Raw genomic sequence first — 144,179 nt, 5'->3', positions numbered from 1 at the left:
TATTATAGCCTACATTCACAACATAATACTTCTAAATCTGGTGTATCTTTAATATGGATAATGGACCCCTCAGTGAAAATACATTCTTTGACTAAAAATGCAATCAAAATGATCAACGATGGATGCCCACAATTACACCCACATCTACAAGTTGTAGACATTGCTGAGGTTGGGGATAGCCTCAAATCAGCAACCTAATACAAAATGGAACTCTCCGATGGAGTTCATAAATAAAAGGCAATGATTCCAAAAAAAATATAATCAATATGTGATATCAAAAGAAATCCTAAAAGTATATATAGTGTTTCTCATAGCGTACAATTGCCCTACTATTTGCAAGTCAAGGTGAGCTAATGTGTTTAGCTAACTTTTGAAAAAGACTTATTTCCTTAAAAAAATAGGCATTTTAAAACCTATTATTTAGAATATTTTCCAATTTCTAACACTTTTTAATATACTGATTTAGGTGGATTGTCATCTCGGAACTAGAAATCACTTGCTTGCACCATGATATTATTGGTCAACCCACCTACCTCTTTAAAGAGCATGACCTACAACTACATGCCACAAGATCAACTACTGCATCTATAGATCTTATTGAAAATGATAGAGTACCAAAGCTACCTTCTTGAAGGTCATTGTTTGGACTATCGCCATCATTACAGAAGAAAGCCCTCACCTCCGCTATTACTCCTATTGGAAGTTTTAATCCATTCCAAACAAGGTGGTTTATAAAGGGTTGTGTTACAATGAAAAAAGAAATGCACTGGAATTCAACACACAAAAGGGACAAGGACAAGTCTTCTCTTTTGATATTATAGATTTTGAGCATACGGAGATATGTTTCACTTGCTTCAATGAAGTTGCAAACCTTCATTACAACAATATTTAACTTGGAGTTATATATACAATATTAGGTGAAACTATGAAGACAATAAATAGGTTGTGATGCTCTGCAAACAAGATGTTAGAATATGTTAGGAAGAAAAACACAAACACACAAGAAACAATCCAAGTGTTAGTGTTAGAAATCACAAATCAAAGACTATCCTAAGCAAGCATATCAAGAGAGACACAAAACACAAAATAGAAAGCTTAACCAAACTAAGAAATGCAATAAAACATCTCCAAATGCCCTCCACCATGTTTGTAGCTACTCCTCCCTTGTTCCTCTCCTCTCCAAGTTGCAAATGAGTGTAGCTCTTTGTAGCTTTTTGCACTATTCTGGATGTCTTATGGAGATTCAAGATTATAGAATAAAAACCTATGAGAATGCAAATGTGAACAAGCTAAAATGTGAGAGATTATTTAATTATCTAATATTAATTTTAGCCAAAAGACAAATGTAGATTATTATGCGAAAATGCTCTCTAAAATTCACTATAACTTAGATGCATACAAGATTTTTGGATCTGGATTATGAAGAAATAATCTCTATTTATAGGTAAAAATGGAGCAATGGAGGGTTGAGATTGAGAAATCTCAACAAGGGTCAGGATTGAGGGGTTTATGATCCATGTGAGAGCTTTCAACCCAATCGCAGGATGATATTGTCAACATGAGATGGGTTGAGGGGAGAGGAAAGAAGCATTAAATGCTTGAAATGACTTGAAGGTTAACTTGGGAGGTAAGGTTAATGTTGAGTTGAATGAATAAAGACATTATCCAATGGATAAACTCTTGTGCAAGAGTTAGTGAGGATAACCATGGTCAAAGCAATAAATGCTTGAAGAGACCCATGAGTCAAATGAGGGTTGAGTTAGAGGTAAAGTCTCTAACCATGTGGGTGAGTTGAGTTAACCATAAATGGCTATGTAAGAGCCATTAATGGTAATGTAAGACCCATTAGTGGTTTGGAAGACTTTAGGGGTTAGCTTGTTGAACACATAAAGCATTAAATGCTTTTCAAAGACTTTGGAGGCTTTGAGAAGTGACTTCAAGTTGCTTAGGAATGTGACAATATTTTGAGGATGGTATTAGGCTAATTAGGAATGATTAGAAGAATTTAGAAAGTGGTTAGAAGAGTCTAGAAGGGGATTTAGGATTGCAAGTGGGTTTGGTGGGTGAGGGAAAATAAAATTTTAATTAAAATAAAATTAATTTAATTCAATTGTGGTTGCAACTTGCATTTGTAGGAGAATGCAAGTGGGGGGGATTTGTTTAGTGATTTAAATAAATATCTATTTATTTATTTAAAAGAGGAAAGGGGGTTAAATTAAATAAATATGATATATTCATTTAATTAATTGTGAAATTGGTTTAATGAATTAATTTCAATAAATTGGATAATTTATTTAATTAATAGGAGAAGGGTTTGAGGATGAATTAATTAAATATTAATTTAATTAACTATTGGCTAGTGGATTTAATAATCAGATAAATAGTAAATATTCATTTAATTAAATAGACAGATTTATGTGACTACATTTGCCCCTCTTTGAGACGGTGCGGTTTATTGCGTCATTTCAAAGAAAGAAAAATAGGCATGAAGAAATATGCCCCATAAATGTTAATTTAATGGGTGGTATGCCCCCTCGAGAGATGGGCCAAATTTTTTTGAAAAATTGGGCGATCTCTCGAAAAAGAACGAAAAATGGAGGGGAGGTAGAACAGAAGAATTTAGCAATAATGGTGGAAAAATGGAAGAAATTGGAGTTAAAACAAAGAAATGAGATACGTTGGAAGTTCCCGAGGACCACAACGGTGAGCGGGGTGAAATTGGTTTAGGGCTGGAGGGGTATATATGGAGGGGAAGGGGTAAAACAGCCTCATTTGCACCTATCTCCCTTGCAGCGTCGAGCTCTGATAGTGACCTTTTGTGAAGGAGTGAGCAGCAGTCATCATGCCGGTACTCATAACAGATCATCGGCTAGAGCCAATCCGTCGATTCCAGCAGCCAGATGACCACGGACCAATGGTATGCAAATTGTGAATTTTAAGTTTTGTGCCTTTTTGATGTGTTTTTGCAAGCGTCAAAGTCCAATTAAGACAATAGCGCTAAGACTATGTTTTAGCGCTTTTGTGTCACTATAGCGCTAGTGCCCAGTAGTTTTAGCGCGGTCGCAAGTGTTAGCGCAATTGCATAATAGTTTTAGTGCAGTCGGTTTTTTTAGCACAGTTGTAGGATAGTGTTAGCGCTATTGCTAGGTAAACGGTGCTATTGGGTAGTGGTATTAACACATGCGTGTCATAGTTGTAGCGTTGTTGGATACATGTTGTAGCGCTATTGTTGTTTTAGTGCTTTTATACACAAATTGTAGCGCTATTGTTATCTGAATAGTGGGTATTGTGATAAAAATGCCCTAGTGTTAGGAAAAATTATCTCTGGATGCTTGTGTTGGGTGGATGGATGGATGAGTTGTTTTGAATCATAGCAGCCTCGTTCAGACTAGATCATTATGATAAATGCCTATTGTAGTCTAGGTGTGTCATGATCGCTTACCTGTTGAGACCCAAAGATACTTGATTAAAGTATCTGTTGATAGTCTAGGTTTAAACTTAAGAAAGTTTGAAACAAAATAACTGATGATGATGTTGATGTGTGTATGTGTAGGAGGATCTTCCTGTCTTACAGATGTGGGAGCAACATCCTACCATGCAGCAGCTGCGAGGGCAGTTGACTGAGGCCGAGATCGATTCTATCACAGCGACTGGCTTATATGACATGATGTATATGCCCATGATTCAGACGAATCATGGACTAGTGACGACATTAGCGAAGCGCTAGCATAGCAAGACCTGTACCTTCCATCTGGCTACGGGGGACCTGACCGTTACACTGGAGGATGTGTGGCGGATATTACACATCCCTATCCAAGGGGATCTGGTGATGTATGACCGAGGTTTGGGGACAATAGCTATACAATAAATGTTCGCAGAGGACGTCTATATTCATGATGGCTCGATCGCATGGGAGGAGATAGCTACTTTATATGAGCCATTAACAGTTGTATTATCAAACATTGTCGAGGGTTTGCTTTGCCTCGATCGACGATCACATGGACTGGTCATGGGTTGGGGCTAGGTTATTGAGTGCATGGTGACGAATGGGACCCGGTATGCATGGGGACCATGCGTGCTTTCACACTTATACATGAAGTTGCATGAGGTGGTATATCGAGAGATGAGTTCACTAGGAGTCGAGATTACCTTGCTACACATCTGGGCATGGGAGCACCTGCCAGTTACACGGTCGGTTTGTCTGAGATTTAGGGTGGTAGATCAGCCCTATGTGTACATGTATGGAGGTATGATGAGTCAGCCCCACTTGAGGAAGTTGGATTGGTGGTGGCAGGCATTGGATGATTTGGATGCAGTGATATGGAGGCCATATATTAAGTGTGAGCCCTGGGAGGATTATGCAGAGGCCTTGTCATATGTATTTCTGACACGGTTTTTGATTGGTAGGACATCCTACAATATAGAGAGACAGGTACTAGGTAGAGTGATGAGACAGTTCGGTCAGAGGCAGGGGTTGTCGAGGGGATTAGGGGAGTATGCACGGGCAGTACGAGAGAGATTCGAGTGGGGCCAGTGTTACCATATGATCAGGCCTTAACCAAGATCTGGACCTTACAGGCGAGACCATGGCTTATGAGTCTGGGGATTGTGGATGCAGGGGTGACAAATGAGTACACGCAGTATCAGACCGCGCATCCTATTCCATGCATTTTAGATCTAGCCGAGTCGGTACCATCTTTTGAGGATGATAGGAGACAACAACGGAGGAGGAGAGGAGGCAGAGGAGTAGGAGGAGGAGGTAGAGGTGATGGAGGAGGAGGAGATGGAGGTGATGGAGGTGGTAGAGGGGGTTTTGGGGGAAGCAGGAGGAGGTGGAGGGTTGAGGGTGATGGATTTGGGGGTGGGGGTGGATTTGGAGGTGGAGGTGGTGGAGGAGGACAGTTGCAGAGGAGAGGGAGAGGCGGGTAGCCATTGCGACTGTCACAAGGTCCTTTGATACAGGGGACGACCAAAGTAGGAGGTAGGGATATTGGGGAGGGAGAGGCGCCTATGGAGATAGGAGAGGGAGCTACAAGTGGAGGAGAGGATCCTATGGGGATGGGAGGGGGAGACCTGCGGGAGCACGTGATGTTATATTTGCAATCTCAACTTACAGCAGCCGAGGCACGGGTAGAGGATATGGAGGCAAAGGTTGCAGCTAGAGATGTTCAGCTGTTTGCACGGGAGTCAGAGTTGACAGTAGTGAGGCAAGAGCGGGATGATGCAGTTGATAGGGTGATCCAGTTGTAGGAGAGAGTTCGGGCCTTGGAGGGAGTACAGGGACAGGGTTCGATGACTGATTAATTGGTGAGGGAGTTACGGCGGGCAGGTGGAGAGGTTGACTATTGGCGGGGTTTATATGAGTAGGCGGTGCCATCCAGTCAGCGAACACTGGGTTATTCATAGATGCGGCGGGTGAGATCAGAGTGGTCTCAGAGGATGCAGAGCAATGGTGGTGTTATGGGTCCTTCATGGCGGGATAGTGCGGGTGGTGCACGAGGGAGTGGTGGAGAAGGGGGTGATGGTGGTGCAGCATCTAGCCAGAGTGTTATTTGAGAGAGATCTATGTACTTGTGACTTTGTTATTTTGGACTGTGACTTGGATGGCTCTTGGTAGCCAATATATTTTTGACCTCATTGTACTCTGATACATGTATGCTTTTGCGAGATGATATATGATGTGATATATGAGGAGATCTCATATTTTGTGATGATATGTATGGGTTTATGCAGGATGATGATTTATGATTTATGTTTAGATGCATGCTATGGATGATTTTCCTTTCTCTATGTGTATGATTTTTAGGATTTCTAGATGCATGTTATGGATGTGGTGCTAACATGTGATGCAAGGTAGTACATGTATGATGCTTTGTTGTAATGCTTTATGAATATGATGCTATGATGATGATGTATGCATAATGATGAATGAATGATGATGACTATGGAATAGATAATACTTGTGTTTATGTTGATGATATGATGATATGCATATTGTTTGTAAGATGAATTGTAATGAATTGAATGGTGTATGCAAATGTTTAGAGATGGTTAAAAATGAATGTAAAATGGATAAACAAATGTAAATACAAAATGTTTATGTAATGATCTTACATGAATGCACTTTAAAATGTATAAACAAATGTTGAGACAAATGTTTATGTTTATGATTCTAATATGACTAAGTGATAAATGAAAGTGAAACGATAATGCAAATAAATGCAACTAAGGGATAATGAATAATTTCACCTTAAATGCAATTAAAAGGATAATTGAATAACTGCACCTTAATGCAATTAACATGAGAATGAATAAATGTACCTCAATGCAATTAACATGATGATGAATAACTAAGGAATGTTGTGCACTATATGAATAAATGATTGTTCTTGATAAGAAAATGCACTTAAATGGAATGCAAATAAATGATAAGAAATGTATCTAATATGTTAAACACCTTAATGGGATGAACAAATTAATGTACTTAAATGAATATCTAAATGAATCTAAAATGTAAGGAAATGATAATGAACTAGATGCATTTACAGGCATCTAAATGTGATGGAATGATAATGAACTAGATGCATTTACATGCATCCAAATGTCATGGAATGATAATGCTATGCGTTCATGATATATGAATGCAGGTTGGTGAGAATTTGCGTGATGCAATGATGATGTATCATAGAACTCTATCATGATTGTATCCAAGACCCAAAAGAACCTCTCCTTTTTAACTTGTTCACACTTGCATAAAAACCATAAATATGAATAATGAATGATCAAATGGATGGGCGATATGCAACAGAATGCAATATAAATAGATGAGGTGAAATGACAATCCATAGTGTTTTATTTTTCATCATTCAACAGGGTAGTATCAATCTTGGACGAGGCAGTAGGAACCAAGATTGGAGCATTGTACCTATAAGCAAGCAGTATAGATAAAAGAATATGGACCCTCCATTCTGGTTCATGTGCAGATGGTTGAGGTATACACTGTAGTCAGTAAGCCATAGTGATCCATGACTAGATTTTTGCATATGATCATGTAGCTTAGTGAACTTCCCATGTAGACACCATTAGTACATGCCCCTGAACTTCATTGGAACAAATCGTAGACAATAAAACAAAACGATGCTTAGGAACCATCTCGACTACTCTAATCACTTGTGGATATCTTGGAGTAGTTTAGGATCCTGATATAAATGAATAAACATCTTATCAAACCGACCAAGTACTTGATAGCTTGAACAAAATTTTCTTGTCAAAGAAAATATTATCATGTCTTTATTTTGGTAAGGAAGGATACATCCTTGTTAAGACAGTTGTGTGTACCTGTGTTGATTGATTTGATTGATTTAATAAGTGGTCATTGTTTTGAGTAGCTCAAAAATGTTTGTTTGATGTCTGTTTGCGTTGTGTATGTACAAAGGTTTTATTGTGTTGCCATGTTTCTGATTGATTTTTGATGTTTTATCATGTTTTTGGATTTTTGTGAGTGTTTTGAATGAAGAACTCAATGGATCATAAGTAATGTAGAATCCACTTCCATCAATAGGTTAAGAGCATTGCCCCTAGTTTAGACATTACTATGAAAAAGCAAGATGCAGAATGCATGAAGTACTATCCCTGATTGCATATCAATAACAAACCATGGTTTGATTGATGGATGAATGGACGCAATGAATGTGATCATAACAAATCTGAAAGAGAATGGAGCCATAGCCTGTATGAGTGTCGCCTGTTTGCCAGGTTTTCACCATCGCACTTACCCAAGGTGCCACCAGAGTGGTTGTTCACCGTTTGGATGCATGATTTTTCTCTTTACTATTTTGATTTTTTTTTTTGTATTTTCTTTAGGACATTTATCTGAATGATTTTGGTGTTTTTATGGTATGTATTGGAGCCTGATGCTCTGTACAGCTTATGTATGAAACCATTTGAGGTGCATGTTGTTGATCGGATCTGCTAGCTGTTCTCCTTCTAAAGTAGCCAATTGATATGCCCTGGACCCAAATACAACAGTGATAACATATGGACCCATCCAGTTTGTTTTAAACTTGCCTTGGTGTTCTCTGTTTGGTTGGTTACGAGGATTCCCCCTGATAACAAGATCACCTACCTCAAATGTATGAGGTTGAACCCAATGATTATAGCTTCTACTCATGTGTTGTTGATAGGCCTTGAGGTGGTTGTATGCAGCTTGTCACCTTTCGTCAAGTAGTTCCAAGTCTTGAAGACAGGAGACTCGGTATGCTTCATCATCTATTAAATTGTGCAAGGAAATCCGTAGAGATGGTATCTCAACCTCAATAGGAAGGATGGCTTATGTGCCATAGACCAGTGAGTAGGGATTTGTGCCTGTAGGGGTTTGAATACTAGTTCGATACGCCCATAGTGTTGGATTTAATTGAACGTGCCAATCATGGCCAACATCATTGACTGTCTTCTTAAGGATTCTCAATATGTTTTTGTTTGATGCTTCGGCTTGACTATTGCCTTGTGGGTAATAGGGAGTGGAAAAGCGGTGTTGGATGTGAAACTTTTCACAGAGCTCACGGACATCCTGATTTTTGAAAGGAAGTCCATTAACTGTGATGATGGACATAGGTACACCATACCGACATATGATGTAATTAAGGATGAATGAGGTGATCTGCTTGTCGGTGACTTGGGTAAGTGGAACAACTTCGATTCACTTTGTGAAGTATTCAGTGGTGGTAATGATAAATTTGTGGTCATTGGATGAAGATGGATGAATTTTACCCACAAGGTCAAGTCCCCATTGACAAAAGGGCCATTGTGTTGTGATTGGTTGCAATTCCTATGCTGGTGCATGTAGCAGGTCTCCGTGAACTTGGCATTTCTTGCATTTTCTAACAAAATAGTAGGAATCTTTTTCCATGGATGGCCAATAGTATCCAATGTGCATGATCTTCTTTGCTAAGGAAGGACCGCTGAGTGAGTCCCACAAATTCCTTCATGAACCTCTTCCAAGGCCTTTGTTGTCTCATCCTATTCCAAACATCGAAGGAGAGTACCATCAAGACTGCATCGATATAGGGCTTCACCAATGATGGTGTATCGATCGGTTTGTTGGATGAAGGTTTTGTGTTGGTTATTCGATTGGTTAGGAGGAAGCGTGTGATCGTGTGGGTAGGTGTAGAACTCACCGTACCATGGGGATTCAGAATTGACAAGGTAACATATCATCTCGGATTTGGGGATATCATAAGCGGGAATCCAAAGTTGTTCTACCAAGAACTCGTAGTGTGTTGAATTCTGTGGAAGATCTAGGAGAGATGTAATTGTAGCCATAGCATCAACAACTCGATTATGATCTCTGGGTATCTGCTCAAAGGTGATAGTTGTAAATGATGTCTTTAAACTGTCCACCATTTGCTTGTATGGCATGAGCTTATCATCCTTGGTTTAATATTCGTCTGTGACTTGTCGGATGATCAGTTGGGAGTCCCCATATACCTGTAGCTCTTTTAGTTTCCATTGTATGGCTAGTTTGAGACTTGTGATCAAGGACTCATATTCTGCTATGTTGTTTGTACACAAAAAAGTTAGCCTGTAAGACTTTGGGATGCTATCACCTTGAGGTGTGATCAACAGAATGCCTACCCTCGAGCCATGTCTCATATATGAACCATCGAAGTAGAGCTTCCATGGTTGTGTTACTGTGATCATGAAGATCTCTTCATCTGAGAAGTTAGAAACAAGAGGATGATCACCTGTGAGGGGTGCATCGACCAATTGATCTGCAATAAATTGGCCCTTGATAGCCTTATAGTCCACATACTTAATGTCAAATTCACTCAGAATCATCACCTATTTGGACAAGAGACCTATCAATGCTGCTTTGTTGAGTACCTAGGTACTTTAGTGGATCAATCTTGGCAATGAGTTGTACCTTATGTGTCAACATGTAGTGCCTCAGTTTAGTGGTTGCCAAGATAACTGCTACAAGCTCGCTCAATAGATGTGTAATTGAGTTCATAGCCTACCAATGTGCGAGAGATATAGTATACAACACACTCTTTTCCTTCTGCATTGTATTGTGCTAGTAGTACTCCCAATGTCGTATTTGTAGCTGAAATATAGAGCAATAAAGGTCTACTTGGATCTGGTGGGATCAACAACAGTGTATTCATGAGATAGTCCTTAAGTATCTGGAATGCTTGCTGGCATTTGGCATCCCATTGAAAGCGGATGTTTTTTGTGTAATAAATGCTTAAAAGGATGACACTTATCTGCTAGTTGTGCAATGAATCTCTGAATTGATTGTAGGTGCCCTTGTAGCGTCCTTAACTGATCGATGTTCTTCGGAGGTGGCATGTCTATGATTGCTTTCACTTTCATCGGATCTACTTCAATGCCTTTTCTTGAGACAATGTATCCTAGAAGCTTCCTCGAGGTTACTCCAAAGACACATTTCTTAGGATTAAGCCGTACATGATATTTCTCTAATTTGTCAAAGATCTTATCTAATATGGCAAGATGACCTTCTCTTGTTAATGATTTTGCTATTAAGTCATAATCCTCCACTATCATATGCATCATATCATGAAAGATGGTGGCCATAGCTCTTTGATAGGTCTCCCCTGCATTATTTAGACCAAAAGGCATCACATTCCAACAATATGTTCCCCATGGACATGTGAAGGCAGTTTTATGTTGATCTTCTGGAACGATCTTTATCTGGTTGTACCCTGAAAAGCCATCCATAAGTGAAAGAATGACATGTCCTACTGTTAGGTCCATGATCATGTGAATTTTTGGTAGGGGGAAGTCATCCTTAGGACATGCCTTGTTTAGATCTCTAAAATTTGTGTAGATACAAATGCCCCCATTTGGTTTGTCGACAGGTACAATGTTGGAGATCCAATTGACATGACCGATTGGTCGGATGAAACCAACATCTAAGAGCTTCTTGAGTTCTGCTTTGACAAGCACAACAATCTGCGGGTGCATCTTTCTGAGCTTTTGTTTTACAGGTTTAGCTCCTTCTGCCATGGTGAGGTGATGCATGACCAAATCTGGATCAAGGCCAGGCATGTCTGCATAAGACCATGCGAAGTTTATCTGACGCTTCTGGAAGAATTCCACAAATTTAGGTTGTTCCTCTAGAGTTAAAAGAGATGATAGATGTGTTTGGTAAGGAGTCTCAAAGGTCCCCACATTGAATTCTTTTGTTTCCTCGATGAGGATCATTGATCGTTCCTGATTTGTACTAGAGGGGAGGATGTCAAACCTTTCATCCTCAGGCGCCTCTGAGAGGTTTTCACCATTGGATACACTCTTTCTTTTTATTTTTTTTGGGATCAAACAACACCACAATGTGGTTTTCACTGGAAGATCCATGTTTCATCATGATATTTTTGCAGTTGAAAGGTTTGGCATCCGCCCCAAAGTATGTTGCGCTATTAAGTTCGATGGCGAATCTAGCTTTGTGATCCCCGCTTGGTATGTTATCCCATAGTTCCAAAAGGTCAATGATCACCTCATCATTTTGGAATTGGTCAAGGCATGGAGGATTAGGTTGGTTCCATTTGATGAGTTTAGGATGGATAATGGGCATTACCTCATCGATCAGGTTAAGTTCATGGGATGTGTTAGTGAGGATTAAGACATTGTGGTGAAGGTTGTTGATGGTACTCTCCCTGTCAGAATCAAGCGTAGGATGTGACGTAGGGTCTGTGGAAGGTCTTTCCAGTTCAGGAACCCAAGAGGTTTTAATCTATGCCTCTTTGTAAATGGGGATTTATTTGCGAGGTGGAGGTGGTGATGTGTCTTCCTCATTTGATGTGTATAGGTGTACGAAATCAAATTCCCACTCATCTAAGTCAGTCTCTGAGTCACTGTCTAGTATCTGATTACTATACCAAACCGAGATATCCTTTGAGTTGAACACTGTAGTTGTGATCAACTTATGTACTTTTGGAGATGGAATGGTTGGTGTTGTGGGGAGGATTATTGGTATCATTGAATCTGATACTGGGAGTATCGGTGTTGTTGAATCTGTTGTTTCTGATGGAATTATCAGCGTTGTTGATGTTGTCGATGGTACCGATACTGTTAATGGTGTTGTTGATGTGGTTGGTGTTGCTGATGAGGTTGTTGGTTTGATTGGTGGGATGATTGGTGTTGCAGGTAGGATTATTGGTGTTGTAGGTAATATTATCGGTGTTGCTAGTGGGATTATGGGTTTTGCAGGTATTTTTAGTTGTGTGAGTGGTGTTGTGGATGCTATTGATGGAATTATCAGCCTTGTTGGGGTAGTTTGTGTGGTTCGTGGTGCTGCCGATATAATCAAAGGTGGCCTCTTTAGAGTATTAGGCTGATATAGAGGTTTGTTGGGTTTCCCTTTGAATATGAGCTTAGGAAGAGATTCCTTTTGAAAGCCTAATCCAGTGTTGTCTTTGGGTTTTAATTCTGGTCGTAAGGGCTCGTGTCGACCTTGCTTGTAAGGTCCCAAATCACTCTGGCCATCATAGGCCATTCTCTACATGATAATAAGACCGTTGCCATATTTATTAGTGAGTATTTTAGCCTGTGGGATGTCTTTGATAGGGTCTTTGTAGATCCATGCTACTAGGTCCTCATCTCTGGTCTCCTCTTCCTAAATTTTTCAAGGGATGAATTGTGCCAAATTGCATGTTGTCTTGACCAATGGTGGTTGAAGTAACCTTTGAGGCTTGCCATAAGTTCTAGGAGAAGTGGGTAATTGCCCAACACAAAAGATTTGGCTTAGATTATATTCCCCAGGACCTTCCTCAGCCATTTTCATTTTCAACTTCTCTTGCTTTGGTATGGGGGTGATTGAACTAGAAAGAGAGGTTGGGATAACAGATGATGTAGATGGGATGGCTTCTCTGTTATTAGGAATGATGATCTCTGGTTGATGGTTAATATTGTTACAATATGCAAATGGATTTGCATCACCCAAGATTGTGATTTCTACACTGTTATAGGGAAACTTGATACACTGATGAGAGGTGGATGGAATGACTTGCATGGCGTACATCCAAGGTCTTCCTAACAAGAGATTATGTGGCAGAGGAAGGTCCAAAACTTGACAGATGATGTGCTTCACCACTGGGCCCACTCGGATTGGTAACACAACTACTCCTTTTGACGAATGCTCTGCATCATCATAAGCTTTTATGGTTATCTTTTTGCGGGGGTCTAGTGATTCTATTGCATATCCCAACGCTATGATAATTTATAATGTACATATATTTAGATTGGCGCCATTGTCAATCACAACTCGCTTGATCCTATGTTGGTTGATAAATCCTTCAATATGGAGTGAGGTGTTATGAGGTTGTTGGAAAGATGAATTGTCGCTTTCAAAGAAAGTGAGACATGGTGATGACCTCAGATTACCAACCATAGCTTGAAATTGATCTGTATTAAGATTAGCAGGGACTGACGCTTCTTGGAGAGCTTGATCCAAGATTGTTTTATGAGACGGGGATAGGCGCAAAAGCTCTAAGATGGATATAAGTGCGGGCGTCTTATCTAATTGCTCCACAAGATTAAATATTGCTTTGGGATGGATGTTGTGCCTTATGAAGCTGCTTTAATAGTGATCTTGCTACGACGCGTAACAACATTGCAGACAGGGTTTTGATCTTTGATGGTGAGGGTTGCAATTTTTTCATTGGCGTCATATAGGTGATTCACAGTATAATTATAGGTAGCTCGCGTATAATCAGTTGTATCTGTGTTTCGCCCTGAGGTGGAAGGACCCCTTTGATCTTGTGATGGAAGTGAATTCTTGAACATGAGATGATCATTATTTGAGGTTTTTGGGTCGTGTCCTTCGATTTTAATTTCTCCTCAGTCAATAAGATCTTCAACAAGATCTTTCAGTCTTTGGCAGTTACTTGTTTTATGCCCTTTCCCTTGGTGGAATTCGCAATGTTCATTATCTCTCCACCATGGAGGTTTGACTTAAGGTTCATAGTTAGATGTCTTTGGTAAGGTCACCATATTTGAAGATACCAATTGACACAATACCATTTTGATGGGTTCCCTAAGGGTGTGTATGTACGTTTTGGTTTATAATTTTGTTGTCATTGTCTTGGTTCCTCTTGCGGTGCATTACGACCTTGATTTTGTGGAGGAGCCATGGTGTTGTTTTTAGGAGGGGGATTTTTCCCCGCAAATCTAACCACAAGCTGTGCACTCTTTATGGTCCTTGCATCTATGACCCCCTAATTGACGATGTTCTTGTTTTTATTCCAGAAGTTAGGTTTATCACTGTTAAAACGCGGGCGAGGGCCATCTTTTGGTTCATTATATATCTTGATAAGTCCCTTTTTTATAAGAGCTCGTTCACATTTTAATCCTTGGGTGATCATGTCTTCAAAGGACTTTGTGCCCTTCATGTCTAGGTGGAATTCCATTTTGATCTTTGATGGTGAGGGTTGCAATTTGTTCATTGGTGTCATATAGGTGATTCACAGTATAATTATAGGCAGCTCGCGTATAATCAGTTGTATCTATGTTTTGCCCTGAGGTGGAAGGACCCCTTTAATTTGTTCACCAAATGATGCTCTGCAAAAAGGATGTTAGAATATCTTAGGAAGACAAACACAAACACACAAGAAACAATCCAAGTGTTAGTGTTAGAAATCACAAATCAAAGACTATCCTAAGCAAGCATATCAAGAGAGACACAAAACACAAGATAGAAAGCTTAACCAAACTAAGAAATGCAATAAAACATATCCAAATGCCCTCCACCATGTTTGTAGCTACTCCTCCCTCGTTCCTCTCCTCTCCAAGTTCCAAATGAGTGTAGCTCTCAGTAGCTTTTTACACTATTCTGGATGTCTTATGGAGATTCAAGATTATAGAATAAAAACTTATGAGAATGCAAATGTGAACACGCTAAAATGTGAGAGATTATTTAATTATCTAATATTAATTTTAGCCAAAAGACAAATGTAGATTATTATGCTAAAATGCTCTCTAAAATTCACTATAACTTAGACGCATACAAGATTTCTGGATCTGGATTATGAAGAAATGAGCTCTATTTATAGGTAAAAATGGAGCAATGGAGGGTTAAGATTGAGAAATCTCAACAAGCGTCAGGATTGAGGGGTTTATGATCCATGTGAGAGCTTTCAACCCAATCCCAAGATGACAAATGTCAACATGATATGGGTTGAGGGGAGAGGAAAGAAGCATTAAATGATTGACATGACTTGAAGGTTAACTTGGGAGGTAAGGTTAATGTTGAGTTGAATGAATAAAGCCATTATCCAATAAATAATGCCTTTATCCAATGGATAAACTCTTGTGCAAGAGTTAGTGAGGATAACCATGGTCAAAGCAATAAATGCTTGAAGAGACCCATGAGTCAAATGAGGGTTGAGTTAGAGGTAAAGTCTCTAACCATGTGGGTGAGTTGAGTTAACCATAAATGGTTATGTAAGAGCCATTAATGGTCATGTAAGACCCATTAGTGGTTTGGAAGACTTTAGGGGTTAGCTTGTTGAACACATAAAGCATTAAATGCTTCTCAAAGACTTTGGAGGGTTTGAGAAGTGACTTCAAGTTGCCTAGGAATGTGACAATATTTAGGGGATGGGATTAGGCTAATTAGGAATGATTAGAAGAATTTAGAAAGTGGTTAGAAGAGTCTAGAAGGGGATTTAGGATTGCAAGTGGGTTTGGTGGGTTAGGGAAAATATAATTTTAATTAAAATAAAGTTAATTTATTTCAATTGTGGTTGCAACTTGCATTTGTAGGAGAATGCAAATGGGAGGATTTGTTTAGTGATTTAAATAAATATCTATTTATTTATTTAAAAGAGGAAAGGGGGTTAAATTAAATAAATATGATTTATTCATTTAATTAATTGTGAATTTGGTTTAATGAATTAATTTCAATAAATTGGAAAATTTATTTAATTAATAGAAAAAGGGTTTGAGGATGAATTAATTAAATATTAATTTAATTAACTATTGGCTAGTGGATTTAATAATCAAATAAATAGTAAATATTTATTTAATTAAATTGACAGATTTATGTGACTACAGGTTGTACAACAAACTTAATAGACAACTTGAAATTTGTTTATAGGATGATTCAAAGGTTTCTCTCTTAGACGATGACCTTACCATTCCAAACCATGGGTTTTCTTTCACACCTCTCAATAAAATTATGTTCAAAACCAATAATTGCCTTGTTTATGTTATTGGAATAGCCATTCACATGGATCCAAGATCCACTCTAAGAAGGAGGGATTGGATAAAAGTTCTTAGAAGAAGCATTAGGCTAATGAATATGTCTTCATGTACTATTAATGTGATTTTATGGGGTCCAACCGCTTAGAAGGAACATACACAACTGCAACAGATGTACCATTTACATCATGTTGTTGTGCTTGCAATTAAAAATGGACAAAACACTGAGTATAATGGAAAGGTGATAAGCACTTTGGCTAATAACCACTTGTTTATATACACAAGCATAGACGAGACAAAACAACTAAAATCATGGTTTGAACAAAATGACAATAATGTCATTTCATCATCTACATAAGCTACAAATGTGCCCCTACAAATTACAAGGAAGACAATTGTTGATATTGAAGAAGAAACTAAGCATGTTGACCAACCTATTCAATACATTGTAAAAGCAATGGTACAATTCATAAAATCAAATTCCTTTTGCTATCCATCTTGCCCCCTTGAGTTAGACGGTAAATAATGTAAAAAAAAGAGTTGTGCAGAATGATGATGAGAGGGAATTGTTCAAAGTGCAAAGCTACATTTGTAAATTGCATTTATAGATACATACTTCAACTAAAGATATTAGATCAAATAGGAACATTATGGGTTGTTGCTTTGCCACCTTCCTTCTTGGTATTCTTGCAAATGATTTATATATGCTACAGTTCAACCAAGAAGTGGAGATTGATGTTGAGGCTATAATTAAGCGAGTTTTTTTAAAGCAATTTATCTTCACTATCTCATTTGCATATGATTTAAGTGTGTTCAAGGTCAATTGAAAAAAACAATCACCAAAGTTGACCAGATAGATTTTGTTGTAGAAACAACCTCCTTATTGGACAAAATCAATGATTTGTAGAATAATAGTACCTAGACCTAGCTCGATTGCTTATGAATGTCATGTTTATTTATATTACAAGTTAAATTATTTTCATAAAAATTATGTTTCTACTACCTTTCATTGAGTTATTTGTTTATACTACATGATGCATATAATAAACACTTTCTTTTTCCCATTTACTTTCAGCTTCTATATTTGTTCATATTATTATTTTTGAGCATTGGTAATGACACTTGATATTACAGTTATAGATGATGAGCTCCACCCCTCAAAATTCTCACACCAAATCCTCTAAAATTAAAAATCAAAATTTGCAATCTAGTGAAAGAAGTCAGGACTACTATGCTTGTCATAAAGAAGAAATAAGTATTCATCATCATATGCAACTCAAAGAAAAAAAGACAACAAACCTTCCCAAATCACAATCGAATAATGACTTTCTAATAGCCTCTAGAAGGTTTCGCAATAGAATAGACGTATTATCATACTTGCAAGCATGAACAATATGTACTGAGTGCTACCCTGGAATGCATACAAATTCAACAAACAATGGTCCAATTTGTACTAGATGCTTTTGTGAGAAAGGTAGATATCGATTCTCAACATCTAATAATATGGATCTATGGAAACAACTAAACAAGTAAAAAAAAATGACCTCAGTCGAAGAGATTCTCATAGAACGAGTAAATCCAATAGTTCAAGTAACTCATGCTCATGGAGGACAATACAAATGTAGTGGTCACACAATTGGTTTCCCACAATATATCAAAACAATATCAAAATATCTCCCACATAGAATTGCAAACTTATCTATGTCCTTGTAGTTTGCAAATTCCACGCGTAAGGGAATCATTATGATTGACATGTGAGTAGAAGTCATGTATGGGTTGCACTATAATATAAGATCAAATATGACCCATACTACAATGATGTTCAAATAGATGTTGACTCTCTAGGAAAACTCCCTCATACAAATATAGACATTTTAAACATGCTTCATACTATTAATGTTGAACATGAACAAATGACATCAAAAAACATTGAATGCATGACTACTAAGGGTCAACTTGAAAATGAAATAATATATTCATCATCATTTATGGCTAAATTACCAAATAGGTGCCATGAGATTGAAATCATTAAAGAAACTTTACGAATTACAGATAAACATGACACCCTTATTCATTGGCCACAACTTGAACCTTCACCAATAAATGAATACAATACTGAGGGCCTCCTAGACATGGCATTTCCCACACTCTTCTCAAATGGTATTGTATTTAAATTGCAACCTCAGTATAGACAAGTTGAGATGCATGAATATGTCTTGCACTTAACGAGGTTTCATGATAATAGATTTGGAAGTCGTCCAGGATTCCGATATTTTGTATTGAATCTAATGATGAGACATCAAAGCCAAGGAATTTCCTTTGTTTTTGTCAAGATAAATGCATAATATTGCATACAAACCACCATCGATAGTCCTTGACTCCATATACAATAAATGGCCAACACTCAACTAGCAGAAGAATTGATGCATTTTGGATCTTCCTTGAGAGAGACCTACTCATATTGGAACAAGTGTTGCGGTGAGATTTCAAATATGATAAAACAAGTAGGATCCCCTACACTCTTCTTCACATTAAGTGTTGGAGATACTAAATGGCTAGATTTACAACGATTCTTTTCAAATGGCATGCCGTCTAGACCGCAAAATACCAAAGATCGCACAAACGTAACATTATTAATAACCCACATACCACGTCCCTATATTTACATCAACGATTAACAATCTTTCATGAAGGAGTAATAAAGAAGCTCCTTTGTGCAACAAATTATTGATATGGATATGAATGACAACATTGAGGATCTCCACATATGCATGAATTCATTTGGCTTGACAATGAACCAAATATGGACAAACTTGATTGGGAAGACCACGTTGCTATAGAAACCGTGAAGTCATTATTTGAAAAATACGTATGTACATGGAATCCTTGAAGTCCATTAGACAAGAAAAACACATGACATCGATCTTTGTAGGAAGATCCTTGCTTGTTGGATACAACTGAGATTTTCTCTAGAAGTACACTTGTTAACTATGAAGATTTAATCAATCGTGTTCAAAGGCACACACAATGTACTGAAGAAACATACCTACATAAACAAGGTCATCTTTTATAGTGTCATTACAAAGCTCCTTGGACTAAATGTGTCAGCTCTGTTGGCATGATGATTGTAATGTATTCATCATATGTTTCCATTGATGAAACACACACACACACACACACACACACACACATGATTATATTGACTACCGGTGTAACTTCAATTGTTTACACTGTCAACCGGTATACTTAGTGGTTAATCTCTAACTGGTACTTTGTGATAACCGGTATGTGCATAAGAAACACCCTGTGGTTATAGTAAGTCAGCATCAAAATGAAGATCAAGATGGAGATCAAGCGGGGATCATGACAGGAGATTCAAGGATAATGGTTCATATGTTTTACTCAAACCGATATTTGATTGTTCCAACTAGTATTCACTAATTTTGTGATGTGTTACCATAGATCGTGATGAGTTATCCTACCGACAAACTTTTGGTAGTATTTTTGTGATGAGTTATGATCACTTGTCCAGATACACTGCACCTAGGAAATTGTGTTATGATTTCCTTAGGTCGACATGAAATCTGAATGTCTATATATCGATATCTCAGTAAATTATTATTGATATGATGGCATGCATGAAGAGCGAAAGTGATGTAGAGCATCTATCACAAACCATAAAACCTTCATTCAAGGGTAGACTTTAAACTTGAATCAAGAGGCATACAAAAAGATCAATCACTCTTCTCAACTCCAAACCAATTTCAAAGGTTGTATTACATCCCTAAAAACCTTAATTCAAGATTTCAGATCATAAAATTCACCATAACATGAGAGAACAAATTCTTATTTGCCATGGAATACCTTAGTTCAGGGTTTCATCTCTTAAAACACTGTTTTCACAAAAATGATCACAAAATATTCAATTCTTAACCAAATAAAGTAAGACAAAAATAAATGGAAAGGTGATTAGGAGACCTTTCCAAGACATATAGCCTTTCTTCATTATGATCCCTCATGTGACCACACCAAATGCTGCAACCGGACTGTTGCTGCCTTCACCAATCTGCCTTTCACCATGAACTGTAACAAATAGTCATCAATAACATTTTACATATTTCTCATAACAAAAATCACTTCGGTCAAAATTTATATTACCGAGTTAAACAAATTCTCTCCAAATTTCAGCTAGATTCAATGGTTGAATCAAACGTTATGATCATTTTCCCAAAAATAGGTAACCCTTGACAGGGTTTTGACAATCATTGAAAAAACAAACATATCTTGCCAAATACTCCACAAAAATGCACAAGAAATGATTCATCTGAAAGATATTTCATCAATCTATCATTAAATAACACCTACATATAAAAATTACATCAAATGTGATCCTCCATGGATCTATGACAACCATAGATTCCTTAAAACCTCATGACAGTTTAAGGGTTTGATAGATAATCTTTGTCAAATCCCCTCCAAACTGATCTCCCCTCTTGATTTTGACCAAATATGGTTTTATAAACCATTTCCAACTCCTTTCTAACTACTCCAACCACCTCATAACCAATGGATTTCATTTTTGTGTACTTTTGTTGCACTTTTTGGCAATATTGCAACTTTGCAATTTTTACAATTTTTGCATTTTTGACATAAATGACTCTAACCCATGATTCAATGGACTCAAATAACCTTAATACATCATGAATAAATCAAATACAATAAATTGTTCATATTATGACTTTTGACCTCCTGGTATGCTTGTGTGCTTAGGTGCCTCTGCACCAGAAAGATATTGTTGAAGAGCGATAAGTGTTAAGATGAAGAGTGTGTTGTATAGAAGTGTTGAATATGCTTAGAAGGATTTGATCGAGCAAGTATTGCGCTACTCAGACAGATCAAACCAATCCTATTGTTTTCTAACAATTACAGTTGAATCAAATCCCCTAACCAGGTAAGCTCTAACAAGCTTCAATGTATAAATCCTGTAACAGAGTGATCCATTAGTTTGGATTCTAAAATCCTCCACCAAGGTTACTCCTAAGAGGGTACTACCTTTAACAGGGTATAAGCTTCTAATCAAGATTTGGGATCTCTAACAAGATTCGCTCCTAGCAGAGCACTTTGTAGACCTTAACCAGTCAGTTATCTATTACTTCAGATAGCTAACTTGTGAGTTCCATCTCACCATGGTTTTTACCTATTTGGGTTTTCCACGTACAAACACTTGTGTTATGGTGGATGTTTTACTTATTGTGGATGGTGTTATATCATTTTGGATTGCATGCATTGTGTTTAAAAGCTTTGTTAAGTTAATCTATCGGTTAGTGTTTGAAGTAGTTTTATTTTTGGTGTCACCAATTCACCCCTCCCTCTCAGTACTTTTCAATTCCATCAATTGGTATCAGAGCCTAACTTCTTTGTAGCCTAATCGCTTAGAAGGGAGCCTTGAAACCACAATGGGGGACATGAGCTACTTTGAGATGGATAGAGAGCAAGAAGCTAGCCAAAATGAGCTACTTTGAGATGGATAGAGAGCTAGAAGCTAGCAGAAATGAGCTTGAAACCCTTAGGGTCAAACTAAAAGCTTCACAAGTCAAAAGGAGAGAGATAACTGAACAATTGTTAGAGATATCTGATAATATTTCTTCAGATGAGGCCAATATTGATGCTTTAGCAGAGGAAGTTGAAAAGTTAAATGGTGAGAAACTGAATCTGAGGAGAGAGCTAGAAGGTCTCACTATCCGCATGAGTCAAGAACTAGAAGCCAGAAGAGCTGTTGAAGATCTTATCAAGGAAAGAGATCAAGAGATTGCCAAGATCAAGCGAAAAAATGTCACTATGCATGAGCATTTGGTTGCTGAAAGAGAATAAAAGGAGAACCTACAACTAGATCTTGAACTCGCATCATCTCTGAGAGAGAACCTATCAAAACATAATGAAGATCTCACAAGAAAGCTTACCCAAGTCAATGAGAAATTGGAGAAGTTCAACAGAAGTTCTACCATGCTGGAAGAACAAATTCAATCACAAAGGATGAAGGGTGATATCTCTGGACTTGGTTTTCACACATCTGAAAAAGGTGAATCCTCCGGTACAAAGAGCAACACTCTTAAGAACAAATCTACTCCTAAGATCAATAAACCTATCGGTAAGAAGGTCTTTAAACCTGTCTGTTATGTTTGTCATAAACCTGGTCACACTGCAAATGTTTGTAGAGACAAACCTAACAGAAATGCAAGTTACAATACTAATGCTAGGTATGTGTCCAAGAAATTTGAAGGTCATTGCTTCACATGTGGAATGTATGGACATAGATATGTTGAGTGCAGATATGGATCAAACAATCCTGTACCGTACATGCATCCAAGACCAAATGGGGACCGGATGAGGAATTTTGACAAATGGGTAAACCTAAACTGACAAAGACCCTACGACAACTAGTTTAGTCCATTTGAGATGGAAAAGGCAACAAATGTTATTTGTAGCATCTGTAATAACTTTGGTCATGTGGCTATGAGCTGCAGAAGAAGAATAGGAAGAGGAGATGCAGGACCTTGGAGATCATCTGGTATGGTCTGTTATCATTGTAACAAACCAGGGCACTTAGAAAAATTATGTAGATCAAGAAATAACAAACCGATCAATTCTTCTAAGGATCATAAAGGAAAGCAAAAAGTTAATGTTGAAGAAACCAGAGAGGAAATGAATCAAATTTGGAAGAAGAAAAGTGATGACTCACTTGGAGAAGAAACTATTCCTTCACCCAGTGAAGAGAACCCTGCATCAGTGACTTAAGCCTTTTAATATGGCTAAGGGGAGCTTAACGATCAAATTACCTCCGAACCCCTTGAGATAAATGAGCGGTAAAAGAATTTTGAAGCATGAAAAATTTGGTAATTTTTTGTTAATATGTTATCAACCGATTTTCTCATTGAGCGGTGAAATTAGGGTTTGTAACTCTAACAGGCGAGCATTTAATGCAGTAGGTAAAAAGGATAAAAGCGAGTTTTTACTTTGCCATTTTTACCCTAACACATTCGAGAAAGAAATTTGAATAAAAAATTGTTGGTTGATAATTGTCGAAGTTGCTTTGTGACCCGTATAATCAAGCTGAATTGAAGGTTGCAGAAGATCAAACTGGTGTGCACTTGGGCATTCAACTAGTAAACGGGGCAATGTGTGCGAAACAAGGTATTTCTTTGAACATCCCACTTCGAATCTTGTTCATCTGAAATGACATCATTTTCAAAGACTGTAGAAAGGTTAATGATTACTTCTGAGTCAATGGAAGTTGTAGAGGTAGAACAAATTGTGTCATACAATGCATTGTCACAAGTCCCGAGTGGAGTTTTGGTCAAAGGTGATTTATCTAGTTATATTGACTGCAAGATAGAAGATCTAGGATCTCTATACATTTATATTCAGTTGAAATCACTTTGTGATGAGAATGGGAAGATTGAAACAAAGTATGCTAGGGTTTTAGAAAAGGGTTTTCATAATGCCGCTTACTTTCTTGAAGATTTCGAGGAAGAACACATCAGAATCATTTTGATTCGAGTTCATGGAGAGAGCATGTATTTAGAGAGAACTCACACAATAACTAAGGAATCCATTTAGGCTATAACTGGTTATTTCTCAACCTGTGAAGTACCTGTTCTAAGATGAATTTCAAAAGATACGGTATTCTCTTTAACCGGTTCTACTTCTGATAAGCGTGCCTTTTCTATTAACAATATTAGAGACCCTGCAGTGAAACTAACAGCAATGGTGATATGCTACCGAGTATTTTACTCTAGTAGACTTAATAGTGTTCCATCTGCAACAATTCATATAGCTCACAAAATGATTGTTGATAATACAAATTATGATCTCTGTGAAGCTATCACAAGGCATTTATTTCAAAATTTGCAATCTATTAAAAAGGACAATAGTCAAAAGTTCAAATATGGTCAGCTATTAGTTGGGTTATTCTTCTATTTCCAGAACTTTCTATCGGGAATTGGAGACATTGAATGGTCAAAAGACCTACCGGTCACTGCACAAATCAAGAACATCATCAATGCTGTAAAGAATACTTTTCCAGCTACTGTGAATAAGTATTTTAATGAATTTCAGAAAAAAGATGAGCATGAGAATGAGATTACCAGAAGATATGGTAAGGCACTTTGCGAAAGACATAGTCTTTACTCTTACCACTAACTTTTCTTTGATCCAAGCAATTGAGCTTAGAGAAGAAGGAATAGAAGATATGAGTTATGAGGTGAACTATGATCTACTGGTTGGTTATGCTAATACCCTATTAGCATCTCCTAAAGATAAAAAGAAGACAAAATTGGACATTGTGGCAATCCAAGTTGCACTAGTAGAAACCAATACTGCTCCTGTTACTAATGTGAAAGGAAGGAAAAACAAGTCCGATGAAGCACCTCCAGTGATAAAGACTACAAGGTTGACTCAGAGTATCTAAACCAAAAAGGAACTGGCACCTAAAGTCTATACAAAGAAGGAGAATGCACCAAAGAAGAGAAAATTTTTTATTCTCCAACCAAAATCTGAGGGTATAGATACTGAAGAAGAACCTAAGAAGATGAAGGCTACTGATAGAGTAGCAAAAACAGTTAAGGAAGTGCCAAAGGCAACTATGCTTGTTGATTTATCTACTTTCAAGACTGAAACCCATTTTGAAAGAACAATGAAGGCACTAGAGAGGAATAGGTTTGACAATGTACAAGAGCAGTTTGATTCCTTCACTGAAGATGAGAAGAAGGAAGTCATTCAACAGGTAATCACTCATTTGTGTCATTACAATAGATTTCCTCATGATCTAGAAAAGGATATCTCAATTTCTTTGTACAATATTCTTTTGGATAAATGGGAGGAAGCTATAAAATTGGAAAAAGAAATTATTGATGAGACATTTTCACAATATTTTCCGAATTTGTCTAAGGATGAAATTAGTGTTTTAGTTGATAAATATAAAATTCAATTTGCTTTAAAAGCAAGGAGACTGAAGTTACTTAGTGGAAAGAGGGCAATTATTGAAATTGAGACCCATCGAATTGCTTGTGAAATCAAACGGATGCAAGAGCTCATCCAATCCTCTAAGAATGAGGAAGATGTTGTTAATCGATCGAAAATGGATGAAGAAGAGATTGTTCAAGCCAATGAGGTCTATCTTGTCAAGAAGAAGGATGACACCATTATTCATGTTGTTGATGAAATTTAGGATTCAATTGAGATATCCAGAGACAACACTGCACCAGATATGGAGCCTCCTGAAATTACTGATATACAGGTTACCTTAGTTGAGCAACCGACAACTCAACTAAAAGTGGTCAATCCACCAGAACCAGAACAACCGAAGAAACCCCAATCTCCACCGGTCTTACAAGATACTCAGAAGGAGTCTATGGAAATTGTTGTCACATAGATTTCTGAAAAGGAAACAAAGAAGAATCAAGAGAAATCAATCATTAAGGTTGCATCCTCTGAACCGACAAAGCAACTTAATGAGGATGATGACGATTCTTTAGGTATTTCGGGACCTATTGATGTGGACAAAATGAGCGCATCGAAAATGATGAAGATCGCTAATGTCATGCAATCTTGGGCGCATAAGAAGAGACTCAAAGAGCAAATGATTGAGGCAGAGACAATTCAGACTGTAGTAGATATTTTATCTGGTCTGCTACCGGAAACATCTACAACACATCTATCTTCACCTATTAGTAAACTTGGTCAGTTAGTTGCAAATACATCTAATCAAACCAAGTCATTGGAAGATGCTGCTCAAATCTATGCTGAAAAGAGTCACAAGAAGAAGTATGGAGAAAAACTGGCAAAGGATATTGATAGTGGAAAAATGGCTCTATCGCACAATAAAGAGAGTAATGCTATTGAAACGGGAGGAAAGTTTCTTGCTTCCACCTCTAGTGTTTCTTTCTTTTATTCTGACATTTCAAAAAGACAAACAGAAACATAGCAAGAGATAGAAAGGATATGCAAGGCATATGCCCCACTTCAGGACTCTATATTTGCTTTTAGCAAATCTGTAGATGATTTGCACAACAACTTGGAAATCTATGATAATGAGAAGGCAAAGAGACTCTGGTCTCTAAAGGAACTCAAGAGTCTACTCACATCACAAGTAGACATACTACAGAGAGCCTACTCCAATGCAGAAGATATCTTATCAACTTCGGAAACCTGTACACTGGACTCGATGGAAGAATTCCATTCACAACCGATGTTCCATTCACAACTGATGTCTACATTCGAGTACATTGAGAACGTGTTGGAGTCATGGAAAAATACTTTGTCACAATTGAAGACGAGCTACAATGTTATTTTCATGGGAATTACTTATGCCTGAATATATATATATATATTGCTTTTTCAATTTGGCATTGTTGTCAAAGGGGGATTAGAAATATGTATGTGTGTTTTTGAAAATTTTGTATGGTGCATGCATTAAGGGGGAGCATGAGTATATATGTAAATTTGTTGTGTTTGCACACTTAGTGGTATTACTGTAAATTTTTCTAAGTGTTGCCATTAATGCCAAAGGGGGAGATTGTTGGCATGATGATTGTAATGTATTCATCATATGTTGTCATTGATGAAACACACACACACACATGATTATATTGACTACCGATGTAACTTTAATTGTTTACACTGTCAACCGATATACTTAGTGGTTAATCTGTAACCGGTATGTGCATAAGAGACAACCTGTGGTTATACTAAGTGGACATCAAGATGAAGATAAAGATGGAGATCAAGCGGAGATCATGATAGGAGATTCAGGGATAACGTTTCATATGTTTTACTCAAACCGGTAATAGATTGTTCCAACCGATATTCAGTAATTTTGTGATGTGTTACCATAGATCGTGATGAGTTATCCCACCGACAAACTTTTAGCGGTATTTTTGTGACGAGTTATGATCACTTGTCCAGATACATTGCACCTAGGAAATTATGTTATGATTTCCTTAGGCCGACATGAAATCTGAATGTCTATATATCGACATCTCAGTAAATCATTATTGATATGATGGCATGCATGAAGAGCGAAAGATTTTGTTGAAGAGTGATAAGTGTTAAGATGAAGAGTGTGTTGTATAGTAGTGTTGAATATTCCTAGAAGGATCTGATCAAGCAAGTATTGTGCTACTCAGATAGATCAAACCAATCCTATTGTTTTCTAACAATTACAACAAAATCAAATCCCCTAACCGGGTAAGCTCTAACAAGCTTCAATGTATAAATCCTCTAACAGAGTGATCCATTAGTTTGGATTCTGAAATCCTCCACCGAGGTTACTCCTAACAAGGTACTACCTTTAACAGGGTATAAGCTTCTAATCAAGCTTTGGGATCTCTAACAAGATTCGCTCCTAGCAGAGCACTTTGTAGACCTTAACCGGTCAGTTATCTATTACTGTAGATAGTTAACTTGCGAGTTCCATCTCACCATGGTTTTTACCTATTTGGGTTTTCCACGTACAAACACTTGTGTTATGGTGGATGTTTTACTTATTATGGATGTTGTTATATCATTTTGGATTGCATGCATTGTGTTTACAAGCTTTGCTAAGTTCATCTACCGGTTAGTGTTTGAAGTAGTTTTATTTTTGGTGTCACTGATTCACCCCCTCCTCTTAGTGCTTTTCAATTCCATCAAGCTCTTCCTTATCATGTGATGAAACTAGAAAGAAAGCATATGCCCTGACACAAAATGATGATAGGTTGAATATACATAGACCAAAAATGATTTCAATATGGAGAGCTAATATGGATTGTCAACCATTTGTATGAAAATCGCTTGTTCTTAAATATATAGCAAAATATGCATCTAAAGCAGAAAGAAAATTAGAGTCCTGTATTTCTATATATGTTAATATGAATATGTAAAAACACAAGCAATAGTAGCATATCAAAAATTTATGGCTGAGATCATTGTAGATCATGATATAGGTGCATTAGAGACATGTTGTATGCTACAAAAAATACTGCTTGTCGTTTGCAATAACTCATTTATGACACTAAATATTGGAAGGATAGCATTCCATTGAATCAAAAGAAACCCAAATGAAAATACATTACAATTGAACTATCTGCACTCCCACATACAACACCCTGTTCACATGGAAACAATAACATTGATTGAATCTACCAGATCATTCTCTTTTTCTTCCACTTGCAAAGGGTGCAAATGGAAAGACGAGAAAGAAAAGGCAATTGTCAATGTTTTTACTATAAATGGTAACCTCATGTAAATGCAAGGTTGAGATACCATTTTTCCAACGCCATGTAGGGGCCAACAAACAATGTTAACAACAAACCTGTGGATTCAAGTAGGCCTTGTCAATGGATCAGTTGGAGAGGTGCTAGATATTGCGTACACAATTAGCTCTAAACCCCAAGAATTACCTTTGTATGTAGTTGTCCGATTTGATAATTACAATGGTCCAACTTGGAACCAAGATGACCCAAAAAGTATACATATAACACCCATATCCCTTGGTAATCATAGACAAATACCACTATCCATGGCATGGGCGATCACCATACATAAATCCCAAGGACTAACACTCCCCAAAGCAACAATTGATATATGTAAAACAAAAGGGAAAGGGTTAAATTTTATAGTTATATCAAGAGTTAAATCAATAAAGGATCTTTGTATAGAACCACCGTTATCTTATGATCGATATTCAAGAATGAAAAATAATCCATACACAATTATTAAGAAAAAGGAGGAGTCTTGACCACATTAGCTCTCACTGTAATGAATAAAGGTACACAATTTAAAATTTAAGATTTTGTTAAATTTTTTTTTCAATTTTTCTCTTTTTGTTACCGTCTTAATACAAGAATCTTTACAAAAAAAAATCCTACTATCTTAGCAATTTCATGGTGTCCATGATGTTGCTTGATATTCATAAATTGCTACGTCAAATGCTTAATGCTTCCTTTTTTTACTTTGCAAAACTTTACAATTCTACATTTTTTACCTTTTACATAACACCATCCATGCATTCCTCCTACAAATCCACTAACTTCTTGTTTCAATGCGCATGAACAAAATAAAAAAATAACCAAAAGGCTTTTCTCACACTCAACATGACCAAACATGTAATACAAATATTTTTTTTATATAGCAAACAAGACTGTATGTAAATGGTTTGAATACTTTTGTTTGAAAATAGATAATTTTGTAGAAAAACAAATGTTAATACGATCATCTTCCTTTTTTATTTCTCTAACCTTTTCTACTATTTTATATTAACTTACAAATAGTATCCTATCAACGTAATCCTTCGACCTCCTTGTAGTGGAAGTGCTAGTTATATCTTTTGACTGCGAAGTCTAAATGCTTTGAGTTTAACCTAATCCAATGCTAGCTTTATATATGTGTGTATATCCCGACATAACCATTCATATAGACTGTTTTTCTTAACATATACAAAAATCGAAGCCAGACGACATAACCATTCATATAGACCGTTTTTCTTGACAAATACAAAAATCCAAGGCACCAAATTCAAAAGATGCAGATAGAAGTGCAAAATGAAGTGAATTTTTTTTGAAAGCGGACCTAGTAGTCTTCAAATGGCCGTTAACAGAACTCATGATTTCCGAAAATGGCAATATTCATGGGAAGCACTGTCACAGATAAAAATTCTTCGCTTATACTTAATACACCCTTCATTATCTCCCATAGCTGACTGCCTCCAATTAACTGCATCTATGTGTCCTCCTGATTATGCCCATTTGGACGGGCTATCACTTCTCATACAATGGGAGGAGGAGCCAAAGGACAACATTAATAATGTAGACGGGTATTCTTACTCTCATTCCCTGAGGGTCCGTGTACCACCTGTTGTGCTCGACCATTCCATCCCGGTGCAATACAAGGCAATGATTGATCACATTGAGGTCAAGTTGGTGCTCATGCTTGCTATGGATCACCCGCTTTTGGGCAGCCTCTCTTCACTTTTGGGTAGCATTGATGGAATTTCTGAAGAGACACAGTCATCATTTTCTCTGAATAATGGTCAGTTTCTCTTTGTTATTTTCCTTTTTATATTTAAGAAAATATGGAAGTCCATTTTTATTCTTGTCAAAATTTGGGTAAGCTTCTATTGCATTCCTAAGATTTGTAAACATCGGTTACAATCCAGCATACTCCATAATTGTTGCCTCACAACCTTGCAACTTGTTTGTTGGGGATTATAGGCTGCCGTAGCATTCTTAAATTTTTAAAGCGCAACTCATCACATGTTGAACTTTCACTGCATTCTTAAATTTTTAAACCGCAACTCATCACATGTTTGTTTGAGTATTAACCCTCATATTCTTAGTGTGGGCATAATCCACTAAACACATTTATGAAAACTTCTTGATATGGAATAAACTTTTACCGGATCTTTGTATTTTAGAACCTAGGTCATAATACATTTAACCGTTTTAATATTTATTAAAGCACAGCCTCACTACATTTTTGTTGTAAACTACCAGAAGTTATCGGCCGCCCTGTTGTTTTGAGGGGCTATTGAAGGAATCTTTTAGACTTCCTTGTAATGCGAAGTGGCGTAAGCTTGGACTGCATTCTTGAGATATTTAAACTAGGGTTACACTTGGTTGTATTCCGTAGTTGTTAGACCACAGTCACCTCACGTTCGTGGGAATCTATGGCAATTAAAGGCTGTCTTATTTGGTGAGGGGGATATGTAATCCATAATCATTTTTATGGGATGCCTTAGCGACAATGTGGTTCCTAGATTGCACTCTTTTGATTGTCATCCATTAGAGTTACAACACAATCCCTTGTCAAAGTTGGAAGTTATCATTGTTGGAGTTAAAATAGAAATTCAGATTTATAATTCATGTTTCTTAAATAATGAGACGGTAAAATAGAAATTCAGATTTATCATGATTGTACACTTTGGTGTTCTAGATTAGATATTGCTATACAATTAATATACCATAATACTGCTGTCAGCTGTTTACCATCAGCAAAAACAGATATAACAACTGAATTCTAAATCTTTCAAAGTCCAAGTTTTGTTTCTTGTGAAATTTTATGCTTACTTTGCGCTGTTTCTGGATTTGATTGTGTATGTTTATTTACATTCACAATCGAATCCAGAAACAACACAAAGTAATATTATGGATTGTGGAAAATGTTATCAGTAATTGTATGCTTGTCAAGGATTTTGGGGCTTCAATTTTATGTTTCTGTCTACTTTTTAGAATGCAAGAGCCACATTTATGTTGAATCTAAATAAGTGGAACTTCATGCTCCAGATACAGAAGCACTTGTAAGAGAAGGTGAAGTTCACTTTTACTGCAAGAATTGTTCTGCAAGGCTTACTAAAGAACCTCTTAGGTAACTTCTCACCTAAGATGGGTAAATTTATCTGCCTATATAGAGGCTAAATTTACTATCTTATACTCTATTTGATAATGCGGTGCAAATTGTATTAATGTTATTAGGAAGTTAAGCAAGGAATTAACATATATAAAGCTTTTTGGAATCTTCACAGTTAGTACCTAGGTGGGTGATGTATATAAGATACCAATTTTATCTTATACTCTATTTGATAATGCAGTGCAAACTGTATTAATGTTATTAGGAAGTTAAGCAAGGAATTAACATATATAAAGCTTTTTGGAATCTTCACAGTTAGTACCTAGGTGGGTGATGTATATAAGATACCAATTTTAAAAGATCTGTTGAGCAATATTTTCATTCAAAGCACTTCAAAACATGGCTTCACAGTAGAAATGGTAGAAAGTTGAACCTTGAAATGCAATTAAAATAAGTGAATGTTCAAACATTTCAAATACTTATCTGTGGAGCTGTGATTGATATACTAAGTTGAATGTGGTGTGCAGAAATCTGTATGCGGAGGGCTGTACTTAAGATGTTTTGTTCTTCAAAAGTCTAATGATACTTTTGCTATTCGTTTGGAGATTATGTTCAGAATCATTAATCAAAGTCTAGATATTGTATTCAAAAGACTAGCCCAGTAAGAAGTGCTGAAGCAAGTTCTATTTTTTTAAATATCTGCTTGTAAGAGAGTTGGTGCTCTCAAAAGTGTTTGTTTGGTAGTCATTCTCAGTTGGTGCTGAGTAGAGGGTTGGTGCCATCCTGATGTTTTTGTAATCTCGGTTGGTGCCCGCTTTAAGATATTGATGAGATTATTGTGCTTTGGTTTTTACCCGAAAGGGTTTTCCATGAGAAAAACTGATGTGGCAAAAAAGATGGAGTGAAACCACTCCTAACTGCTGTCTTAACCTTTCAAAAGTGTCTCTGGGCAAGGGCTTTGTACAAACATCTGCGAGCTGATCTTTAGTAGAAACATATTCAAGCTTCACTTGCTGATCACTAACTTGTTCATGCAAAAAGTGATACTTAATTGGAATGTGCTTAGTTCTAGAGTGTAAAACTGGATTTTTAGATATGTTAATTGCACTTGTGTTGTCACATAAAATAGAAATGGGATGACTGAAATCTACCTTAAAATCTTGCAAAGTTTGCTTCATCCAAAGAACTTGTGTACAGCAGGACATTGCTGCAATGTATTCTACTTCAGCTGTTGAAAGAGAAACCAAAGCTTTCTTTTTACTGTGCCAAGAAACCAAATACTTACCAAGGAAGAAGGCACCTCCGCTTGTGCTCTTCTGGTCATCAACTGAGCCACCCCAATCAGCATCTGTGTATGTGTTGATGTGTTTTTCATGCACATGCGAACACAGAATAAAATACCCAAAAGTATCTTATCCTCTCTTGAACAAAGTTTCTCAAATGCTGAAGATTCGCTTAAGGATCACTTGAGATAACTCCAAGGTTCTTGTATGTTGGGTCACGACATGCGGATAAGCTCGTTGGTTTGATGTGATTATGCTGGAATCATGAGGGGTACTTACGTTGGATTGTTGAATGCTTGAATCGTTGGAACTTAGAACCTAACTATTTGCTGGGAGAATAAAGAAAGAGCAAAAGGCATGGGATTTAGGAAGACTAAGTTACTCCTTAAGAATGCAAGAGAAGAGCGAATGATTCGATGGAATCCTACTAGGCGAGGTCTCACCATCAAACTGAACAATTTGACACAAGCTCAGTGCAATCTTCTAAGGTGCAATTCAAAGATGTTCAAATGATTATCCTCAAACATTGATTACCATTCAAGTTAATGCATAAACAATGGATGTATAACGATTTGAAGTTAATCTCATATAATGCCAGTTGACCATGCAAGGCACACTTACAATCAGCAAGAGGCTAGTGGTATGGACTAAACGAATTCCACACGAATGCATTCAACAAATTCCTCCATTCAATCTAACCAACACGAAAGCAAATGATAAATAGAAACCATGTAGCTTGTTGAAATAATACATTTCAATATATCTTCAATGAAAAGAGTACTTCTATTTACAAGCCTTAGCAACAATTTCTTCTTCTCCTAATCTATTCTAATTTCTAACTTCTACTAAACTATTCTTGAGCTACTAACTCTTCTATTACTATTAACTATTCACTATTAACCTTTACAAATGAAGAGCTTGAGCTTTATATAGAGAGCCCATTACAATGAATGGCCAGGATCAAACCCAATCAATGGCCAAGATTTTACAATGAAACCCTAATTAGGGTTTGTTACAACAAACTCTTCTTAGCCAATGAAATAATTACATTCAGGTTCAATACTGAATGTGAACCAATAGAAAACTGGAGTAGGTGTCTTGAAGTCTGTGCTCCATATGATGAGCTTGGTTTATTGAATCCGGATGTGCTAATGTGGAACTCCTTTGATTGATGAGACGATGACTACGATGATGACTTGGACGCCATCTCATCTAGCTTGTAGACTTGGTAGATCATCATGAATGAGTGTTGAGCAATATCTCTTGATACTCAACATTATATAGCTTCAGTAGTGATGATGATGATCTTCTAACTTTGACTAATTCTTCTGAAACTATCCTTTCAAATTTATCGATGCAAGGTGTAGCTATTGACTTCTTCTTAGTTTTGGACTTTGATATTGCCTTGGAATGCACCCTTGATATCCTAGCTGCTTCTTTATTCTTTTGAAACTCTTTCTTTGTGATTTTTTTCATGCTCTTAGTGTTGTGGATCTTATCTTTGTATAAGTGAATGCTTCTTGTGTAGTCACCTTGTATTCTCCCCTTCCAATTAGTCATCCATATTAGGTAGATTAGCCTATAATTCTGACCCTTGTAGGCTAACGAGGAGGGACAGAGGGTCTCATTCAGTTGGCATCTTCTCCAGGGTTCAGCATGCTATGGTTTGGCTTTCTTTTGGTGTCATTTGGACCTCATTTGCTATACATTTGCCATACTTACTATTTATAGTAAGCCAGAATTTGATAGAGGGGGGACCTTTCTATTTTTAGAAAGAGAATATGGTCACACTGGGAAAAGCAAGATGGACTCCCGTTTCAGACGACATAACAAAATGTTAAGTATTTTGGGAGTTTTTAATATTTTAGTGGCCAAATTAATATTAAATCATTAAATGGCCTATTATAAAGTTATAATTTAACTTTATAATTTCACTTTAGTTGAGGGTCGAATCATCATCGAAGGGGGGCCATTATTACAATTAATTATGGGGTCCAATATTATTGAGAAATTAAAATGATTTCCTAAGTTTCAATGTAATAACATTTTAAATGCTTTTTGGAGGAAATCGAGCCTCATGAGGAGATATAAGGCTTTGCAAATGAAATCGAATTCATTATGTGATTATTTTCTCGAAACTTGTTTATTGGAGAGCATTGGGGCCTGAAGAGACCAAGGGTTTTTGCAAATTTCAAGATAATTGGGCATTGGAGAGCGTAGCTCCTTCACTGCAGCATCTATCTGATGTTGTGTAATATTCAGCTGAGGATTGCTAATCAGTTGGCTTCACACAGAGGCCAAGATTGTGCTTATTGGGCAAGAATTTAGAGTTGAATTTAAGGAGTTTCATGAGCAGCTTGAAGAGCAGGTTTTTGATCAATAAAATTTCATAATATTATCATTCACAGCAGGCTGTACATCAGCAAGCAATACAGCCGTACCTTTGCATTGAGTTTGGTTCGATTTGATTGAGGAGGAGCCTTAGAAATATCGATCTTGGGTTAAGGTGAATTAGCCAGCATTGGAAAAGGCAGCCATACCATTTTGGGAGCTATTACTCTGTCTTTGCACAAATTAAAGGGATCAAACTGCTGTAGGGGTTGCATTTTAGCAGAAAATTATTCCAGCAGCTGTTAATCTCTTTATCCGGGTATGCTTGATTATGTAAAAGTTTTTTTATTTGAAGGAATAGCAAGAATATATGATTGCAGCTGTCATTTCCCTTAGCAATTTTAGTTTATTCAGTTGTGAGATCATTTTAGTTTATATGTATTTGCTTTTTATGATAAACCCTCGCAAAACACAATTTTTTTTATAAAACTTCAAAACCAAACCAAAAAAAAACTAGAATCAGCAGGGTTCTTTACACACCTTCCTGGATACCATTGTGCTTGTCGGTGAAATTTTTCTCTTTCAAGTTGCATTGTGGCGGGGTCTTGCAATCCTCCTTTCACATCTTGGTTTGAGCAAATTTGTTGTCTCCTTGATGAATTCGCTTCTTCCTTTGTGAATTTTACTGTCACTATTGATTAAAGTTACTGCTTTTGGATCAGATTTGCTGTTGACGCCGATTGGATTCTTTTCCTTGCTAATGAAATTCGCCATTGAAGGAAGAACTTGCTATGAATTGTTGATTGAATGAATGCTTTGAGCCCTCTTATATAGGCACCTTTAGGGCAAAAGACACATCTTTTAGGGTGAAGGATGACTTTACTCATGAATTTTGACATTTTGCTTTGTAACCTTAGTTGATTTTCATTGTAGCTTTGCAAGATTTGCTAAGTTGGCCTTTTGAAGCACCTTTGTTATTTGATATCAAGGTGGATTTTCATGAGACCTTTGCCATTCAAACCCTTGGTCGGATTCTTGAGAGGTCTTTGCAACACTTGACCATGGCGACTTTTCAGGGCACCATCGTATGGAATGGTCAAGGCAGCATTTGGGATGGTCATTGCAACTTTTAGTGAAGTCGACATTTTGAAGGAGTATTGCAAGTCAATCATCAAATCGGATTTCTTTGACACCATTGCATCTTTTAGCTCATAGGCAGCCTTTTGTCTCACCTTTGCAAATTTTGGTAGTGGCGACAATTTTGAAGACCATTGCAAGTTAAGATCTTGGTGGAAATTTGGGGTAGCATTGCAACTTTGCAACACTTGACCATGGCGGCTTTTCAGGGCACCATCGCATGTAATGGTCAAGGCGGCATTTGGGATGGTCATTGCAACTTTTAGTGAAGTCGGCATTTTGAATGAGTATTGCAAGTCAATCATCAAATTGGATTTCTTTGACACCATTGCATCTTTTAGCTCATAGGCGGCCTTTTGTCTCACCTTTGCAAATTTTGCTAGTGGCAACAATTTTGAAGACCTTTGTGCATGTTAACACCTTGGGCGGAATTTTCAGGGAGCATTGCAAGTTAAGATCTTGGCAGAAATTTGGGGTAGCATTGTAACTTTTGCTTCAAGTCGGAATTTTGGAGGAGCATTGCAGCTTAATGACTTAAGGCAGATTTTTGGAGGAGCATTGCAAGTTAAGACCATGGCGGCAATTAAGGGTACCATTGCATGCAAAGATCATGGTGGAAATTTTGATAGTCATTGCAACTCCCTACCTAAGGCGGCATTTCAAGTCACCATTGCATGCAATGGTCAGGGCGGCTTTTCAAATGGTCATTGCAAGTAGAAACCTTGACGACTTTTTAAGTGATCATTGCAAGTTTAACTACCTTGGCGGAAATTTGAAGAAGCATTGCAAGTTGATTTTCAAGTTGGATTTCAAAGGCACCATTACAAGTCAATCATTTGATCAACCAATCTTAACTAGCTTTGCAATTCACTTCTTTAGTCGACCAATCAGGTGACCTTTGCAACCTCATCAAGGCGGATTTTGGAGACACCTTTGCAGTGAAGACCTTTGCAGTGCAAAGCTTGAGTGGTGAAATTGACTCGCTTTACAGTTTGAGACTTGATCAGCCAAATTAGATAGCTTTGCAATACAAACTTGAAATTGTTAAGCTAACATTTATCAAGATCAATCTTTTGAGTAAACTCATGCCTTTGTCAGGTTTCACATCAAAACCCAAGTTCATGCCATCTCGAACCCCTAATGCCCTCTAACTTGCAAATTGACATCCTTTAGCACCATCAACCACCTTGACAAGGTTGACAACACAACCTCAATCCTGACTTGACAAGACATATTCACTCCTCATAGGTAAGAGCTAATAGCTACTAAACTAACCAAGCTGAGACGACCTAACCTAAAAAGCAAAAAGAGTGGGGGTCCCCATTTGCAATGGGGCGATGTGTGAATACGTGTCACAACAGTATGCTATAAGCAAGAAGTCATTTCCACTTGGATATCAAAGACCATACTCCATTGTACCTTTGAGGTACTTGAATATTCTTTTAACTGCATGAACACGTGTCTCCTTAGGGGCTGCCCGAAACCTTGCAACATAACCTACAACCTGCATCATGTCAGGTCTAGTGGCTGTAACATATAACAAGCTACCTATCATAGATCTGTAGAGAGTTTGATTAGCATCTGGTGATTCATCATCCCTACTGAGTTTACAACCAGTCACCATAGGAGTGCTAACAGGTGTACAATCTTCCATCTTGAATCTCTTCAACATTTCTCTAATGTATTTAGTTTGAGAGATAAAAATACCTTCCTTAGATTGATGAATTTGCAGCCCAAGGAAAAATGACAGCTCTCCCAACATTGACATCCCAAACTCCTTCATATTATTTGCAAAAGCTTCACACATCTGCACACAATCACTTCCAAAGATCAGATCATCAACGTAAACAACCACAATCAGCATGTTTTTACCTTCCTCTTTGATGTATAACTTGCTGTCCACAACACCTCTTCTAAACCCTTGCTGAAGCAAATAACTGTTCAATCTGTCATACCAAGCACGAGGTGCGTGTTTGAGGCCATAAAGTGCCTTTTTCAGCTTGCACACATAATCTTGATGCTCTGAAATGAAAACATCAGGCTGTTCTACATATACCTCTTCATTCAAATAACCATTTAGAAAGACAGATTTAACATCCATTTGCAAAACTTTAAAACCTTTGAAAGAGGCAAAAGTTAAAAACATTCTAATAGCCTCTAATCTAGCAATTGGTGCAAAGGTTTCATTGAAATCTATACCTTCAACTTGAGCATATCCCTTACATTCTAACGTTGCCTTATTCCTAACCACTTGATCATCCTCATTCAATTTGTTTATGAAAACCCACTTTGTACTAATCTGATTAACAGGATGATTTTTTTCAACAAATCTTGATGTAGACTTGAGGGAAGTTCGTAGACTTGAGGGAAGTTCGTAGACTTGAGGGAAGTTCTGATTGTAGTTGCATTTCTGTTATGTGAAGTTGTAGGATCAGCTGATGCATTTGCTGTATTTGACTGATTTTTTGTTGTTCCACCCTCAAAATGTGAATCAACACCTTCATTTTGATCATTAGTAGGAGTATTTGCAACATTGTTGCTTGCTGTCCTAACTTGTGGTTTAGTATTAACTGGCTGGCCAACATTTTCAGCTTCAACACCCTGCAAGCTATCATCACAACTTTGCAATCTTCTAGTAGAATCAGCAATCTCATGAATTTTCACATCAGTAGTTTCAACTATCTTATGCAATCTTTTATTGAAACATTTATAGGCCTTACTTTTTGAAGAGTATCCTAGAAAAACACTCTCATCTTCTCTAGGATCAAATTTGCCTAAATTGTCTTCATCTGTCCTAATATAACATGGGCTGCCAAATTTTTTAAAATACTTAACAGTTGCTGCCCTATCATTCCATAATTCATAGGGTGACTTGTTATGCTTTGTTATGCTTTGCTCTTACAAAACTTCTATTTTGAATATAGACAACTGTGTGAACAACTTCTTTCCAAAATCAGTCACTCACCTTAGACTCATTCATCATGCTTCTGGCCATCTCTTGGACTGATCTGTTATTTCTCTCAACCACCCCATTTTGTTGAGGTGTCTGCTTTATCATATGCCAAACATTAGAATAAAGTACCCAAAGATAATTTATCCTCTCTTGAAAAATCACTGCTTATGCTAAGATTGCTAGAAGATCATATGGCAATTCCAAGGTTTCCTTAGTCAGGTCTTGATGTGTGGATAAGCTCAATGGGCGTTGTGATTTGCTGGTAATACACAAAGGGACTTATGCTTGGATTGTTCAATTCACAATGAAGGTTTAGACAATGAAGCTCTATCATTTGGGACTTGGATTATGAAAAACTAAAAAGGAGACAAGGGTTTAGAAGTTCTAATCTATTCCTAAGAATTCCAGAGACGGTATTGGTTTGATGACCTCAATTAACCACACTTTGCTTCGCCTCATTCATGACGACTACACTAAGTGGGTGCAATCTTCAAAGGACGTGCTTATGATTTGGAAGTTAAATATGCACAAAGGAAAGCTCAGACTAACTTTGCATAGTGAATGAAAATCATCCATTCACCAAAAGTATGAGTGGAGATACATCATAAACCAATACTTATCAGATCTTTCATTCATTCTAACAACATAAAATAAATTCTAACTACTGTGTCGAGGAAACTGAAAACCTTGCTAATCATTCAAATAAAAGAGATTACAAGGCCTTAAGAGAAAGCACACAAGTAATGTATTATCTAGAATGACCTTAATGCAACAATATTTCAAAGAACCTCACACACTCTCCAAATGAGAGGAGGCAACCTTATATAGTAGTTAAGAAATTATGAACGACCGAGATCGAACAATGATCAAGGGCCCAGATTGAAAGATAAAAACCCTAATTAGGGTTTCCCAAAACTAACTAACCCTCGACCAATGAGAAAATTACATTTGGGGACACTTGTCCTTCTTGCTAAATATGAACCAACAATAAAAATAGAAAGTTGTTGCATTGTGAAGTGTGCCCTCTAGAAGCTTCTGTGGATAAGTGAGGTTCATTGAACTTGGACATGTTGACTTGGAACAATGTGATTGGTTGGAAGATGATGAGACGCCACCTTAGCGCGTTGGATATCCTCCTGAATTCTCCAATTTGTGTGAAGAAATCGTTTATGTATGGAAATTTGTTTCTTCTTGTTATCATTTTTTTCTGATTGGGAGCTTGTCTTTAATCTTTTAGGAGATGAAATCCTTCAAGAAGTTGTTCTGATTGCTTCCATAGGTCTGGGATTGTAGATGAAATTCCCCAAGAAGTCTGAAATTCTTTTCTATATTTTCGCCAAGTCTAAGAACTTTTCTTTCTTGATGCCTTGAAATTCTTTCAAGTGCCTTGAATTCGGAGAAGAACTCCTTTAGGCCTTCGTCATAATAGCTCTTCCCATACTTAGCCAAATTTTGGCCATCTTTATGCTCAGACGAACCTTGCTCCTAGACTTGTCTTTAATTCTAAATTTGGCTTGAAACTCCATTTGTGTTTTCGGCGATGATCCCGCCTTAGCTCTCATCCAAAACCCCTGTCACCTTGAGAAATAGATGAAAACCCTTGTTTGCCTTCTCCTCAATGCCTTAGAAAATTTTCAAACTGCTCTAGAGGATCTGAAAATGCTTTGGAAAACCTGAAATAATCTTTCTTCAAGTGTCTTGTTCTCCAATTTCAAATTGCTTGAATGAGAGAAAAGAGTGAATGATTCATTCTTAAAGAGTTCGAACTTTGCAATTAGAACCCCCAGTCCTTCCAAATTTGAACTAGTTATATTTCTATTTTTCTTCCATTCATTTGTTGGTTGAAAATTTTGTACACTTGGGGAAATATACAAAATTGTGGTTTCAACAATAGTGTGTGAGTAAAATTCTCCTAATTAAGGGAAGGCTCCACCTATCTATCTACAACTTAAAATTAAAATAGGATGAGACAACAGTCTTTCTTCTTCTTTCAAGAAAGCCAATATCCTTTTCTCTTCACAGAAAAGTGATAGCAATTTAACATAAAACAACAGTAACAACTTTTTAAAATGAAATGAGAGAAAAGAAATGAAGTTTCCTGAAAGCTCAAAGACTTCCGTCACTTCCTTCGGGACGGGACATCAATATCAAGCTCAAAGTCTTGAATATGTGAAGTCCTATCTACCCTTTTCTATACTAATGCTATCAAGAACAAATTATAACAACACAAAGACTGAAATATCTTATTCTTTTCTACATAAAACAGTAAGAAGTAGTACAAGCTCAAAGACTTTCAACTATTTCTTACAAAATCTACTTTTAAACACTCTTAAGAACAAGTGTAAGCACAAAGTCTTACAGCTCCTTTCAAAAGAATATATACTCTAATTTGGGTTAATCTCCAATACTTGCCGCTCAAAGACTGCAAATCAGATTCGATTAAGTTCTCAAAGAAACACTTGCAAGAAAGGTAATATGGAACACAAACTCAAGAATGTAGCACAAAGACTCAAAGCTTGAGCAATTTTCTTCTATTCCTTTCAATTCTTCAATTTACACATGAAAGCTCAAAGACTTCCTTGCTGTAAATTTGGCAGAGTTTTTGCTTGCTTTCCAAAAGATAACGATTACAATAGACCCCTCAAGTATTTTTAGAAGAAGAGTCTTGAGAAAAAGGTGGGAGGATCCTAACTAACTTGAGAGATTCTCTCAACCACCAAGACTTATTCAATAACTAACTATGACTTATTCCAACTACAGTCCTAACTGAACATAACTTGTAGTTGCTTTACATCTAATTACAAAAGTGCGAGTAAAGACTTGATTTGCAATTTACAAAAAGTTTTTACATGTAACTTGTCAAAAGAAAAACTAGAACTAAGAGATTACAATTCTGGAAAAAACGCAACTAAGTGTTGAAAAACACTTAAGCTGCAGCATGTGAAGACATGAATCCTTCGAACTTCTGGATGATCGTTCGTAGCTCAGCAGGATTCGGTTCGTGGGTGTTCTTAGCAACAACTATGGTCTTCACGATGGTATCATGGCATCGAAGAAGCATAGAATCGTTCTTCTCCAAAGTGGACTAGATTTCGTGCAAAAAGATTTGATGGTTTATCAAAACCTGGATTGAGGCAGCTGAAAATTGTTCGCTCCTCCACTCATTATGAATTCTCATCTGTAGATCTGCGAGCACTTCTTCTTTTGGTATCAACTCTCCATTCTGACTCATTATATTGCAAGAGGCCTTCTCACAATGAGAAACAACACCTTGGAATACTTCAACTCGCAATCTCATTGCATCATCAATCTCCTCAATGAGGGATTTGAGAACAAGGGCTTTATTCTCTAGAAGTTCTTCAAATTCCAAGTACATGACCTTGGAAGGAATAATGGCATGCTCCCGAAGAACACTCAACTGTTGTTGAGGCATTGTGTGCCGAATTGTCAAGCTACCTTCAACCCTTTCCAAATTCTGTTTGAAAGTCTCGGAGGTATGATTCAATTTTTTTTCAATGGTCTCCAATTTAGACATCATTTGGAAAATGTGTTTTAGCACTTGTGCACACAGATTATGAAGTTGATCCACCCAAGAATCCAACGCTTGTACTTTCTGAGCAACTCTTTCAACTCCCCGAATTGATTCTTGCGAACCGGAAGAACTTGTAGGATTACTCCCTTCACCAGCAGGTTTTGTAATTTTATGAACAGCTGCAGCAAGTTGCCTATTCTCCTCTTCTAGCTTGTCTTTCTTTGCTAGAAGTTGATCATACTGCTGAACTAGTGAAGCTACAGATTGCTAGGCATCATGTTTGATCACTTCATGCGTTTGTTTACCCGATTCTATCCTTGTAACCCTGTAATCGACAGCTTGCATTTCCTCACGTGGCTTATCCGCAAGGGGCTCAACAATTTCTGCCACTTTCATCTTGTTGTTGTCAACAGTTACTCTTGAGATTGTCTTGGCTTTTTTAGCAACCTTGGGTCTAGACTGCTTGAGTTGCTGATAATCAAAGACATCAGGAGAGATTTCCTGCTTCTTCCTCTTTGGGGTAAAAGAACTAAGCCATGGAGGTAACGACTAGTTCTCCTCTAGTAGCTGCTGAAGGCGAAAGAGAAGTAGTTTCTGTTTGAATAGCCGTGGTCACCCTGGGAGGAGTATCTGTTTGGATGGCGACCATGGTTTGCTCGGTAGCCAAAGGGCATGAAGATTGTCTCATAAATTCTTCAAAACCAGAAGTAGAGGTATCAATCTCTAACAAATGGATACATGCAAGAGTATCCTCGGGAATTTCCAGCAAACTCTCTTGTTGATAATCAAGAGGTGGCTTAACTGCTGAAATAGGAACGACATTCTGAGGAGATTCCTACACTGTTATGTCAGGAGGAGATAGAGGCATCTCCATGAAAATTGAGGAGGGAATCTCATGAGGTGAGTCCGAAGCTAGTGACTTAGGAGCATCATCTGATTGCTGTCCTTCTTCTAGATTATTAGGATATGATCACATGAACTTGAAGCCGAGACTTTTCTTTCCCACAAATTGTCGCCTTCTTCCTCCTAGAAAATCTCCATAAAAATTGGTGGAAACTTTCAACAAAATTGCCTTAAGAAGCTGGTTGGGTTCTTGGAAGAATGCAACAAGTTTTTATTTTTGCATGTAAAAATGAAAATCGGGTTTTAAAAACCCTTTAGCAAGTTCAAAATGCCTTTATTTTCATTCTAGGAGCAAATCGGGTTTCTGAGAGAGATATACAAGTTATAAAAACTTGTAAGGGGAAAATAAAATCCCCTCAACAAGTTTTAACTTAATACATGTAATAGGGGAATAAAATCCCCATTACAAGTAAAAAGACTAAAATAAGAACTTTATAAAAGAATTACAAGTGACTTTTTAAATTTGCAATTTAAAATTAACTTGTAAGTTATCCAAAAAATCACTATTATGACTTAAAAAGCCAAAAAGCATCAAGGGGGAAATAAAAAGTAAAAAGTAAGTTTCAAGTTCTTTTTCAATAAAGTGCACTTGTAATTAGCTAAAATTTTCCCTACAAAGAGTAAAACAAAGGAGAACATTAAAACTTGCAACTTAAGGAAAATTTCCCACCTGTAGTCAGGGAGAAAAAAACCCGAAATTGAAGAAAATACATAGCAAACGAACCCAAAATGCGATGAAATTTGAAACATGGTTCGAGGATGGATTGAGGATTAAGCCAGTCCAAGGGCGAAGCAAAATTTTGCTTCGGGAAGCGTGCCATAGAGTAAATTTTTCATTTTTTGGCAATTTTTTTTATGTAATGGTCCATCATTTTTGAAAACAAAAATGAGGACAACATCATCGAACCTAGACAAACCTAGACATGTCTTGTTTCTTTGTTGAATTTAGTCTTTTAAGAAAGTTTCTATTTTCAGTTTGAGTTCATGAATCGAACTCTATCTTTCTTTGTCCTTCCACATTCTAAACTTTCTAAAAACTTTCTTCTTTCCCTTAGCTCGAATTTTGAAACTTTTTTTCTTGAATTCTTTGTTCAAACTTAAATACTTGATAGCTAGGTGGACTTTGTGAAGTTTAGGCACCATGTATCATGCTAGGGCGGAAGTCCTTGATTTCTTAACTTCATACTATGCTATTCTCGTTCACTTGGGCGAACTTCATTGAAATTAGGAACCATAAATTTGCAGGTTGGGCGGACTTTACAGATTTCATGACTTCTTAACACTTCCATGGTGGACTTTGCCACATTCATGACCTTTCTCTTTGGGCGGGGTTGAGGAGACTTGTGCACCATTCTTGTTATTGCTTCACACCCCAGGGTGGACTTTGTGATAGTCAAGAACCAAGGTGAGGGCGGAGTTCATTAACCTCATGCACCTTACATTCAACCAAGGGTGGACTTTGTCATCTTTGAGAACCTTTCATTTGCAGCAGGGCAGACTTCTCCACACTTAGGAACTGCTGGTTGCAAGGTAGGGCAGACTTGCTAGCTGTTAGGAACCTTGACACATGATTCAGGGTGGACTTGGTGAAGAATGTGCACCACTTATTATTTCTCTAGGGCGAACTTCATTGAAGTCCTGCACCTTGATTTGAAGGAGGGCGGACTTTGGGGAATTCTTTTCCCTCTCATTGGAGTTAGCAGATTTTTTCTTAGCCAAGGGCAGAGTCTGCTGAGTTCATTATTTTCTTTCCCTTGCACATATTAGACCTCAGAACTTCATCATCAGCCAGGGTGAACTTTACCATTTCCTTGCACCACATTGCTTGTTTGCTAGGCGGACTTGGTTAGATTTAGGAACCTTTCACATGCCACTTCATAATCCCTTGGGCGGACTTCCTTAACTTAATGCACCTTCTCCATTGCTTTAGGTGGACTTTCTTAAAGTTGCGCACTCCTTACTTACCATCTCCTTTAAACTCTTTCTCTTTTTTCATACTTCAAGGCAGATTTCACTGGCTTTGTTTTCACTTGCAAGTGATGTAGGGCAGACTTCACTTGAGTTGTGCACCTGTCTTCATGTTTCGGGAAGACCTTATCAACTTGTTGTACTTCAGCTTGTAGGGGAAGGGCGGACTTTACTGAAGTTAGGCACCATAGACCTGCAGGTTAGGCAGACTTGATTGATGTCATGCACCTTGATTTGAAGGAGGGCGGACTTGGGAAGATTTGAGAATCTTTCAACCTTGTTATTTCCCTCACTTCTTGGGCGGAGTTTGAGATACTTAGGCACCAAATGATATCCTCTTGAGCGGACTTTGCTTGATCCATGCACCATTACTTATCACCTTGGGCGGACTTCCATGAGTTTGTGTGCCATCATGTTAACTTTGCAACCATTCATAGGGCAGACTTTGAGAAGTTCATGACCATGCTTCCCTTCCATGAGGGCAGACTTTGTTCTTTTCATGCACCACTCAATGCATAGTGGGTGGACTGCACCACTCCATGCATAGTGGGTGGACTGCACCAAAACTCATGGCGGACTTTGTGAAGATTGTGCACCAACTCATGGTGGACTTTGCCAACTTTAGGAACCAAGACAAGGGCGGATTTCATGAATTTCAGGAACCACATGATCAAAACTTGACCAACTTTAGGAACCAAGATAAGGGCGGATTTCATGAATTTCAGGAACCACATGATCAAAACTTGAAATTTCCATAACTTGTGCAATTTTTGTCGGATCATCTTGAAATTTGAAAACCACCTCCCATTTATTCATTAAATTCCTCAGGATCCCTAAAATTTAGGAACTTAGCTTTTTTGAACAAAACTTGGATTTTAGGAGGAATTTGTCGATCATTTCAGTGCATCTTAGTGTGAATAGTGCAAATCCTAGATCCACTTTCTCAAAATAAAAAAAGCAAGGTTCCCTAAATTAGGAAAAACTTTCTAAAAATAGCCATTCCGGGGATCGTGCTCAAAATGCCAAAAACGAAATTTCCTAAAAAAATAGGAAAAAGCAAAAAAGTAAAACTTTCCAAAAATAGAAAGTTGTCCAAATTCACTCAAATCAATTGCAATCTTCGTCCTTTGGGCTTTCTAGACACAATGACGACGTCTAGACTCTATTCTAACCGTGGCTTGCACACACTGACTCATAATGTTCAAAACTCAACTTGACAATACTGATGCAGGAAGGTCACAAGGCTCTAACAAAAACCCTAGAAAGTAGGAAAAAAGGAGGGTCCCCATTCGCAATGGGGCGATGTGTGAAAAAGGTCACAATAGTGTCCTAGGAGCAGAAAATTGTCTCTTAATGCCATGATTTTCACAAAAGCTTACGAACTCATTTGAAGTGAATTCACCTCCATTGTCAGATTGCAGACATTTGATTTTCTGTCCCCTCTCATTTTCAACCAAAGCTTTGAAAGCTTTGAAAGCTTTGTACTTCTCCAAGGCTTCTGATTTTTCCTTCAAAAATGCTACCCAAGTCATACTTGAGTAATCATCAATTAATAACATAAAGTATCTCTCACCTTGCATGCTTGCAGTTCTTGTTGGTTTGCACATGTCAGTATGAACCAACTCTAAGACTTAGTGCTTGAATATTCTTTAGCTTTAAAACTCCTACGAGTTTGTTTGGCCAATTGACAGTCTTCACACACCATTTTAGATGGTTTAGTGAGCTTTGGCAAGTCTCTTACCACTTCCTTCTTGCTGACTTGAACAAGACTATCAAAGCTTATATGATCAAGTCTCCTGTGCCACAACCAAGATTCATCAAGTATACTTAAACAACATGATTCACTCTTAGCATCATCAAGAATGTATAAGTTATTTAGAGCCCTATTAGCATCAGCAATATGAACCATCTTTATTGATTTTACAACAATCAAAACTTTACCCTCTAATAAAATACCATAGTACTTTACCCTCTCTTGAACAAAATCACCTCAGATGCTAATGGTAAGATCAACTAAAATGATTCCAAGGTTTCTATAGTCAGGTCTTGATGAGTGGGTAACTCAATGGTCGATGTGAATTGCTGTTTTCACTTGGGGACTTACGCAATTGTTCGAATCAACTTTGCTTATCATGAATTTGGAATGGGTGTGCTGATAACTTAGGATTTGGCAATGAAGTTCTTGACTTAATTCTAACAAGACTTTCTAAAAAAAAGACAAAAGGGAATAGGGTTTAGGTATTTTATTCTAAAACCTAGAATGCAAGAAGTGACGAACAAATTCAGTGGAATCGAACTAGGCAAGGTCTCACCATCAAGTTGAATAGATTTTGACACGAGCTTAGTGCAATCATCTAAGGTGTATTTCATAGATTTTCAAATTACTACCATCAGACATTGATACCACCCAAATTGATGCATAACAATGGACGTATAATAATCGAAGTTAAGCTTGCACAAATTTCCAGTTGACCACGCAAGGTGCACTTACAATCACCAAGAGACTAGTGGTATGGATAAATGGATTCCACATAAATACATTCGACAATTCTTTCATCCAATCTAACAAACATTGAAAGCAAATTATAATCTAAAATTCTAATCCAACTTGGAGGAATTGAGAACCTTGAATGCAAAACAACACTTAAACAAAATCACCATCAAGCTGAACAATGATTTATATTCAAATCTGTAGCATCTACCAACAATTCTTTAAAATCTCTCTCTTACAGATGAGAGGCAATGAAGTATATATAGAGTCTCATACAAAATGGATGGCCAAGATTAAATCTAAATCAAGGGCCAAGATGATGCCACCAAAACCCTAGAGTTGCCCTAATTAGCATTTACATAAAAAATGGAGTCACCAACATATGGCCCAATAGAAAGATGCCTAGTCATCAAATAGGGAATCTTCTAGAAGATTTCGTCCTCCATCTCTTTCTCTCATAGCATAATCCAAGAATCTAGCTAATACAGAATCAAACTTCTCCATGGAAATGCTGGGTAAGGTATCCTGTTGTAAATCAATCACGTCCAATGCATCCGAGCAAGCATCCAAAGTGTTCTCTCAATCTGGTATGAGCTTCTGCGAATGGTGAACATGAATCAACAAAGACACTAAGTCATCCGACTCTTTTTAAGAGTCGGACTGATTGAAGTACATGAACTTCATCTTGTCTCTCAATTCTGCTAAGTGTAACCCACTGGCTTCATTGACATCAACTCCCAATAATTCCTTGATTGAGGCAAGGATCTTCGACTGAATATCATGAATTGATCCTTCTAACTTTCTTATTTGGATCAAATTTTTCTCTTCTCTTTTATGTTGCAAATCGATAGAATGCAAGTTCTTCAACTACTGTGCTAGCTGTTGCGACGGATTGGCAAACCTCCAACGTCTTCCCTACTGAAATAGGAAATGTCATCCCTGTTCTATGTTTGTCTTTCTGGATAGAATCAAACTCCAGAAGTTGTCTCACCACCTCAAGTAATATCATTCTGCCTGCAGGATACCTAGGAAACCTGTAAGGTTCGGATTGAAATCTATGAATCGTTAGGTATGTGAAAGTGGGAAACTGTATGTACCTCGATCCATATTTCTCTATTAGCTCTGTTGCCTCCTTGGACAATCTCCTGTGGATTCCACCTTGCAACATCCGTGTTATGTACATAGTGAATGCATCATTCACTCTCTTATAATCTTCATTTCGATACATGTTCAGCTGTGGATAGCACTCATAACTTCTAAATTGCCCTTGTCTATTCCCGACTTCACCTTTGCATATCAATCCTTTATAGGTAACAAATCGTGCAAGTAGATACACTAGGTAGGAAGTCATGGCAAATGACTTGGATCTCTCCACATTCCTCAGTTGAAAATCCATATTGTCACTTATGATTTTTGACCAATTAATCAACGTTCCTTTTAGACAATCCTGGATAAAATACAACATTCATCTATCGTATATTGCACCTTGTGGCATTCCCATCACTCGGTTAAGCATGAATACTAAATCACTATATTCATCTTTGAAGTTTGTACACAGGAGTGTCTTGGGAGCCTTGGAATGATGAGTCCTAGGGTTTATCATCCACTCCTTGTTCACCATGGTCTAGCACGCATCCACCTTCTTCTTATATCTTTCTTCATATTCATCCTTGGTCCTATCTTTCATGTCTGCTCCACGTGGAATTCCAAACACCTTAGCAATCACATCCTCAACAAGGTAGGCAATGATGGCACCCTTAAGAGTCATGATCATTTGGGAGCGAGGATCATAACATCGCGCACACTCTAGGATAAGATCACCACACTGTATGGATTGCGGGAATCCAACGGCTTGATAAATACCACGCTTCATAATGTTTACATAAGCTGGGGAAGGAATCCGACTTCCAATTCCGAACATCCGCTGCTGCATCTGGTCCATGTTTAGGAAATGCATGTTTGTGTTTGTAATCTCCTTCCATCTGGATGACATCTTGGATTGTGGATAGAATCCCGTCTCAACAATCCTCTGTTGTTCCTTCCGGATGCTAATCTCGACTTCAACATTGCACTTGTATGAAGCTGAAAGTTAGCAACCTTGGAAAATATTCTTCATAACAAGTTCTGATTTTCTAAGAATTAAACAATTTTAAGAATGGAAAATAGGAAATTTATCCACATTCTCAATAAATAGAAAGTAAATATGACAAGATTAGGGTATGAAACCCTTATGAAAATCATCAAAATCATGAATTTTCAGATTTAACAAAGTCTGAAGACACCTCCTTATACTTAGAAATTTTATCAAAATTAGAGTGCAAAAGAGTATACCGGATTGGGAATTGAACTAAGAAAGGTGTGAAAAATAGTGTTTTCACACAAAAAGTTGTCAGAGGACACCTTCCTGAAGTCAACAATGGCTGCCAGCTAGTTTGAAGACACCCTGCAACTCTATAAATTTGTCATATCCCCTCCTTGATCGCTATATATACATATATCCTAAATGAAACAATTATTGTTATTATTTAATATAATAATTATGAAGAAATGATTATTTGAAATTTATTTATTTATATTATCATTTAATTAATAATTATGACTGATAATATTCCAAATAATTGTATAAGTCTCAACAAAGGTAACCCATGTGAAATCCACATACACTCAACAAATCTATCGCAAGCATCATATCCAAATATCTTCAATATCGTTGGCATAGAGGGGAATAATACGAGACATTTATTGTGTGAAAGATATCGATTTGAGATAAACTTATAATGGACGACCATGCAAGTCATCGAGAGAGTATGGAGACATCGATACTCCAAGAACATAATCAAATATCATTCCTTACCAAATCGACAACATTCTGAATACCAATTCTGCAACTAGTCATCAGCTATGACGGTGATCGATATCAATTAGTAAGAAGGCTAAGTGGACAGCAATTAACAATATTGTTAGTAATATAAATCAATAATGACATAATGTATGATCAGCGAGTGTGGGAACACACGGAAGTATTTAGTTGATAGCAAGCACTAACAATTATGAAGGATTAGTCATTAATACTAACAAGTTAACATATAATTAGTAGGACAATTTACTTATGAAAGAGGCACGATTGAAGTAAAGTAGCAGTGGTTAAGCCATCAATAATATTCTTCATTCCACGGGGACGCGTCCCCCCCCTTTTTGGGCGCGTCCCCCCGTCAGAAACGTCTCGGGGACGGGGGGACGGGGACGCGACGTCCCCCGCCGTCCCGCCACCGCCACCCAAGCGCCGCCGGGACGCGGAGACGTCCCCGCGTCCCCGCATCTCCCAGGGAGACGGGGAGACGTGGAGACGTCTCCTTGGGAGACGTCTGGGCGTCTCCCAAAGAGACATGGAGACGCCTCCACGTCTCCTTGGGAGACGTTTGGGCATCTCCCCTTCCTTCGAGAGACGTGCAGATGTCTCTCCAAGGACGGGGAGACGCCCAGACGTCTCCTGTCGCCCCCACGTATATGCAATATTTAATATTAAAATTTAAAAAAAAATTGACTTTTTAAGTTTTTTGAGGGTTAAGGGGTAACTCTAATTGGACGTGGGCCAAAAGAAAAATAACACCCGACGCCTTTAGAAAATAATAAAAGTATTTTTGGCCTCGCGGGGCGCTGCCCCTCGACCCCGCCCTGTATCGCGGCAGGGAACGCGCAAGGGGCGCTGCCCCTTGACCCCAACTTGGGGGTGCTGCCCTCAAACCCCCGTTGAAAAATACAGGGGGAAACCGCGCCGATAGAAGTAGGGAAAATCTAACCTTCGAGTCTGATTAGGCTCCATATAACAACACAACTTAGAAATCTTGGCATTTAGATTTAGTATTTCAAATTTCCTAGAGTCTCATTTGAAATATAATTCTTACACTGTAATACTGTCATACATCTTTTCAAAACTAGTTTTTCAAGTACTATATGTATATGTATAACTATATCAGCACCACCACCCCGCCACCCCCCCGCTGTCGTCCCCCCGCCGTCCCCAAACTTAGGCCCTTGGTCCCCCCGTCCCGGAAACGCGTCCCCGCGTCCCCCCGTCCCCAACGCCCGTGGAACACTGATAATATTAAGCACAAACCGATGATAAGAATTAGGCAACGATAGTTGTGGTGAAGAGCCACGATCTCTTGTGAAGAGCCACGATCTCTTGTGAAGAGATATGAAGGAGAGAAAGGTATGACTTCCAAGATGTAACCATTCGAGGGTAGTGGATACATAAGGGGATTGAAATCATGCATTAAGGGATGGATACATAATATGATATTCAGATTTAGGAACGGAGACAAGTGAGAACAACACCAGTAACGAACAGAGAAATAGGGAAGAATATGAAGGGAATCCGAAGGTTATAGCCGACCGATCAGATGAGAATCAAAACTGTTATCATATGACAGACAGTAAATACCCTGGTTCTTGCTGGTATGCATGATGTTGTGCTTGGTATGACTGCTCAATATATGAAGCCTGGTTATGTTCTTATGCAAAATTTGATAGTGATATTAATATAGTTAATAATAATAATAATATATTAATATATTTAACAAATAATATTTATATATAATAATCTGAGAACAAATATCCGAGAACATATATTTCTGAGAATAATAATCTGAGAATAAATATTTGAGAATAAAGTTAGTCTGAGAATCTGCAGTAATATAATATCTGAGAATAAATAACGTAAATAAATATATGCGTATGTATGTATTTATGTATCTATAAATAATGTATATGTATGTATGTATGTATACAGTAAATGTTAGAATATAAATCAGATGGAATCTTTAAGTTAATATCCCCGGTTGGATTCATGTTAAGATAGTTTTGTCTCCTAATCAATCTAGTTTTGGCTAAGCCTGGCCAAATCCTAGTAGGGGACATTACAAAATTAGTCATTAAAATCATGTTGCAATCGTGTGTTATGCAAAATCTATGATGAAAATAAATTTCCCAAGGCAAAAAATGAATAAATCTAAGCACGTATGTAGGGTTGGAAGTGAATTTTCAGTTTGAAGACAAGTCTGAAAATGGAGTTTTCAGACTTACCAGCACCTCTAGGAATGAAAGTAAACTCAGAAAATTCCCAAGAAATGGTGCAAAAATGCACTCTAAGTGAAATCACCCAAATAGGTAGGTGGCTGGAAACGATTGTTTTTTGAGGTCAGCCCCTTGACAATGGAGTTTCAGACCTGCAACAGCACTATGAAGGTCTGAAAATGCTCCCAAAATCCCTCCAAACAGCCTCTAGACAAAATCGCCTAAGGCACAAATGAGTTGGCAATGAAATGTATGTCTGAAAATGACGTGCCCAGCCAACAATGGAGGTATAAAACTTCAGCAATGGAGGAAAACATGCAGGTCTGAAGTCAGCAATGGTAAGTTCCAGCAATGTCGCCACCCAACATGGAGGATAATCACCAAAAAAACAGAGGAATAACCTCCTCAAACAAAATCGCCCTATCCTCAACAATGGCGTCACCCAAGGTAAATCACCAAAATCTGAAAATTCGCCACCAAATACTCTCCAATGGTTGCCAAGAAAAATCGCCTAAGGTTGGGAATGAAGAAAAATGAACAATGGAAACAATTTTCAGCCTCAAATGTGTCAACTTGACACTTCACCAAATTCGCCAGCTGGAGAAAAATTGCCCAAATCAGCAACACACTTGGCAAATATAATAATTTTATATTGCTGGCCTCTTCCTTTTAAACTTGCTTTCACCTTGAGCTCTCACCACACAAGCAATGTGGGATAAAACATTTGTACTAATACTTGCCTGGGGAAAATCGATGTGCTCCTAGAAGGTAAAAATCATTAAATGCTCATTGTAAATCTTTTATTAATTGTTTTTTATTTTTAAAATAATCTTTGACGTATTAAAAAGACAATTAAATTGGGTCACTTCATCAAAAAGATTTCAAAATTTGGATAAAAAATGACCTCTAGGGAAAAATCCCCCCATGTTGGAATAAAAACCCCAATGAAAAATTATTAAAAATCATTAAAAATGCCACTTTGGGGAAATTCGACCCCTATTAAGATAAAAATCCTAACAAAATTTCATCAACTTTGCACAAAAAGGTCTCTAGGGGAAAATCGGTTTATGTCTGGAGTAAAAATTCCAATTCAAACTTGCCACTTAGCACAAAAAACCACCTTGGGGGAAAATCGACCCCTGTCTAGACAGTTATCCGGACCCAAAAACATTAAAATCATCACTTGTGGAAATTTGCCTAAGGTCTGGAATCACAATCCACACAAAAATCCTTAAAATCTCATCATAAAAGTCTCGGTGGAAAATTGATAGGCATCAGGAATCATCATTTTAGTCCTTATTAAAGTCATTCGTAGTCTTGGTGGAAAATCGTCGATTGTCAGGAAGAATTCTCACACTTAGTCAAATTTTGAGCATCTTGGTGGAAAATCGCCCCATGTCTCGATGGTGAGTGGGGGAAAAAAGAGGTACATAAGGAATTGTTGGCGGTACATATAAAAATTTCCATTCTATATGTCGCCTTATTGAGTCATGTCCTTTGATGGAGTCATGTGCTTTGAATTTCCCATGTAATCCAGTCTTTGCTGTTTTCTTTAAGTTTCACTGTGTTGAACTTGAACCTTGAACTTGAACCTTCTTGGTTCAAGGTTCAAAGTTCAACGAGTGTCGTATTAAAAATTTTTCCTCCCGCGCGGCTTTAAGTCTTCTTTAGTTTTTGTCGACGTTTAGCATTGTTTGAACCTTGAACTTGAACCTTTTTGGTTCAAGGTTCAAAGTTCAAGATTTGTCATGTTTATGTTTTTGTGTTGCGATTGTTCCTCAAGATTCAGAGTTCGATGTTTAGATTTCTTGGAGATCATGTGACTTTTCATGAGGTGGCGGCGTGGATTTTAAGATATGATTAACGGCGGCAGAGAAGAGGAATATTCTTTCTTTAATGATTTGAAATTTGTCATTTATGGCAAGTGTGGCGTGGAGATCCGCATTGTCAGATATGAAGTGACTTGGCATTAAATGCATGCTCGAACGCGATCATTTCAAAGTGAGGTCGCACGAGTGAAGAGTAATGAGGACAATTCGTGGTAATCATGGGTAAGATTTTCTTGGCTTTTTAAATTGAGCAGTTGTCTTGTCGAGATTGTCATTTGTGGATAAGATTTAAGAAGAGTTTTGGCGCGGGAAGAAATAGACTGCGACAGGGGTTTTGCAAATGACAGAGGAAGGTATGTTCAACAACTTCCTAATTGCTGCAATTTTTAGAAAAGATTTGAGTATTTTGTTTAGCTGTTTGTTTCCATTTTACCTTTTCTTCTTTGTTTGGGTTGATTGGAGAAAATCACGAGTTAAGCATGAGGCCCACTCTGCCTAAATTAATGAACTCTTCTTCCCTTGTAAGTTCCTTACTAGAGTTGGGTGATACAACTTTAGTTCAATTAGATTAAGATGATTTCCTAGAAAGAATACGGAACCCAGCTGCAGATTCTATGATGAGAGATATTGCACAAAGCGGTTTATTAGAAGCAGTCGCATTTCCCACAGCTGCCCCTTGTCCTGAATTGGTTTTAGAATGTATGAACCACTATGATAAAGCTAGTAGATGCATAAGGAAAAATAATGGTGAGGTTTTGTTGTCCATTGATAGACAGACGGTAATGGCTGCCATGGGTATCCCACATCGGGAACCCTATGAAGATTGGACTATTGGAAAATCTTATGGAATTTATTCTGAGAAAAAGCAGTATTATAGAACTGTTATTGCACAAAATTGGCTTTTGAGGTTTCAAAAAGGGGGCTCAAGGTTGCCAAGACCCTTAACCCGAGAGCATTTGATTCCTGGAATCAGAGATTTGGTAATATTGTTGAGCAGAGTCAATGGAAATTCACACTCCTTCTATTGGGAAGACATAAGGGTTGGAGGTTTTAAAGGTGAACCCTTTAGGCTACCTGGATATGTTTCAGACTCCTGTATGTTGTAAAAGATTATGGTGAAGATTCTGGCACAAGTGGAATTTTTCTTATCGATTTAGGCCATTACAGTTGTAGGTCTGTTTCTGATGCACTAAATCTTGAGTTAGAGTTTAAGAGATTTCATTTGAAAACCTTTGTGAAAAGGGATAACTTTGATAGTAAAGGTTTTATCGCCCAATGTGTGAAAAAGATAGTGCCTAATCAGCATGTGCCCCAGTTGGAGGATTATTGGGAAGATTGCCCAAATGAGTTTGAAGTGAGAAAGAGAAGTTGGTCCAGGTTAACTCTGAAACAGATTCATGACATGAAATTGCTAATGGATACCTCAGGTGTCACTACTGATAATGAAGATGTACTGGATCCAGAGTTTATGAAACGGGTACATAATCAACCTCTCCTAGAAGTTGACTGGAGTAAAAAGATGGAAGATAGCATACAGGGACGCACTTTCAGCATAATTGGCAGAACAAAAAATTGGCTTAGAAGTTGCCGATTCCATCCGGCGAGGGCAATCAGTTCAAGAAACAAAAATGGAAAGAGGAAGATCGCAAGCAAAACTACTGTTTTAACTAACATCCCTGTTTCTGTTGCAGGAAAAAGGCAGGCAAAGATTAAAGGAGAAAAACTTGACACCGAAGCTGCACTTTCTATTGGTGGTCAGGTTACCAGGTCAAGGTACAAGAAGAACTTTCAGCTACTTGCCGCTCATCTCATTCTTGATTTGGACGCCGAGGAAGTACAGTGCGATATGGCAACCCCTGTTTCTGATGCTGACAAGGTCTTAACTGACTCAAATACTACTGCCCAAGATTCACAGGTGCTTGATATCCAGTCTAATGTAGACAATGCTACACAACCGCCTTCAGGAGGGCCTTCCCCTATGCAATCTAAGGAACTGACTTTGGCTCCTAAATGGCTAAATGACTCAATTACCAGGAAAAGAAATGTGGTTTCTATTTCCGTGTTGATGGAAGATGCTATAAGTAAATGCTTGGGAAGATCCACGAAGCCTAAGCGGTTAAAAATGGAGACTATGATTGGTTTTGATGAAGACACAAAGCATTGGACTGCAGACATTGCCAAACCTACATCCAATAAGGATGCTGCCACTGCTTTAGAGGCGGATTATACCATTGAGCGAGTTGATTTGGGGGTCGGAACCAGAGCAGTTGATGTGAAACATTTGGAGACTTCGACCAAACAGATTATCTCCCGCACTTGGAAGGACGAGAAGGACAAGGCTGAGTTGAAGCAGAATTTAATGCAAATGGCCCAATATATTCATGCTCTGCAGAATAGTCCATTGCCATTGTCTCAAAGCTCGGTGCCCTTTAGTCAAAATCCCCAGGGAATCAGAAGTTCTTTGATGAGGTTCAACGAAACAAGATGATTGCAGAGATTTTCTATGAATGGCTCACCTCAATCATGCATCAAGGAACCAATTACATATCAGATTTAGTCCAGATTTTCAAAGATGCTAATGAAGTTACCAAGGAGTTGGATGCCGACTTAATTTCTTGGCAATAAGAAATGACTAAATGGGTAGTGATCTCAAAGCAAATGCGCGACATTCAGCGTTATGGCTTGATGAATTTTCTTGCCGAAAGACAAGTGCCAGGGTTAAATGAAGATATAATGTTTATATGCAAAGAAAGCATAGAGTGGCGCAACTAAATCATCGAACAAGGTCATAGTGAATCAGCCAGTCTACGAGGCGAATTAACAACCTTAAGAACGACCATGCAAAAGGATTTGCGCTGCGTAGATGTCCAGTTGCTTAAGGAGGATAGTCAGACTTTGGAAGATACTGCAGAGATGATCAATCAATTCAGTAGCCACATTAAACAAATTAAAGTGGAGAAATCCTTGGCTGTGGAAGATTTTACGAGGATTTCCAAAGTGGAATCAATGCTCACGGTTTGTCTGGATCACTTGGATTCACACAGGGACAAAGTACAGATGGTGAAGAGGAAGAAAGAACTTTGGAAGCAAAGGGTAATACACATTAGCCTGCCGCATGTAACAGTAATTCAGGAGTTCTCGAAGGTGCATCGAGATTGGAATGCGGCAAAGGCGGTTATGGTGTTTGTCCAAACTAATAACCCAGGCAATCCGACTGAGACGGAATCGATAGCATGACTAGCATTGCTGGCAGTTGTCTGCTAGCGAGTCTAGTCGTTTTTTTAATTTCAGTTATGCAGTTAGGGTAGTTTCTCATTAACTCTTTTGAGTTAATTTAATCTTTGGTTCGAACTATTGGTCTGGCGACCTATTTATATGTTTTGTAATGACTTTATAAGGGTTCACTAAGTTTTTGAAAAATGATCTCTTTAATTTTGCTGAAAGGCTTTGTGTATATGGAAGGTTGATGATCATCTATGAATGAAAATCGAATGACAGTTATGTTTGACTTCGAATTTGTGTGTTTGATGTCTGAAATTTGATTTCTGTGAGAATTTGTTTCAAGTAAAGATCTGTTATAGCTTTCTATGTGCGCAGAAAATTATCAGCGGGATTCATCTTATAAGCTTTTTATTTTGTTCTAGTGTACATGTGAAGTCTGTCGGCTTTATACAAAGAGTTATATATGAATCAATGCTTGTGTTCATTTGGTGTTGACTTGTGAATGCAATAACCTTTTCTATGCTTTCTGGTGAAAAGTATAATATTGGTTGTGTGTAATTTGGAGTTGATTGAATATTTACTAGAGGGAGCTGTACCTTAATTCAGAGGTTAATCAATATAATGATTTTCCAAGTGTTTGGTGAAATTTGTCTTTCATTTTTTGGTCTTAAGAGTATCCAAATTAAATAAATTGTGAGAGACAAATCTGTTTACCAACAGGAATCCAGTGGAAATTCTCCACCAGTCAGGATTTTGAGTTGGGGAAAATCATGGGTCATTTGAAATGTGTGGAGAAAAGCACCTCCCATCAAGAATTTTGACATTTTGACCCTTAGAGTATGGATTTTCATCAAGGATTTAACAATTTAACCACTCAATCATCTGGACACTTAGAATTTTCAATAAAACGCGTTAGGACTTAGGCAAATTCACCAAAATATGAGCGAAACAAAAGGAAACCTATCGGGATAAAGTGCAAAATCAACTTGAATAACTTTATAGGAGTGAAAAAACAACTCCTTAAGGTCCTAAAACACCTTAGCACTTAAAAAAATCACCGACGAGAACATTCAAAAACACGTTAACGCTCAAAAGGTCTACACTTAGACAAAATTAGGATCATTTAAAATCTCAACTTCTATGCGCTTGATCCTATAACTTCAAAGACCCTAAACGACAAAAAGGCATGATCAAAAATTTGTGCCTTGGACACGGGAACTCAAAACTGCCCACTATGCGGCCAAAACCCTAAACTAACCAACACAGAAAGCAGGAAAGAGGGGGACCCCGTTTGCAATGGGGCGATGTGTGAAAAGGTCACCACATGACCTTGATTACACAACTGACTGACACTAGGTAGATAATGTTTCAAACCTTCAACAAATAGCACATTCTCAGCCTTAGTCTTACCATCACTCAACATGAGTGTACCTTTTCCAGCCACTCTGGCAGAAGAGTTTCCACCAAATCTAACCTTACCACTAGTATATTTCTTGAGAGTCAAAAACTTACTCTCATCTCCGATCATGTGCCTGGAGTAGCCACTATCCACATACCATATATCCTTCTCATTATGTGCAAGAAGAGTTGTTTGCACAATCAGAGACTTAGTTTCTGCCTCCTCTTCCTTCTTCCTCCAAACTTTGGTTCCTTTCACATTGTTCTTATCATCCTTATTTTGAAAATCTGCCCTGTCATTCTTACAAAACTTTGCACTATTCCCAAGGTTATTACATTTATAGCAAACATAAGTATAATCTCTCAGAGGAGCAAACGAATTCTTGGTTGCAAACTGAAATTATTTCTAAACGATATCCTACAACTTGCTGCCTTGTGTCCATAATAGTTACATGCAAAACAATAACCATGAAAGAATGAATGATTAAACCTGGTTAAGTGTGCTTGCCTAGCACTGAAGGGCTATCTGAGAGCATTATTTCTGGTTTTTATTGATAGAAACCTTGAGTTTTCTCCATTTGTAGCCTGCTGTCCTACCTTCAAACTTTCTCCTTTATTGAGACCAACACCACTCTTGTCTGAGGACTGTATTTGAGCAGCTAACAGGTTGTCCAATGAAAGCGAACCTTTCTGATTTATCTCTTCATGATTTTGCAGTGTGGTTGATTTTTCCATCTTCCTTAGAGAAGCTTTATCAACTTCAAGTTTTTCACAACTTTCAGCCTTAACCTTAATTTGATTTTTCAGTTTTTTTTCAACATTCTCAGCCTCTTCAATCTGAAATTTCAGATTTTTAATTTGTTTTTCTGCATCTTCAAGAGCTTGTGATTTAGCAGTTTTTTCTTCACTTTCTTCTTTGAGCTGCACTTTTAAGCCAGATTTTTCTTCTTCAAAATTTTGATCTCATGAAGAGCACTTATCAATTCTTGCTCTAAATCTTCTCCATCTTCTTCTCCAATATCACTTTCATCATCCCACTTTTCTCTATGATTCTCTTCCATGGCCATGAACAAGATCTCGTCACTAAGAGATTCTTTATCAAATTCATCAGACGACTCACTTTCCTTCTTTGAATATAAGCTCTTCTTAGATTTCCAAGTCTTCTTGTCTTTTCCTCTATACTTCTTCTTATTGAACTTTGACTTCCTTTCATTACTACTGTCATCATTGTCTTCGTATGGTCTTCTTCTTGTTTTTGCTAAAGTCCTCCTTAGATTTTCTAGTGAACATTGCATCTTCTGAATCAGCATCATCCTCCGAACTATCACTTGAGGCTTGCTCCACTTGTTTGCCTTTCTTTGAAGCTTTAAAGGCAATCTCCCTTTTTGAAGGTTCAAGATTTGTCCTCATCTCATATGCAGTCAGTATACCGTGAAGCTTGTCTATGGTCATTTGATCAAGGTCAGCCATCTTCTCAATTGCAGAAATTTTTGCATCAAATCTTAATGGTAGAGACCTTAAGATTTTTTGTATTACAACTTTATCATCAATTGATTCTCCTAAGTCTTTGAGAGAGTTGACCACTTCATCAACCCTTAAAAAATATGCTGCAACATTCTCATCTTTCAGACTTTCGAACTGCATTCTATGAGTTTGAAGCTTGACCTTCTTCACTTTTTCATCTCCTTCGTAAGCATTTTTTCGGTTTGTCTCGTTGACATGTTTTTTATGACTACGTCGAGCACAGAATAAAGTTGCCTAACGGTCACTTCACTCTCTCTTGATCAAAGTACGATTGCATGCTAAGATTGCAAGAAGTTCAAACAATCAACTCCAAGGTTCCTTCAATGCGTGGACGTGACTCAATTGGCTGATGAGTTTGCTGGTAATCCAAGGGGCCTTACATTTGCATCATTCTTTCACTTCTTTGTTGTGGCTGGAACTCCATCATTGGATATGACAATTTTGCGATGCTATTGTTTCGAACGGACTAAAATGAATTGAAAGTAAAGGGGAAAGGGTTAGAAGGATCTAAATCTACTCCTAAGGGCAGTGATAACAATGGATAGTGCTTTGGTGGATAGATTCCAAATAAACCAAGCTCTGCTTCGCCAAGATAAACTACAACTCCGCAGGAACCGGTGCAATCTTCTGAGGATGTTGGAGGATTTTCATATTGAGAAAAGTGCATCTGAATACCCAACACGACGCAATCCAAACGACTATTCACAATTGAACTTAGCACAAATTTGGGGGTTCAGGCTAACTTTACACTGCAACTTACAATCAGCGAGATGCAAAAAGTATGAACCATGGAAATTCATCAAACACCATTACAGTCTCCATTGGAATCAAAACACTAAACTAATTCTAATCTAAGTGAGGAGGGTGAAACCATGCAAGCTTTAAAAAAATAACTTAAGTGGACACCATCAAAGAACAATGTTTCACTGTTATTATCTCAAAGCTTATCGCAACAATTTCATACAAAGCTCCCTCCCCCTGCAAATGAGGGGGGTCACCCCTTTATATAGGCTTCAAGCCCTGGCTACATGCAAACCCTAATTAGGGTTTTCCCTAAAAGATTCTCCACTCAAGATGCAACAAGGTGGGAATCTCCAATTAATAACCTATCATGCTCATATACAATTAATTCAAAAGTGACCAAAATAGCATCCATTGCGCATTAAATGCACCACCTCCTTCAAATTCGCCCAACATGCGTTGAATATTCATCCATGCAAAAATCACCCCATTATGTCATAAATGATCCATCAATTCCACATGCGGTGGCTGCATGCAAAAGGAATCTGCCATAAATTCAACATGCAATGACCGGGTCGCCATTTGGTCAAATATTCCGGTAATGAATGCACCACTCTACTGCCACGTGTTCAATAGATCCTTGCCATGCAAATGGACTCTGTTGTCGTATATCCGCTCCTGCACATCTGGAATTGTTGGAGAGGTAAAATTCGATTCAGGAAGAATTTTCTTGAAGTCTCCTCAACTTTCCTTGCTTGAAGAAGGTTTTTCATCAATTCTGCACATTTCCTATTTTTCTAGGAAAATTTCCAAATTAGGGTTCCATGGTCCAGGAGAGAGAAAATTCTCCTACGAATCCAAATTTGCAAAACTTTTGAAATTTGGATGTGATTTGATGCCCGAGAATGGATTTTTCAAATTTTTCCCTGGAGGGGAAATTTCTTGTTCAGTTCATCCTTGATTCCTTCCTTGCCTTAGAAATTTTATGTTCAATTCATCCTTGGGTGTATTTCTTCCTTGCTTGGAATTTTGTCCCGAAGGAAGGAATTTCCAATACTTGCCCAAATTTTCATCTTTCCTGGAATTCTGTCCTGAAGGAAGTTCCAACACTTAGCCAAATTTTCACATTTCCAAGAATTCCGTTGTGAAGGAAGGAATTTCCAACACTTAGCCAAATTTTCACCTTTTTCAGGAACTCTGTCATGAAGGAAGGAATTTCCAACACTTAGTCAATTTTTCATCTTTCTTGGAATTATGTCCCGAAGGAAGGAATTTCCAACACTTAGTCAATTTTTCATCTTTCTTGGAATTATGTCCCGAAGGAAGGAATTTCCATTACTTTGTGAATTGTCCATGTCTTCTTTTCAACATCCCTATTTTTAGGGATCCTCCTAAAATTTAGGAGTCAGTTCATTGGATGGAGAATTCTGCCATGATTCCGAATCTATGAAATTTTCTCCACTCTGTCGAGATTCGGTGTCTAAAAATAGCAAATTCAAAAATTTGCCCGAGGGAATTTTTTTTTTTTTTAATTCCTCCTTGACTCCTTGGATTCCGTGCCTTAGGCAAAATTTCAATTTTTTTGCTTGAGTGAAATTTTTTACCATGCCAAGGATTCATGAATTTTCCTTCTGTGAATGGCTTTCTCAATTCAGCGCCCTAGCCCAGACCTGGGCGCATTTTCAACATGTCCATGGAGAGGTGGATTTTTCCACTTGTGAATTCATTCTTGGTTTTAGCTCCCCAGCCCTGACTTGGGCGCATTTTGGCCATGTCCTTGGAGAGGTGGATTTTTCCACTTGCGAATTCATTCTTGGTTTTAGTGCCCCAGCCCTGACTTGGGCGCATTTTGGCCATGTCCATGGAGAGGTGGATTTTTCCACTTGTGAATTCATTCTTGGTTTTAGCGCCTGTTAACGTGTATTTTGTACACTATCAAACACAGAATAAAATACCTAAAGGCATCTTATCCTCTCTTGAATAAAGTCTCTAACTGCTGAAGATTCGCATAAAGGATCAGTTAGGATGACTCCAATGTTCTGGTTAGTAGGGTCTCTACGTGTGGATAAACTCCAGTGGTATGATGTGATTTGCTGGAATCACAAGGGGACTTACATCTGATGATTGAACTTCCGATCTGCTTTGCTGGAACACAGGCTCTTACTGGCTTAGATTTGAAAAAATGGAAAAAGGATGAGGGCGAAGAGAAGATCTAATCCTAATACTAAGAATGTAGGAGCAATGATTTGATTTTTGATGAAACTCTAACTAGGTCTTGTTTTGACATCAATGGACCATCTCCACAAGGCTAGTGCGATCTTCTAAGGGAAGCTTTATGATGTTCAAATCATCACCGCAGGCATAGACACCATCAAGTTGATGCATATCAATGAAGAAGCGACAAATTGAAATTGAGCTTAAGCTGAATGATTCCAGTTGACTACACAAGGCAAGTCTGCAATCAACAAACTGCTAGTAGTATGGATATACGAATTCCACCATTAATCAATCGCATTTCCTCCATTCATCTAATCATCTACCATCTAGGATTGAAGACTCAACAAGAAACCATGCAAATTGCAAGAAACGACACACTTCACCATTACTTCAATGAAAATGGAGTTTGTTTACAATCAATGGCAACAATTTCTTGCCTTGTCCTCCTATTCTACTCTAATTACTATTCTATCAATTTCTAACTACTCTCTATCTACTAACTGCTTTCTATTATTTACAACTCTCTCTCCTTTTTTTACAAAATGAAATGTTAGGGCTTATATAGTGCCCACAATACAATTTGATGGCTTAGATCAATTCAAGATCAATGGCCAAGATTCAACAATGAACACCCTAATTAGGGTTTGTTACAACCATTACATAACATTTAATGCTTGACCAATGATAAAATTGTATTGCTTGGACACATGTCCCCTTTAGAAAAATCGACCAATGGATAGCCGGGGTAGGTACATCGGAGTTTGTGCCACCTTCCATGAGTTAAGTACATTGAATCTGGACATGCTGAGGTGGACCTCACTGATTGGAGAAATGATGACTAGGACGCCACCTCATTTGACACTTGTAACTTGGTAGATATTCAACTTGATGTTGTTGAGAAGCTTGCTTTAATTAATTCATCTGGAACTATTTACTTCTTCAACGAGCCCTTGTTCTAACTCCTTGTGTCCTTGATGTGCAGGATGATGATGTACCTCACCTTGGAACGTTGGATTGAAAGAGGTCGCCCCTGTCCTGGCTTGATCGTCCCGACGAAGATCGTCCTTGATTCGGCTTGATTTTCCTTGATGAGATCTCCATTTGATGCCTACACAACATTTCAAAATTAGAAACATGATTTTGCAATATATAACATAGATTAGATTAATTTTTAGGAAACTTCATAATAAATCCTTGAGTTATTATTTCCTAAAAAACGATTGGGCTACTGGAATTCAAAATTTCAAAATTCAAAATTTAAGCTATGACGATCAACGTTCAAAATCAAAACAATAAATCCATATCGCCATACCTCTCTTGAGAGCTAACACTAGAATGCAAAATGAGGAATTTGCCTAGGCAAAATTAACGTTAGAAGCCTTCAACGTGATCTTCAAGGATAAGGAACGTCCTCTTTATCAATTCGCCACCCTTGGAGTCTTTGATGTGTTCTTCAATGTCCTTGGCAAGTTTGCCTAACTTGAAACTCGAACTCCTTTGATAATGCTTGTGCCTTCCTATTGATAAGACTCGCACCTTGAACACAATTCGCACCTCCTCTTGAATGATAATTTCGCACTTCCTTTGTATACTCCAAATCGCATATGAAAAGATGATAAATGATGATGTGAAAATGAAATAAACTACTCCTCCTTTATAGGCGCTCACCTTCATATTGACCCTAGGTCGACTTTGATGAATAAGGCAAATTTAAAATAAACTTAAAGGCCGACCCTTGTAAAATGAAACAAATTTTAAATCAAGCGCCCCATTTTTATTTATAATTAATTAATTTAATGCCTATAATTTTAAATAAACTCGATTTTTAAAAGGCAAAAATTAATTAATAAAGGCCCATGTGCTAATTTTAAATGCTAACTTTAATTGGATTTCAAATTTATCGATTTTTTCCTAGCATTTAATAAAATCTAAAGAATGTTTTAGCGCCAAATTTGGAAGAGGTAAGGACACAAACCTATCGCTCTGGTCCCTGACTGAGGGACAGGAGCGAATTTCATGCTCTGGCCAACACTTGCTATCTCTCAAGCTTTACTCCTTGTTCATCACCTTGCAAATGATATCCTTGATCTTGCGAACCTTGACTTTGACGTGATCTTGAAGGAAAACGAATGATTTAATGAAAATCGCCCTGGTCCCTTGATGAGGGACAGGAGCGATATAGCTTCCTTGTTCAAATTGATAGTCTTTTGACGTTTGAAACCTTTGCATATCATCATCTTAAGACGCCTTAGACCCTGTGCAACCATGTACAATCTTGACTTGGCATGAATTTTGAATGAATTGGCAAATATGGTGGATATCGCCCTGGTCCCTGCCCGAGGGACAGGAGCGAACTTCAATGTCCTGGGCTCATGCTTGCTTCCATCAACTTGTAATTACTTTCATAATGTAGAATGAGGTCCCTTTGATCCCCTTGGACACTTGATGCTTGTTAAACCTTCAAAATCTAGGCCCTTATGAAAATTTCGCTCTGGTCCCTGCCTGAGGGACAGGAGCGAACTTGGACACTTGATGTAATTCTTTCAATATTGGCGACCTTTGATACTTCGTTCTTCATTAAGACGCTTCAAAACGTCCTTGCCACCTTTCACCTTGACTTGGAGTGGTTTTAAACTTGGAGGAAAGGCACATAACTAAGATATCGCCCTGGTCCCTTGATGAGGGACAGGAGCGAATTTGTACTTTCAAGCTCAACTACACTTTGCCATCTTCAAAAATTATCTTCAATGGTCTTGTTGCGCCCCATCTTATTCATCTTTGGCTTGGAAATCATTCAAACTTGGCAAGAAATTCATCTAAGACAAAAATCGCTCTGGTCCTTCAGTGAGGGACAGGAGCGCCCAGGCCAATATAGGTCTCATTTGGTGTCCTTCAATCTTCAATTTTGTCTTCAACGAATCCGTTACATCGTCCTTGCTTGCCTCAAACTTTAAACTTGCTTGCTTTTTGCCCAAAACATGCCTCATGAAGAATTTCGCTCTGGTCCCTGGGAGAGGGACGGGAGCTATCACTGAACTTCGCCCTGGTCCCTGACTGAGGGACAGGAGCGATTTTTCATTTTGGTCCATTTTTCTTTCATGAAGGCACTTCAAGTTATATTCAACTGATGAAATGTATCCCCTTTGACCCCCTCAAATCGCGAAACCACTTAAATCTTGCAAGGATAATGCGAAATTGGAATTCAAGCTCCGGTCCTTCAGTGAGGGACAGGAGCGAATTTTGTCCTCCAGGCCCAAATGCTTCACTTTTCACCATGAAATGTCTTTGCTAGGGAAGATATCATCCTGCTTCATGCTATGAATAAAAGTTAATGTCCAAAAAAAGGTCTAAAATTGTGCATATAAAGAAAATCGCTCTGGTCCTTCAGTGAGGGACAGGAGCGAATTTGACCTTCTAGGCAAAAACTTCATCATTTCATTGCTTTTGATCAAGTCTGGATGCTCTATCATGCTCATTTTGCCCTTCACCATGCCTTTGATGTCTCAATTCGTCCAAACAAGGTCAGGAATGGCTCAACTAAGCATTTTCGCTCTGGACCCTTGGCGAGGGACAGGAGCGCTTCGCCTTGGTCCTCCTGGGAGGGACAGGAGCGAAGTTCGCTCTGGATCCTCAGTGAAGGACAGGAGCGAAATTTGACTTTTCGAACTCTCTATCAGGATAAATTTTATGGAATATAACATTTAAGTATAAGAAATTTATACTTTAAGTTATATTCCATATATACTTTCAGGATGTTTGAGAGTGGTTTCAGACCTCCAGGAGTTATATTGCAAAATCTAGTTTTTGGAGGTTTTTTCAGTTTCCAGACTTAGTCAAATTTCAGGATCAGGACTTTCAGACTTAGCCAAATTTTCAGGATCAGGACAGACTTAGCCAAATTTTCAGAATCAAGACATCACTCAAGCCGGACTTGCTTATCCATGTGATCACCTGGGCGACACTCAAAATGCAAAGGCTAGCTTACAAAACCCTAAAAGACCAAAAAACAAACCCTAAAAAGCAAAAAACATGGGTCCCCATTTGCAATGGGGCGATGTGTGAAAACGTCACAACAGCGCCCCAGCCCTGACTTGGGCGCATTTTGGCCATGTCCATGGAGAGGTGGAATTTTCCACTTGTGAATGCATTTCTGGTTTTGGCGCCCCAGCCCAGACTTGGGTGCATTTTGGAGGTGTCCATGGAGAGGTGTAATTTTTTCACAAGTTCCAGGCTCTTCGTCAGGATATAGATGTGAAATATAACATTTAAGTATAAGAAATATCTTTTTCCTTTCTTATACTTTAAGTTATATTTCATATATATTGTCAGGATGTTTGAGAGGGGTTTCAGGTCTATAGGAATCATAATGCAAATTCTGGATTTTGGAAGAGCCATTTTCGGATCAGGATGACATTGGTGGATTGATGTGAATTTCTGGACTTGGATGATTTTGCATGCTTTCCTCTTCTGGAATAGGAGTTCCAAACTTAACCATTTTTTGACCCAAATTGTCTGCCTTCTGACTCTTCCGGATTTAGAAATGGTCTTCAGGAACGTTCAGTCTTCAGAGATATTCAGCTTTCAGTGTTTTCCTGTGAAGAACCTGCCAAAAATAGATTTTTCCAAATAGTAAGTGTTTCAAAATGTCAAGGTTTGGGCAAAATAGGTCAGAAAAGCACTTACTAAAATAGAAACTTACTAAAAATAGAACTTACTAAAAATAGTAAGTTTACTTTTTGGCAAAATTAGACCAATCTGGGACTCAGTAAAATCCCTAAAAAATAGGAACTTTTCTAAAAATAGAAAGTTGCTCCGTTTTGGCTCAAATTTTATTGGGAGGTTCCTTGAAGGGTCCTAATTCCAGTTGTATGTTCAATTTTTCCAAAACCCTAACAGAAACCCCCTAAAATCTAGGACAGAAGGCAAAAACCCCAAAATTCACAAAACGAGTCCTAGACTTAGTCGAATTCGCTCAAACAAAAAGCAGATTTAATCAATATGACCCCCAAACACTTGCAAAACAGAGAGATTGACGAAACTGCTGCGAAAAGACCACAAGAACTCAAGCCAAAAGACCAGGAGGGCCTAAAAAGAAGGGGGTCCCCATTTGCAATGGGGCGATGTGTGAAAACGTCACAACATGTCCTACATAGCTTGAGCACTGTCACAGTGCATGACTTTCACAAACTCAGATTCTGACAGCCAACACAAATAGCATTCATGGCCTTTGCATTGCTTTCAAAGGCTCTCTTTTCATCAGCGGTAGACGGAGGATTTTGAGGAGTATAGCCAGTTGAAACAAAATTCTGGACATCAAAACCCAGTGACATCAAGTAGGTTCGCATCTTGACACACCAAAAGGCATAGTTTGATCCATCGAATAGAGAAGCTCTATTCGTTGCTAGTCCTTCTAGAGCATTCATTTTGCACTCAAACAGAAACAACCTTCAAGCTTTTAAGCTTTTGAAGAAGGTATTGGCTCTGATACCAATTGAAAAACACATAGCCAATATGGAGAGGGGGGGGGGTGAATCAGTGTTGTAGAATTTAGAAACTTCTAAACAACTTGAACGCACTTGAAAATAAATGTATGAAAGCAAGCTAAACTCATAGACGGACACATAATTTTTTCTTGTGGAAAATCCTTTTGAGTGAAAACCATGGCACCAACCCAGATTACAAAAACATCAGTAGGGCACCAACCCTCTACTCAGCACCAACTAAGAATGACTACCAAACAAACACTTTTGAGAGCACCAACTCTCTTACAAGCAGATATTTAAGAAAATAGAACTTGCTTCAGCACTTCTTACTGGGCTAGCCTTTTGAATACAATATCTAGACTTTGATTAATGATTCTGAACATAATTTCCAAACGAATAGCAAAAGTATCATTATCTTGAAGAACAAAACATCTTAAGTCCAGCCCTCTGCATACAGATTTCTGAACACCACATTCAACTTAGTATATCAATCACAGCTGCACAGATAAGTATTTGAAATGTTTGAGAGTGTTAATCCCGATGCACTTCTGTGTATATCAATATCAGCCCACAGCACGATTTCTCTTTCAAAGGTCACTGAAAATACAGTCGAACTTCTCAGATTAACTCAGAAATTAGAAAACCACACCCTTTCTTGCTTCCGCTATCTTGCAGAGAATTTCTGCCCAACATCAAAAAGGCTCATCATACCTCTATCACACCTGACAACTGATCCATATTCTCTACGAGCCAAAAAGAAAGCATCCACTCCCGAGAGAAAGTTAACGGCTTCAAGAAAGCATCCACTCCCGAGAGAAAGTTAACGGCTTCAATGAATGAAGCACCCACGAAAAATTTAAACTCCAACTCATCTCATGATTTATATTCCACATCCGAACACAGTTGAAGGCAATAAAGATTTCCGACTCCATATTCACCTGACTCGGTAATAAATAAATCGCCAAAAACATCTTCAAATTTTAACGCATCAAAGAAGAAAAACATCTGCTGAAATTAATAAACTCAAAAATTCAAAATAATAACATGTCTTCCATCGAATGAAATAATTTAGGTTCGAATCAATAAAGCTCTCCATACATTCGAAAAGAAAAATATCCAATATGAAACAAAGATTTAAAAAAGGGTCCTACAAGAAAAACTGATGTGGTAAAAAATTCTGACTATGCTGCTGACAGGAACAAGTAGACACACAAGCAGCTTAAATAAAAAAAACTTTGACATCAATGACTTTAAACCTTAACATGCACTAGCAGAAGTCAAAATATCTTTTCTTGCATTAGACCCCATACCCTCCATTTGAATGGAAGATGCTTCCAAAATATGCTTCTTTTCATATTATTGCAACTCTTAGTTTTCTTCTTCCTTTATATTCAATTGTGAGAAAATTTGTAAGGCTCTTAATGGCTGGTGCTAAACTCTCTCAATCTAGTGCAGTTGGGTTATGTTTGGCTTGTGGTGGAACTTTACTTCCATCCTATCTTCCTATGATATGATTAGATCACTTAAATGCTTAAAATTGAAAGTTTTGATCAACCTGTTTGGTGGCATCCAACAAAGAAAGCTAAATACAGAGATGATAAGATGTATTTCTTTTTTATTGTTATGCGTGCACTTTTTTGGATGTGATTAATAATTAATTGACATTATAAGGTTTTATTATTTTGCAGATTCTTCAAGGAACTGCCATCTGTTGATTGGCGTGATGTTGCAGATAACTGGTTTGGAACATGTTGCTGCTCCTTTGGGGGAGTGAGTCAGATGTTAGTTTCTAATTTTGAGAAGTTCTCATGTATTTCAAAAGGAACATGCTTTGTAGGGAACACTTCCATTACAGTCAGAATGGACGAGATTATAAGAGATGCTATTATTGAACGTGGCATGAGAATTGCACCCAATAATGATGGGCCGCAGAAACAATCTGGTAAAAAATTTGAAAGTGAGATGAATAGTTCATTTCATGACGTCCCATTGAACTGCAATTTGACATCTGAAAATCTGGCCAAAAACCAAAAACATATTTGTGACTGGAAAAGTATTTCATGTCACAACATTGTGGAAAAAGTTGGTACTTTGCTTGATACTGGAGGAAATGCAGTAAGTATACCAGAAAAGAAAGAAAAGAACAGGAATGACTACATTAGTGTTTTAGACTTGCTGCATGAGCAAGCAAAGACAGAAAACACCAATTTCAGTTATAATCAGGAATCAGAAATTATGGTGCATGACACGAAAAATGAAGTGGGCATTCTAGCATCTGATATGTCTAGTCTCTCTTGTAAGGATACAAATGAATCAATAAGCATTGTTGATCCTTCCTTGCAATCCATCAATGCACATTACCCTAGATTTCCAACATTTGTGGATCCTGTATTAAATTGCAAGGACAATAGTTGTGCGGCCAATTCTAGATCGATGCCAACTTCTCAAAATATTTCTGGTGCACCTGAAGGCAAGATCTTTCTTAACGGTTGTGGTGGTAATGATTCAGAGAATGCATTATCAGAACAAAACAAAATTACTTCAGGATCTCAGTATGAGAGGACGAACACATTTAGCTTTTATCATGGAAATGGATTCATGATGGGACCTTATGGTGTTTCCAATACAGTAGAATGGTTTTCTGTTCATTGCTCTTCATGCAAGTCCCTGATTGGTTCTCATCCTGATCTTAAAGGCAAACCTGTTTCAGCTAATGAAATCATTCAATTGTTCAAGTGCCATATATCAACAAATGAAGCAGTTGGGGGATTCCATGATGTGTTCAGGTGAGCAATGTGTGTATGGTCGTCTTACAAATTCTCTTTTTAACATCTCTCATGTTCTTTTATTGGAAACAGATATGTAACAATATGTAAGTACCTGAACAATAGCACTCGAAGAAGAATGACAATATGGTATGTCTACAAAAAGCCAAAATAAGTAGTGAGAGGTGCAAAAATAGCCAAAACTAAATCTAGATTTAAATGTAAGAACCAAAACAACATAATAATAGAGGGTAAACCTAAAAAAACTACCATGTGTAAAGCTTTGTAATGCAAAAATATCCTGTAAAAAACGGTTACATTCTAAAAAAAGAACTGCCAATAGAGCCAAGAGAGCCAAGAGAAGAGGACTGATGGAGTACAAGACTCTAATCTGCTTCAGAGGCATGAACATCATAAAAACTGGCATGATTTTATAAACTGTTTTTTTTAGTGTCGAATTTGTCTCTTGTTTGTTAGATAGCAAGTACATTTGATGACTGTTAGGTTATGGAAAAATCATTGTAAGGATTCTTAAATGCCTAGATGTGTCATGCTCCTGCCATAAGACATTAGAATTGCCTGAACTCAAACAAATCATAGATTATAAGTAATAATGCTGGGCTTCTAAAGTGATAGGGCCAACTCATAAACATAGACAATAAGCAGCAATTACCCTTTTAAGGCCGACCGAGACATAAGGAAATTAATCAATAGAGGAAGGAAATGTTTCACAAGGGAGTCGACTAAGGAGCCTGTGGCAGTAGCAATTCAAGGAGCCACAAGGAGTCTTGGTTACTTTGGGAGAGACACCTCATTTGGTGATCTTGGTAAGAGATGTGACTCTCTATTCTCTCTTGAGGGCTATTTAAGGCAAATCCTCACTTGGAGGAAGGCATCAAAGAGGATTAGATAAGAAATTCTGAGATCTGAGTTTGAATTTAGAAAAGGTATCCATGGTGGATCATGGAATGGAAAGAAACATTTGATATATAATCAGAAAATCAGATCTGATTTAAATAATAAGCAATTGAGATTGTGTTGTGCCTTGCACACACTCCCTGTCGCTGATAGGGACCTCCTTTTTGATTTTTGGGTTGCGTTCTTGCTGAGGTCCCTAGTATCAAAATTTTGGTAGATTCCGGGAAGGGAGATACAACATTGCAGAGGTTGGAGTGTTAAGGAGGTCAGCCCATGGCGGATGCATGGGCTGACCTCCACGATATTCAGGACATGATTATCCCGTGCCTTAGAATATTGAAAGGCATGCATAAACAAGAACTCAATAATAAGGAGATAATTGTAGCAGGGGCTGCCTATGATTTTAATGCATGGCATTGGACATTAGTTGCCTGCAGTGAAGTCTTGGAAAAAGTAAAGGTAGATAGTGCTAAGGCCGAGGAGCAGATAAAAGAGATTCGGGATAAGATCTTCCTTGTAGCTGCAGATGTGCTTGAGAAGGAAACAATCAGAGAAAATGATATGCAGCTAGAAAGCCTGAAGCTCAGAATTCAGGAGATTTTCTTCCTCATCACAGGACTAGTCTTGAAGCAGAATTTGACTAAGGCATCATAATTCTTGTCCATCCGAGATGCCTTCCAGAAGTAGGAGCTGGAATGGGAGATTGCTTTTGCCGCTTGTGCAGATGACTTAGACGGATGGGAATACAGGATCAACATGTTGCCACTTGTCACTATGGAAGAGGTCGATTCAATTGTGTCCAGATTCATTGAATGCAATGTTGCTCATGAGGATAAGGATGCACCTTCTTAGGAGATGGCTAATTATGCCACTTGTCTAGCTTGTATTTGTCTCTAGTTTTATTTTTAGAAACTCTATCTAGGGTTGTGTTGTCTCGATGTCAGCCGTTGATCTTGAATCGATCTCGACCTTTAATTTGATTACAGAAACTCTATAAATTCTTATTCTCTCATTTCATTGTGTTGTGGAGAGATTTGTGAAATTGTTGCGTAGAGCTACTTGAGTAATAAAAGTTCATTTGCAAGTGTTACTTTGAAATCTTATTGTTATTAAGTGGTTGCATGGTTGCGTATCTTTCTTCGACAATAGAGTAGTTTGCTTAGAATAAATTTGCTTTCAAAGTTTGTTAGATGAGTGAAGGATTTGATTGTATAGATTGGTGAAATCTTGCTCATACTTTCTTTGGATGGATGATTTTCGTTCAATGTGTAAAGTTAGCCTGAGCTTATAATGTGGATGCTTAACTTCTGCTTCGAGTAAATATTGTTCGATTGATGGTATTATTCAAGTATGAAAATCTTGAGCACACCCCTTGAAGATTGCACCCACTTTGTGTAGTTGTCCTAGTGTGGTGAAGCAAAGCGTGGTTATTAGGTTCACCTAGTCAATATCGTCTCTTGGATTCTTAGGAATAGATTAGAACTTCTAAACCCTTATCTCCTTTTCAGTTTTCTTGAAGTCCATGATCCAAGACCCAAATGATAGAGCTTCATTGTCTAGACCTTCATTGTGAATTGAACGAGCCATGTGTAAGTCCCCTTTGTATTTCAGCATACATATACCAAGGAAGCTATCCAACATAAAGTCGTCCGTTCGCACATATAAACCTTTGAGATGCTGTGTGGTCTTTCTTTGCAATCTTGGCACACGTAGTGATTTTGTTCAAGAGAGGGTAGACTGTCCTTGACATTTTATTCTAATGTTCGGTGAATGATAAAACCTACACCAACAGGTCTCCATTTGCAATGGGGCGCTGTGTGAAGATGTTAGAACACTTATACCTCTTCAAATACCTATAAAGAGTAGTTATCATTGGTTTGGCACCGTCCTTCAGCTCTATTACATGCTCTATCCTCCTCTTAGGTGGCACTCCTAATCACCTTGCTATGCTTTGATATCAATCTTTGAATATTTGGATGATAAGTGTTCTTTTGCTGTTTAGTAAATGTAGGCATTATGAGACACTTTGCTGCCCACTCCACCTGATCTTGTCTAATCAAACGTTCCATCCTCTTGAAGGATACAACTCTGGGACCTTCGTTTGATAATTCTCATAGCACTATCTTTCTTCCATTCAATTCAAACTTCATTTGCATCTTTTGTAAATTGAAGGTGAACTCCACAAGTGATTGCATCCAGTGCATCCCTAGGACTACATTAGTATTTGCTGTATTCACCACATAAAATTCACCCTTCAACTCATAATCCCATAACTCTAAGCTCAGATTGGAATCTTACGAGTACAATTGAGTTTGTACCCATCAGCCACCACCCCCCTGAAGCTCTCATGTTCTTCAGTCTGGAGTCCTCTCCTAGCTACAAAGTCCTCATCAATAAAATTGTGAGTGGCATCTGTATCAATAAGAGTTATTATTCGCTGCCCTGTAGCACACCTCTAACCTTGAATGTGACTGTTTTTTGAAAGCTAGAAGAATTGGGAAATGGTACCACCACTTCCTTGCTCTTGTTCTAATGAGCTTTCCTCTTCACTATTCTCTGAATCAGATTACTGTTCTGATTTTTCTAATGCCGATTCCTTTGCTGAAAAGTACTCTTTTTGCTTTGCCTTGGCCTTAACATTGCATTTCCGAGATGGGTTCCAAGGCTCCTTGCAATGAAAGCACAATTTCTTCCTTCGGATATCATTCAACTGCTCACTTATCAACATGTTAGGTTCATTTCTTAATTGATTTGATTCCCTATGAAAATGTTTCTTATCTTTTATCCTTCTTATGTGGGAATCCCATGGATTGTAATTTACTGCTAGAAGTAGAAGTCTCCATGTTTTTAGCTTCTTGATGGCTTCCTACAATGTAGGTGTATTGAGTGCCTTAATCCAACCTCGTAAGGGATTTGTAAGGTCATCTATGAAAAGAACAATAAGCCTCCTCTCAGAAATATCTGTGACCAACACTTATAGCCTTTGAAAATTAGCAAAATATGCCTCTATTACCTCATTGTTTCAATTGAGCCAACTCCTTGAAGTGCTACTTTGGGTCCTTATCAAATCAATCAATGAGCCTTTCTATGAACTTGGTGTACGAAGTGATCTGATCATGGCCCATAGTGATCATCCCATGATGCGACAACTCGTGAGCAATTCTATCTAAGTGAATAGTTGCATATCTGATTGCTTCGTCCTCAGGCATGGGATTTAGCTAAAATAAGTGTCCACCTTTTGTACCTAGGCTCTAGTTGAAGTCTTCCCTGTTCTATGATAATAAAGAAGGGTTAGTTTCCCAATCTTTTTCTGCAAGTCATATTTATGTTTCCTTCCACTAGTATAGGGTCAATGCTTCATTCTAAGGTCAATATAAACTCTAGGTGATATAGCAGCCTGAAAATATGGACCTCCATCCGTCCAATCCAGCATAAATTGATTCTACAAATTTTTAACTTGGGGTTCATTTTCAGCCTGTGGTCGAACTGTGGGTAGGAAAACTAGCATAAGGTGTATGGAATTTACTATTCTTGCTCGCTGATTTGCATTGTTGTTGTTGACAAAATTATCACCTTGTCCATTGTTACCTCCATTGTTTGCACCTGCATTATTGTTGTTGTTATTGTTATTTTAATTGTTAACCCCCATTTGACAAGCCATCAGTTCAAAGTTCAAACAACTGTCCAAGATGCTGATTTGTCTCCCGTGCTCTCTGATTTGCAGCCTGTTGCCCTCTAAGAAGAGTTTCTAACATGTTCAGGAAATGTTCTCCATCTGGATCTTTGTCACCTATATTTCTTGTTCTCTGTCCGACTGATCTTTGTTCTTCTACCACCAAGTTAGGATTTGACCGGTTTCTGCAAGTATTGTAGTGATGTGTGAAAGGTGGTTGCTCAAATCCTGACATGTTATTGTTGTATGGCAGGATACACTGCATTGATACCACTGTAACATACTCTCTTGTTTGTTTTGTTTTGTGTTTGAAGAGTTTATAGAAGTAGATGGAGATGGAGATGCAAAAGTTGTGTTTCACAATAGATATATTTGTGATAAATAAAGAACTGAAATAACTCTTCAAAATGCAATATTTTCAACACTAAGTTCCCCAAATCAGCATTAAACTGAAAGTACAATTTATCATCAAAACTAAAGATACCCAGATGGTGAAATAATTTTACAATGTAAAATCATACAAATCCCATTTGCTGGTTACAAACAACAATGACAAACAACAAAAATCCAGCAAACTGGCCTCATAAACCCTAGATGCCAATTTGAAGGACTCAAAATGATGCAAACTAAATACCACAAAATTTTCAAACCCTAGGCATTGAAAATGCTTCAAGAAATCTGCCTGAGAATCAAATGCCACCTGTAGGAAATCAAGTTGCCAACCACAAGGAAGGTACGACTAACAATGAGAGTGTACTACCAACAAAATAAGAGATGTAATCTGCAAACTAAATGTTCAATGCCTCCAACTTTGCCTCCGCTGTAAATTTCTGATCTTCTATGCTCTGTAAATGGAGATTGCAAACTGAAACCTTTAACAATAAAGCCCAATTGTGATTCCTAAATGAAATCACCAATAAATCTTCCACATTGGATCTTTCACCAACAAAGAAGATGTTCCTTGCAAGGGTTTTCGTCCTCATGAAGCCACAGGATGAACAAGTTCAACCAGCAATGTATTCTCAAAAAATCAAATCCAAGCATAAAACAAAATGAGCTCTAAATGCCCTTTAAAAACCTCCCAAAATCACACACCCACTTTAGGGTTTTGCTCCTTTTTTTATTATGATAATAGATAGTTTCTATTTATTTTTAATGGTTATCTACCGTAATATTCTGTAAATACTGAGTTAGCTGTTAGCTAAAATAGAATGTTTCTATTCTTCACGATCGTTTCCTAAGGAAACATCGTCTTTTTTCTTGTATATAAAGATCTATTGATCTCTGTTAATATCAAGCAGATATTTTACCAATTACTTCGTAATATGGTATCAAAGCCATAGGATAAAAATTCAAAATTTTTTTTAGTGGAATTTTTTCGAATTTTTTAGTCTATCCTAAGGGCTTTCGTGTTTTTCTGCCTGCATCGTGGGTTTGTTTTTGAGAATTTATTCCTCAACCCGCATCAGATTTTTTGCACGGTTTTGGTGGTTTGTCTAAGCGGATTTCGACTGCAACAATCGCTATTTTTGTTTCGCGATTCTGTGCCCTTCCTCGACATTTCTGTTCACGATTTTGAGCTCTGTGTGCGCGCGACGACCATCTGTGCGTCTCTTTTTTGAGCCCGCGTGTCTTTTTTTCCGGCCCGTGTGCGTCTTCTACCTGCCGCGGCGACCCCGCGCGTCTGTCTGGCGAGGGTTTTCGATATTTTTTCGACGCAATACAAACCCGCCATTTTTTTTTGCAACTTGCAACTTGGTCAAACTCGCGTTTTCTGACTTTCGGCTAGGGTTTTAACCCTCTAGATTTAGTCGAATTTTTTTTCTGAGCACATATTCGTGGTGGGTTTTTCAAGAGCTCAACTAGGCTATTGTTCGTTTTTCTGGTTGCCTCGTTTTTTGTGCCTCGATTTTCGATCCAGCGGATCCAAATTCTGACAGCATATTCTTTCTGGGTTTTTCAAGCTCTCTTTTGGGTGCCTCATTTTTTTTGGGTCCTCCAACATTTTGCCTCGAAGTACGTCCATTCTCAGTTTTTCACGTTTTTCATCGCAAATAGTGCTATTGGCATTGGCACTAATAATGGCATCTTTGACGAATATTCTGCTCGAGGGAAATCAGAAGTTCAATGGTTGGAACTATAGCACGTGGAAGCAGCGGATGCTAACCATCTTCAAATATTGCGACAGCGATCAGGTGGTTCTGGGTACTACTCAGCGTCCGACTACAGCTAGTCCTGGTCAGGTTGCATATGACTAGCATACTCGGGAGGCACTGATGCTTCTCAAATTATTCGTAGCTGATGATCAACTCCCTCAGATTCCATCCGACAAAACAGCTGCCGAGATATGGGCGCATCTCAAAACCCTACATGAGACTTTTGATAAAAGCAGGACTTCTTTCTCAAGAACACTCTGTTTTCTATTGTCATGGATGATCAACTCCCTCAGATTCCATCCGACAAAACAGCTTGCCATTGGACGTGTTGACGTGTTTTTTATGAGTACGTCGAACACAGAATAAAGTTGCCTAACGGTCACTTCACTCTTTCTTGATCAAAGTACGATTGCATGCTAAGATTGCAAGAAGTTCAAACAATCGACTCCAAGGTTCCTTCAATGCGTGGACGTGACTCAGTTGGCTGATGTGATTGCTGGTAATCCAAGGGGCCTTACGTTTGCATCATTCTTTCACTTCTTTGTTGTGGCTGGAACTCCATCATCAGATATGGCAATTCTGCGATGCTGTTGCTTTGAACGGACTAAAATGAACTGAAAGTAAAAGGGAAAGGGTTTAGAAGGATCTAAATCTATTCCTAAGGGCAGTGATATCAATAGATAGTGCTCTAGTGGATGAACTCCAAATAAACCAAGTTCTGCTTTGCCAAGATCAACTACAACTCCGCAAGAACCAGTGCAATCTTCTGGGGATGCTAGAGGATTTTCAAATCAAGAAAGTACGTTTGAATACCCAAAAACGGCGCAATCCAAATGACCATCCACAATCGAACTTAGCACATATTTAAGGGTTCCAGGCTAACTTTACACTGCAACTTACAATCAGCAAGATGCAAAAAGTATGAACCATGGAAATTCATCAGACACCATTACATTCTCCATTGAAATCAAAGCACTTTACTATTTCTAATCTAAGTGAGGAAGGTGAAACCATGCAAGTCTTGAAAAATAACTTAAGTGGACACCATCAAAGAACAATGTTTCACTATTATTTTCTCAAAAACTTATCGCAACAATTTCATGCAAAGCTCCCTCTACAAATGAGGGGGTCACCCCTTTATATAGGCCTCAAGCCATGATTACATGCAAAACCCTAATTAGGGTTTGCCCTAAAGATTCTCCACTCAAGATGCAACAAGGTGGGAATCTCCAATTAATAACCCATCATGCCCATATACAATTAATTACATCCAGAAGTGCCCACTCTGCAATGAATGTACCTTCATGCAAAAATCGCCCATGATGCCATAAATGCACCATCATCTTCTAAATGTGACAGTTGCATGCAGAAGGAATCTGTCATAATGCCATAAATGTGATGGCTGCATGCAGAAGGAATCTGTCATAATGTCATAAATGTGACGGCTACATGCAGAGAGATGCTTCATTAATTCAACGTCCGTTGACTCGGTTGCCACTTGGCGAGAAAACCTTGGAGAGAGAAAACTTCAGGAGAAGAATTTGATCCATGAAGAATTTTTTTTTTTTGAAGTTTCTTGAACTCTCCCTTCTTTAGGGGAGATTTTCAACAATTCTCCACCATCTCCTGTTTTTTAGGAATTTACACAATTTTAGGGTTTTGGTCCAAGAGAGAGAATTCTCTCACGTATCCATATCTTCAAACATTTCTAAATTTGGAGGTCATTTGAGCCCTGAAAATGGGTTTTTCAAATTTTTCCCTGGGGGGAAATTTCTTGTTCAGTTCATCCCTGATTCCTTCCTTGTCTTAGAAATTTTATCTCCAATTCATCCTTGGGTGTGATTTCTTGTTGTGAAGGAAATTCTCCTTTGGAAAGAAATTTGTTCCTTACCCTGAGGAAAGAAATTCTTCATGCCTTAGCCAATTTTCATGATTTCCAAGAACTATGTCCTGAAGGAAGAAATTTCAAACACTTAGTCAATTTTTCACCTTTCCTGGAATTTCTTCTTCTTGGGCGCAATTTCGCACTGGCGGAGGATTCAGTGAATTTTGTGAATCCTCCATGCCTCCTTCATTCTGGCGCTTGTCCTTCATCTTGGGCGGAATTTTGACTTGATGGAGGAAATTCATCCTTCCCATGTCCTTCCTTGATACCTAGATTCTCGCGTGCCTCAGACAAATTTTCAGTTTTCCAACTTAGGTGTGGATTCACTCTTCATGGTGGAATTCATCATTTCATCCTTGATTTTTTTTTCATTTTTTACACCCTCCATGGGTATACCATTTTGGCGCCCAATCACTCCCTTGGGCGGAAATTTCACTATGTGGAGGATTCATGAAATTTGTCCATCTATCCTTGTCCGATCCATTTTGGCGCCCAACTGCATCCTTGGGCGGAATTTTCACTCTATGGAGGATTCATGAAATTTGTCCATCTATCCTTGCCTGACCCATTTTGGCGCCCAATTGCATCCTTGGGCGGAATTTTGCTTATGCCATGGATTCATGGAATTTTTCTTCTCTCCATGGGAATCCCATTTTCGCGCCCAACTGCATACTTGGGCGGAATTTTCACTATGCCAAGGATTCATGGATTTTGTCATTTGTCCTTGCCTTCCTCAGTTTGGCGCCCAACTACATCCTTGGGCGCAATTTTGCTTATGCCATGGACTCATGGAATTTTTTCACAAGTTTCAGGCTCTTCGTCAGGATATATATATGAAATATAACATTTAAGTATAAGTGAGTTATATTTCATATATATTGTCAGGATGTTTGAGAGTGGTTTCAGGTCCATAGGAATCATAATGCAAATTCTGGATTTTGGAAGATCTTCCAAATTTCCAGACTTAGTCAAATTTCAGGCCATTTTCGGATCAGGATGACATTGGTGGATTGATGTGAATTTCTGGACTTGGATGATTTTGCATGCTTTCCTCTTTTGGAATAGGAGTTCCAAACTTAACCATTTTTGACCCAACTTGTCTGCCTTCTGACTTTTCCGGATTTAGAAATGGTCTTTAGGAACGTTCAGTCTTCAGCGTCTTCAGAGATATTCAACTTTCAGTGTTTTCCTGTGAAGATCCTGCCAAAAATAGATTTTCCCAAATAGTAAGTGTTTCAAAATGTCAAGGTTTGGGCAAAATAGGTCAAAAAAGCAGTTACTAAAAGTAGAACTTACTAAAAATAGTAAGTTTGATTTTTGGCAAAATTAGACCAATCCGGGACTCAGTAAAATCCCTAAAAAATAGGAACTTTCTAAAAATAGAAAGTTGCTCCGTTTTGGCTCAAATTTTATTGGGAGGTTCCTTGAAGGATCCTAATTCCAGTCGTATGTTCAGTTTTTCCAAAACCCTAATAGAAACCCCTAAAATCTAGGACAAAAGGCAGAAACCTTAAAAAAGGACAAAACAAGCACTAGACTTTACCAAACTCGCTCAAACGAAAAGCAGATTAAACCCAAATGACCCTCGAACGCCTGCAAAGCAGAGAGACTGATGAGACTGCTGCGAAGACCCCAAAAACGCAAGCCAAAAGACCGAGAGGGCCTAAAAAGTAGGGGGTCTCCATTTGCAATGGGGCAATGTGTGAAAACGTCACAACAGGACGCAAGATGGAGGAAGAGGACATTGTGGTAATCACCCTCAAAAGTTTACCCAAGTCCTACACATATTTTATCGAAACTCTCAACATCACTTCTACTGGTGTTGATCTGAAGTTCATAGATCTCTGCACACTTCTGCTTCAGCAAGATCGGTGGACACATCAGTTCGGTAGCAGTTCCAGCTCCACCTCCACAGAACAAGCCTTTGCTACTAAATCTTTTCACAAGGATAAGGGCAAGTCTCATTCTCAGCAGTCTTCTTAGCAGAAACCCTCTGCTCTTGCATCAGAAGGCTCCAAGAAAAAGAGCATTCAATGCAACTACTGCCACAAGTATGGTCACATGAAGGTTGAATGTCGAAAGCGCTTAGATGCCCAAGCTAAGCAATCTAGTTCGTAGCCCCAAGCGAACAGTGCAGAACACACTGAGCAGACATAATCTGCCTTTTACGCCTTCATGGCTAAAAGACCCGCAGATCATGTCAAATCGTTTGCCTGGTATATTGATTCAGGTGCCTCTCGTCATTTCACCCATCGTCGAGACTGGTTCACTGACTACCAGCCTTATTCAGATTTTGTTATATTTGGTGGTGGGGAAGAATACACGGTTGTCGGCAAAGGCAACATTCAGATTCAGTCTGCTGGGAGGAATCTCATTTTCCTCGATGTCTTCCACGTTCCAGGGATGGAACTCAATCTACTCTCAGTTAGTCAGATGCTGCGACACTCTCCATGGTTGGATGTCACCTTCAGTTCACATCAGTGCACCATCACTGATCGGGAGACTCAGTCAGTTGTTGCAGTTGGTCTTGAGTATCATGGTCTTTTCAGACTTGCAGATTCTGGTGTTTCTTAAGACCTAGCTATGGCTGCTCGGTAGTCTTCTCTCAGTGCACTTTGGCATCAGCGATATGGGCACTTAAATGTGCGCTATCTTGCTCAGCTTGCTTGGGACGCCCTTGTCCTTGGATTGCCAAAGATTCAGACTCAGCAGCTTGGAGTTTGTGATGCACGCCAGGCTGGAAAGCAACATCGCACACCCTTCAAAAGTGGCGATTCATGGCGGGCTTCTCAGGTACTTCAGCTTGTTCATGTTGATATTTGCGGCCCTATGGCTACTCCTTCTGTTCTTGGGTCCAGGTATTTTCTGTTGTTTGTTGATGATTTCAGTAGAAAAATGTGGGTCTATTTTCTTGCAAAGAAATTAGAAGCGTTTACTGTATTTCAGAAGTTTAAATCTCTAGTTGAAAAAGAGTGTGGGAAATCTATTATTGCTCTTAGATCAGATAATGGGGGGGAATTTTGTTCTAATGAATTCTCTAGCTTCTGTGATATTCATGGCATTAAGCGCCAGTTAACCACACCCCACACACCCCAACAGAACAATCTAGTTGAACGTCGGAACATAACAATCACTGAGATGGCTAGATCCATGCTCAACCACAGACATGTTTCGAAGCAGTTTTGGGCAGAAAAGTTAACACTGTAGTCTACCTTTTGAACTGGTCACCCACTGTGGTGGTCAAAGGCAAGACTCCGGAAGAGGCCTAGTCAGGTGGCAAGCCCAAAATTAGTCATCTGAAGGTTTTTGGCTCCCTTGCTTATGTTTGGATCCCTGATGCTTCACGCACCAAGTTGGATGCCAAGAGCCAAAAACTTATGCTTCCTGGATACAATAGTCTTCACAAAGCCTACCGCTTGATCGACATTGAGACATCTCATTTTCTGTATAGTCGTGATGTAGTCTTTGATGAGCAACGAGGACCCTTCATGCCTGTCTCTCCTGTTCCTGATTTAGCAAACCAGCCTATGAAGGCTCATGATTTGGGAGTTAGACTTCCATTAGGTCCACTTGATGGGAGGGCTCCTGCAGCACCAGTAGCTCCAGTTATCCCGGTGATTCCTGTACATACACCTCTGGCTTCTCCTGCAAGATCACCCAGATTTGCAGATGCTTCACCTGATTTTGATCCGGATTCTTTTGATGAGGAACCTGATCATAGAGCATCTCCTGATGCTAATGTTGGTCCTTCTCCTCTTCGGCCTAAATGGTGGGCCAAGACACTTGCTGATCTTCGGGATGATGAACTCATCGATGGGAGAACTGCTTGGAAAAAGAGCAAACCTGCAGGGACAGTTAATTTTGCTCTCATGGCCAACATTCACAGTGTGTTTGAACCTCAGACATACTCCGAGGCCAAAGGTATTCCAGAGTGGGAACATGCTATGCAATCTGAACACCAAAGCCTGTTGAAGAATCACACCTGGGAACTTTCTGATCTTCCACCAGGGAAGAAACCCATTGGCTGCAAATGGGTCTACAAAATCAAATACAAGTCTGATGGTACTTTGGATAAGTAAAAAGCTCGTTTAGTTGCAAAGGGATTTTCTCAGCGTCAGGGCATTGATTATGAGAGGACCTTTGCTCCTACAACAAAGATGAGCACTATCAGATTAGTCCTAGCCATGGCAGCACAGTTTGGCTGGAAAGTCCATCAAATGGATGTCAAGAGTGCTTTCCTGAATGGTGACCTACAAGAAGAGGTCTACATGACGCAACCTCCAAGTTTCAAGGTTGCAGGTAAAGAACACTAGGTTCTCAGACTGGTGAAAGCTCTCTATGGTTTGAAGCAAGCCCCTAGGGCATGGTACATGAAAATTGATAAGTACCTCAGTGATCAAAGCTTCAAGAGGAGTTCTTCAGACTCAAACTTGTACATCAAAACTACTGACAGTGATATCATCCTTCTGGTCATTTATGTGGATGATTTGATCATCACTGACAGTTCGACATCTTTGATTCAGGGAATCAAACAGAGTTTATGCCAGTCTTTTGACATGACTGACCTTGGGCTCATGCATTATTGCCTAGGTGTTGAGGTTTGGCAGCAGCCCTCTGGTATATTCATTTCTCAGTCTAAATATGCTAGGGCTTTGTTAGACAAGTTTCGTATGCAGGATTGCAAGACTGCATCTACACCTATGGAGAAAGGTCTGAAGTTATCAGCCCAGTTTGATTCTCCTCTCGTTGATGATACTACATACAGGCAACTAGTAGGTAGTCTCATCTACCCCTCTGCTACTAGACCTGATATCAGCTTCGCAGTCAGCTACATTTCACGCTTTATGACAGCTCCCAAGGCTGATCATTGGATAGCTGCAAAGTGTGTGCTTCGTTATGTGAAGGGCACTACTGATTATGGAATTCTCTACTCTCGGAGTTCTAATCCTAGACTCCGTGGATTCACAGATTCAAATTGGGTCGGCTTTGTTGACGATAAAAAGTCAACTTCTGGATGTGTTTAGTTTGGGATCCGGGTCGTCACATGGACCAGTAAGAATCAACAGGCTGTTTCTCTCTCCCCTACAGAGGCCGAATACAGAGGGGCAGTTAAGGCTGGTTGTGAAGCTGTCTGGCTTTGTTGGATGCTTGGGGATATGCAGATGTCACCAGTAGGACCGACCACCTTGTTTGTTGATAATGATGGTGTTATCAAGTTAGCACGGAATCCAATCTTCCATGAACGAACCAAGCATGTAGATGTTCATTGTCATTACATACGGCAGCTGGTTGAAGACAGGATCATAGACTTGCAGTATGTTCCTACAGCAGATCAGACTGCAGACATTCTCACCAAGTCACTTGGTCCAGATAAGTTTGTCAAATTCAGAGGACAGCTTGATGTAGTGGATAGATTAACCATTAAGGGAGGGTATTACGATAATAGATAGTTTCTATTTATTGTTAATGGTTATCTACTGTAATATTCTATAAATACTTAGTTAGCTGTTAGCTAGAATAGAATGTTTCTATTCTTCACGATCGTTTCCTAAGGAAACGTCGTCTTTCTTCTTGTATATAAAGATCTATTGATCTCTGTTAATATCAAGCAGATATTTTACCAATTACTTCGTAATATTTTTAAATATCACTTAAAATGAGTTAATATTTACTTTTCGGTGTTCCCCTTCTCAATTCATTGTAATTTAATATTTGCACTTTAGGCACCTATCTGAAAAGTGCACTTTATTTAAATTAACACTGAAGTTAAATCTTTAATTTAACTTCAATAATTTAACATTATTCAAATTAAATATACTGGATTACATCAAATACCAAGATATCAACAGTAATTGCACCCACCGACAAATCTAAAAATAGAAATACTGACAACTGGCTTTGTTGGTGCCCAGGCTGACTTACTAACAATAGTATGGGAAAACTGACCAAAACTACTCCAGAAACGAGTGTTGTGTAACATCTCAACTACTTGAGCTCTATAAAACACCTATCACTGCCAAAAGCTGGATCAAACTGTTATCATGAGTCCCCTAACCATGACTCATTAGCCTACAGGAACCCACTGAACAGGTTAACAATCACCATGCTGAATGCTTAGGAAGGGGACAATACAAAGCTTATCTATAATGATTGAAGAAATGTTAAATACATTGGAACTTGAATGGTTGATTGATGAAAACTTGGCACTTGCTTTTCCTCTTGCTGTTGCTCTTCCAATTGCTAATGATTTTACTCTTGCTCCTTGTTGCAACTTAAACCTTTCTCAATGCTTTGATAGTGATTTGTATTAAAGCTGGGATCCATATTTAAAGTTTTTTTTGTGTTTATGGTGTGGGTAGGGCTCATAAACTATGAAGGTCAGGGTTGGTGGTCAAAATTTTGAAAAACATATGTTTTAAAAGAAAGTTGTTTCTTTCTGTGTGTGACATGGGAGACATGGGCATTTCAGGTGTGTTGAAGAGACCGCCAATAGGTTTCCAAAAGGCATAGAGGACACCTTGGTGTCCCTTCAATGTCTGCATTAAGGGGACCCCTTGGAAACCTCCCTTCTCCAAAGATGACATCTTCAGGATGTCTCTTGCTTGTTGGTGGCAGTGAGGGCATGGTAAAGGATTTTTTCTCGAGCATTTCGCTATCCTGGGAATGCCCTTGTTTCTATAAACATCAAATTTTAGGTGGTGATGCATTCCTATGGAACATGGGTTTTGTCTTCACTTTTAGGTGTATCATCTTGAAGATCTTGTGACTTACCCACTGAGCAAAACACATCCAAGCACTTGTTTTTTGCTTGTGTTGCTAAAAAAATTTGATCGCCTTAATTGGGTGCCTATATTGGTTATTCCTGCCACTAATCTCACTCAAACCACTTGCAGGAGTGCATAATGTGTATCAGCTACTTAAGTAACTTCAGGGTACCCATTTTAGCTCTATACACCACTTACTCATCTCCCAGGTTCTTTTTTGTTTAACCCTGCCACTTGGATACCTTATTTATCACCCTTGACAAACCAAAGGTTCATACTTCCACTAAACCTTGTCTATCATCATGCTATTTTAGGAGCCTTGTTCACTAATAAAACAATCAGAATATATTAGGTATACCTTTAAGGGATCTTTTCCATTTTCAAAGCACTTGGGTGCCTTTACCTGTCAGATCTGCCACTTGCATGACTAGTCCCATATGTTGCTTAAAACCTCATTGCATGTGTCCTGGGTGTGCCTTTAGGTCACTGTATTCACTTAACCTTCTGCTTGGTGCCTATCTCAGCATCTATGTCACTTTAGTGACTGTCTTCTTGCTTACAAGGGCTTATTTATGCTCGTTATATCACTGTTTTGGTGCCACCCTTTTCATCTTGCAGACACGTTTTAAAGGGTTCAGTCTTCATTTTTCTATCATGTCACTTAAAATACAACCTAGCTGCTTCAGGTGCCTATTTTGCCCTCTTCTGCCATTTTAAATCAGTCCGACATGCTAAAACAGATCTGCTTCCATTTGTGGCTTAGCCAGCAGGTAAAACAACTTAGAAGAGATTATTAACCTTTCTTACAGATGGGGCACAACACTGACACTCACAACTTCTCATACTTGACAGATTAACAGATTACTTGAGCAAAGACATGAGAAAAAGGTATTTCAATATGAGTTTTTTAAGTGGTGTAATAGGGTGCAATTGTATTTGCATAAAGGAGCTTTAGAAGATCACTTGGGAAGCACACAAGTTGGTGGGTCACTTTGGGTTAGAAAAAGAAGCTACAGATTTGCAGAAAAACACCTACTAGCCAAATTACATCATGATGCTGTATGCATCAGATCTTGCACGTGTCATTGCAAAGTCAACTAATCAAAAACAAGGTCTATACACATTCCTGTCGATCCTTGATAGGCTTTGGCAGTCTGTTTCCATGATTTTCATGTCAAGATTGCCCATAATTAGGCAAGGACATGATCTTTCATGTGTTGTGGTTTGTAGATTCTTGAAGACTTAATGATTTGCAAGCAAGGGGTATCTATGGAAGACACTGCCAAGCTCTTTGAAAACATTTAAGTCCATTTTGGCCTTCCACAGACCATTATGTCAGATAGGGAAACGAGTTCAACATATTTTGGTATATACTTTGGTCCATGATGGACAGAAAATTGTGAAAGTCATCCCATAAAGAGATGTCATCAATTGTATGGTTGTGGACATTCTTCGAACCTATCACTCAAAGCATCCCTACAATGGGATGAGAGCTTGCCCTATGTCCAACGTGCTACAAGCTAACTCATAACGGTTCCATGGGACACAACCCATTTTAGATCTGCTCAGATTGACATCTAGTGATATAGCACTGCTTGTCACAATGGAAGAGGCAAAACTCTTATGGAAATAGAATTGGACAAGACAACCAAGTTTATCAAGTGAATTTTGCCCAGCAACAATTTTAAAAGAATTTTGGTAAGTTATTAGTTTTAATACCAGTTTGGGGGTTTGGTTCATAGTTTCGGTCAATTTTTTTTGGTGTTTGATTCTTCCATAAAAAAACATATAGAAAATCAGAAATATATACATGTTTGCAGCGTTAATTCAGTTCCACACATAGCATCATATATTGTATAATAAACAAAACCATCATAAAAATTAAAAATATTACAATGTCAATTAGTTAAACTTCATGATATATTATACAATAAAATAAAAAAAACAATAATGTCAAGCATTAACAATCAGCCATCACTGATCAAGCATCATCATATAGGTATTCCAAAATATCATCACCATCCATATTAAATCATGTAGGTACTGATAAATTAGAAGAACTGCAAATAGTGCTATTGGCATTGGCACTAATACTAGCAAATATATAGTCAGATAATCCATATTATCGAAACATAATGGTAGGCTTTTTACAGTAACTACATCCACCCAAAAGGAAAAAACTTAAAGTCATCTTCTAGAGAACAAGGAAAACAAGTAAGCATCAAGTAACATTAGGGAAGATTGTTCAATCTGATGACAATATGGTGCATGGAAATTTTTAGGCAAACTTGGATGCTTAGTTCACAAACTTGGACTTAGAGAGTACTTGGCAAATCAAATGAGTTTAGTGTGGGTCTCAGTGCAACACCCCAATTGGGCCTTGGGGTAGTGTTCCTTGTGGGGGTCTTGAGGTACATCATTTTGCATTCACAATAAGATATTTTTGTTTTGCATTGGAATCCACATTTTAGGGTTTGGGGGCACATTTTTGGCTTTTTAGTTAAATGTAGAACTTTTTTTTAAAACCAAGCAAATTAGCCATCTGGGCATCAGTCCCTGCAAAATATATTTTGGGTATGCTTGGGTTCATCTTGTACCAACTCATAGGTCTTCAGTGAGACCTTGAATGGCCCCCATGGGAGGCTAGATCTGGACCCATATCCAGGCCGGACTGGACTTGAACTTGCAGGCTAGTACCAACAAACTGGTAATGCAGGAATTTCATAGTGAATCAATGATGAGTACAAACAACATGATCAACATCATTTCTATCATTGATTTTGGGTGGTAGATGGTCCACTTGCACCTTCAGAATGAAAGGTTTGAAGGGCTGAATAGGAAATGCGACCTGTGTGATACGAGTCATTCACCATCACCAAACAAGTGGGTGATAAAGCATTTGAGCTTAACTTACCACCACAACTCTGTACCCTGGGTTGCATCACGTGTTCAATGCAAAGCAACTTCACCCCTATTTCCTCCACTCTTGAAGGCATCAGATATTGTTGAGCTATTGCAAAGCAAAATGTTGAACTTGATACCTTCACTTCAATATCCTACACGACAATCTTTTGCTGCCCACAAAGGCTATTTTTTAAAATTTAGCATTGTTGTATCCAATGATTACTGCATTCTTGTAGCTACTACTGAGCGGTGTTGTTATTTCTTACAGACTTATAATTGTTAGGTTTTGATTTTATTTGGCAAACTCACTTTTTATTTGGTATTTTTTATTTTTACTTTAATATCTCTTAATATTGGAGATACTTTAGGTGCTCCATTCTCGTTTTATTGTAGCTGCTTGTACATTCCAAGTCTCACTGACCTATATGTGAACATTAATATTTGCTCTATTGGTGATTTCATTGGTCCTTGACAGCTATCAAGGTCTATATTGATGCCAGCGAAGAGGAGTGTTCCTTTCTCTTTATGAATTTTTGGTTGGAAGGGTCTAAAGGGGAATCTTTAATAATACATATAATTTTGTTAGTAATTTGTTCATTAGGGTTGGATTTGATTCTTGTATACCTTGATGTTGAGAAAAAGTTGTACGTTTTATTTTTGTACTCTTTCCTATTCACAAAGAAAGTGGCATTGCTATATTAGCCTGTAGTATTATAACGGCATGGTTGTTATTGAACTCTTTGAGACCACTATATTTGGCAATTATAAGGTTTAGATTTAGGAGGTTTTGCAAATTTCTTAAGCTTTGGGAGGGAGGGCAGGTGCTGGATTACAGTTTTAACTTTACAAATAGTATCTTTGCAAGGGTGTGATGTGGTGAGGTGCAAAGTTTGAGTCTGTTTGAAAAAGGGAAATGATTATGTTAAATGGAAAAACTAGAAAGATTTGGTAATGGCTTTTCAAAAATGGGAAACCATATCATGGTAATTGAAAAAAAATAGGAAGGTTTAGTAATGGGAAGCGATATCACAAGGTTAAAATGTAGTGGGGGTTAAGATAGGGAAGTATTCAAGCCAAAGGCAACTTCAGGGAAACTGATGTCTCTAGGAATTTGCTACAATGGGAGCAACGGTTGGATTATTAATATTAAAAATGAGATTGTTGTTGTCTGTTGTAATCATTGGTGAAGGTCGAGGAGTTAATTTATAAAGTTAATTTGTTTAAGTTAGGGAATTAATTTATCTTCTAATAGATTCACGTTAAGTAGTTAAATTTAATGAAATAAGAGAAATAACTATCATGGGAGGGAAACTGGAATAAAAAATATGATTACGCAAGAAGAGAGGTTGAATAGGAACAAGAAAAATAAGAGTAACTTTAGACATTCTATCCTTACAAACGAGTAATATCAACATTAGTGGACTTAGAAAAAAGATTATCATGGGAGGCAAATTGGAATAAGAAAATAAGTATGAATGGAGGGACAAGATACATTAATGAGATGAAGAATATAGAGAGAACTGAGTATAATATTGGCTAGAAAGTGGGCATAAAATCATTCCTTAAGTAGGAAGACAAGAGGAGTTCATTGCATTCATACTTACTTTTCTTTATGAATATAGGCGAATGATAGATGTTTTGATTCCTTAATTTTGAAAAGAAAATCATTCTGTTTGTTAAAAATAAAGCATCAGCTAATTTAATCTTCTAGTAATGATACTTTCTTTTCAAAATAGGAGGCATACCCTTCAAAGGATATTTGTTAACCAACTAGAGGCAAATGCAGAGGATGAGTCTTCATACCGGACAGTGATTCGAGATCTAAAGACTAAAATTCCAATGCTGCAGATGGTTCTTGTAAATACAAAAATATGGTTTTGTAGTGCTAATTGCTGTGAAATGGATATGCAATCTGAAGATTCTGCTTCCATTCAAGATTTGCTTGAATATGATTCTAAAGACACTTGTCTAACTGATGCAAAAGCTTCAAAAATTACTTCTGATAGTAGTGACAAAGGTTATGATTGTACAAACTTGGTCGCTGTTGTAAAAGTGCTTTTTCGTGATTGTAGCAGCCACACTCCAGATGAATCAAGGTCAGTTTTCTTGATAAGATCCAATCATATTAAAGAAATTAAAATGCAATTATGTTCCATAAAATTAAGTGGTCATAGCCTCATTGGTTTTTTTGCTTCTGTATGGTTTTGATTTCTTTGTCTTCCTGGGGCAGGGCTATCAATGAATGGGCTCTCCTAAGGCAAGCTGAGGACATATTTATGCTAGAAGAAGAGATTAAAGCAATAACAGAAGCCCTAATGGAAGCAAGGTTGAAACTGCCAGCATCGTGTAGCTCATTAGAGGGCTTCTATTTATCTTTTTTGGAGAAATAGTAACTATGTACTTAGAACATGATAACCATATTAATGACAACACCTTAAAAGCTGATATCCAAGCCAGAATTTCCAAAGTTGGGGCCCTAGGATTGCTTTATTGTGTGTTGCTAACAAGCAAATCAAAGAGAATGTAAACTCATGCCTCTTCTGTACAGTGTAAACACATCTTGTTATCCGGAGAGGCATAGATAGAATGGCTGCAAGTGGTATAGTGTAATGATATGAGTTTTTTAACAAAATCTACTAAATCATTGACATTCAAAAATAACAAAAATAAAATGTATGAGCTGGAAAAAAAGTTTAATAACTACACAAAATTTTTGTGTGCATTTTTGTTTTTATCCATCTATAATGGACAAAATAATTTTAGAAAATAAAATAGTTCATAGCTGCACACTTAAGTATTTATAAAAAAACATTTTAATAATTTCTTTTATTACTATTTTTACTATTTTGTATTTTTGAAAATATAGGTACACTAGTAATATCGATAATTGCACCTTTTGTTTGGCAAACAAAAAATATTATGTCCATAGTACATTGTCAAACCTACCTTGTTTTTAAGAAGTCATTCTCGCTTAGGACTTGCGTTAGCTTTGTACTAGTGGTTGCCCACATAAATATCTTATTGTAGAGCATGGGAATACGACAATGTATATTATGTCCATAGTACATTGTCAAACCTACCTTGTTTTTAAGAAGTCATTCTCGCTTAGGACTTGCGTTAGCTTTGTACTAGTGGTTGCCCACATAAATATCTTATTGTAGAGCATGGGAATACGACAATGTTTGAGCCTAGATCATCATTACGTTAATTAGGGGAGAGGAGCCAATACGTGTGTGGGTACCAATACATGTTATAATACATAGACAAAATGAGACCAATAATGGTGCTCTAAAAATGTCATGTCAATGCTTTTCCCCAAAAAAGTACCTCTAAAATTCAAAAAATAACCAATGATGTGATGCCACATCTGCGCACAAGTAAACATGACTTAGTGCACACTTATGGATCTTATGACAATTTGGGACCATTTTGGACACCTTCACAAAGATGCATGTTGATGTGATATCATATTTGACCATATGGACTTGAAATTTTGTTTTTGAGTAGGGGACTTGACAAGTAAGTTGTATAAAATTCAATTTTTTTGGAAATGTCCAAATGATTTTGAGAAGCGTGAAGTTAGGGTGCACACATCTTGGCTCCTCTCCCCTACTCTTGTGTTACCACTAGATCTTGCCTTTATAGAGCTTGCACATTATATTGAAAAGCTTAGCCTTCTATAGTGTTAACAATAAATGCTCTTACAAGATCCAACCATGTGAGATTCTTTTGCATCAATGCTTTGGATCACACTTTCTTTTTATATATCATGAGTTAACCCAATGACTTAATCCAGTGACCCAACCACACCTTGTCTTGGTCTTACTTTTTGTTGAGTTTTGGGGTATAGAAGGGGTGAGTTGAGGTGAGGATACTTCAATGGACAATTGAGTGGGTCGTTGGGTAAACCCAATCGGCAAGAGTTGAACCTTGAATCCACATGGGAAGAAACCAAAGCTATGTTACAACCTTACTAACCATTTGAGCTATGGGTCAAAGCCACGTTTTGAATCACACTTTAGGATCTATCATCAGAACGAAAAAGAGAGCTAGAGGAGATAGATCCCATGGATACATCCCTAAAGATTAGGATGATGATACTTTATTTTGTGCATGGAAATAGAGTACATAACCTTTAAAGGGAAAAATGTTGAAGACCTCTAAAAGGTTAGAAAGTGGAAGCTTGTCATTGTGAATTCAATGTATTGTATTTTAAAAATATTCAACTAGTTTTAACTTGTTGGAATTATTTAAATAGCTCTCTCCTTATCATCCCAAAAATTGGACCTTTTTCCTTATCCCTAGAAGTATACCACATCCTTTACGTTCCTTCATCCTAGAAACTTAAAGTAACACTAGCAACTCTATTGGCCCAACCAACTCTGATAGTCTTTGGTGCAATTTGATGCTCTCCTGGTTCCAATGTTCAATGGCCGACTCAGCCCAGACAACTGGTCGCTTAGATTTTTCATTTTCGATCCCCGTGCAAAGGGTAGATAGATCCCTTTCAATGGCCTAGTTCGGGCACATTTGTGGATCAGAGCTAAAACGATGGGGATGGCAACATCTCCTTTGATAGCCATGACTAGTTCATTTCCCAATGATTGTAGTGTTGTGATGGTCAAACTTGATTTGCTGAAATGTGTTGCCATATGTGATGCATTACTTAGGGTAGTTATAGGCGATTTTCTTTTTAAAGGATATATATGTGTCATTGACATATTTAAACATGATAAATTATGCTTTATAACTTGAGCTTTTGTTCATGATAGGGTTGAAGGAGCCTTTAGAGCTATTCTCACGAGGTCTTAAATATGAGGAAAGTATGCATTAGACCAATGGCCTTGAATCAACAATCAAAATTCTTCTAGGACTAAGTTTGTAGGTCGAGCCTTTCTATATATGTGCATACACCATTCTGTTAGGATAACCGGTGGACAACCGAGGGGGGGGGGGGGGGCTGAATTAGTTGTCAACATATTATATTAATCAAACCACTTTATAACCTTTAACCGAAGCACATAAACATTGAATACCGGAATAACAGAAACAGATACCGGTAAGCAATAAAACTTAAGAATAAAACAGAGAATTAACACAATGCAACCATACCACATAACACCATGATTTGTACGTGGAAAACCCAACAAAGGGAAAAACCACGTTGGGAAGCCTACCCACAGTCAGATGATACTTCTGCAGAAAATATGTGATACAATAAGGGGCATGCACATGCAGGAAGGCACACTGCCTAGAGCGTACTGCTCATTACAAAGGAGTCTCACTGACTACAGAGAGGTTATAACCACCTGAAGATAATTGGACAACAATCCAGAAGAATGAACTGCCAGAGATAGCATCTACCATGCCTGATTACAGTCTCGGTTAAGCTCAATATGAGAGGCCTTTGACCTCTTATATAAACCCAATTCGATCACCTATGATTGACCAGATCTCCTTCTCATATGATATTACATTCCACGACCACGATACACTTTTTCATTCCCATTCCATGATCTACAATTTATACAAACCCAAGGCCTAAACCAATTAGGTCGGCCACCTAAAAGATATTACAATAGATCATTACATACATCCATATTACAATGATATGCCATGTCGGCTTTAGACCAAAACAACATTAACCAATCCATAAAACATCCCGGTAACGTGTAGAGAACACGTTAACATGATACTGATCCATAACCTAGATAGGCATCGAACCTATTCTGGGTCCACCACGCCAAAGCGATGTCATTAATCAGTTGAGGCACGATCAAGGATCACCTTTTGCATCCTGAATTCCATCTAGAAGCTGCACCAACACCACTTATGCATCCTGTCAAAGATTCTCAGTAGAAGCTTTGCCGGTAAAACCTTAAACCCTTACCAGTAACCAAAACCTATCTGCCGGTAACCAACCATAACAACTAGTGTTGACATCAATGACAAAACATCAATGCAACACATAATCAATTCTTCCATATTGCCAACAATCTCCCCTTTTGGCATTGATGGCAACACTAGATGTGAAAAAGAAAACATCTAAGTGCGAAGAAGTGCCAAACATTTCTCATAGAAGATATAACAATGAAAAACTGAAAAAATCTCAGCAACTCCCCTTGAGGAGTGTAGTCCAATATGAAACTGATCTGAATCTCTCCCATAAACATTATTTTTCACATATAACTCCCCCCCTTTGACATCAATGCCAAAGATATGACATAGATATCAAAATTCTATGAATCTCAAAGCTGACTACTCCCCCTGAGTAGTAGCACCACGACATCAACCCAGAGCAAAGGATAAAGCTGATGATGCATACCGGACTGATGATTTGCTCCATCAATTAAGTTTCTGCCGGAGGAGTAGATACCCCTAACTTGTCTCTCAAATACTCAAATGATTCCTTAGACAACAGTTTAGTGAATATATTTGCAATCTATTATTTAGTGTTCACATAAACCAATTTGACTTCCTTTTCTTCCACCTTGTCCTTCAGAAAGTTATATTTTATTGATATATGCTTATTCTTAGAGTGAAATACCGGATTCTTAAACATGTCAATAGCTGCAGAGTTATCACAATAGATAACTATCGGTTCACTACAATTTACCTTGACATCCTTCAACATTTGCTTCATCCACAAGACAAGTACAATTAGTTGCTGCTGCAACATATTCAGCTTCTGCAGTAGATAAAGAAATGCATGATTGTTTTTTGCTGATTCATGAAACCAATTTTTTTCCAAGAAAGAAAGCTCCACCAGAAGTGCTCTTCCTGTCATCAGTATCTCCTGCCCAATCTGAGTTTGTATATGCACATAAAGTGAAGTTATCATCTCTAGAATACCATAAGCCATATTCTGTTGTTCCTTGCAAATATCGGAATATCCTCTTTACTGCACATTCATGATTTTCTTTAGGATTACTTTGATATCTTGAAACAATACTTACTACATTCATAATATCTGGTCTAGTTTGAGTTAGATATAACAAGCCACCAATCATAGACATACCTTGTCGGATTTACCGGTGCAGATGTGTCTTTGATAGATAATTTCTCACTTGTCACCATAGGAGTACTTACCAGTTTCAAATTATCCATATCAAACTTCTTCAACAATTCCCTTAGATACTTAGTTTGATAGATAAAAATGCCTTTGTCAGTTTGAGTAATCTACAAACCTAAGAAAAATCTCATCTCACCAATCATGGACATTTCAAACTCATTCTTCATATTATTAGCGAATTCCATGCACAATTTATCTTCACCTCCAAAAATGATATCATCAACAAATACTTCAATAATCAGAATATCATCATCGGTGATCTTATAATATAAATTACTGTCAACACTGCCTTTAGTAAAACCAAGCTTTAAAAGATATTTATCCAACCTTGCATACCAAGCTCTAGGAGCTTGTTTCAATCCATATAATGCTTTTCTTAACTCGCAAACCATATCTTTGTCATCTGTCAGTGAAAATCCATTAGGCTACTTAATGTATACTTCTTCCTCAAGTTCACCATTCAAAAATGCACATTTAACATCCATTTGATAGACCTTATAGTTCTTATAAGTTGCATAGGCAAGAAATAGTCTAACAATTTCAATTCTAGCTATAGGTGCAAATGTCTCACCATAATCAATTCCTTTCATTTGAGAATATCCTTTACAAACCAGTCTAGCCTTATTTCTTACAACTTGACCATCCTCATTTAATTTATTTCTAAAAACCCATTTAGTTCCAATAACATTCTTATTTTTAGGTCGGGGAACTAAAGTCAAAGTCTCATTCTTCTTTATTTGATCTAATTCATCTTCCACAGCCTTTAACCAATGTTTATCTTTACAAGCTTCAATAACAGATGCCGGTTCAATTTGAGAAATAAGACATACCTCTTCATTTGCCAGTCTTCTTCTTGTCATAACTCCCTTGTTCCTATCTCCAATGATTTGACCTTCAAAATGATTTAACCTTACATACCTTGGTGTCTTCTGAACTTCAGGTTCACTATTTTGATCATCAGTCATAGTTGAATTTTCTGATTGTGCCGGTGTAACTGTCTCAGTGTCTTGTACTGGTTGAGGCATTGTTGGTTCAGTTATGATCATTTCCACTGGCGGTTCCCTGTCATATGATATAGATTGATTTCTGTATTGCTCATCCACTTTCACATTTGTGCTCTCCACAATTTTATGCAATCTTTTGTAATAACATCTATATGCTTTGCTCTAAATTGAATATCCAAGAAATATCCCTTCATCACATCTAGGATCAAACTTCCCAATTGAATCATCCCTTTTGATATAACATTTACTTCCAAAAATTCTGAAATATTTAACAGTAGGTGTATGTCCAAACCATAATTCATAAGGAGTCTTACCGGTTTCACCTTTGATATGAATTCTGTTGAATGTGTAGATTGCTGTACTTACTGCTTCTCTCCAGTAGATGTGAGGCAATTTGGCTTCCATCATCATGGATCTTGCTGCATCTAAAATGGTTCTATTCTTCCTTTCCACTACTCCATTCTGCTGAGGAGTCTGGGGTGCAGATAACTGTCTCCTAATTCCATTTGTCTCACAATAAATGTTAAATTCATGAGAAGTGAACTCATCGCCTTAGTCTGATCTTAGACATTTGATTTTCAATCCAGTTTCTGTTTCCACCTTAGCTTTAAAGATCTTGAATTTCTCAAAAGCTTTAGACTTCTTCCTAAGAAAAGTCACCCACATCATTCTAGAATAATCATCAATTATCAGCATGAAGTATCTATCACCTTGAAAGCTTCTAGTCCTTGCTGGACCACATAAGTCAGTATGAATCAAATCAAGCACATCATTAGATTTATCATGTATGCTCTTAAAAGAAGTTCTAACTTGCTTTCCCAATTGACATTCCTTACATACCGGATTATGAGGCTTTATAATATTATGTATATCTCTAATTGCCTTTGTTGAACTGATCTTAACAATATAATCAAAATTAACATGACACAACCTCTTATGCCATAACCAACTCTCATCAATATGAGCAATCAAACATGTCTTATTACTAGTGTTCAAGTGAAAGATATTACCTCTAGTCTGAGTACCGGTTGCAATCTCCAAACCAGTTCTGTTAATGATTTTGTATTTTCTATCTTTAAACTGAAGTTGGAATCCCTTGTCCACCAATTGACCAACACTTAAAAGATTATGCTTTAAACCTTCTACATAATACACATTATCAATATTATGCTTGCCATCCAGAGAAATAATACCTCTACCTTTGATCATACATGCTTTGTCATTTCCAAATTTGACTTGACCGCCATTGTATTCTTGCAGGGACAATTTTTTTCTTTTATCCCCAGTCATATGATGTGAGCATCCACTATCAATTACCCATTCATCCTTGTCTTCAACTTTCACTGCCAGGGCCTTTTCTTCATTCTTGATAGCCGACTCCGGTTTATCTTCCTTTAAAGCATAGAACACCCATTCCTTTCCATTGCTGGATGCACTAGCAGAGTCTGCTTCTGGTTCATCCTCAGAGTCATCACTTACTCCTTCCTCATCCGCTATGTAGCAATGTTTGTTTTTCTTGAATCTATATCTGTTCTGATTAGGCTTAAATGATTTCTTAACTCTTTCTTCAAATCTTACATTCCTTTCAGGACATCTAGATACAAAATGACCAATCTTATTACATGCAAAACATTTAAAAGGTGCTTTTCCTTCATACTTACTTCTTGCCGGTCTTTTAGGTACTCTTCTAGCAAACAAGGCTTCAAGTTGCTCAAATTCTTCATCCTCTTTCCTCATATCTTCCAATTCTTTTGCATATAGGGCTTTCCAATCACTTTTGCCGGTAGATGATGATGCATGAAAAGCAGGTTCAGACTTTGCAGCTCCAGAGGGTCCAAATTCTTCAAGCTCAAAAGCAGATAATTTCCCAATTAGAATGTCTCTGTCGACTGAAGTGTTTGCCATTGTTCTCAATTCATTAATTGCAGTCGCCTTCATCTTGTAAGCCGGTGGTAGGGCTCTCAAGACTTTGGAAACTATTTCATCTTCACTCAAAGATCCTCCACAACATTGAATTCCCATGACAATCTCATTTACTCTTTCCATAAATATAGCAATTCTTTCATTATCTTCCATCTTCAAGTTCTCATATCTTACCCGGTAACCATCAAGTTTAGCAATTTTGACAGTAGGGTCACCTTCATTTAGAGTTTGCAATTTATCCCACATAACCTTTGCAGATGATTTATCAGTCAATCCCATGATTTGCTGATCAATAAGTGCACACAGGAGGGCTTCTCTAGCTCTGCAATCATTTTCAATATTCTTGTCCAAGTCTGCAGGAGTAGGATTGCCAGATGCCAGATCATAGGGTGTATATCCTTTCTCAGTGATCTCCCAAATATCCTTGCCAAGACATCGAAGATGAGTCTCCATTCGGATTTTCCATATCCCATAATTTGTTCCATCAAGCTTAGGGATTTCTCTTCTGAAAATAGTTGCCGGTGGATTTGAAGTGTTAGTTGCCATAGGATCTACCTCAAGTGGTTAAGCTTCTGCAAAAGAGAACCAAAACTCTAATACCAATTGTTAGGATAACCGATGGACAACTTGGGGGGGGCGGGGGGGGGGGGGGGGGGGGGTGAATCAGTTGTCAACATGTTATATTAATCAAACCACTTTATAACCTTTAACGAGAGCACATAAATATTGAATACCGGAATAGCAGAAATAGATACCGGTAAGCAATAAAACTTAAGAATGAAACAAAGAATTAACACAATGCAACCATACCACATAACACCATGATTTGTACGTGGAAAACCCAGTAAAGGGAAAAACCACAGTCGGAAGCCTACCCACAGTCAGATGATACTTCTGCAGAAAGTATGTGATACAATAAGGGGCCTACACATGCAGGAAGGCACACTGCCTAGAGCATACTGCTCATTACAAATGAGTCTCACTAACTACAGAGAGGTTATAACCACCTGAAGATAATTGGACAACAATCCAGAAGAATGAACTGCCAGAGATAGCATCTACCATGCCTGATTACAGTCCCGGTTAAGCTCAATACTAGAGGCCTTTGACCTCTTACATAAATCCAATTCGATCACCTATGATCGACCATATCTCCTTTGCATATGATATTACATTCTACGACCACAATACACTTTTTCATTCCCATTCCATGATCTACAATTTATACAAACCCAAGGCCTAAACCAATTAGGTCAGCCACCTAAAAGTTATTACAATAAGATCATTACATACATCCATATTACAATGATATGCCATGTCGGCTTTAGACCAAAACAACATTAACCAATCCATAAAACATCCCGGTAACGTGTAGAGAACACGTTAACATGATATCAATCCATCACTTAGATAGGTACCAGACCTATTCTGGGTCCACCACGCCAAAGCGATGTCATCAATTAGTCAAGGCATGATCAAGGATCACATTCTGCATCCTGAATTCCATCTAGAAGCTGCACCAACACCACTTATGCATCCTGTCAAAGATTCTCAGTAGAAGCTCTGTCGATAAAACCTTAAACCCTTCCTGGTAACACAAGTTCTTCTACCGGTAACCAAAACCTGTCTGCCAATAACCAACCATAACAGCTAGTGTTGACATCAATGACAAAACATCAATGCAACACATAATCAATTCCTCCATATTGCCAACACATTCTACGTATGTTTGTACACCAGATTCTAGTAGCATGTTATACACTCAAATTACATACCAAGATGATTCATGCATTCTAAAGTACATTATCTTTTTTTGATGCACAATTTGAATGGAATATAAGTGCACAATTACCCTTGAACAAAGTTCATATCGATTCACAATCATTCGACGAGGGCATTGGGATAAATCTAAATCCAATAAAGATTTAAATGTAAATTAACTTCATTTACATTAGTTCAATGCTATTGATAAGGTGTTTATAATACCAAATTTTGTTGTACTGAGAACTAAAATACTTTACCTTGTAACATAATCAATACTATCAATAACATCAATAATAGATAATCAATAACATCATTATAAAGGTTTCAATCCTATATGATACTTAACAAAACACACACATTTTTATTGGGTTAATCAAATCTAATAATATATATAAATAAAATACAAGATAATATAAATAGTCTAAGAATGCTTCTTAGAAATAAGACGCATAATTATCACTGTTCTATAAAACAAATGGATTTCACAATCTCAATTCAAAGGCTTTTGGTTTGACTATTCATATTCAAAATTCAAATGATTATTAAAACTTGATTTGAAATGGGTTTTCAATTAGTCTACCTCTCAGAGTTACTAAATTTACAATAAAACAAAAGATGGTACAAAGAATCCCATAATGTATCTTATAAACAACATTTAACAAATCATTACCATCCACATAGATTGATTGTTCAACCATCTAATGACAACCATTCTAATAAAATAAATGGATTACATGTTCACTATCTAAGTCCAAATCTCGAATAAATATCTAAATCTTCATCTTAAAATGGATTGCCAATTTGTCTACCCTCTTCAATTTTCCAAATTGTGTTTGTTACAAGCATGGAATAAACCTTATATTTCTCAACTAATAATGTATGCTGAAAAGTCATGTGATTCCAAAATGTCCAAAATGCACGTACTCTAGTTGTTTGTCTAGAACAACCAAAATATGCATTTAATAAAGATAAACAACCATTACCAATTATGTGACATTTGAATAAAATATTATTTCTTTTCTATTTAGCCAAGATGAATACTATTTAAATATCCATGATGTAGGATGTGTAAGTCTATTTGATCATAATCACAATAAATATTTCAATTATTTCGTTCTTTTAACCTTTGAGTATGTTTGTGGATTAGATTTGGTTTGTGTCAATGTTCTAGTTTTGTTGTTAAAAGTATTCGATAGTTTGAATTTCTTCAAAGTCTCTAAAATTGTGTATAGAAGAAATATATGGAAATTTAAACATCACATGAAAATAATTGTCATTGTACCATAAATCATTTGTTATTTGCAAGATCAAATTTTGTATAATAGGTTGATAGTAATATATAATTTAGTGACCTCTATAGTGCAATTATTTTTTATCCATAAAAGTTTGTAATTGTAAATCTTCTCCCTTATTATAAGATATGACATGTCGATAGGTTTGATCCTAAAATAATCTTTTTAGTTTCATATTCTATGAAAGCATTATTTTGTTTTTGATATTAAGAGAAACAAAACAGGGGCATTGTCCCCATATACAACAATACCCAGCAATAGCACTTTAGCTAATCGCCATTACAAGGATAAAAAACAAAGACAAGCCATAATGACACTTCCAAAATAGGTGAAAAGAAAAAATTGTCAATCCAAAAACCCAAATCCCAGCTCAAGGAGGGGGAGAAGCACCTAGACCTTGACAAAGAGGGGTTTGGGGTAGGGGCAAGGGGAAGGGTGGGGGAGGGTGGAGGGAGGGGGCGGGGAGACTTCCCCTTTTGCCTGTGACAAACGATAGTCCAGACAATATTGTCACAATGATCCACAACAGAAGGATCAAACAAGGAGGTCCTTGCAGCTAAACTATCCACCATGGGCATAGGCTGCTGTGGCAAATCAACATAAGGTTTTTGTGACAAGACAACATTAGAAGCAATTTCAACAGGAGTAGAACGAGGCTGTAGAACAGGAGAACCAAGGGTGGATGCCTCAGTCGAGGAGGCCAAAGCAATAGAAGTGAGAGGATCCATAGGAGTATCTATAGTAGTAAGGGGCACAACCTCCTCTTGGGAGGAGACAACCTCATGAGCAGAGTCAACCATGACCGTCAAATGATATACAGTAGCATTCTTCCACCAAGCAGCAAGGCCCTTATGATGAGGAATAGAACAGTACAAAGCAAGATGACTTGTTGACAAGCATTTTCGATAGTGAAATGGGAGGCCCTCGTAATCCAATGGTTGCGTCCATGGCACATCCCCAACCATAAGACCACATTTCTCAAGAGAGGCAAAGAGATGTCAATGTCAACTAAAATACAAGCAAAGGTAGAGCATTCCATAGAAGACATGGCCTCATCAACTTGCAAGAAACCATCACATTCAATCAATTAATTGAACTTCACGTATAGGTTCAAAGAAAACACATGCAATAATTATGCATCATTATATTTCATTCTTTATTCTCGTGAGATTTTCTAGTTGCACTTTTCCTTGAATTTGCAATGTCCTATCTATTACAAATTATTTCGTTGACAAATAATAGAAATGCTTGATGGTATTGAATCTACAACTTTGCATTGAGATTAAAGATTTCATGACCTATGCTATGTTATAACACACAAGAAAGTCACCACCTCTCAAGCTACTAAGTCATTGGAGCTCTTGGTAGGAGGTTTTTGTTGGATGTTGTCTTTTGTGCCACTGGATTGTTGGGTGATGCAAGGTCATCGTTACAGGCTCCAAAATGGGTCGCTCAATTTTCCATTCCTTTCCCTAATACAAGGGTTGCTTCTAAGGATGGGGTCATCATGACTTCTATTCCTATTGTGCCCTCTAGATAACACCCTTATATTTGATGGTTTGTGTGCTGCTTCTATAACTTGTAACTTGAAGTGCAGTGGGGTCTCCATCCTTGGCTCTCTTTTGCCTCCTTCTCTTTGTTCTTAGTGGTTTTGTTAGTCCTCCCTTGACTACGGAGTTTGTTCAAGTGGGTGTTGCTAGCCTTCCCCTTTTGTCGTTGCAGGTTTTATTTGGGAGTGTTGGCACTTCTAGGGTTTGGGCTAAGGGGGTTTCTAGTCATGTGGCTTTGGGTTGGGTTGCTCGAAGCTTTGCCTAGGTTGTTGGGTCTATTGTTGCTCCTCCTTAATGAATTTCTATATGCCTTCCTTGTGCCAATCCCCCATATTGTGGTTTGTGGTTAGGATGTGGTGGAGAATGAAGATTTCTACCTTTGTAGGGCTTTGGTATGCACATTCTTTGGCCTTTGGCCATATTTGCAAATCTCCACGAATGGGTTTTGGGTTCTTGGAGGTCCCTTAGGGTTGGTAAGATTTAGCTTTACCCTTGATCTAAAGGTTTCTTCATTGCCTCTTTCGCTTATTCGGAGGACATGAAATTCATTTTAGGCCAGTTGTGGGCTTGAGGAGAGCATTCTCTCTCTTAATCCATGGATTATAACTTTCAACCCCCTTTTTGAACAGCTATTTGTGTGTTTGGTGTGGGTGCGACTTCCTAATCTTCCCTTCCAGTTTTGGGAGGTGTCTTGTTATGAAACCATTGGTAATTCTATTTGTCAATTCCTAAAGGTTGATGACTCCACTTCCTACATGGAGTATTCTACTTAGAGTTGAATTTTGGTGGACGTTGACCTTTCCATGCCTCTTTATGGTGTAGTTTTGATGGTTAGGAATCTCCTTAGAGTCAACCTTTGGATTATGAGGGCATCCTTTTCTTATGTTACAATTTCTCTACCACTGGTCACTTGGCTTCAGATTGTTCTTGGGGTCGTTGGAAGGGTCTTGCTACTTGGTGAAAGAATGCTATTGGTGATCACTTGACAATTGAGGATCTTGTCTATTTATAGCATGTCTCCACCAAGGCTCTAATGAGTGCTTAGCTTTAGGGGTGGCCTTGTCATGTTCTAAAGACGTCGTTGTGGTTTCTCCCTCTATTTGCTTTCTTACTGTATCTTCATCACCTTTTGCTCTAGTTCTTTGGTGGACATTGGTCTCTTTTCGCCCTGTCTTCATATTGCTTCCCCTTAATCTAATGTTTGTCCCCTCAAGGAAGGCCTCCTATTCTTTCCCCTACTTGTGGGATTTGAAATGACCATATTACTTGGATTAATGTTTGTAGATGGAGGAAATGCCTTGTTATTTCTTCTCTTCCAATTTCTATCGTTATGAAAGAGAAGTTCTCAATCTAGGGTTAGGACCCTTGTTTCTTGCTGGTTCTTAGCTCTAGTCAAAAGCTTTATTAGCTTGGTTAATTTTTCTTAATCTCATAGCTCACAAGATTCATTCTTGTTGCATGGATGACTATTTTTGTAATGGGTACAAGCCCTTCACACTTAATCTATTCAAAACCCTCAAGAAAGTAGAAGATAATATTATATAATCAACCTAATCATTATCTACAAACACTTAAACTTGTAGTGACATGATATAATACTACTTACATCATTGTCCCCTCCCTTTATTATTTAATTATATATTAAATAAAATAATTCCTCATCATGCCAAGATAATATGTAAATTGTTGATACTCTCTCTCTCTCTCTCTCTCACACACACACACACACACACACACACAGACACACACACACACACACACACACACAAAGACACATACAAAAACTTAAATTAAGTAATAATAAAACAATTTTAAGTAAAAATAGTGAATAAAAGAGCTTTTTAAATAACTAAAAAGTAATTTAAGTAATCAAAATAACTCTATATCTTTTCTTATTATGTATTGAATATATTGCTTAACATTTTTAAATTATTATATTAACTATTATGTATTTAAGTTCTAATAATTTAATATATTAATTATATTTATTATATAATGAATATTTATATTCAAAATCTTAACATTCTTACCATTAATATACTATTGATTATTTAATGATGTATAATTTATGACGAATATATATAAATTAGTTCTATATATTTTGAAGAATCTCTTTTACACAAAATCTCAAAATTGTCGTTAAACACAACTATAATTTTTTAACTAAAATTCAATTATAATAATAAATTTATTATAATTTTAATATACTCTATGTAAAATACAAATACAAATAATAATAACAATAAACTAATTTTGTGAATATACTCTTAAATTATCCTATTAAATTTCTCAAAGGAATCTCTAGTCTACAGGGTAAATCTTTGGTTGTGGCTACAAGATGGAATAACATTGAAAAAGGGGACCGTGGTCTTGAAGAGAGCAACCCTATCTTGAAGAATATATTAGCCACCACCCTTGAAAAAAGGAAATCCCCAAATTCATGTTACCCTGGTAGTGCCAAAAAAAAGAAGTAAACTGGTGATAACACTCTCTTTACCCTTGTTACGAAGGAGTGAAGCATTGACATATTTAATGCTAAAGGAGAAATAAAAGAAAACAATGAGTTGGGTCAGAGCATTTCTAAGATGGTTGGGGGTAGAAGGTTTGTGAGATTGGTTGATGCCTCTTCTACCATTAAGAAAAAATAGAGAAAAGCTAAAGACATTATGATGGGGGAGAATGATGAAAACTTTGAAGATGAAGCAAGTTTGAGGTTTACTCTGAAGATGAAGATGAATAAAATTTATAGGATTTTTTCAAGGAAGAACAAGGGATGGAAGGTGGTTGCTTTGGTGATGAAAAAGATGGAGAGAAACACGACGATAGTAAAGAGAACAAGGAGGAAGATGGAGAGGTAGAAAGTGAAAAAGAGGATGAGGATGACCATGACAAGAGAGGGGAGAAAGATTTAGTGATTATTTTTGCTAGTGAAGAAGTAGATATTTAGGGGTAAGGAGCAAAAAGAAGATAATATTGATATGAACTAGGACTCTCTCTATGTTGTTCATGTTCAAGTGACTAACTTGCAAGTGATATTAAAAGAATTGGAGACAAAAAAACATAAATTAACAATTATCATGAAAAAATGAATAGAATGAATTTGGGTTTGGGTAGTATCATGTCTATGATTGAGGGTATAATGCACAATGCAGTCATAAGAATGATGTTTTGTCACTCCAAAATAAAAAAGGATAGGAAAATATAGAGAAAATATAGTGTTTCTTAGAGGATAGTTGTAACTTGAAACAAAAAAGAAAGGTAATAAAGTGTAGATTGAAGAAGATTAGGATGATTCACTTCACTCTCTGATTGAAGATCAGAAATCATCAATTGATGTTGCTTTAGGACCTTGGTCTTATTTTTTATTTATTTATTTTCTACTTTTTCTTGTTGTTCTATTTTTTATTTTGTTTTGATATTTTCACATTCTTGGGTACCTGTTTTTGGTTTGATATTGGCCTATGTGCCACCTATGGTATCATGGCCATTTCCCTACTTATCTAATAAAAATAATAAACTATTCTAATGGTGATGGCAGCTTTGACGACTTGTTCTCAAACCCTAGTGACAAGAAGTTCCTCTTTCAACAATGGTGTAGGAGCACCTAATGGACTTCATTGCTCCATGAGGAAAATTTTCAAATTATGTTTTGTTTTGTTTCAAATAAGGTTCCATGGACCATTTTGTAATGATTTGTAGTCAAACAATGTAATAGGAAGCCCTTTTGGGTCCATGATGCAAAGTTGTCAGGAAGCCAAAATTTGATGTAAGTGGGGTTAAGTTGAGTTTTCATGTCGAGTCTTGTTAGGGGATGTATTAAGGTCACAATAGACCATTTATAATGTAATAGGAGTCATTTTAGTTCATAGTGTCATATTTTGTAATGTTGTCAAAAAAAGTTGTCATATTGCAAAGTTGCAAACAAGAATGGGAAGTTGAAGAGTTAAGATGGTTTAGAAGTTGGTTAGTTGGTTTCTAATGGTTGGAATAAGTTTGTAAAGGCATAAAAAATCTTGATTCCATCATTGTAAAGGATTTTGAATGATTTGGAGGAAGTTTGGAGCAATGAAACCCTTAATTTTTGTATTTTTTGTGTTCCTGACTGTTCCCTTGAATGGTACATTATTGTACGGACTGATAAAGGCTTGAATCCAATTGGAGATGATAATGGGATGAATTAGTTTTTTTGAGTAATTTTCATTGTGATTTGCAAAAGATATGGCCATTTTAGTGATTGTAGGTCCGTTTTTCTGAGTTTGTTTTCCTGCAAATTTGTTGCTCTTTTGTTCAGTACGTCTTGTACAAACATGATGAGGGCCTAAAAATTATATTATTGGAAACATAATTGGATTACAAAACTTTTTCATTCTTACCAGTCCTAAAGAAAATGTCGTTTGATGGGTCTAACAAGTCAATGTTCTTAACAACCCTATTCAAAAGTTTGGGGTAACCGTGAGTAAATAAAATTGTATATTTCTTGATTCCTCCAATGGAAAGGTCTAATAATCTGTAGTATGGTTAATTTTTATGTATACTTTCATATTCCAAGCTTGCATGGTTTAATGATTAAGTTTTCTATGGTTTCCTTGATGCCCCAGGCTATTTTTACATTGGTTTGAGTCATTTGGGACCCATAGGGATGATGATTGGATACAATAATCATGGGAATGAATGGGAGATGGTTTAGTAAGAATGCGAAGGTAAAATATGATAGGTTTGAAGGGTTTATAAAGTGATTTGGGTCTTGGAACATATAGAACCAATAAACCATCTTGCTACCTAGCCTAATTAGCCCTTGGGCACAACATAACCGTCAAGTTTTGAAGAGTTTGGTCCAAAGTAACCCATGCCAATTTGAGATATGTTTGTGAAATCAATAAAGGGTATCTAAAAATCCTCTCACAGTCTTGAGTTAAGGTATGCATCAAAAGATATTAATGACTGTTCCTAGTTGGAAGGCTACAAGGAATGAAAGTAGTTTGTGTAGAAGAACATAAAGAAAGTTTGTAATTTGTGAAATCTAAAGCTGTTGGGGTCCTTGAATGGTTTATTCATTTCATTTACACATACTTTAAGGTGTGTCCATATGTTTGACAAAGGATTTAGAAAGTTGCCAAGTTGTTAAGCCTTGAAAAGTGAAGAAAAAAAGACTAATGTATTGAGGAGAGTTTAGGTGAACCCCCTATCTCTGCATCAAATAATGGACATACAAACTAAATCAATTGAGATAACGATAAAAATGCTAATGCCACCTTCCTTGATGTCAATGCTTGGGTGAACGAGTAGGTGGTGAAGGATGAAGATCTCATTTTTCTTGTCCACTTCTCATTTGCTTGTGGCAACTCTCACTTTGATGGGGATGATGATGATGCTATTATTTTTGAGGATGAATAGGTTGAAGAGGAAAACATCTCCTATTTTTCTCTTTGAAGCTTGCTAGAAGGCACAAGGGCATGTGATTCTCGAGGAGTCTATGGTGGAGGTCCATGATGAATATTGTCTTTAGGTTTACCTAAAGGATTTCTCCTCCCTTCAACGAGTGTTTCATCCTCCATGTCAATCCACAATAATGTGGATCTATTGATGTCAGTGTCTTAATCTCAAGAAGAGACATGGTTTAAGAAATCAACATTTGGTGTTGATTTTGATAAGTCTAAGTTTATTAAGGAGGGTACTCCAATGGTTGTTGTAGTTATTCCAATCCTTAGGGTTTAAGATGAACTTTGTGAGAAAAGGGCTTGTGCATTGATGTATATTAGTGCTCCTAGATTGTAGATATGTTATGGTTACGATGTGAATAAAGGTGATTCTACTAAGGTTGAGGAGGAAGAGTAAATCCAAATTGATGTTCTTGATTCTTTTCTTGTTAAGTCAAATTTTCTTGGCTAAGGCACTTGCTTGTTGGGGATTATGTGATAATCATCCCAAGATTGATACTATCAAAAGATGGTTGCTGCAAATCTGGAAAGTCAAAGGTCATGTTGAGGTAACTGGTATGTTGGACATTTTATTCATTTTTTCCTTTTTCCGATCGAAAGGATCACTCAAGGATTCTTCTAGGACCCTAGTTTTTGAGAAAGAATTACTTTGCCTTAAAAACCAGTCTTTAGGTTTCAACCCAACGAATTAATTATATTTTTCAAGTTTCCTATTTAGGTTCATTTGTTGGGGTTGCACTTGAAATTTTGGGATGATTTTTTTTATGATTATTGCTAATTATGTTGGGCAATATCGTGCAATCAATTCAATCTTCAAATTCATAAGTGTTTGTTGTTTGCTAGATTTAGGGTGCTTGTGGAGGAAAACAAGGTTCTCCCTACTCAAATTTCTTTGTCTTCCAAATATGGTGAACGGGTGAAACAATTTGAATTTGAAGGCTCTCCTATTATTTGCATTTCTTATGGCAAAATGGGACATGTTGCTACTCGCTTGAGCAACAATAAAAACCATTTCATTTGGAGGAAAAAGGTACAAATTCCTACTAGTATTGCAAAGTCATTTACTACCTTTGAGGAGGCATGATGAGGAATAGTAGGGGGATATCTCCTATCAACTATGACACCTCTCATAACATTCATGATTGCATGAGGGATTTGCTCATGTGAATTTTCCTTGTTACAAGAAAAAGAGTCTAGGAGAGAAGGATCCTTGTATTGTGGTAAAACAATTTTTTTGGGAACAATTCTTTAAACTACCTTTCTACTTAGAGTTGGTAATTTAAGTTACCAACATATTAAGGTTTTCTAGTTTAAGATTTCCTCTTATCAGAATGTTTACTTACATATTAAGGTTTTCTAGTTTAAGATTTCCTCTATCCATCACAATGTTTACTTACACATTAAGATTTTCTAGTTCAAATGTTAAAAGTAGTATATGCACAATTTAATATTATATGATTGTAAAAGGTTTTAGGAAATGCATATCTTCATGAAGAAAAATATTATCGATTTATTAGTTGTAACATCTTAACTTTACACTCCTCAAGGTTTTGGATAGTAGAATCAATTTATGTGAATTTTGTTTACGTTTTTAAAGTGAGTTAAGAGATTTAAGTTAGGATTTGAGGCTTTGGATATTAGGTATATAATCACATCAATTACCCATATTGTGTCTTAGTTTATGTATCACCGTACTATGAAAATAGATATATTTTATTATTTTTTAGATATAAGCATAAGTAGCTAATTCTTAAACTTTAAGAATAATAGATAAAACAAAAAAAGAAAACAAAAACATTTTACTATGCAATACCATAACACCTATTTTTTTATTGAAAAAATACATACATTAATAGAAAAAGAATGTACAATAAAAAACCATAACAACTACTACTGATACGTCAATTTAATTGACTGCTGTTAAATTTTTCCCAAAAAATATCATAAAAATCAAAGTGGTAGCATATATTTTAAAATAGATTGGATACTTTATCTTTATTACATATTTTAAGCAAATTGGAATCTTAAAATAATATCTATGAATGACACCGATTGTGAGCATGTGTCACGGTCCTATTTATGTAACTATTTCAAATTTCATTTTCACTTTTCACCGCTATAGTAAATTGCATTTACCTTTCACTAAACGACAAAGCAAGTATTTTCAAGCTACGTTGCTATCATAGATAATTAGTCGCCAGTATAGTCAAGCAAAAATCAAGGGTAATAAGTAGGTTTTGAAGTTTTATTAGTTTTTAAGTACTAATTTTTTAATGTTAAAAGTTCATTAATATTGTTTTTTTTTAAATTGACTATTTTATTTATTAAATATTGTGATTTATTTAAGGAAATTTGCATATATTTATATTATTATAATAAATATCTCTTTTTCCATTTCATTATAATATGAAAAATTAATTATCATTTAACAAATATTCACAATTGTTTATTGGTGATTTTGATTTTTCAATAGATTTTATTTTATTGTTTATTTTGTGTGGCATTGATTATTCTATATTTTATATTGATTTTCAATTTTAAATATCTTGGTAATAATTATGAGTGTGATTTATAATATTAAGCAATTTTACATGTATCTATATTATTAAAATAAACATCCATCATTTCATTTCATTATAATATGCAAAATTAATTATCATTTAAAAAATACTAACAATTGTTTATTGGTGACATTGATTTTTTCAATAGATTTTCTTGTATTGTTTATTTTGTCCAAAAAATAGAAAGGGCAAACATCCATTCCTAATTTCTACGACAATCCATCTTTCTTTCTCTATCAATTGTACCTATTCTCCATGAAATTTACTTGAAAATTTACATTGCTAATCATCACTAAATCATCATGTTAGATATAACATTATTTTTCTACTGCATTTCTACTTACAAAAGTAATTATGCATAAGGAGAAGTGTACTAGTACCCGTTATAGCTACAAAAAGTACACATTTCAAAGTGTTGTCAGATACCTACTTAAAGATGTCCCAATAACCATGCACTTAAAATTGCCAATACTTATGCACAAATGCCCTAATAGTTGATCCTATGGGTACCAATAAAGGTGCACAACTGGGTCAATTATGATACAAAAATGCTAAAGTGTGAGAAGTTATGGGTACATGTGAATTTTATTAAAGTGTGAGAAGTTATTGGTACATGTGAATTTTTGTGAATTTTATGATACAAAAATGCTAAAGTGTGAGAAGTGTCATTTTTTAGGTTTCTTTATTGTTAGTAATTGGAAGGTTAGGTGCACAAAGAGTGAATGATTATTGGAACTATAACAACTAATGGTGCTCTTCCCCTAGTATTTTCTCCAATATTATTTTGCAATTGTCAATGTTATTAAAATATTAAAAGAGATTTTTAAAAGCAATACAAAGCTCAAGACTCAAGCAATCGATGTTCAATCTCTTGTGAAAACTCTTGCAAAGATCACAAAGGATTTTCTTTTGAAATTAACAATGTTATTATATATGTTGTCTACTCCTAAAAAAAATATACATAATCTCTTCTTATAATATATAAATAGCTTTGGAATAATTTCTTTTACATTTGATAAATTGATACGATCTTGGTTTCAATTCTAAACTTCATTTTCTTTGTATTTTGTATACTTTTGATAATAGACACATTTTTCTAAATAATATTTTCATATACACTAAAATAAATTATATGATATTTTTCTATCCAACACTTATTATATTACTGTGTTTTTTAACAAAAGAACCAACCACATTATTTTAACACTCTAATTATTTTGTAAATAAAAGAAGTTCTATAAAATATATTTAATTTAATTTAGTTTTTTTTTTTGGTCACTTTGACACTATAAAATAATCAAACATAAAGTTAAAAAAAAATATTAAATCCTTCTTAAGCTTGGACAAGGAAATATCACCGATGTTTTTGAGTAAACATTGGATTGTATCCATGGTTTGAATTTTAAAGATGAAAATTTGACCCTCAAATTAATCGTGTCAAACTCCACCACTTTGATGAAAGATACTTTGCACAAATCTAATTTAGTCGGTGCAATGCATTTATTAACAAGACTTAATTGAACATGTGTGAAATATCAAGGCTATCAATAACATGGGCCCTTTATATTTTAGTGAATAATTTGGCTATGAATTTGATGACTTTAAAAAGACCTTTGAAAATGAAAGGCCACCAAAAGGTCTATGTCCCATCCTATTTTATTACAAGTGTACACTCTTGATTCCCTTGCTAGAGTTAAGAAATTGCCCCCCTCTTTGCAAAGATGAATTGATTTGACTAGAAGATATTAAAATGAATTGGGTCCCTCATTAAAATAAAGTGTGAACCAATGGAAACCACTTGTTGAATCTTGGATCACCCATTTTCTAAAGTCCTTTTTCCATTAAGATCAAAATATATCACATTTGGTTAGACTTGTACCACATATAGCTTTCCCACATGGTCAATAAAGTACTACCAACTGTATTACACACACCTTCTAAAAACATTTAAAATTTATGGTTGGTTAAGATGGCCCATGACCATTCTACCACACTATAAGTTGTTTTTATCTTACAAGTAAGATGGTTGGCATCCACTCTGAGTTCTCTAGGTTACTCTCTTAAGTGAAAAGTTTTAAAGTGGTTGAGGTTAGCACTAGTAGAATATGAATATGATTTGTTTACATTTAGGTACCTACAAACTTGTAATGGAATAATTATTAAAATTATAATAAGAAAAAGGCAAGTATAGAAGAAAAAATAGTTACGTAAATTAGAATTATTATATAATTGTTGTAAAGATGATAGAGACTACCATATATAGTTGTCTACAATCACATATCTTTCACTATGGAAAAAGACTATATATATGTGGTTTACGAAATGTTTCAATTTTCTATATTACTTAAATATCTATTATCTATTCACGTTACTGTTTGGATGGAAAATTACAAATAATTATTAGAAAATTGATAGTGGTACATATATTTTACTTGTTCAATAAGAAAACATAAGTGGCATATTCTTAAGGTTTTTATAATTATAGATGAGAAAAGTGTACATTTTTTTTTTTTTTTAATTTTTTATATTTAATTTGGATTTCATTGTAAATGTAATATATATATTTTTAATTCTATTTATAACTTACGTTAAAATCAATTAGCCATCATCTTATCTTCATTTTAAATGGTTTGGGACCATTTCATTTGTAATTATTCTTTTACTTTGTTAGACCACGAAAAAGTCTCTATCACATAGAAAAGAGTACACCATGACCTTGTCCTCCAAATTCAACCCTTTTTTAATATTTTATTTAACCATTATCTAACAAAGTACATATAATTTTTTTAAATTAAAGACATAAAATATTATATTGAAAAGAAGACCTAAATAATTAAAAATAATCTTTATGAAAAGTATAATATTTTTTTCAAAAACTCCTAAAAGGAGACATAACATGAGGACTTTGAAATGTCTATTGCCACTATAACATATAACATAAGCAAGATCCACCACGATATCCTATAAAAATGCCTAATCAAACTCATGAAAACTCTAAATCTCCATTTGTTTCCTTATCTCAAAAGGTTGTAGTTACCTTCCTTGATCATCATGAATAAAATTGAGGAGTCATTGAGATTTAACTTGATCTAAATCACCCAAATAAATAACATTCTAGCCACAATTCTCTTTAGAGGCCCATTTGGCTAAATAGCTAGCTATCATATTACATTCTATAAGAATAAAGATAAAAGAAATAACCTCAAATTAGAATGTAATATTTAGTTGGCAACCGAAGCCAATATTTGGGAAGCTTCTTGGAAATTCTTGTTGTTCAAAAAAGAAATTAGAATCATAGAGTGATTCACACAAAAGTTTTCTCTACCACATAGCATAAGGTCTTTCTAGTGCCATTAGCATTGCTTCAACTTCCACTTAATTATTGGATTGAAATGCCATACAAGTAGAGAAATTAAAAAGAACCAAACTTTCATTAGCCATCCAAAACCACTAATTCCACCCATACATAGATTGCCCAAGAAGAGCCATCAATATTAATTTTCAAGAAACCACTAGGAAGCAGTGTCCATTTTCTACATTTATTCACTTTTTAAAAAAACTAAGCCCTAGTTCTAGGCCTAATTTGTGAGGGGAGAGAAATCAAGATCTCCAAAATTTTAGCTAGATGTAAATTAGAAGAAGTGAGAGAGTCGTCCATATTGAATTCGGCTTCAATCATTTCCTTAAGCATTCTTTTCATTCTAAAAAAACGTATTAGAATCTACTTTAACACTCTTGAAAAATTCTTTGATTTCAATTCAACTAAATTTTATAAACATGAATAAAGGCCCAATATCCCAATCATATAGAAGGAATGAAGTTGAGGCAGGTGGATGTTGTAAACTGTTCCGAAATTCAAGAAAGGAAGTAGCATGAATAATAAGTCTTTTCCAAAGCTTCCACCATAAGTGCCAAATTTGTTTAGAAAAGGAGCATAAAAGAAAAGATGACCAATGCACTCCTCATTATTTTAACAAAGAAAATAAATACAAGGCCACTAGAAGCCTCTCGTCCTAATATTATCCCATGTCAAAATCCAAAGGAAGAAATTACATTTGTGCCAATCAAACATGTTCTTAGTTTTGTCCCACCAAGGCTAATTTGTGTTCCCTCTCCTTTACATTTCTAATTTTTTATAACTATGATAAATTGTATAAAATCCTTTTGAGTTGTGACTACAAGCAAGGACATTAGATTTATTTAAGGGACTATAGGGTCTTTCAGCCAAAATTGAAGCCAAACTATCCATATCCTCGAAAGAGCCCCCCCGTAAGCCAACTTGAAGGCCCTCTGCACTTGTGAACTGTTGATATCCTTAGAGAAGATTACTACTTGAAATCAACAATCTTGGACCAATCTACTTCTAAAATAATATTTCTTAGATTTTAAAGTTGAGGAAAGGATGAGTGAATAGGAGGATGGTTATCCTAAGAATCCTCCCAAAATAGAGCATTATTACCTTTATTAACTATCTAGAAAAAGGCCCTTCTTAATAAGAGTAGCCCCCTTTTTTATGGTATTCCAAATCATGGAACCTTTCCCAAATAAATTATTTCATGGAATATCCTCCTTAGCAACACCCCTTAGATAGTTGAAATTAAGAATTTGTGCACAAGACTAGCTTATATTTTTGCACCAATGACAATATATTTGATAGCCAAAGCTTGGCCATTGAGATTAGAAAGATGGAGACCAATACCACCAACATCCTTAGTATTACAAACAAAATATAATTCATCAAACTTCATTTTTGAATTTCTAAATTATTGTCCCATAAGAACTTCCTGGAAAGAGTGCAAAATCCTTGAGAAAACTTATTTCAATTGATAAGATTAAAAAATTGTATGTGTGTAAGGGTTCAATATATATTTTTATAGATTTAATCAACTAGTAAAGGATAACTGTTGAAAAGTTCATTGACTAATCCTCAACTAAAATATATCTAAGATTCTTTTTAATTCATTTGTTCTAATATTTCCTATGGGAAAAATAATTCCTAGATAATCCACAAGCAAAGTTCCTATTCAAAAATGAAATATTTCTATAATTACGTGTTGAATAGGCTCCAATGTGTTGTAGAAGAAGATACTAGATTTGTCATCATTGATTTGTTGCCTAGAAGCAGATAAGTAAATATCTACCACTTTTCTAAAATTAATTGTCTCCTTGATTTTAGTGACCCCCATCAAAGCAATGCTATCTACAAGCTAAAGGCAAGATTGAGAGATAATATTCTCTACCCAAGACTAACACTGAATTAATCCTCTCAAGTGATATTGGTTTATCAATTAGCCTAAGACTTCTACCATCAATGTAAACAAATAATGAGATAAATGGTCTCCTTATCTAAGGCCTCTACATGCTGAAAAAGAGATGAGGGAATATGATTAATTAAAATTAAAAGGATGTTGAAGTCACACAACTCATTACCCAGTCGATTCAACAAAAAAATAATCCAAAAGCCTTTATGATGCCTAAAAGAAAATAACAATTGACCCTATCATAAGCCTTAAACATGTCCAACTTAATGAACATAGCTTTTTCCATTGAGCTAAACATAGAGTGAATGACTTCCATAGCCACAACAATATCACCCAAAATTTGGCACCTTTTCACAAAACCTCCTTACTTAAGGTTGACCAAAGAAATCAAATACTTGTTTAAATACTCTACAATAATCTTGGTAATTATTGAATAAGTTACATTAGAATGAGAAATAGAGTGAAAGTATAGGTAATTGGATCCTTCTATTTGATGTAGGAGCATCCAGGGTATGAGAGCAGTCTTGCATCACCCAAAAATATTGTTTTTTTTTTTCAATTTGAGCTAAAAATGCAGGGTTATTAATTTTGTAAGTTGGCATTTATACACATTTGGACAAAAAATCTTACATAAGCCTCCACAATGGTGAAATGAAGCCAATGGTAAAGAAATGACTCCAATACCATTTGTCATTTTTTGAGAAATTAATGTTCATTTTTAAAAATCTCTTAGAAATCTTGGAAGTCAAATTTGAGGCCCTAAGAGGTTCTGGATAAGCCCAAAGATTGGTTAAAAATCAGAGTACACCACTTAGGCATACTTTGCGATAAAAATCCTTCTAAGAGATTTCCAACTATATATTATGATTGAAAATCCAATGGTTAGATCAAAAGTTATGACCTTGAGGAGTTGTGCTATTGAAATTAAAATTTCAAAACATCTTCTTGAGTTGGAAAATGGATGGTTAGACTTTTTGGTGCCCAAATGGGAGTTACAATTTTCATAATATTCTAAAGCAATTACACATTCTAGTTAAAGAAGGAAAATTTGGGTTACAGAGGATAGTTTAGCAATGCAAATTTTGGCTTTGACTTGTAGATTTTTGTAATTAGAAAGCCCATGTGGTTGTAGCATGCAGTTTTCTAAATATTGTAATTTCATTTCATTGAGATAATAGAAAGTAGGTGTTTCTAACTTACATTTTTGTTTATTTGTTTGTTTTTGTTGTTGTTTGTTTTAGATTGTAAGTGGAATACCCTTCATCAACTGGTATTAGAGAAAAAGTTCCTAAGTGTGTAAATAGATCATCGAACATAAGGCAATTTTCACCCAGACTATGGTTGTGAGTTTATAAGAAAAGTAAAAAAATTCCTTCATGAAGGAACCTTGGTAGTGTAGCATCCCAAATTGTACTCCCTTACAATTTTGTCCTCACTTAGGCCCTTACTTTGGTGCTCTTCCTCTAAGGCTTGATCAAAGCTCTAATTCTACTCACATCATGTATCAAACTCAAATTTTCACTATCTACATTTATCTCCCCTTAATCTTGGAACCATGATGTCTAGGACCAAGTCGCTAGGTGCCATGGTTCTCTTAAAAAGGTCCATTTTGGGGCCTCATAGTGGTAACTCAATTTGAGTGGGAACCTAGATCCCGTGTCAACCTGTGTCTAAGAATTAATTTGTTTTTTGACTAGCATGTATAAAAGGAGGTCTACATCTCCCATTTTAATCCTAATTCGAATTCATAATCCACTCAAGAGATTCTATTCTTTCAGTTCATCTTAACCAGATTGTAGTCCAAATATTATTGTAAGGTAGTGAACCTTCCCTGAGGGTTGTAGCCTTTTGGGTCATTGTATTTTGAGCAGTGAGCTCTAGGCAATGTGCCTGAATGTATTTGCATACCCCATTGTAATATTTACACATATTACTGCAGAGTATCATCTTACTGTGGGTAGGTTCCCACCGTGGTTTTTCCCTTGACCGGTTTTTCCACGTCAAAAATCTTGGTGTTGTGTGTGTTCTTGTTATTGTATTTATCTTTATTATTGTTGCAGTTGATCAAATTTGAGATTGTGCTTAATTTGTTTGATCCGGTGAAAACCGATTCACCCCCCCTCTCAATTCTCCTTAATTGTTGTTGCCAACACTAGTGAGGCCACATTTTTGAGGGACCTAATCCTCAGATGTTGGAATTAGCACTAGGCCATTAGTACTTCCTTATTTCTCCGCTACTTATCACTCCTTCATCTTTATCTCTTTTCTCTACTCTTTATCTCTCCACTATGCTCCTTATTTCTCCTTCTTCCTTATCTCTCCTTCCTTCTTATCTCTCTACTCACTCCTTCTCTCTCTATACACTCCTTTTTTTTGCATTTTCTCTTCATTCTCTCCTCATCTCTCTTTTCACTTCTTATTTCTCTATTCACTCCTTATCTCTCTGTTCACACCCCTCCTTTACTACAACACACCTACTACCATTGGCATGCTCCCTGGCCATATTTGATTTCTACCTGTCTTAGTGCAACCGAGATCTTAACACTTTTGACATTTGACTCAGACCTCCAACGTTGTTTGTTTACTCTAGCCAAGTCAGCTCCCTCTTATGTCTCAAGCAACACTCTCTTTGTCAAATCTAGTATTTTATACTTGCACTTGGTTTTGTAGTAAGTTTGGCATTTGATGTCAAAGGGGGAGAGATTGGTATGGAAAAACACAAGAAGACACATGTTACATCCGCGTCAAGGTTTTCAGGGAGTTTTACTCCTTTACTTGTGAGCATGAGCAAATATTTTTCTTTGTCATTTTCCATGAGCCTTTCTACAAGCTTTTGGAATGAAGTGCTTTCTTGACATTCCTGAAGAAGCTCTTCAAAAATTTCAGTATCCTCTAGGTGAACCTTCGATTCATACTAGACTTTGCGTGTGTCTCACTTTGTTGGTTTTGTTGAGAGCGAGTAATAGGCATTTTAGTAGAAACTTTCAGTGATGAAGGGGACAAATCCTCTTCGATATGTTGCTCAGGGGTTGGTGGTTCAGGTCGGGGTGTGTTATAAGTGATACACTCATCGGGCAAGAATGTCGGATTGATCCTTCCTCCACGATTTATGATTTGATTAAAAGCAGATTTTTGACAATATGCCCTAGTCTTTAAAGGCTCTTTGTCAAATTCGTTGGATTTGTTTTGGATATAATGTTTGACATGATGAAGGAATACTCAATGAGATTTGAAGAGTTGTCGATTGATGTATAAAATCTTGTTTCTCTTGATGAATTTGGAAAAACTAGGTTGTTGTTTCTTCAACGTGATGTTACGATAAAGATTCTTTCTTCTCAGAATATGGGGATTAGTCACGCATAAGTGATCAATGGTTTCCTTCGATTTGTTTTGGATTTAGTTGGTCTTGTTTTGAAAATTCAAGTTTTACTCTATCAAAGTGAAGGTTTAGATGCCCCTTCACGACAAAACATGTCAAATGATATGGATAAAAGCCTCCCGATATGGAAACTTGATTTGACAACCTGAAAATTTTAAACAAGTATTTTTGAGATGAAATTTGTGAGATAGTAAAGGATTCTTTTGATACTTGTGATGAGGTTTCCAGATTATGATAGGATAGATATGTTTTACCGTGCGATCAGTTTCAGATTTTTACAACGTTTGTTTTGACACAAACTTTGCTCAAGAAATAGCTTTTAAAGTTTTGTTTTCGCTACTCTGCTTTGATGAAAAATGATGCTGATGGAAAAAGGCTTTTGAAGATGTTTTCAAAAATTTTAAAATTCCTCACTATTTTGCCCCCTGTCTTTTTACTTTTGGTCACGCGTTAAAACAGGGACAAGATGCGCTACTAAATTTACTTCATGCATTAAAAGAATGACCACACGCGCTAGGCTGCCCCCTGCCATGCGCTAAATTTTTGACTGTTTAAAATTTTGTTTTCTGTGTGCTTTAAAAGGCTATGCGCTAGTATGGGTCTGTGATGCGCTAACTGTTACACCCTACGTGCTAAAGTTTGGCTTTCACGCACTAAGCTGATGCTTCAACATGCTAGACTATTTTCCTGATGCACTAATTGTTTAACACTATTTTGAAATTTGGATAAAACGCTATTGTTTTGATCAGACGCGCTAACTTGATGCTTGGATGCGCTAACCGAAATACCCTACGTGCTAATGAGTTGTTCCCACGCGCTAATCTGCCCTGATTTTTCCTTTGGTTGGTTTTTCTGCAATTTTCAGATTTGATTGTGAGTTTTTTAGCCTTGAGGGATGATTTTCTGAAGTAGTAAATGCAAGCACAACATAAAGAAGACAACCATTTTTGCCTAATCTAACAAAAAGTGTATTTTCTACGAGGATGTGTTCAAATCCTCAATGTTTTAACAGGCTTGGATACAAAAAATACACTTCAGAAAGACTCTTTATTCAAAGGTCATAAATAACATCATAGCCCACTAGTCTTGATACTCCGTCAGCTCAAACAACTGTGTCACCCCCTAGAGGGTGCACGTTTTTTTGCCTTTTGCCAGAAATTAACTCAAAGTGAATTGCTTCACAATTGAGTAGTTATCTTGGGAGATATATGGTGAGTAATCTTGGGGGCAGATTCTTCCCCACCCTTGCACTATGATGTTATAAATGTCTGGTTGCTTACTCAGTTCAAAGTTTCTATTTCTATGGCTCGTAATCAGGCTTCTTGTTCGACTGTCAGTGATAAACTCCCTCAGGAGGCTTCCCAACCTTTAGAACAAAGGCTTTACGTATCTCGAGGATACTGGGGGAAGGCTAATCGTTGCGTGCAACCATTGAAAAGGACTTTCGTCACTTTCTACTTTTGATTATAGTGGGTTGGAACACTTGGCGTCAAAGCCGTTTCCCACTTAGGTCATTCTTTTCACACCGGCCATAAATGGCTTTAAGAGTTGATTCCAACTCCTCGGGAAGGCAGGCCTGCTAAAGGATTTACTGCTTGAAGTAAAGAAAGCTTTTAAGAGTGGTCTGGATTTTTGATCACCTAGTTAAGGGGAGAGCATATTCCTTCCACTTTCGAGACAAGGCAAACAATTTTTCTTTTTAGCCTTTTAAGATAAATGATTTGCTAACCTCTATTGGGAGATGTTGCTCCAAAAAAGCATGGTGTTAATTTTACTTCCCCAAGTCAGTGATTATTTAATCTAAGGAAATAACCGAGTCAACAAAGCAAAAGGTTCGATTTGGTCAACAATAGAAAAATCGGTAAATAAAAGGGGAATAACTTCCCTCTTTGATTTCAACAAAACTTTTAGGTGAGGTTCTTTCCTTTGCAAAAAAATTGAAAATTAAATCTTTTTATACACCAAAGGATGGTGAGGTTGTTTTTATTTTTGCAAAAAAAGAATGTTTGTCTTGTTCTTTTTAGAGCCCCAAAAATAGGTTTTCTCCTATGAAAGCAAGAAATGTTTTGTTTAGTCGTTCTTTTTATAGCCCAAAGGAAATAAGTGAGTTCAATTTTTAAGAATAGAAGAAGTTTAAAAATTTAAACTAACTTAACTAAGTTAGTGAAAATCCTAACTATTTTAATATTTTTAAAATTTTAAGCTCCCTATCTGCAACAAATTTGTTAGAATCTTGCAAGAGAACAAGTTGAAAATGTTAGATGGTTGGTGGACTTCAACAAGTCTATTTTTTAATTCTCGGTTACAGATTTTGAAACTTTGATTTCTGTCTGTTTTTGATGCGCTACAAAACAAACTGTACGCGCTACACAATAGCCGTGATGCGCTAAAAGAAAGTGGTGACGCGCTACTCTGTTGTCGGGATGCATTACTCTGTGTGCCGAAAGCGCTGCTCTATTTTTCTCCCATGTGCTAATAAACGGACTTTACGCGCTAGATGATGGACCCCACGCCCTTAACAGTGAACTGGATGCGCTAGGGAGTGATTCCCACGCACTAATTCTCATTTTTCACGGACCTGCAAAAGTGGGTATATTTCAAAACTGATTAGATATATGGGGTAATGCCCCATGGTGGGCACCGAAAATGTATGCGGGAAAAGCGGGTTGATAAAACTCGAAATGTGGAAAATGGAGCTCTATGGAGCCTTGCTCACACACCCACAGGACTTCTTGGTGCAAGCTATGGAGTTATGAAGTATAACTCAGCTTCCCAAGGATGGTTCCATGGTTCTCTATTTTGCACGGTCCCTCAAACCAATGTTTTTGCTCTCAGATCACTGAACAAAATGGTTTAGGGATGACAAATGCAAGAATGAGGGATGCTTTTTGTTGATTTAATATGAGATGCATCCTAAGCTATGCATGATGCTACAAATGCAATAAACTAACTATAAGATAACAAGGTTAGTAAACAAAAATTTCCTAGCATGCTATATTAGTTCATGATTTAAGCTATATGATAAGGAACATACTCTAAATTAGCATATTTAGATTAATTCCTGATTTTAAAAGAGAAGCTAAATGATGAGCATATAAAATATGAAAGCTTGAATGGATTTGAGTATAAGTGAGATGCTAAAGTCTTGGATTCTTTTTAAATGGAGGAATGGGAGCTCTATTTATAGCAAAAATAGGGCAATGGATGGCTAGGATTGAAAGGTTTAATCAAGGGTTGAGTTTGAAAGTTGGGAATCCATGTTTGCAATTGGCACCAATGAAATGGTGACAATTGTCAACATAAGGTTGGTTGAGAGGAGGTGTAAGAAGCATTAAATGCTTGAGAAGACCTCATGGTTACCCTAGGGGTTAAGGGTTAAGGTTAGGTTAAGGTTATCCATTGGATAAAGCTTTTACCCAAAGGATAAACTCTTGTGCAAAGGTTTAAGGATAACCATGGTCAAAGCAATAAATGCTTGATGAGACCCTTGGGTTAGATGGAGGTTGAGTTTATGGAAATTCTTTAACCATGTAAGAGGGTTTGAGTTAACCATTAATGGTTATGAAGACTTTGTGGATAACTTTGTAAGTGTCCTTCCAAATTTGGGGACATTCAACAAGTTAGCTTGTTGAATGGATAAGGGCTTTAATGCATTTTGAAGACTTTACTCCAAATTTGAGAAGTGACCTCCTCAAATTTAGGGGAAAGTGATAATGAATGGGTTATGGGTTAATTGATTAGGTTTAGAAGAATTCTAGAAGGATTAGGAATAGGATTTAGGATGCAAGTGGGAGGTGTAGGATTTTGCAAGTGGGTGAGGGAAAATAGGTTTTATTAAAATAAATTGCTTTATTTCAATTTGGTTGCAATTAAATAAATTAGATTTATTTAATTTAGGATAACTATTTTAATTGAATTTGAATTTAATTAAAAAGTGGATAGGGGTTTTAATTGAATAAAATGGATTTATCCTATTAAATGGTATAGTGAATTTAAATGAGTAATTTACTTAATTAAATAGAGGAATGCGGATAATTTAATTAAATTGGATTTAATTGAACAAAGAAATGAACATAAAATATTCATTTAGGAATATGGTCATTTTTATACGTCTACAGGAGTAAATGCGAATATTACAATGGGAATGCACATGCATTCAGGCACTTTGCGTAGAGCTCACTCCTCAAAATAAGAAACCGAGAAAGGCTACAACCTTAAGGGAAGGATCACTGCCTTATAGGAAGTCTCACTGGCTTACAAAAACATTCAGACTACAATCCGGATCATATGAATTGTGAAAATAGCATCTCCATATGCTTGAGTACAATTCTGGTTAAGCACACAGTCTTCTTTGCAACACTTCTCTTCTCCTTCATACTTCTGAAAGATCAAATCACTTGTGCGCACATCCAACTCAATCATTCACTCACATATACAACGTAGACACTCGTAGACATATATCTTACATGATTATTACATATATTTATACAAACCCTTCAACCTATATTTCAAGGTCGGCTAAACCTTCAATGCAAATTATAAAATAATATCCTCACACGCTACAACAATACATGCATACCAAAACAATATCGACTAAGACATAGTTTGGGCCCAAATCAATACCGCAAACATGCAACACCTCCAACAATCACACCTCAATCATCCACAACATGCTACAACCACCAAGAATATCGCATAACATGAAGAACATCACCGAACAAAGAAAATCTTCAATAACGCGCACAATAATCAATGTGGGCCATCAATACACATAGAACACGATCAAAAGATATTCACAAGCAACGTGAATTGCATCACAACAACTGCAACAACTCAGATCATCATAATCATCATCATCTCTCTACCAGAGCTCAAGAATATCAACATAGCTGACTGTCAACCTGAAAGATTCGCTTGTGGATATCCAAATCATGAACCAAGCTAAATGAGGACACACATCAATGTCGAGAGCACATTCCACACATCTGCAACCAAATATATAGAAATTCTGGAGCAATACAAAGTACAAACCAGAATACCGGATAACACGAACAACTTCATAATATCCACAATACTGGATCTTATAAATTGATCAAATCATCATGTGGATCTCTGCAAATGGGAATGAACCATCTACAAACAACATACCAGAAACCCTTTAAACCACATCAACTCATCTAGAATACATAGGCTAAACCAACTCATCCAATCAAAGTGCAACACTCGAACAATCTCCTCATCAACAATCTCCACATATGTCACATATGTTGACATCAATGACAACATATCAGCCAATATCCAATAGTTACACTACAGGGTCAACCCCATTAATTATTTTATTTTTATTTATATAGTAAAATACCATATGCAAAGATTTTTTTAAATTAAAGTTAGAGATGTTATGAACAAAATATTTTTTTCTTCTCTTCACAAGTAACATTATGCGTAAGGTGCTTAATATTTGGTAATTTAACTAAACTACATTTATATATACACATAAAAAGATTTAATTTTTTATCTTAAAAAATTGATACTCCTAAAACATAAATTAGAATATATTGTTACTAGGGTTGGGGGCCTAGCTCAATTGACAAGAGTTTCATGTGGTAAGCACGAGGTCACGATGTAGTCTCCCCCTAGCCCACATTTTTTACCAGACACTACAATTTATAGGGTAGAGTACCAAATTCCTACAATCTAAAAAAAATATATGTAAAATTGCTAAATCATTCTTAAAAATATTAGTTTTTGAATAATATTTTAAAAGCAAAAAAAGATTATATTATCTATCATTTTAAACATATGAAATGAAAGTTATATTATTTTGTTATGAATAATAGTTTAAATTATTTATTTACATTAAATTAATCTTAAAATTATAAGAATTTAAATTAAATTTTTTAATAAATAATGTTCATTTTAATGAAATAAACAAATATAAAAAAAGAAAGCTTAAAAATAAATAATATTTGCCTTTATTCAAAGTTGTATTTTCTCTAGAATTTTGGGGCCATTCAATACTTTTGGCCACAATGGCAACGTTTATGATAAGAACTACTAGGAAGGTTCATATCACGAATGAGGATGTTCAAACTACTAGGAAGTAAAGTTTATAGTGAACATGTTTTAAGGTTGGTGACTCTATCTTTAGCTATGTTTTGTTTAGGGATGCAGATTTATGAGCACGAGTTGAATATAGAGAATTTTTGAATGATTTATTTAGTTAATATATAGGGATGTTTTCACTATAATCTTATATTGACAATTTGTGAGAATATTTTTTTTCATATTATAGTTTTCAAAAAATTAAATATAAATTATTTTCATCAAATTTAATATGTATTGAAATGATTTTGTTGTTGTCAAGTAAATTGTTGAATATTTATGTTTTAATGTGTTATTTTGTGATTTTTTCTAATACTTCTTTCAATATTCTTTTGAAATTTTTTTTGTGTGAGGGGCTAGGTTGTAGCTTATAATGACTTAATCATGTACTTTTATTTATTTATATTGAATCAAGCAATATAAAGAAAACTCATCATAGAAGGCAGCCAAACAACTACCAATATGAACTGACAAAGCAAAAGTTCATACAATCAAGAATATAACAGAGTAAGGACATCAATAATATGGCTTTTAGTGACTTAGCCATGTACATATTCTACCTCTTTTTACATTGCTTGTGTGTTGTAACTATCGCTCATTGAATTCTAGCACATAGCACATTGTTCTTCTTCTTCTTTTTATTGACAGAATACAAAATTACAGTATAAATAGCACATGCAAAATAGTACATTGTTCTTGTAATTCTCAGAGACACCTCTTTTAATACTTCTCTCTTTTTGTGTGTGTATGGGGTTGAGCTATTGCTTTTTTTCTGAGCCATGTACTCCTTATAGTTTTTTCACACTTATTTTGTTTGGTAACTATTCTTTTATTGAACTATAGCAAGCTGCTCTTGTAATTCTTCATGATGACAGGTTTAATACTGCTATACTTTTTTGTGGGGCGGAGTTGTAGCTTTTATGACTTAGCAACATACAAGTACTATAACTATTCTTACAACTAATTGGCATTGTAACTATTCATTTCTTCTGCTTAATCCAATATAAATAAAACATGCATTATGATTATGAGTAAAATACCCAAAGAACACCCATTTTTACTTGATAAGAACTCCATCCATATCATTTTCTTAAGAGCCATGAAAACCAGTTTGGGGAAAAGTCTACACAAAAAAAAATCTAACAGCAGCAAGAACTAGCAAAGCGAAAATCCATACAACCAAGAATATAACAACAGCAAGGACATCAAGAATATAGTTTGGTAATTGGCCGAAGCCTGAATAGCTTTTGACTGGAGCTATGAACCAGTGGGGACACAGTAGGGGGCCCCATCCCCATTACATATATTTGAATTATTATTATTATTATTATTATTATTATTATTATTATGTTTGATTAGATTGACCCCAAGACCTTCCCCATCCTATGGAAGGCCAAGAGTCACAACTTAGAATTCCACTTCAGATGTCCCTATTGGGAATTGAACTTGGGTCTCCACAGTGAGAACCCAGTGTTTTAACCAGTTAAGCTCAACCCCTTGGACCTATAACTCATTGAATTATAGTACATTGTTCTTGTAATTCCCAGAGACACATCCTTTAATGCTGTTCTCTTTTTGTGTGTGTATGCGGTTCAGCTGTGGCTTTTATGACTCAGTCATATAGGTACTCATTATAGTTCTTTTCACATTTGTTTTGTTCAGTAACTATTCTTTTATTGACCTATAGCAAGTTGCTCTTGTAATTCTTTATAATGATGTTTTTAATGCTGCTCTATTTTTTTTGTGAAACTAAGTTGTAGCTTTTATGACTTAACGATATACTTACTATAACTGCTTTACAACTAATAGACATCTATCTATCTATTTATTCGACTTAATCCAATATAAAAAACATGCATTATCCATCATGAATAAAATATCTTAAAAAAAAACCATTTTTACTTAATAAGAACTCCATCTTTATCATTTTCTTTGAGAGATTAAGAAACATGAAAACAAGCTTGCTGATAATCCTTAGTGAGTACATGAAAGCAGCAAAGATAAGATCTGTGAAAATCTCCCACTTATAAAAGTGCAGAGCTTTTTTACAGCATCAAATCTAGGTAGAGGCAATAAAGAAAGCATTGTTACAATCATCTAGTTACTTCAGCTCTGCAAAAGCAGTTATGAAAAAGTCCCGTTAAATATCAGTAGATGATGACTGCAAAAGAGAAGAGTGAGTCCAAGTTGCACCATTTCTTTTTGTAAAGCTCTCAATTCAATTGTCTCTCTTCTCTTTCACATGATCATTTTTGTCTGTTTTATCAGTGTACCATAGCCATCCATTTGACTCTGATGGACCCAAGATTGTAGGATAACCAGTACATTTCTCTCCATGTTTCTTTTTTCAAACTAATGGTGACGTACTGTCATGGATGGTAACACTGTAATTGATGCGTCCTTTGCAATAGCTTTGGTTTAGAATGATATTTATATATCCCCAAGGAAGGGTAATTGTGGGGAAACATTGTGTCCTTAGATATGCTAAAAGTTTTAGCTACCCAAAAAGATGATTCTACTTGTTAAGATTTATTTCTAATTATTTCATGATTAAAAATGTTGTGTAAGTCTATTTTTAGACATTCTTAATGTGTTTTTACTTGAAGCATCTAAATTAATGTTTAGATAATAAAAGTAAGTGAATACTTTGTGTATAGTTCTAATATTTTGATGGGTTATCGAGTAGATTTCTCATTTCTTTAATTGGTTGTATTTTTCATATAAGTGACAAATCAACATGGAAGATGATTGAGTCTGTGATTTGCATGCCTACATTATATGTAACATGGTTGCATTGTTCTAGTTATCAATATCCTTGCTTGAACATCAATTACAAAACTGGGTGAGAATTGACCTCAACATATTAACTTGTTAATGAGTTTTTATTCAAGAAAGCATTACTTGGCAATGGTTCTATTTGGTGGTGCATTTTTATGGAATTACAAGTTCAAAAGCCCATGCGCATGCCATCCACATCCCTCAATCCTCAATCCAATTATAAAATCATTTAAATAATTTAAGAAAAAATCATGAGATCCATGGGAAGCAATGTTTGAATTTTCTTGTCACTCTCATGCTTTAGTTTTTTTGTGTTGATACTTTGCATTTGGAGTTAAGTGTGAACCTCTAATAATACCCTATGCAAACATTAGTAATAAACTTCACTATGTTGAAATTTCTCAAACTTCCAAACTATAACTAAGCACCATAGTCATAACATAAATGCCAATTTTCTAAATACTTAGTTGTGAGCTTCTCAAACTTGTTTATAGCTTTTTGTGTTTTTATTTGTGCTAGTGAATGCTATGTTATTAATAACTGATAAACATAATTAGCTCATTAATTAATAAACATTGTTTATTATAATGTAATCTATATAAGATGAACCAATCAATGCACTAAAAGGAATTGCATAATCATAAGTTAAACTACTCATATTATCTATATGAATAAATGAACAAGATGTGTCACTAAAGCATATAACCAAGACCATAATCTTTTTTATTTGATTGTAATGTTGAGAGTTCAAACCTACAATGTTCATGTCTTTCAAGGTCTTTACCCTTATAGCCAAAGTTTTGCATCATTATAAATCCAAGACCATATGATAGATCAAGTGGCAAGGAGGAAGAGGGTGAAAACATGTCAAATAATAGGTCATACAAAGGATGAACTAAGTTTTACTATCTTCAAGAACACTAGAAAATATGTACAATAAAAACATGTATCAAATCCATAAATGAATGATAGAACACACAAGATGAATCAAACCATTATAAATATTCACATCTCAAATAAAGTCTAAATTAACTAATTGTTAAGATATCACCATTTAAATATTTATAATTAGTATGGAATATAAATATTACATTTAAAGATAGATCAATGACACCAACAAAATCATCATGCAATAACTACTTCCAAAGAATAATGATATCATTCAATAAACAAGGAGGTAATGAAACATGGCTAACATCTACATTAGAAGTAAATGAATTGACATCACAATACATATTGACACCATGTAATGAATCGTTAGATAAAATAATATTATGGATACCCTTAAACCTAACGTGATATGTAAAATAACAGTCATAAAAAAAAAAAAATCCTCATGTATACAAGGCTAGTTGACATAGATCAACATCCTTAGATTCTTCCTATGGTGCATCATTATCAAATATGAATCCATATAGACATATGATCCTCATGGAATGCAATAAGGTTATCATCAAAATACACAACATCATAACCAGAAAAAGAAGATGCAACCTCATCAACTTCCATTGTATAAGGTATATTAATAACATAAGTTGAATTACAATTAGGTGCATGCTCATCACTACACAAGTCACATGAAATGAATGATTAATATGAAACTCATGGAAAAATGAGATGAGTGAATCAAAAGAAGGGGATACATAATAACCAACTCTCTAGAGGAGGACACAAAATATAAACAATCAAGTAACACTTTCATAAAAAAATTATTCCATCCACATCATATAAATATAAATATATGAGGGTATCAAGGATGCAAAGATTGATGACAATAAAAGATCATAATAGATCATAATAATTTACACATTCACATATATCAATATAAAATTAATGATCTCTAAGAATCCAAGATAAATTATGGAGCAAAAATACATAGTTCAAGGTGTGTGGTTCATATGACATGATGAAAGCTAAAACCCAAGTCAAGATGTAATACTAAATAATATATGAGGGTGGGTCCAAACCCTTATCAAATATGACATAAAAGGAATGGAATAAAAAATTATCATTTGTGAACTTTGATTGGAAAGAAGGATAAACTCTAAGCTGTGTAGGAATGTTGGGTTCAACAAATAATGTAATGAAAAATGAGAGGCTTTCACTATAATGTACTTGGAGGAAATAAATAAACAATAATCAACCCTAAGGTTCTAAGATGGTATTGGCATCATATAATGTAATTGATATAAAAATTAAATAAATTAATGATAAGGGTACTTAGTTCTAGATCTAATGTAAATATCACTCTACATATTTTAGAGGCCAATTTATCATGATATAAAAAATAGAGGTTGTTAAATAAATCTTTTTTAACAAAAAAAGTATTATGAAACTATTTGGATTACTTTAGTGAGTGTGAAAGTGTTCTTCATGAGTGCAAAAGTGATATTTGTGAGCCATGAAATTGAACTTTGATTCATACATCTAAACTAATTAAATTTTGTTGATTGAAAATGGTTCATTTTAATTTTATGATGTTTGACTTGGGTCTAGTGGAATTTACAAACATTTTTGGAGAATATGTAGAATCATGATTCTTAGATCCATAGGCAGACCAATTTAATGGCAATGAACAAAGATCAAGGACAAAAAGCAAGTGTACTATATGTTCTTAAGATGATGAGTAATGCAAATTTAACAATTTATTATCCTTTTTAATTGAATTATAAATGCTCCTAGTAGATACTTCTCTAAATGAAAATGAAAATGAATTATTTCCTAAATAAAAGTCACCCTCATTGGGAATTTAAAATTATTCATGCTTAAGGATTGATAGAATAATGTGAAGATATTGAATTTGAAAATTTGGGATTCAGATCTATGACCACAAAAATCATTTGAATAAATTCTACACTCATAGATGTGAAACAAATCTGTAGGCACAAAAATGATTTTGACAAATTCTACATTCATAGATATAAAAAAAGGTGGTGAATGGGAGATCTAGGGATCACAACAATATAATATTATTTGCCAACTTCCACAAAAAATATACAACCTTACATGCTAGTTGATGCATATAAGACAATCCAGTTATAGCATGGGTCCAAACCATGAGGGCACAAGATGTGTATGACGTTTTACCATTAAAAATAGACAATTGGTCAAAAGAAGGTCATAGATATCTTCGAGTTTTGATTGTGTGTCTAAAACTCTCAAATTCCATTATTTATTTAATATTGTTTTATGAACTCTCAAATTTCATCCATATACTTTATTGATACCATGTTAACATCAACACAGTAGGTAAGGTAAATAGATAGTCATATGATAAGACCTTTGAACTTTTAAAATGCAACTTTCACTTTCACTATGAAGACTTTCAAAAAGTAAAATAATAACTTAAAATAACATACGTAAAACTCTTATAAAAACTGAGATACATATTTATTCACAGTTACATATCCTTATAGATAAAATATATATCTCATCATGACAATATGCATTAAAAATAAAACTTTTGACTAATTATTACTTTTTTGTTGAACTAAATCAACCCAAAATGTGACCTTTTAATTTATTAAATAAAACAAAAATATTATTGTTGAACTAAATGAGCCCTAAACTAAGAAAAGATTGAAAACCAAATTTAAAGAAAGCAGCCAAAGTTAGTCCATGCAAATTTCATACAAGAAACAAAGAAAGAAGATTAGGAAAAATGAAAAGCCTTTGTTAGCATTTTATGGTAGATTCTTTGACACGGCCATGTGACCCACCTTAAAGTGATTTGTTTCCCTTGCACTAGTACACTAGTACTCTATTGAAAGTCATTGGTGTTCCTATACATTAGCCATTGGAACATATAAGCTCCATTGGAACATATAGGGTTCAATTGGAGTGCTCCATGTAAGTTTTCAAGTGTTTAAAATAATATATATGTATTTTGACGCCATAATCTTATCATTCATTACATGCAATATTTCATAAATAAAATATTCTGATTTTTAATCAAACTTTATTTCGATTTTAAGTTGATTGTATAATGTACAAACTTTTTAAATTCTTTGAAGTAAAAAATCTTTCTTGTATTTGATTAAGGAAGGGTATTGGTAATATTTATAGCTAATTTCATGTATCTTAAGTTTGTAAACAATATATTGGATTTTGATGATTTTTTTTGTTGTTGTCTTTGTATGTGAGTTAAGTGCTTATAACTATTGTTTTTGGCTCTTAGATAATTATGATGAACGTTGTGGGATTCTTTAGGCACGCAAGGGTCAAAAGTGGTCATTTTGAGTTGACATCTCATACATATTCTCTATTGCCTCGTTAACTGTTTGCTTTGACTACCACAAAATTGGCACAATTGATCCAATACTTATGCACAAATGCCCCAATAGCCGTTTACTATTGGTATCGATATAGTTGCACAATTGATCTAATTACTAACTTTTTTTTACAAATAATAAGTATACCAAGAAATAGTTATTGAATAATAATTGAAACATGAGAAATAACTCAACCCCTTCCACTACATATATACAAACTCCATAAAATCAAAAAACAAGAGAGAAAGACAAATGGTACAACATTTTGCAGTATGCTTGTTTTTTAATAAAGAACTTGGTATTACTTACACCATTTGCAAGAGTGCCTCAAAAGTCTTTTTGGACATGTGACACTACTCTTATATTTATCTAAACTCCTCACCATTTGTCCTTTGTTTGCACAATCTGATTTTGTCTCATAATAAAATATTTAAATGTTTTGTTGATCTTTGAACCAAACTCATTGTGTCTTTTGTTTTGTTTTTCATTTCCCATATGCCAAACTCAAATATACCTTATTTCCAATCACTGAAGTATGATACTTTCAAAGCCTACTTTTGGTCCCTAGATTTTAAAAATTGAGCTTCTATTCTTTTGAGGAGATCCCCCTACTTTGTTGCTTTGAACTCCAAGTTTTCATTATAATTATTAACTTTTTGGAATCTACCTTAATTTTTATATTATACTTATTATATGATACCATAGTTATAAAATAAATGGATGGTCAAGAGTAATTTTTTGAGAAGTCTCTTTCTTTATTTTTACAAATATTATTTAGTATGAATTGTCATAAAAATATCTCGATATAGAAGCCAGTTTGAGTGCTCATTCTTCCAAAGTATTTATTAAATAAATAAATAGACAATTTGAGATTTGAAGTTCAGCTTTAAAATTAAATAAATAAATAATATTTGAAAATAACGTGTGGTCCCTCACAAGTGGTACATAATTTAATATCAATAAAATTTCCTTTAGAGAGAAAGTGGTCCTTCTACTTAGTAACCACCTTCATAAACTGTTTTGTCCATTATGGCTTTATTAATAATTATAAGAAGATTTATCTCTTTAGTTATATTGGATAAGATTTTTTATTTTTTGATTAAAGAATTTTACATTTACTTTTTATGAAATCAAATTTAAATATAATAATTTATTTTGATATTAAGTATTTGATAAGATTTAATTGTATTATGTAAGTGAGTTGTGCAAATAATTGTAATGGTAAATTTTATATATTTATTTTAATTTTTATTTAGGTTTTGTTGTATTTTGATACAATATTTTAATACAACTGTATATCAACAAGTGATACAATCTTATGATAAGTTGGGATTATTTTATAGTCTTTCATTTATCCTCGTCTAGTTTTACACATATTCTCACATTTTACATTTTTTTTTTTGAATAAAGGGGTAAAAACTTTATTGAACATCAGAAACAAGAAATACAAAGAGAACCAGAGCCCCAAAGCCCCATAAAAGAATCACAAGCCCAACCAAGGATCAACTAGCTTCATAGCTATCCATGTCCTCAACAAAGATCCTCTGCAGGTCCTGACAGTAAACCGGGGAGAAATGCTCCCACCCTTCAACTTTCCAATCATTACCATGTTCAGAGGCCCACTTAGCCAAACAATCAGCTGCTCTATTCCATTCACGAGGAATGTGGATGAAAGACACCTGCTCCATCATAGTACTAATTTGAAGAATCTGGTGAACAATCCTTGCTAGCTTCTGGTGAATCCCACTCACCTTCTTCTCAAACAACAGGTTAACAATAATTTGTAAATCCGATTCATAGATAACCTTCCACCATCCCAACTCCAAAGCACGCTCCAGGGCATAGAAAATTGCTAATCCCTCCATAAATTTATTAGATTGCTACCCTTTATGCACCGAAAAAAAGAAGACCACCTCCCCCATAGCACTCCTACCAACACCACCAACCCCAGCAGGGCCCAGATTACCCCTAGAGGAGCCATCGGTGTTAATCTTGGTAAACTCATCTTGAGGGGGCGTCCACCTTCCCACCCTTTGAACCTTCTTCATAGCAAATCTACCTCTGCTGACACGAGTTGAAGAGGGAGACAACTCCTGCAAACCCAACCTACTCACAATATCTGCCTCATCTCTATCCAGAGGAAAATTCACCTCACATTTAGCTTCCACCGTCTCCCGAATCATAACAATGATTCTATTCCACACTTGCTGAACTAATAGTCTGTCCTCCTGAAAGATCCTCTTATTCCTCTTGAGCTAGATCTGCCATAGTATGAAAATGGGCCCAATATGCCAGACAATTTGGAGAAAGGAGGACAAAATAGGAGGTCTGCCCAAACTGTCCCAAAACTCCACCAAAGAATCTACGTGAACACAAGGATGCTTCCACACCCCCCACCAGAAATGTCAAATAAGTAGTGAGAAAGGACATCTGAAGAACAAGTGTGAGGAATCTTCCTCCCCATTACCACACAAAGCACAGATGGAGGGCCCCAAGAATCCCCACTTGCGAATATTGTCCCAAGTTAGGCATCTATTCAAAGCCAAAGTCCAAGCAAAACAGTTACACTTCGGGCAAGAAAAGTTATTCCACACATGTTTCCACCAATGCACCTCCCTCCCCTCCAATCCACGAGACAATAGCTCCTGGTATCCACTAGCCACAGTAAAGACCCCCTTAGGATTCAGAGAACAAGCAAGTCCATCCCTACCATTGAGGGAACTACAATGTCTACTCGCCAAAATGCCATGCAACTCAACACACTCTTCATCCATCCCAACAATCAGCCACTCATTAGGAGCCTTCCACCACTCCATTCCAGCCACCCACACCTATAAATAGCCTTGAAGTCACTCACCCTAGACCACCCTACCTCCAGAAACCTCTGACAAAGATTCCCAAGGTTAGGAAACTGATCAAGGATGGAGGGGTATCCATCCCAAGAGTCGTACTAGAAAAGGACCTCTTCTCCCCTCCTACATATCCAAAAGAGGCCTTCCTTAATAAGAGAAGCCCCCTTCTTGAGAGTGCTCCAAATCGTTGAGCCTTTTCCCTCAAGCAGGTATCTTGGGATTTCCTCCTTCGGGATCCTCTGCATATATTTGTAGGTCAAAATCCTAGGCTAGCCACGATCTTGTTCAACACACCACCTCCAGTACAATTTAGCCGCCAAAGCCTCCCCAAATAAGATAGTCTACCTTAAACCAAGCCCACCCGACTATTTTGGGCTACACACCAAGTCCCAATTGACGAGACATCATTTGTGTGAGGACAAATTTCCTGCCCATAAGAATTGCCTTGAAAGAGAGTCCAATCCCTTCAAGAACCACTTAGGGGCACTTGAAGCATACATCGATAAATCAGAAGAGCTTGAACCACCGACTAGATCAGTTGAACCCTCCCAGCAAAGGATAACCATCTGTGAGTCCAATGTTCAACCTTTGTGCAAAATTTATCCAAGATACCCTACCACGAATCCCTGGGAGGGTTACCAGGAGAAATAGGGATACCCAGATAAGTCAAGGGCAGAGAGCCAACTTGGAATCTCAAGATATGAGCAAACCTCATTTGAATAGATCCAGGTGTGTTGAAGAAGAGGATAGAAGATTTATCCTAATCGATCAATTGGCTCGATGCTGCAAGATAAGCATCCAAAACTTTACGTAGATTAGTAGCTTCTCTGATCCGAGCTAATCCCATCAGGGCCGTGTCATCAACAAACTGCAAATGAGACTGTGGCTGCAAGTCATTACCCGAACTCCAACCTTGAATAATACCTAGATCCACATTAAGCTTAATCAACCTCCCTAGACCCTCAGCCAAAAGAATGAATAAGTAAGGGGAGAGGGGGTCCCCCTGGCAAAGACCTCTAGAAGCATGAAACAACTTAGTATGATCTCCATTAATAAGCACAGAGAAAGAGGTAGATGTAACACAACTCATAACCCATTGGGTCCATTCATCAGCAAAGCCAAAAGCCCTAAGGATCTTCTAGAGGAAGGACCAACAAACTCTATCATAAGCCTTAGTCATATCCAGCTTAATAAACATAGATTTTTCCTTGGAGGTTGCCATAGAATGAATGGTCTCCGTAGCAATGACCACACCATCCAAAATTTGGTGACCTTCCACGAACCCGCTTTGCTCCTCAGAGATGACATCCCCAAGACAATTCTTTAACCTATCCGCTATCAACTTAGAGATGATCTTATAGATCATATTACAGAGAGAGATAGGGCAGAATTGGCTTAACCGGTCAGTCCCATCACACTTGGGGATTAGTGCAATGAAAGTCATATTCAAAGCCCGAAGCATTTTCTTATTCCTCTGGGACTCTTGGACTACCTCCAATAAGTCTAGTTTGATAATATCCCAGAAATCTTGAAAGAATTCAACCAGAAACCCATCCGGTCCAGGAGCATTTCCCTTCCTCATGTGAAACAATCCTCTCGAGTTCTTCCAGCAAAATAGGACCCATAAGCTACTCATTCATCTCCCTAGTGAGTAGAGAAGGAATGCAATCAAGAACCTGATTCTCCTCTTCTGACTCCCCCTGAGGATCCTCACTAAAGAGGGACCAAAAATACTGTAAAGACTCCCTAGAAATCTCCTGCAAGGATAAAAACTACTCACCTCTATCATTGACTAGAATAGGAATGGAATTGCCATGTCTTCTTGCTTTCACTGAATTGAAGAAGAAAACAATATTCTTTTCTCCTGCTTGAAGCCAATCAATACGAGCTCTTTGTTTCTAGTAAATTTCCTCCCTAAGCTCCCATTCCTCTAAAGCCTTGACATCCCTGTCTTTCTCCCTAAGCAAGGCTTCAGACAAACCATGCTCTCTAATTTCACTGGTGATGCCATTCAACACTATTTGAGCAGCTTTCTTAGCATGAAAAATGTTCTCGAAACACTGGCAGTTCCATCGTTTAAGCTGAAACTTAAGAAATTGCAGCTGCTTGGCAAAAGTGTACATAGCAGTGCCAAAGGCTTGCCTCCCTTTCCTCCACCACTCCGCTACATGATTCTGCAGAGAAGGATCCCATAACCACATAAGCTAGAATTTGAATGAAGGAGAGTGAGCGACCCGAGTAGAAGAAGATACCAACTTAATGGGCCAGTGGTCCGACTTTCTCCAATCAAGAATCTTAGAACATGTGGACCACCCCCCACCAACCCAAAAACTAGAAACCAGAAAGCGATCCAACCTCTCCACAATCCAATACTCCCCAACCCTCCTGTTGTTCCAAGTGAACAAACCATTACCAGGCTTAATATCAACAAGATGCAAAGAAGATAAACTATCCTAAAAAAGGAAAGAAGAAGGTTCCAATCTCATAACACCGCCCTTCTTCTCACTCAGCTCTAGGATGGCATTGAAATCGCCTGCCATAATCCAAGGATGAAAAGGGAACAACCTTCGCATAAAAGAAATATGAGACCATAGTTTCTGCTTACCCTAAAGATTAGTGGGGGCATAAATGTTAGTAAACAAGATATATTCCCTAGTCTCAAGACTAGAGGCAACCCCGGATAACGAAGATCTGGAGGCAACCCACAAAATAGGATGAATCCTCAAGGGGTTCCAAAGACAGGCCACCCCTCTAGAGGAGCCAACTGCCCCAACACACTGACACTGGCTTCTCCCCATAACTTTGGCACCAAATCCAACATACTTTCCATAGAAAGTTTTGTTTCCTGCAAGAAAAGGACATCGAGAGAATGACTCCTTATCAACTCCCGAACAAATTTTTGTCTAGGGCCATTGTTCAAGCCCCTCACATTCCATGACAACACAATCATTCTAAGGGATTGGAAAAATAAGAATCCAGAGTCTTTACTAACCTTGACTCAACCAAATTCTCCCCCATCAATTTGATCTTATCCAAATCCTTCTTTCCACCAACCTTAGAAATCTTCTCCATTGGTCCTTTCTTAATGTCCTTCTAGTGAAGACCCAAATGTAAGGTGATCTTGTTACTTTTGACCCCAACAGGTTCCAATTTTTGAGCTGCAGTAGAACCATCCCCCCCAGCCAACTTCACTTTCGCACTAGAAATGGGCCCCAACTAAGCCACTACTAGCTGATCCATCTCCATTTGCTGACTCCCAACTACTTGCAGAGCCCAGATAGAGTCCCAATTCACACTATTAGGGACCAACCCTGATTCACCTCGATCCAAAAGAGTTAACCCTGGGTTCACCTCATGTTGGGAAATATTGTCCAAGGCTTCAAATTTGTTAAAGGTATCCTCCTCCTATCTCTCCTAAAGGGGCCTCTTTTGTCCCCAATTCCTATTCTTTGTCTTAACTGGGGCAAAATCATCAATACCCACAACTTCAACAGACATGGCAAATTTTCCTTTGTCAACCCTATCTATGTTACAGGTCGACTGTTGAGGTTGGCACACCACTGGTTTATATCTAGGACACTTGCACTGCAAATGACCATACTCATGACACAGATGACACCAAAATGGTAAAGTCTCATAATCCAACTGCTGCACCCAAGAATAAGAACCCACACACATATCTATAGCATCTGGCAAGGGCTTACTAAGATTAATTTCAACATAGATACGGGCGAAAGTCATTACCTTTCTCCCCAAGGTCTACGTTGAGGATCCAACTGGCCTCCCAAGCACCGAAGCGAGTATCCACAACACATCCTCTCGACAACATTCCATCAGAAAATGTGATAAACGAACCCACACTGGGACCCTATTCGAGAGCTCCTCCGAAGGGTTAAACCTCGCATGCCAAGGCTTGATGAACAACCCCACCTAGTTGAGAAAATACAACCCTCCTTCAAAGACCCTATTGCAATCCTCCATGTAGTTAAATGTAACCATGAAGTAGTTGTTTGCCAGCAACATAATCTCCATTTCCCCTTCCGGTGCCCAAGTCCTCTGAGCCCAGTTCTCCAAAAACTGCAGAGAAACCCTCATTCCCAAAAACTTGCAATATAACGAGTGTTTTGAGAAGTATTCAACATCTTCAGTTATCATCTCTGGAGGAATAACCAACCTTGACCTCTCATTGTACCTCTCTAGACAACCACTAATCTTCAAAATTCGAGAGCAACCAGCACTACCAATCCCTGAATCAGAGGCAAAAAGGTTATTATCAAAGGTCTTGACACTTTGGGATGGGGATTCTAAACCCACCGCAACACGAAAATCCATGTCGGGAGATGCCTTCGAGGTCTCTCCACCAATACTAGACATAGCACCTCACAAAAAGCCCACACCCCAAAAAGAAATGAGCAAGGGCTCCACAAACCCCTGCAAGGTACCAAACACCCCCCCTTCTAGCTCCACCGCAAGGCAAATCGGACCCCCACCGCCCTTCCTCGTAGACAGACTATGCAACCGTAGGAAGCCCCGAGCCCCTACCTCACACAACACCAACACACCACCCGAAGCCACCGAACCTCCCCTAGCACCCGCAACCTCAAGATCAACCCCTCCCTGCACCAGCACACACCTCCCTCCTGCCGACGCACCAACACACACCTCCCTCCCACCAACGCACCAACACGCAGATGCAACTCACGTGCTAGGGCATCGATGCCCTAACCCGAGCACAACAACTCCCCACGCATGGCTCCATCTTCATCACTCATCTCACATTTTACATTTATTATGTTCCATATTTATATTTTTTTGTTCTTCACCTTGATATTAGTCTTTCCCTATTTTGGATCAATCCTTCAGTATGAGATTGATCCCATACCATGCAAAACTAGCCCATAAATTTATAGTTCAATTTGATTGAACCTCACTAATTTCATTCCTACCATGAGCCAACTTGGTATCTACCTTTCATGTGATTTATTGGTGTGTAATTGTATTTGAAGACATTCAATAGGCATTCATTTGTCATTTGAATGTTATTGAAGAATCATTTAATTCAAGGAGTGTTCACTGTAGGAATTTTTTTGATTTTGAGCACTCAAAGGAACCTTATTTGCATCACCATTATAGAGCATGTACACGATGGAAGATTGTTTTCTTCACTCTTTTCCATGACTATAAAGTTGGTTTATTCAAGGTTTTGACTTGGGAGAACATGACCCTTGCTTATATTTGATTAGTCATTGATAATCTACATAAACAATGGAATTGGATAAATTAGAAGGTAGAAACTTGCACAATATTCTAGACTATATAACAAATGCATCAATTGATAACATGGATTGAAGTATGATTTGAGTTGTTATGATGGGGTTGTGGGTTGTCATTTCCTTAAATGCTAAACAATTAATATGTGTGATGAATCTTAACTTGTGGCTAGATAAATTACAACAGATTATAACACTAAAAAGGCTAAATTAAGTCAATACAACGAGTTGTCATAGCATTTGCTTAATTCTGGTTATGCTTGGACTTAACTATCCTTTGCCCTGCGTAGCGTATTTTAATTATGACTTTTATATACTCGGTTAATATGCGTAGCATGTTTAAAGTTTTTGATAGAGGAAAATTTAGGAGGCTAAGATTTTGTTGCTTCTCTGCTAACAATTGGTTAGCCACTGTTTTCTTATTTGTACCTGGGACAACCCCCTTGTTTTGGCTATTTTTAATATAGAAAACAATTGCTTAATTCTTAAGACATATTTATTGTTAAAATTGTCGTGAGAAAATACAATTGAAATGTTGATATTATGGCTAGTGTCATCTCCTCAATGAGTTTAGAGAATTCTGATCCCCACTTAAGATTAGTTTTCATATATTTAAAGAAACTTAGTGATAAATGATGCATCTTACATGGTTTTTGATACTCTCGCTAGTGAGGATTGGTAACATGGGATCTATGTTTATCTAAATTCAAAGGTATTTCTATCCAAATATGTAAAGAACATGTGCATTCATGTCTACAAATCAAATATTGTTAGTCCCCCCCCCTTTTTCTGAGTTTCAATTCAAAAGTCGTCCTTTAATTATTATTTTCCTTTTCGGTTGTGTGTTTCCTTCCTTTAAACTTAAGTGATTGAACCTTGTCTTTGTTCAAAGTTCAAGTTCAATATCCAC

The 144,179-nt window shown here is 36.8% G+C and overlaps 1 protein-coding gene across 1 annotated transcript; it reads left to right on the top strand.

Moving 5' to 3' along the window:
• The first annotated feature begins 29,652 nt into the window (after positions 1-29,652).
• LOC131046151 (uncharacterized) lies at positions 29,653-93,440 on the top strand. The gene is made up of 5 exons (XM_057979823.2): positions 29,653-30,279; positions 31,533-31,614; positions 71,373-72,470; positions 92,486-92,845; positions 92,980-93,440. Exons 1-5 carry the CDS (start codon positions 29,835-29,837, stop codon positions 93,137-93,139), a joined length of 2,145 nt encoding a protein of 714 aa, XP_057835806.2. The 5' UTR covers positions 29,653-29,834; the 3' UTR covers positions 93,140-93,440.
• Positions 93,441-144,179: the final 50,739 nt, after the last annotated feature.

Source organism: Cryptomeria japonica, chromosome 4 (assembly GCF_030272615.1).
Source record: "Cryptomeria japonica chromosome 4, Sugi_1.0, whole genome shotgun sequence".
Classification (NCBI taxonomy): domain Eukaryota; kingdom Viridiplantae; phylum Streptophyta; class Pinopsida; order Cupressales; family Cupressaceae; genus Cryptomeria; species Cryptomeria japonica.
The sequence above is the reverse complement of the archived record's forward strand: the minus strand, read 5'-3'. Positions and strand labels throughout refer to the sequence as shown.

What these genes read in the sequence shown, in the direction of transcription:
- LOC131046151 (XM_057979823.2), top strand. Translation starts at nt 29,835, where the DNA reads ATGGCCGTTAACAGAACTCATGATTTCCGAAAATGGCAATATTCATGG. An exon ending in ATCATTTTCTCTGAATAATG is followed by an intron (nt 30,280 to 31,532) that starts GTCAGTTTCTCT and finishes TTCATGCTCCAG; the next exon opens with ATACAGAAGCACTTGTAAGA. An exon ending in CACACTCCAGATGAATCAAG is followed by an intron (nt 92,846 to 92,979) that starts GTCAGTTTTCTT and finishes TTCCTGGGGCAG; the next exon opens with GGCTATCAATGAATGGGCTC.